At 38.2% G+C, this 144,179-nt stretch overlaps 1 protein-coding gene, 1 non-coding gene and 2 pseudogenes across 2 annotated transcripts; 3 read left to right on the top strand and 1 right to left on the bottom strand.

Moving 5' to 3' along the window:
• The first annotated feature begins 41,864 nt into the window (after positions 1-41,864).
• Positions 41,865-41,971, top strand: LOC129400436 (U6 spliceosomal RNA). Its single transcript, XR_008627679.1, has one exon. It is a non-coding gene; the product is annotated as a U6 spliceosomal RNA (small nuclear RNA).
• A 10,342-nt stretch (positions 41,972-52,313) lies between these two features.
• AGTR2 (angiotensin II receptor type 2) lies at positions 52,314-54,889 on the bottom strand. The gene is made up of 3 exons (XM_004614474.2): positions 54,847-54,889; positions 54,632-54,693; positions 52,314-53,434 (listed from the first exon to the last, which is right to left on the bottom strand). The coding sequence occupies exon 3, from the start codon at positions 53,397-53,399 to the stop codon at positions 52,314-52,316; it is 1,086 nt and encodes a 361-aa protein (XP_004614531.1). The 5' UTR covers positions 53,400-53,434; positions 54,632-54,693; positions 54,847-54,889.
• Positions 54,890-87,416: 32,527 nt separating this feature from the next.
• LOC101545246 (platelet-activating factor acetylhydrolase IB subunit beta-like) lies at positions 87,417-104,554 on the top strand (annotated as a pseudogene).
• A 497-nt stretch (positions 104,555-105,051) lies between these two features.
• Positions 105,052-126,760, top strand: LOC101545509 (thioredoxin-like protein 1; annotated as a pseudogene).
• The last annotated feature ends 17,419 nt before the right edge of the window (positions 126,761-144,179 follow it).

The raw sequence follows: 144,179 nt of genomic DNA, 5'->3' as shown, positions 1-144,179 counted from the left end.
TTTGATCATCGAGGGAGTTCAGAACTCCAGATTCCTTCTCTCATTTGAGTGAATCGTGATACTCAAAGCATAGCTCTTTCAATTCCTCTTTGGGTAATCCGATTAGTGTTCTCATCCTGTTTTCATAGGGCCCAGGCTTCTGAGGCGTATGTTAGTCCAGGAATAATGGTGGAGTCGAAAAGATGCCCCCAGAGCCAGAGGTTCTTCGTTCACTTAACCACTTCTACGACACTGTTGAAGGCATTCCTTGCCGCTCTCTTCCTCCTGTGCAGCTCAGGTGCCAGGTCATTTGTCATATTGAGTACACATAACTCCTGCATTCAGAGATGTTTGTTCCATTGAGAGCAAATGGAACGTAAGGGACTAGTCCATTTCTCATGAACATCATCTTCGTGAGATTCAGTTGCAGACCAACTTCCACACTCGAGATCAAAATCAGCTAGGATTCATGCCTCTTGGCTGATGTTTGGTGTTATTAGAATGATGTCATCAGTGAAGCGGAGGTGGTATAGTTGCCGACCATCTATCTTCACTCCCATTTCTTCCCATTCCAGTCATAGCATGATGTTCTCGAGGGTGGCACTGAAGAGTTTCAGTGAAATGGTATCACCCTGCAGAAACCCTCTCTTTACATCAATGATCACTTCTTTGTAGAATGGTGAGATCCTGGTGGTGAATCCGTAATACAGCTTGAGGAGGATCCTGAAGTATTGAGTTTGAACGCCCTGTTTGGCTAGGGCTTCGATGACCGTTGTGGTCTCAATAGAATCAAAGGCCTTCTTAAAATCAATAAACATTAGACAGAGTGGCATCTTTTTTTTAATGTAACAAATTTTAATTAATTTTTTAATTTTTTAATTAAATCACCATGAGAACAGGTTCATAGCTTTCAGGTTTAAATCTCAGTCATACAATGATCAAAGAACCATCCCTTCACCAGTGCACATGTTCCACCACCAAGAATCCCTGTATACTCCCCCCTCCAGCCCCCCACCCTGCCTGTGTGGCAAATGATTTTCGATTGTTGGGGGAAAATTCCAAATAATAGTAGTGAATTTTCTGTCGAAAATTGAATGTAATCAAAGTAAAGAGAGAGTAAAGTGAAAATCATCTGCCACAGAGCATCATCTAGAACTTTTGCAAAACCTCAATGAGCTTGGTCACCGTGTGGATATGGTCAATTGTGCTGAACCCTTTTCAGAACCTGGCTTGCTAGCATGGTTGTCCTTCATTTAGTGTTCTTCCTATTCTATTCAGGATGACTCGAGCGAACAATTTGTAAACAATAGACAACAGGCAGATCAGGTGATAGTTGCTGATGTAGTGGATGTCACCCTTCTTATATAACAGAATGGTTCTGCTGGTTTTCCATTGGGACAGAACCTTGCATTCAGACAGGTAGCATGTGAAGAGTCAAGCCAGTGTATTGACAAGCACTGGTAGCAGATTCTTCAGGAGTTTGGTCACCTCATCAGCCGACCTCCACCACCCAACCGCCGCCACGCTCGAGGCTTCTTTTCAGACTGCGCAGTCACAATGCGGCTGCTCAGTATATCATAAAACACCTCCTATCCATTTTCCATAACTACCACACCATAATTGATGGGGTTCAAATATGGTATGAGCCATATGGTTCACCGCTTCATTGTGGCGGGTGGTGGCAACGGTGCCAACTTGCGACAAGTGAAACAGCTGGTGCTACAGTTCATTATAACATGCCAGTCAACAAAAGGCTAGCATTTGGAAGACTGGGAACACCTGCAAGAATGAATAAAGTATGTCCTAAATGCCTCTGTCCCTCTCGGAGAGTGTGGCAATCTACCGAGAGTATCCCGCCTGCACGGCAGAGTCTGGCAATCTACCTGTGGCATATTAGATATTCCAAAACCAGTAAAAATAAAGGGCCTCATTCCCCTAAACCTGAAATACCCCCCAATATGGCAGCATTAAGAAGAATGAGCAAGGAGAGGCTGATAAAATCTCATGGACAAACTAGTCTGCCAAAACGAAGAAGGACTACAATAACTGTCTGAAATTTCAATGTATGTACGCTGGCTTCAGAAGCATCTGTCAAGGACCTGATGATGCAAGCTCAGAAGATCAAGTACTACATCATTGGTCTGACTTATACAAGAAGGCATTGATCACATCACACCACTTTCTTTTTTTTAATTAATTTATTTATTTTTAATTAGTGAATCACCGTGAGGTCACATTTACAGATTTATACACTTTTGTGCTTATGCTTCCCTCATACAAAGTTCGGGAACCCATCCCTTCACCAGTGCCCATTCTCCACCACCAGTAAACTCAGCATCCCTCCCACCCTCCCCAATCCCATCTCCCCCCCACCCCACCCTGCCACTGTGGCAGGGCATTCCCTTCTGTTCTCTCTCTCTAATTAGCTGTTGTGGTTTGCAATAAAGATGTTGAGTGGCCACTGTGCTCAGTCTCTAGCCCTCATTCAGCCCGCAACTCCCTTCCCCCACATGGCCTTCGACTACATTATAGTTGGTGATCCCTTCTCTGAGTTGCCCTTTCCCCAGAATGTGAGGCCAGACTCCAAGCCATGGAGTCAACCTCCTGGTACTTATTTCTACAATTCTTGGGTGTTAGTCTCCCACTCTGTTATTCTATATACCATAGATGAGTGCAATCTTTCTATGTCTGTCTCTCTCTTTCTGACTCATTTCACTCAGCATGAAATTTTTCATTCCAATCCACTTAAATACAAAATTCATGACCTCCTTTTTTCTGACAGCTGCATAGTATTCCATTGTATAGATGTACCAAAGTTTCCTCAACCAGTCATCCATTCTAGGGCATTCGGGTTTTTTTCAGATTCTGGCTATTGTAAACAGTGCTGCAATGAACATACATGTGCAGATGTTGTTTCGATTATACGTTTTTGCCTCTCTGGGATATATTCCCAGCAGTGGTATTGCTGGGTCAAATGAGAGCTCAATATCTAATTTTTTTAGAATCGTCCATATTGTTTTCCAGAAGGGCTGAACCAGTCGGCATTCCCACCAGCAGTGTAGAAGGGTCCCTTTCTCCCCACATCCTCTCCAACAGAGGTTACTTTTGTTCTTTTGGATGTGTGCTAGTCTCTGTGGTGTGAGGTGGTATCTCGTGGTTGTTTTGATCTGCATCTCTCTGATGATTAGTGATGTAGAGCACTTTTTCATGTGCCTTTTGGCCATTCGTATTTCTTCCTTGGTAAAGTTTCTGTTCATTTCTTCGCCCTATTTTTTGATGGGGTTGGAAGTTTTCTTCTTGTAGAGTTCAACCAGTGCTTTATATACCATTGATATCAACCCCTTATCTGATGGGTATTGTGTAAATATCCTTTCCCATTCTGTGGATAGTCTTTGTATTCTGGTCACTGTATCTTTTGCGGTGCAGAACTTTTTAGTTTAATGTAGTCCCATTTGTTGATCTCTGTTTCTACTAGATTGCTTAGTTCTACATCACACCACTTTCGACACTGGAGAAGAACTTTTCTTCAGAGCATGTGACAATAGAGGCGTCAGTGGTGTCGGTGTCCTCGTCAACATGAACTTGGCCATGAGTATTGATTAATTCATTCGAATGCCTAACAACCCGATTCGGAAGCTTACATTTGAATAGATGTGGTTCATTACCAGCATTTTCTATCTTCATGGTCTACGCACCGACATCCAACTTTGATGAAGAAGAAATTGAGGAGTTCTACATGGAGCTGAAGAAGTTCTATAAAGAAGACCACACCTTCTACAAGATCATTGTCAGTGATTTTAATTCCAAGATAGGACCTCAAAGATCGCCCAAAGAAATCCACATTGGGACCCATAGCCTAGAATGGAACAAACAGGATAAGAGACAGTCTGAGTTCATCATGTCGACCAAGACCATCTATGGTAACTCACAATTCCAGAAGGCCGAAACTAAACATTGTACATGGGAGTCTCCCGGTGGACAGTTCCACAATGAAATTGACAAAATCATATTCAATTGACAGTTTTGCCTGATCTATGTCGCTGTTGTCCCAAAATTCCAAATGGAATTGGACCATTGTCTCCTTTGTGCGAAATTCCACTTTACAGAATGGGGAGAAAGGGCTGCAAAGTTTAAGAAGAGAACTCCTAGAACGACCACCAACTGGGAGCTCTGTGGCACTATTGTGGCAACATGGGAAGATGGCTCCATTGAGAACATCGACAACGAATACAATCGACTGGTTCAGCACATCCATGACTGTCCGAAGAATGCCGAGAGTGATAAAGCCACAAAGAGACGCCACTTGTCTTCGGAAACTCTTGAGCTCATTCACCAACGTGGTTTGGCACGAGCCTCAGGCAATCATAAGGTAAGACTGAGCTCATAAAGCTGTGCAGAGAAGCGATAAAGGAAGACCTCAAAGAGAGAAGAGAAGCAGTGTTTGCTGATGAGGCAGAAGCTGGGAAAAGTAGTCGCAACGCTCGCCTGTCTTTCACCAACTACAAGACCAAGATGACTGCCCTCCAATGTCCTGATGGATCTATCACATCTTCCAGAAGGGCAATGGAAAAGGTTATCCATGACTGCTACTCAAATCTCTTTGATAACCTCATCCACCTGCCCACATACCAAATTCTGCAGGATGGATATGTTGTTCCCAATTTTCTCCCTTCTGAAATCCAACAAGCCATTTCGTTGCTAAAAAAGTATACAGCAGGGCTGGAGCGATAGCACAGCAGGTAGGGCGTTTGCCTTGCACGCGGCCGACCCGGGTTCGATTCCCAGCATCCCATATGGTCCCCTGAGCACCGCCAGGGGTAATTCCTGAGTGCAGAGCCATGAGTGACCCCTGTGCATCACTGGGTGTGACCCAAAAAAGTAAAAAAAAAAGAAGTATACAGCACCCAGTCCAGACAAGGTCAGACCCGAACACCTGAAGAATCTGCCACCAGTATACTATATAAATATATGTAGTTGTTCATGATGTGATTATATAAGTCTCTGGATTCTGGCCGTTGACAGGATTACACGGCGCTGGGGCCAGTCCCTGGGTATGACCGCCTAGCTACTGGGAGATGGGAAATCTGGGTGGAGGAGGCCCAATCTCGATCCAAGCAGCCTTGGAGGTCTCAGCCCTGGGTCCCACACACCGGGGTTCCTCTGCCGGTTCCTTCATGCGTGAGGCTCATCCAAACATGTGGAGAGGGGCCGCGAGCATGGCTGTGGCTAGGTTCCGGAAGTCTTAGGCCATCGGGAGCTCTGCTAGGTGTGGGGAGGGAAGCTGGAGCCCATCCTCTCCGAGGAGGCCCCAGGGAAGACAGCCAGGCAACGCGGGCAAGAGACTCTCTGCATATATATACAGAGATGTATATATATGTACTACATATGTGTACATATATATAGTAGACGAATGATATCCATGGCCAGGGTAAACAAGGGTTAGGAGGACTGGTCAATGGTTAGAACTAACCACAACTGTGTTTGGGGCTCTCTCTCTCTCTCTCTCTCTCTCTCTCTCTCTCTCTCTCTCTCTCTCTCTCTCTCTCTCTCTCTCCTCTTCCTCCTAATCTCTTTAGTCTTCCCTTCATGATTTTTTCCCTGGGATTCAAAGAAAAAGACCTGAAATGCCTCAGAAAAAGACCTGAAATGCTATTTAGAACTAGCTTTCCTTTTCTTCACTCTAGCCTGGGTTTCACAGCTCTTAGAGAAACTGGGTGGCATGAATTATTTCCCAAGCCGAGCAGAACAATTGGAATCCAGGTATGGTTTGATGATCATATTGGAGGCTGGTTGACACGTAAGATTTTTATGTGTCAGCTGCTTATAGCAGACTCTCATGAGTTCTAGATTTCTCTAGAGACTTCCCTGGGTGACCAAGGTAGTAGAGAGGGAAGTAGTAGACTGTCTTTTCAGGGCTGCCATCTTCTCCCCACTTAATCTAAGTCACTTTCAAAGAGACGGGGAAATTAATTTAAACATCAGACATCATAGACAATCTGTTAGAATGGAGTCCAGAACCTCTTATCAAGAGAAAAACACCACAGTGGAACAAACTTCATTCTGGAAAAGAATCATAAACCATGGACCTTGACCTGGGGGTTAAATAGCAGTCAAGAAGAAACTTATGATGAGGGGGATGGGAGGGATACTGGGATCTTTGGTGGTGGAGAATGGGCACTGGTGGAGGGATGGGTACTCAAGCATTGTATGACTAAAACACAAGCATGAAAATATGTAAATCTCTGGAATGGGGCGGCGCCAGTCCAATCTCCAGCCCCCTCTGCTGCCAGAAGTCACCCCTCAACCTGCCCTTGGCACCATTTTGCCGTAACAGTCAGCAGCAAGAACCCAGACTGGCAGCACTGCAATCCGGAGAATGCTTCGAATCCAAGACCGGGCCAACAACACCGGGGCACCAGACGAAGAAGGTGCAGAGTCCCCGCCTTCTCAAGATGGACACTGGTGACACTGAGCTTCTATTAACACAACTCTGGTTTGTGGGACTGGGATATCTCTCCAAACCGCGTGGCCACGTAATATCCTGATATTTCCTGATATCCAAAGAAACTCAGGAATGGCTCCGCCACCCCTAAGTGGCCATTATACCAGAGGCAACCCAGAGGCTGCTGACAGCTACACTCATGGACTTTGAACTAAACTACGGTCCCATGCAGTCCCGGGAGGGAAAGGGTTTTTGTCCTCATACTTTTACCCTCTCGACATCATGGCAACCACCACCATTTAGTGCCAATTGGACAGAGAGGTAGGAGCTTGCAATGATGGGACGCATGGGGAATCTTGCGATGGGGGTGGGCGGAACAGAAGCGGCCCTGCTTCCTGCCCAAATGAAACCCCAGCAGCCTCCCATGAACAACTCCCCCACTCCTGAACATCCATGATCCCAGAGGCACAAAAACCAATCTCGGAATGCAGCGGCTGCTGGCAGAAATACCTCTGGACTTAATACCAGAATCCCAAAACTGGGTAGCCAATTTCACGACCGTGCAACATCATATGCTTATTGTTATCAACAATAGAAAATAAACGGTCTAATGATGCCATTCTGACAGGTCTGACTGTTGGGAGGAAAACTCCAAATAATTATAGTGAGTTTTCAGTCAAAAATTGAATTTTATCATAGCACTGAGAGAGTTAATTGAAAATCATCTGCCACACAGGCAGAGGGGGAGAGGGAGGGAAGGTCGCTGGGGTTCTTGGTGGTGGGTCATGTGCACTGGTGAAGGGATGGGTGTTTGATCATTGTATGACTGAGACTTTATCCTGAAAGCCCTATAACTGTTCTCACAGTGTCTCAATTAAAAAGCATAAAATTTAAAAAAAATGTAAATTTGAAGTGGCAAACCCATTATGAAATGAAAATGGATAAAGGAGGTCTGAGAGCTAATGTTCAGAAAACCTAACAATAAGAAGTCTAATATTGAAACATTCAGGCAAAAGAGACAGAAAATAAAGGACCAATGATTTTTTTTAAAAAAAAGGAAATATGTAAACCTGTAACTGTACCCTCATGGTGATTCACTAATTAAAAAATAATAAATAAAAAAGAAGAAACTTATAAACTACTGAACACCACCTTGGTAAATAGGGACCAGTGACTATATGACAAATTCCCAGCACAGCAGCCCTATACCCATACCATTCCAACACCAAACAGAATGCAAAAGATCCTAAGATAGGTAATGTTAGGGTCAGAATCCGTGCCAGATATCATCCCAGTAGCTTCTCAAAACCTTGTTGGGAAACTCTGTTTCATATATCACTTCTTAGACATAGATCTTGAAGGGGTATTTCTGAAATAAAGCCTGCATCCTAAAAATAATAGCTGAAAATTCTGGGCCTGACCAAAACTTTGAGTCTAAATTAAAGCCTCTGATCCTCCCAGTCTACACCTGGTTGCTAGCAAACAGGCCACATACTTATGTTCCAAAAGCATCTTACAGGCCATGGAAAGCATCGCCAGTTACTGAGAGTTCTCCCTTCCTTTATTGTTCCTGTTTAATTTGCGTATGCTCTGTGACTGAAGCACCTGTTTCTGATTAAGCTCAGGCCCCGGAATACAAGTTTCCCAGCCACTCATATACAGTGTGACTAGAGCTGGGAAGACTGGAGCCTGCCAGACACTAGCAAACTTGAACCCCTTAGTTGCCACTCAGGTCCTATTAGTATTGGAACATAGGTGACGTGGAGCACTCATGACTTTGAAGCTCAGGTCACAAACCTAAGGCTTACAAATTTGTAGCACAGCTGACATTGGGCACTCGCAATTCTGAATCCCTTGTATCTGTTGCTCAGGACTTCAGAACAGTGCACAGTTCCCAAGCATTCACAATCTTGTTCACCAGGTTGCCTGACAAGCCTGTTTAAACTAGACAAAGACATGCCACTTTGCAATTAGGACTGCAAATTTCTATTCAACATCCGGACCTGATCAAATATAGTGTACAGATGCGCCTGTGTTCTTGAATATTTGGCAGAAGCCCAGGCCAATTCAAATGTAGTGCCACAATGGTTTGGAATCAACCACAAGTGTGGGGGTGCAGAAGGTAGGTAAGATAGAAAAGAGACCACTATGACAAAAATAGCTGGAAATGATCATGCTGGACAAGATTTGAGCGAGGTATACTGTGATTCTTGGTGGTGGAATATGTGCACTGGTGAAGGGATGGGTGTTCGAGCATTGTATAACTGAGACTTAAACCTGAAAGCTTTGTAACGTTCCACATGGTGATACAATAAAAGAATAAATTTTTTAAAAGTAAAAAAAAAATAAGTAAAGGGACATTCTTGATTACATTCAATGTCAATATGGCAAACCACAATGCCCAAAAGGAGAGAGATAGAGAGACAGAGAAACAGAGAGAGAGACAGAGACAGAGAGAAGTGAAAAGCTCTTGCCATAAAGGCAGGTTGGGTGTGGAGAGGTAGGTGGTGGTGGGTGATGGAAGAGAACCTGGGGACACTGATGCTGGGACATGTACACTGGTGGAGGGATGGGTTTTGGAAGACTGTGTGACTGAAATCTGATCATGAACAGCTTTGTAAGGGTCTATCTCACAGAGATCAATGTAATTTTTAAAATGTAGTGCCACAGACCTTTCCAAAAAGTGTCATCCCACAGGATGTGGCTACCCAGATCTGCTTCCCTGGGCAATAAAGCTCTATAATATTTTGTCACATGAAAATCCTTGTGTATCTAAAAATGTAAGCCTGGGCTACGTCTCCCACTGGAAATTTCCGCTACAGAAAGCACACTGGCCCTGTATGTTTTATTATAATGTTTTAATATGGTTTATTATAACATAAACCATGCAGAAATAATTTCTATTTATACTTTTATAATGTAGATACATAAAATTAGTCCTCAACATGAGACCATGGCATAGAAATAAGAAATAGAAATCAAAAGGAAATGTAAAAATATTAACTTATCATTGATTGGAAGAAATTACATTTTATAAATGACCGTCCTACGAAAACATTAAATATATTTCAATCTCTATCCAAATCTCAATAGTATTCTTCAAGAATATAGAAGGATTACTAATTGTTATATATAATTACACCTCCTCCCAAAATAGTCAAGAAAACACTAAGAGAAAAAGAGGATAGGTGGCACTAAATTCCATGATTTTATACTATTAAACTTTTGTAATCAAAAGTGTTGAACCAGAATAAAAATAAACATTCAGACAAATGGAATAGAAATGAAAACTCAGAAATAAACTATGTATAAAAGAACTGTACATTTACAACAAAGGAGTCAAGAGGATAAAATTAGGAGAGTAATGCCTCTTTAACAATCATTGAGAAAACTCATTAGCCACATACCATACAAAAGAGTAAAACTGAAATATTATCTCACACCATGCATTAAAACTAACTAAAAATGGAGTAAGGACTTAGATTTTAGATATTAATCTATAGAAAACATCGAATATTGCCACAACACTTCATGACCCTGGCTTTAGAGGTATTTTAGTTATATAACTTACCTGGCAAGGAAAATAAAACCAAAAATAAATGGAGATTACATCAAATCAATAAATTTATGCACTATGAAAGAAACTAGAGTAAATGATATCATACTGAGTGGGAGAAAAGATTCATAGCCCATCCATTTTATAAACTACTAATATGTAAGATTTAAGAGTCAACAACAAAAATTGTAATTTTGGAAAGGAGGTGAACAGTTACTTCAACAAAGCAGACATAACATGGTCAACAGGAAAGTTTAAAATGCACATCATCTCTTATTATCAGTAAAATTCAATCTAAAAGGACAGTGCAATGTACCCTCATAACCAGTATGATTTACCACAGAGACTGGCACACATCAAAAACAAGAGCAACCAGTGCTGGTTTAAATGCAGAAAAAGGGGCTCTCCTTCATTGTTGGTGGTAATGCCTACTGGTCCAGCATTTTAGGAAAACAAATATGGGATTCTTCAAAAAGCTAGAAATTGAGCTTCATATAACCCAGCAATACCACTTCTGGAAATATACCCCTAGGTGTTTGGCGAGGGGGGGGGTCAAAAACACACAGCAGAAATGCCATCTGCAATTATATGTTTATTGAAGCACTATTCACAATAGCCAGAATCTGTAAACAACAGCAACCCATGTGCTCGAGAACAGATGACTCCTTAAAAAAATTATGGCATCTCTACATAATGGAATACTATGCAGCTATTGGGGAAAATGAAGTCATAAAACTCGCTTAAAAATAAATGGACATGGGGACCGGAGCGATAGCACAGCGGGTAGGGCGTTTGCCTTGCACGCGGCCAACCTAGGTTCGATCCCCGGCATCCCATATGGTCCCCCAAGCACTGCCAGGAGCAATTCCTGAGTGCAAAGCCAGGAGTAATCCCTGAGCATCGCTGGGTGTGACCCAAAAAGCAAAAATAAATAAATAAATAAATGGACATGGAGAGTATCATGCTAATTAAAATGAGTCAGAAGGAGAGGGACAGACATAGAAAGATTGCACTCATTTGTGGGATGTAAATAAACATAATATGAGACTAATACCCAAGGACATTAGAAACAAGGGCCAGGAGAATTGGTCCATGGTCGGAAACCTGCGTAAAGTGCTGGGGAAGAAGGTAGTTGGGATAGATAAGGTACCATTATGATGAAGATAGTTGGAAATGATCACTCTGGACAAGAATTGTGTGTGAAAGTAGGTAAAAGAACAAATATATAAGCTCTTAGCTTCTGTATTGCAAATCATACTACCCAAAAGGAGATAGAGAAAGAAGAAAAGGCTGGGGTTTGGGTGGCAGGAGGGAAACTGGGAACATTGGTGGTAGGAAATGGTGGAGGGATGGATATTGGAGCATTGTAGGTCTGGAACCTAACCGTGATCTGCTTTGTTACTGAATTTCACGGTGGTTCAATTGACAAATTTTTTAATGTAAAAAAGTTTTAAAAGAAATACTAAAGTACAGAAATCCAAAACCGTGTGGCTGCTAGTACAGCCGCTTGACCTCATATCTCTTAATTCTCAGCAATGGAAAACAAATTATCAAATGCTTCCTTTTCAGCAGGTCCGACTTTAGGGGGGAGAAACTCCAAATAATAATAGTGAAATTTTTTGTTGAAATATTGAATGTAATCACAGTAAAGTGAAAGCAAAGTGAAATTTATCAGTTACACAGGCAGGGTGTGGGGCTGGGGAGGTCGGGTTGGAGGGGAGGTATATTGTGATTCTTGGTGGTGGAATATGTGCACTGGTGAAGGGATGGGTGTTCGAGCATTATGTAAATGGGAGTTAAACCTGAAAGCTTTGTAACTTTTCACATCGTGAATCAATAAAATTATAAATTAAAAAAAAATTTTAAAGATAAAAATACAGAAAGAAAAAGTGTGGGTGAGACAAAAGAAAAAGGAAACTTCACTTATGTTGGTAGGGATATAAATTGATTCAGTTTCAAATGGAAGAGTTTGGAGATCACTCAAAAAATTTTTAAATAGAATGACTATATGATCCATCAGTTTTTCACCTGGGTATCTATCCCAGGAACACAAAATTAATAATTGGAAAACATGTTTGCTCACCTGTGTTCATTACAGTGCAATTCATAATGTCCAAGACAAGGAAACAATGCTGATGTACAATAACAGATTAGTTCTCAGTGAAATTGTGGTGTCTATATACACAAGTGAATACCATGCAGCTAAAGAAAAGATGACATATAGAACTTCATCATGGATGGAGCTAAAAAATGCTATGCTAAGGAAAGAAAGTCAAAAAGAAGAATCAAACCTAGATGATCTCTTTCATGTATGATAAAGAGACCAGAAAATGTGCAATAAAATAATGCACAAAAATTATAGAAAATAAATCTTTAGCATAAGGCCACAAAATTGGTATTTTTAGGTGGCTAATTGGAAAGGAAAGGTCATAATGTCAGTGAAAAAATTATATTGTCACTTTGGTTTGTAGACATGTGTTGGTGCCATGAAAGCCCTAAAGCTCATAAACATTCACACTCTTTTAAATTAATATTACCCAATAATTGAAATTAAATATCCAAAAATTAAACAAATTTTTAATAGCATTCAACTTGAAATTAGGTTTCCTTAAATGCCTGCAGCCCTCAAAATTAATAATAAATAACTCAGTCTTTGTGGACTTTGTGTTAAGACACCCCTTCAGTGTTTAGCTAAGCTATTTGCTACTTTGACTTAGCATTGAGTTTTACCATTTATACATTGACTTAGCATTGAGTTCTGCTTAGTGAACTTAAAATTAAGCACAGGATAAAAGTTTAGGGTTTTCTCTGTTTTTTTTTTTCCTAGATCTTCATGGCTTTCTAGATTCCTCAGAATATGTGCAATGTAGTCAAAGTTGTTATTTTCCATGTGCCTCCTTCCTAATTAGGTGACATTCTTCCTTGACATTCATGAAGTCTGTTGACTCTCCTATTTATTATCCTCTGGTTTTGCCAGTTGCAATTATTATCTTAACTTACCTATAGGTGGGCTGGAGCGATAGCACAGCAGGTAGGGAGTTTGCCTTGCACGCAGCCCATCTGGGTTCGATTCCTCCGTCCATCTCAGAGCCCGGCAAGCTACCTAGAGTCCACCCGCACAGCAAAGCCTGGAAAGATACCCATGGCGTATTAGATATGCCAATAACAGTAACAACAAGTCTCACAATGGAGATGTTACTGGTGCCCGCTTGAGCAAATTGATGAACAACAGGACGACAGTGCTACAGTGCTACTTACCTATAGGTACTTAATAAATTGTTCATGGAAGGCTGCTTCATAGAACCAATGCAAACCTCTCAGTCAATTAGTCAGTGAGTCTCTTGTTGATCTAAACACATCTCCATAATTCTTTGAAAATAAAGTATATCTTGTTGCTGAGGTACTGGTAAGTAAAGTCAGCAATGTGGTGCCAGTCCTCCTGCTTTTACTGAGTTGGATATTGTAGAACAGTAGGTAGGTAACTTAAAGCATCATAATATGCTAATACCAAAACTTAGTAATTTTCCTTTCCACAGTCATTTTCTTTATTGTTAGTTTTTTATTTGATTACACAGTTCTGTGAAAAAGCTGATTCTGACAGTATTTGCTATATTTATTATGGCTATTGTAGAGAGATGTAGTTTTGGAGTTCCCTATTTTACCATTTTTTGTGTGCCAGAACTTCCTTTGTTCTTAAGACTGCTTTCCTTATTTCAATGTAAGCCCATTTAAATTATTTGCTTACTAAGTGCAATGTTTGGCTTTCTTTGTGGACAATTTCCATCAATTTATTTCTCTAATGGGTTATACTTCTGGTTTCTTTGTATTCTAAAGTTTCAAAAGTTCTAATTGTAGACTGGGCATTTCAAATAATACAATGTGGCAAGTGTAGAAATCAGACTTTTCTCCCTTCAGAGTTTTCATTGTTGTTTCTTCATGGTAGTGGTAATGGCGTGTTACTTATTTACTAACATTTTGGAAATGATTATTTAAAGTATGTCTTATTTTTCCTTTATGACCACTGAAGTCTCTGCTTGGTTAGCTTAGTGGTAACTAATGATTGACAAATATTTCATTAAGCATTTGGACCAATAATTCTTCCAATCCTTGCCAGAGGCTCTGAGTCCTTGTTGGGGAATAATTTCAACACTCAGACAGGCAGTTTCCAGTTTACTTGAGCTTTCATTTCCTGCTTATGCTTATCCCTCAAGATCAGCCAGAGTTGAAAGCTTAATGCCTTCCCTAGCTTCCCTGAGCATAAGTACAGCTGTGCACAGCCTTGGGCATGCACAAAACCTTCTAAAGTTCCAGGATTGTGTCAGTGCTTTTCAAAGCCCCTATGGACCTCATTCCCAGCTTTTCTTTTTAAACTTTATGGTTAGTCTATTGCTTGCCCGAGCTGTTATCCACAACCCCAGGCAGCTGCAAAGTTAATTACTCCCTTGTAATTGGTTTCAGCAATCACCCCGGAGGAAAAGGCTTTTCACACTGGGTTAACTCTGGGTCAGGTCAAGAAAAGATAAGTTTTAAAACTGGGGTTATTCACATAACTCTCAAGAATTCAAATAATAACAATTGGCTGAAAGGGGATTTTGAAAGTGCTCCAAACCCATTGTAACTATAAAATCAATTAGGGCTTGCTGGAAGGAAGGGACAAGGTGGTGGTAAATCAAATCGAAGAGTGCAAATCTATGGTAAAAGATAAAACTGGAATTTCAGTGGTGAACTTATTGTAGTTTAGACTGATTTTCAGTGATGCACATGTGAAATCTATGTATTGTTATAAAGCCACATTACGTTTTTATTTAGAAAGTAAATTCAAAGTTTCTGGATTGGAAGTACTGTAATTTTAACTTTTATATTTATATTCTCCATTTAATGTGCAATTATTTATTATTCAAAAAATAATCATTTGTAATCCTACTAATAGCATACTACTAAAGTACCAGATTCCCAAAATATTCATCAGCGTTGTATGTTGTACGGCATAATTATTATAATTTGGAGGCAGATTAATATAATAGCAGGCCAGGTAAGCACTTTGCATGCAGCTGACTCAGGTTCAATCCCTGGCACCCCATAAAGTCCCCCAATTAACCAGCAGTGACCCAGGTGTAGAGGCAGAAGACTTGAATACTGCCAGGTTTGACCCAAAAAGCATAAAATTATAATCTTTGTCATATAATTTTAAACTACTTATTTTATTTTATTATGTCTTTATTGTTGTCACAGACAGAGCGATAGCCCAGTGTGTAGGGCATTTGCCTTGCTCACGGCCAACCCAGTTTCGATTCCTCTGTCCCTCTCGGAGAGCCCAGCAAGCTACAGATAGTATCCCGCCCACACGGCAGAGCCTGGCAAGCTACCCATGGTGTATTCGATATGCCAAAAAACAGTAAAAAATCTCATAATGAAGACATTACTGGTGTCCACTACAGCAAATTGATGAACAATGGGATGACAGTGCTACAGTGCTACAGTCTTTATTGTTATGTTGGGAATTCAATCCCCGAACAAAAATGCCCAAGGATGGGATACACCCCTTTCTAAAATAGTTTAGGTCTTAGAATGCAAAGGATTTGCTTACTCTTCAAACTTGGGTTCTGCCTCATACATGGTCCTTGCTTGTCTCCGTGTTTCTTTGCCCGCCTATTTGCAACATAGAGAAGCCTGTGTCACATCTTCCTAAATAAGTTTCAATAAAAACATTTTTGTTTCAAAAAAAAGATAAAAATCTGCTGACTAAAAATGTGCTCCAGGCAACTATAGAATAAAATTGTTCAGAGTCTTTTAGATATAAGAACAGCACAGGCAAAAATAGAATAAAAAACTATCACAGACTTAATTTTTTAAGGGTGCCTTCTGAGAGACTATGTGAAATGCCCTAGTCTCTTCTCTCTACCTATAGAATTCTGATGTGCTTTCCATTTGTCCTTAATGTCTCTATAAACTTAAAAAAATGCCCCACCTATTAGGAGCAGGGTGGGGAGTGAATAAATGGCCAGCCAGTAAGACCACTGAAAGCTGTTCAGGCCATCTAAAACTTAGTGCAGGCGGTGTGTTTGTTTCATTCTTTGCTTCAGACCCCTGCTGTACACGTTACCACATCTGATTGGCGTTAGAGAGTTCTGTATTAATGATGTTAACCCTTTAAAATATTTTTATTCCATATTCTGAATCCCTTTGGAACAAATAATGATATGTATTGGGAGATTAATCTTTTTTACCTGTCTTATAGCTAGTACATTTATTTTTAATTTTTTATGTCATCACTGGATCACTGCCATCCCATTGCTCATCTATTTGCTTGAGCAGGCGCCAGTGACGTTTCCATTCATCCCTGTTTCGTTCAGGGGTAGGTAAATGAGACCCATTATTGTTACTGTTTTTGGCATATCAAATATGCCACAGATAGCTTGTCAATCTCTGCTGTGCGAGATTCTGCATTGCTCTCTTCCGGGAGCTTTGTTTTATAGTCTTTGGATCTTGGCCATTGATGAGATTACATGGCGCCGGGGGCAGTTCGTGGGTGTGATTGCCAAGCTACTGAAAAAATGGGCATCTGGGTGGAGGAGGCCCAGTCCCGATCCGAGCAGGCTTGGAGATCTGAGCCATGGGTCCCGCATACCTGGGTTCCTCTGTTGGTTCCCTCATGGGTGAGGCTTATCCAAGCGTGTGAGAGTGGCCTTAAATATGGCTGTGGCTGGGTTCTGGAGGTTTTCAGCTACTGGGGCTCTGCTTGTGGCGGGGAGAGAAACTCAACCCACTTCCCTTCAAGGGGGCCCCATTGAAGACAGCCTGTGCGGGGGCAAGAGATTCTGCGTCACTCTCTTTTTATGTCATACACGAGAAAAAAAACTTTATTGTTTTATTTTACTATTCTATTTAGTTTTTATTCTTTTCATTTCAGAGTCCAGGAAAATAGCTCAAGTGGTAGAACAGGTACCTAGTATTTGCAAGAGTTTAATGTACATGACCCCCAGACCACTAGGTGTATCCCTTGTGGCCTCCATCAATGCTCATTGTGGTCCCAGTGGCTTGTGAACATCACCGGACAAAGTATCACATGTTCTTCCATGTATGACCCTATAAAGTTTTTTTCATAGAATTTAACAATGCATTGAAATGACACAAAAGCAACTAATTTCTTTCCTGTGGGGTGTGTGTGTGTGTGTGTGTGTGTGTGTGTGTGTGTTTGGGGCACATACAGTAGTGCTCAAAGCTAACTCCTGGCTCTGCACTCAGGGATTATTCCTGGCAGGTACCATATGAGGTGCTGAGGATTGAATAGGGATGAGGTTCTGAGAACTGAACCAGGTCAACAGCTTGCAAAGCAAGACCCTACCCACTGTAGTATCTCCCAAGCCCTTTAAACCATTTATGGTCTCCAGTTACAAAAAGTTTTGTGTGAACTTGATGCTTCTGTTTATTTCCCATTTATATTGTATCTTTCATTATGTAAACATAATTATAAGCATTTAAAATATTCTATTTCAGAACAAACAGATTAATCTGTTTTTAGATGTTATCTAGGATTTAGAAGTTATTGTACTACCCTCTCAAACTACTGTTAGTTACTGTCATTTTTCTCCTCAAAAAATGACAAGTGGTCTAATTTTTTTGGAAGTTTATAATTTTTGGAGTATTTTATCATTAACTCCACATGAGATTGATAATTTTACATAGCTCTTTTTATTTTTAACAGACATACAGACTAATAGAATATAATTAAGAGTCTAGTATTATACACATATATGGACACTTTATTTTTGACAAAGGAGCCAAAGAACATACAATCAAGAAAGAAAAGTGTATCAACCAAATGGTATTAGAAAAACTAGAAAAAATTGAAACCAGATAAATAAGACTGCATAAAATTTAAAACTGGATCAAAAAAGTTGAATACAAGGCTTGAAGCCATAAGATACAGAGCAGAAAACAAAGGAAATACACCCTTAAGATCAGCCTCAGAGAATTATTTGGGGATTCAACTCCAATAGCAAAGGAAACAAAGGAAAAATAAACAAATTGAACTATGCAAAATTCAATCACTTTTGTACTGACTAAAGGGGCAGAGTGACAGCACAGCAGGTAAGGCATTTGCCTTGCACATGGCTGACCCAGGTTCGATTCCTCCATCCCTCTCAGAGAGCCCAGAAAGCTACCAAGAGTATCCTGCACACATGGCAGAGCCTGGCAAGCTCCCCGTGGCATGTACAATATGACAAAAACAGTAACAACAAGTCTTACAATGGAGACATTACTGGTGCCCGCTCAAGCAAATTGATGAACAATGGGATGACAGTGCTATAGTACTACAATGTACTGACTAAAAATAAAACTACTACATAAATTAAAAGGCAATTTACTAATTTTTATAATGTAAGAGCACTGCTATTTATTCAGCCATTAATTAACCTGATTGAATTGGCATGAACTCCACTTTACTTTTTAAAATTTTTTTAATTTTATAAGTTAGTTCACAATGTTTGATTACATTCAATATTCAAACACCAATCCACCACCATTACACCTCCAACCACCATATTTGGGATTTTTCCATCCCAAACCTCAATCCCTGTCCCAAAGCACAACAGAAATAATATATTTCGTATTGTCTGTTATGAAGAACTGCTGAACATGCTTATAAAAAGTATTCATATAGGAATCAGTGTGAAGATTGTTCTATTTTGGCAGGAGCCATTAAGACATTCTATAGGATATCACTAACATGTTGTTAAAGTTTGGGTAATGTGAGTTTTGATATATATCTGAAAATATGCATATATGCATATATATTTCCCTCTATGATTTGTTGCCTACTATCTGAACCCCATCAAATGTGGTGTGGTAATTATGGGGAATGGGTAAGGAGTGTTTTATGATGTGTTGTGCGGCCGAAAAAGCAGCCACATGGACCAGGACTATGTTTACTTATATATGAGGTTCAGCCCGAATGCGTGGGGAGAAGCCCCAGGAGAAGCAGCTGTGTGATCTGCATCAAGGCCAATGGTGAGATTATCTGGCACTGGTAGGAGGTGGCTTATGGGCATGACCCTTGGGTCACCGGAGACTGGGGAAAGTGGGCAGAGGATCCCTGCTCCTGGTCCAGTTGAGCCCAGAGACCACGGTCACAAAGTTCTGCATCACCTAGGTTCCATAGGACTTCAATCGTGCATGAGACTCGGCCAGAGCGTATGGGCAGTTGCCTTGAACGTGGCAGGAGTTGGATTGTGGAGGTTTTTGGCTGTCGGAGCTGGGTCTTTTAGGGTGGGGAGGGCTCTCACCTGCCCCCTCTTGGGCGCGCCATGTGAAACAGCCTGGTGCGGAGTCCTGTAACATGTTTATGGAGGCCTCATGTTAAAGAGCCCTCCCTCTCAGGAAAAGCAGCTGTTTGATCTGGGTGGTCGCCGATGGCGAAATTACCTGGTGTCGGCAGCAATCTACTAATTGAGAGAATATATTTGCCCATCTTACCTCTGGCAAAGACGTCTAAAGTAAATGCAGAACTTCTACAGGTGTCTAAAATAAATACAGAACAACAAAAATGTTTTTAAATGGGTAGATAACCCAAAACATGGTAGTAATGGACCTCGCTAGGGAAAATCAACTTTAATAAAATGTATAAATAAACATATTTATCTCATGCAACTCATATACACGTATTAAACTTACATGTTAGCCTATCACAGAGGATTTCTGATCCACCTGAACATATGCATTTTAGAATTGGATGACAATAATTCGTGCTTCTATTACTGTTATTGTTATTTAAGAGAGAACAGTTAGTGCTCTTGGAAGTCAGAGTATTTGCATTAGGAAACACAAACCAAAAAGGGGGATAGTTAAAGATATGGGAGTACCCAGCACTCCAGAAACCCAGTAGAACCCTAAAGAAAAAAATGAACCACTCGGCTGCCCCAATCTAGTTTGTGTCTTGGTTCTGAATGCTGTCATTCTTGGCAAGCAGTATTTAAGATGAAAATTATCCTCCCTCACCACCCCACCAACCATCAGTACCAAACTTCCAAGTCAGACCACTAGGCTACCAGTTCCCATCCCTGTTAGTGTAGATAACCTTGGTTGTGTTAGTTCGTATTCCAAGCATGAAAAGTGCCTTGCCTGTGTGTTGGGTATATACTCAGTTCCCTGGGATCTCATCAGAATCCTACAAAAGGATGGAAGGATCCACATATCTACTACGGTAGGGGTGGCACAATATGAGACCAGACACAAGTGTCAGTGATTTCAACAATCATATGTTAGCAGAAGAAACCTACTCCTTTGTGGCCATCACTGATTTCACTGATAAACATCAGCTTACATCAGATCCTTCAGTTCTGTAACCTATACTATAGCTCAGACCAGGCAGAAGATCAGGCAAAACTTGGAATGATAAGAATCCTCCCTGTTATCATGGAAATCCAGAATTGTCTGGAAGTGGAGTAGGCCTCCAAGTTCCAGACTGTACAAAAGCAGCACTGTTTTCTGAGTCAAGAGGAAAGGTCTATTGAGGGTGAAGATGGCAGAGAAGGGATCTTTGTGCAATTATATTTTGTTTGCTCCAAAACAAAAATCACAGAATCCTGGTTTTAGCCTCACAGAGGAAATTCATGGGCATAACCAGTCAACAACTGATGGAGATTCTATTTGGTGGAGGGGGCTCTTTGGAGGGGTGTGAACATAATCACAGGGAGTTGGGAGGGGTGAAACACAAGCAGTGAAGTCCGGTAGAAGCACTGAGTTAGCATTCTGAGGTGTGTGTGGTGGGGAGACGGTTTTGAGGAAGACACACTGGACAGAAAATCTGTGCCCCCACCCGCATTTTCAAATCTCAAATCTTAAAAACCTGATTGGGAGGTGAGATGAGACCTGGCAAAGTCTCTGGGCTGGCAATTATTTTAACTGTGTGCAGCCCCAGGGAAGAAAACAGCACTAGAAGAAAGCTTCAGGTGGAGTGTGGTAGGCAGATAACTGCTAGCCCCAGGTGGAAGCAAAAGCCAAGAGCAAGAGTACAGTATGTAAGGTGCTTGCCTTGCACCTGCTTGACCCAAGTTTGATCATCAGCATCCCATACAGTCCTCTGACATCCCCACCCAGAATATTCCTTGAGTGCGGAGCCAGGAGTAAGCTCTGAGCACAGTGGTGTGGCTTAAACACACACCAAAAAGGCCCTGGTGAAACAAAGAGGCACCTCCCCACTACATCCCCTGATTGAAGCAAATATGAGCCCAGAATAATAAGAGACTTTCCCAAAAAGGCTAAAAAATATGTCTATTATGTGTAACTGTCCAAATGTAAGGACTGTGATGACAAAGATATGGTGAGGCTTCAGGAACATTCTTTAATGCAAGGTCACAGCCAAGACCAGAAATTGATCCCCATATGCCCTGTGTGGAATTGATGAATGTGAACTATAAATTGCCTCTCAAATTTGCGCAAAAACAAGTGCTCACCTTTAGCTAGCACAGTACACCAGAAATAATGAAGAAATGGAGGAGTCCATAAAAAATTAATGGACAAAATAAGATCCCAGAAAAGTTCCCAAGCAAACAACTTTCTAATGTCTCAGATGAAGACTTCAGTGACAGTGTTAAGGATCCTCATAGACTTGAGGAAACTATTAAGTAGGAAAGAAAAGGATTATGGAGAACATAAGAAAACTTCAACCGGGGCAGGAGTGATAGCACAGCGGGTAGGACATTTGCCTTGCACGCGGCCGACCCAGGTTCGATTCCCAGCATCCCATATGGTCCCTGAGCACCGCCAGGGGTGATTCCTGAGTGCAGAGCCAGGAGTAACTCCCTGTGCATCGCCGGGTGTGACCCAAAAACCAAAAAAGAAAAAAGAAAGCTGCAACCAAAAGTCACTAAACTGAATAGCAGGGTAGGTAAACTGAAAAGCACAATTGATGAACTCACCAACATCGTGATAAAAAAAGCAATAAATGAATCAGCATTCTGGAGGATAAGTTGCAGGCAATGAAAACAAAAGTCAAAAAGAATTAAGAAAAGAATATCCAGATCTTTCCCAGTTTAAGAGTCATATGACCAAGTCCAAAAAACTCAAGGAGTTCAAACAAACTAAGCCCAAATAGAATACCAAGATATATTACAATTAAAATGTCAAAGGCCAAAGACATAGAATCCTAAGAGACTCAATATTGAAGAAACTTACACCGTAAGGGAACCCCCTGTAGACCCTCCCCACAAAAGAATTATGAAATCAAACTCTATAGGCCAAAAGAGAATGGTTCAACAAAATGAACAAAATGGAAGAAATACACATCCAAACAGTGGAGTACTACTAAGCTTTAAGATGGATCTTGCAGTTTACTTCAACTTGGATGAAATGAAGAATAATATGCTGAGTGAACTGAGTCAAGAGAAAAGGGCAAATTTCAAATAGTCTAGTGAGACCTCCAATAAGGAGTATAAACAAACATAAGCGAATAGACAAAAGTCAATGAAAACAGATCCTGAGTTCTATCTCGGCACCCCACAATGTCCCCCAAGCCCCAGTAGAAGTGATCCCTGAGATCAGAGCCAGTAGAAAACATTTAGCATCACAGGGTGTGGCCAAAAATAAGTGGAAGGAAGGAAAAAAGGAAGGAAGGAAGGAAGGAAGGAAGGAAGGAAGGAAGGAAGGAAGGAAGGAAGGAAGGAAGGAAGGAAGGAAGGAAGGAAGGAAGGAAGGAAGGAAGGAAGAAAAGAAAGAAGGAAAGAAAGAAGGAAGGAAGGAAGATTGGCCAAAGGATATTTCCCTTGTTTCCAGATCTTGACAACTGTAAATAATACTGAAATGAACATAGATGGCCATGTATTTTTTTCCAAAACAAAAATGTCTTTGGGTTCTTGTTGATACATATCAAGCAGAAGAATCACCACATAATATGGTAGTTCTATTTTAACTTTTTTAGAAGTCCATACATTATAGAATGTTTCTTTTTCTCCACAGCCCTGCCAACACTTTCTCTTCCTGCTCTTTTTTATGTAAATTACTCTGACTGGGCTAAGGTGAAAGTTAATGGTCCTTTTGATTTGCACTTTCCTGATAATCAGTAGTTATGAATCTCTTTCACACACCTGTTGACCATCTGTGTGATTCTTTGAAAAATTGTCTATTTAGTTCTTCTTCACATTTTCATGGGGTTGATTTTGTTATTGAGTTTTGTGAATGTTATATACAACTTGGATATTAGCCCTTTAATATATGGTGTGCAAACATTTTCACCCATTCAGTAAATTGTCTTTTTATTTTATTTGGGTTCTGGTGTTCAGGGCTTACTCCTGGGTCTGTGCTTAGGGTCGCTCCTGGTGGGACAAGGGACCAGATGGGGTAGCAGGGAGCAAACTCAGATTGTACGAGTGCAAGGCAAATGTCCTACACAATGTACTATCCCTCCCAGTCATCTTTTTATTTCAACAATGCTTTCTTTCATAATGCATAATTTTTTCAGTTTGATGTAGTCCCATTGTTTTTTTTTTCCTTTGATTTCTCTGCCAATGGAGTTGAATCATTGAAGACATCTCTGATGTCAATATAATAGAGAATTTGGCTTAAATTTTCCTTGCTGTGTTTTATACATTTGGGGAAATAATGATGGTTTTAAGTCCATTTTTAACTAACTTTTATATATGGTGTGGGATAAGGATATAAATTCTTTTCTTTACATGTGGTCAACCAATTTTACCAGCACCATTTGTTGAAGAAGCTTCCCATTCTGCACCTGATGTGTCTAATTTTTCTATTATAAATTAAATGCCCATATATTTGACATTATTTCTGAGCTTTAAATTCTGTTACATTGATCTGAGAGTCTATCTTAATTTCACTGCAACACACTTGATTACTATAGCTTTATATTGTGTTTGTTTGGGAGAAGAGTCAACCTGGTGTTGATCAGAGGCTACTCCTGGGGTGAGGCCCATTGTTGTTATTTTGGCATATAGAATATGCCTCAAGTAGCTTGCCAGGCTCTGCTCTGTGGGTGGCGTGTTTTAACAATCTGCACACTGACAAACACACCACATACCTTGTACATGGACGTGCTGCTCATGTACAGAAACTACTGGCCAGATTAACACAGTCGATGAAAGTAGTCCAGCCCTGCACCTGCCTGAATCTCTGGGCAGCACCTGTTGGTTTGCTCTTCGCCAGTTGGTACCATTGCCATCCCCTCGCCACAATGAGGCAGTGAACCGTCGAGGGGTTATTTGCATATATTCAACCATCCTTACATCTCTGGAATTAGTCACACTTTATAATGGTGTATGATTAATTTGACATATTTTTGTTTTGATAAGGTTTTGTTCAGAATCTTTGCATATATGTTCATCAGGAATATTAATGCATAGTTTCTTTTTAGTAATGTTTCTGTCTAATTTTTGGTATTATGTTAACGCTGGTCTCAAAGAAACTGTTAGTAATAATTTCTATTTCTTGAATTTTAGGGAAAACTCTAAAAAGGTAGACAATAGGCACTCTTTGACAGCTTGGTAGGATTCACGGGAAAACCTACCTGGACCTGGGTTTTTTACATTGGGTAGATTGTTTATTACTGCTCTCTTAATAGTAATTAGTCTGTTCAGGTTTCTGTTTCATCCTGATTCAATCTTGAGAGGTTGCATGATTCTAAAATTTCATCAATTTCTTTAAAGTTCTTTAGTGGCACAAAGTTGTTCATAATAGTATTTTATGGTCCTTTGTATTTCTGTGGTATCAGTTGTAACTTCCTTTCATTTCTGATCTGATTTATTAGTTTCTTCTCTAATTCTATAAAGTATCAATTAAAGCATCAATCTTGTTTATTTTTTTTAAACTCTATTTCATTGCCCTTTTTTACTTTTTTTCTTATTCCTTATATCATTTGTTTCTGCTCTAATTTATATAGCCTTACTTTTACTTTTTGACTTTAACTTTGTGGTTAGGTTATTTATTTGAGGCTTTTTCCTGTTCCCTAATATAAACCTATATTGCTTTGAACATCCCCTCTTGGAACTGGCTTTTCTGTATCTCATGGTTTCTGACAGCCTTTGTCTTCATTTTCATTTGGTTGTAGTATTCTTTATATTTCTTTTTTGATTTCTTCCTTGATTGTTTGGATATGGTCCAAGAAGAAGAGGAGGGGAGGAGGAGGATTAGGAAGAAGAAGAAGAGATGAAGAAGAATAGGAAGAAGAGGGGAGGAGGAAAGAGAAATAGGAAGAGAAAGAGGAGGAGGAGGAAGGAGGAAAAGGGGGAGGAGGATAAAGAGGAGGAGGAGGAGGAGGAGGAGGAGGAGGAGAAGAAGAAGAAGAAGAAGAAGAAGAAGAAGAAGAAGAAGAAGAAGAAGAAGAAGAAGAAGAAGAAGAAGAAGAAGAAGAAGACTGATGAGGAGGAGGAGAAGGAGAAGAAGAAGAAGGAGGAGGAGAAGAAGAAGGAGAAGAAGGAAAAGAAGAAGAAAAAAGAAAAAGGAAGGAGGAGGAGAAGGAAAAGAGGAAGGAGGAGAAGAAGGAGAAGAAGAAAAAAATAAAAAGAAAAAGGAAGGAGGAGGAGAAGAAAAAATAAAAAGGAAGGTGTAGGAGGAGGAGAAGAAGAGGAAGGAGGAGAAGAAGGAGAAGAAGAAAAGAAGAAGAAAAAAAGAAAAAGGAAGGAGGAGGAGGAGAGGGAGAAGAGGAAGGAGGAGAAGGAGAAGGAGAAGAAGGAAAAGAAGGAGAAGAAAAAGAAGAAGAAGAAAAGAGTAAAAAGGAAAAAAGGAGGAGAAGGAGAAGAGGAAAAAGGAGATGAATGTAGAAAGAGAAGGAGAAGAAGAAGGAAAAGAAGAAGAAAATAAAAAAGATGAAGGAGGAGGAGAAGAGGAAGGAGGAGAAGAAGGTAGTAGTAGTAGAAGGAGAAGAAGAAGAAGAAGAAGAAGAAGAAGAAGAAGAAGAAGAAGAAGAAGAAGAAGAAGAAGAAGAAGAAGAAGAAGAAGAAGAAGAAGAAGAAGAAGAAGAAGAAGAAGAAGAAGAAGAAGAAGAAGAAGAAGGAGAAGAAGAAGGAGAAGGAGAAGGAGAAGGAAAAGGAGAAGGAGAAGGAGAAGGAGAAGGAGAAGGAGAAGGAGAAGGAAAAGGAGGAGGAGGAGGAAGAGGAAGAGGAGGAAGAGGAAGAGGAAGAGGAGGCGAGAAGAAAAGAAAAATGTCTGTGCAGGTCACTTGGCTCTCTGGCTAGCTAGAAATATTTTGGAAAATATAACCTAGTAACATGTCACTGCTTACAGATGACAGTGGGCTGGAAGTGCTGAGTCTGCACATCAGCCAGGATTTTAGCACTATTACTTACCTGAAATGCAGGGTTTGTTTCAGGAACTGCAGTACCCATCCAAACCTTTAGCAGTAACAGAGATAATATTCTGGCACTGACTGTGAGACTGACTCATTTTAAGATCTCAGTCACTTGCATCCTAGTCCAGTGGATGTGAAAACAGACATGGATATCTTGAAATACTGGGTGCTTAGTGAGCCCTCCATGTTACCCATTACTTTAAAAGTTTGAAGATAAAATCTTTTCCTTTTTATGTTCTCATTTTTATCATTTTTCCTGATCCACTTAGCTTTCTCTTTGTTATAGCTTAATAAACTTCTTTCAGACAATTATTTTTCATTGGCCACGCCACCCGAACCCATCGCACTCTCCCGAACCCAGCCCCTCAAATTATTTTTTAATTATTTTTTTATTAATGAATCACCGTGAGGGTACGCTTTCAAATTCTTGAAGTTACCTATTGACTCATCCAACCACTATATTAAATTTACTATTTATTTAAACATTTGTTAAATCTTCAAATACTCAGATTTTTTTTTCTTTTCTTTTCAGAGAAGTCTAAACCTTGTCACTCAAATTGGAGCTGGAATTTCTCTAAAAGCTGTTATATTTTTTGTCAAATTATTTATTTATTTATTTATTATTTTATAAACTAGTTCACAATATTTGATTACATTTAATAATCAAACACAAATCCCACCACCATATTTCAGATGTTTACACCCCTTACCCCAATCCCTGTCCCAAAGCAGAAACGAAATAATAGATTTTGTATTGTTTGTTATGAAAACCGATGAAATTGCTACAAAAAAGTATCCTTAGAGGAAAGAATGTGAAAATTGTTGTATTTTACCCAGGGGTCATGAAGCCATTCTATAAGAGACCACTAACATTTTGTTAAAGGCTTGTGTGCTTTTATGTATATATATATGTATATATATGTGTGTGTGTGTATATGTCTATACATATGTATATATATGTCTGTAAAAAATATTTCCCTCTAAGATTGGTTGCCTATTACTTTGAACCCCATCAAATGTGGTGCGGTACTCTTGAAGTATGGGTAGGGTGTGTGGTATAAAGTGTCCAGGAATACTTTCACTTGTGGATGAGGGTTGGCCTGAGCGTGTGGGGAGCAGCTGTGAGCATGGCAGCAGTTAAGTTCTGGAGGTTTTAGGCTTGCCAGGGCTGGGTCCCTTGGGGTGGGGAGGGCTCTCATTCGCCTCTGTCTGGGACGCCCTGAGTGAAACAGCGTGGGGTCCAGTGGCATTGTTGGCATTGTTATGGCGAGTGTCATGTTATGCTCCCTTCAGGGAGAGAAGGACATGTGATCTGGATGGTGGCCGATGATGAGATTATCTGGTGCAGCCAGAGGTGACTTGTAGGCGTGACTGCTGAATTGCCAGAGATGGCAGGGGCAGGGGGAGGTGGATATGGGCCAAGTATCCCTGTTCCCGGTTCTGTTGTACCCAGAGTTCTCAGTCACAGAGTCCTGCATAGCTGGGTTTTCTGGGGATTTACTCGTGGGTGAGACTCGGCCCAAGCGTGTGGAGAGCCAAAGCTGTTACTTTTGTGAAAACACTTAAGATATTTTTCTTCAGGGAATGGAGAACTAGCACAGCGGGTAGGGCGTTTGCTTCGCACGCGGCCGACCCGGGTTCAGTTCCCAGCATCCCATATAGTCCCCTGAGCACTGCCAGGGGGTAATTCCTGAGTGCAGAGCCAGGAGTAACACTTGTGCATTGCCAGGTGTGACCCAAAAAGAAAAAAAAGATATATTTCTTCAACAAATTTCAAGTATTTGATATAGTATATCTAACTATAGTCACCATGTTGTACATTAGCTCGCTAAAATATCTTTAACCTTCGAAACTTTATTAACTTTATTTCCCCTACTCCCAGTCTCTGGAAACCACCATTGCATTTTGTTTCTGAGTTTTACTGTTTGGCTTCAGATTTTATTTATAAGTTTACCATACAGGGATTGTCTTTCTTTATCTGATTTATTTCACTTAACATAATGAATATATTAACTAATTTAGTTGTAACAATTTCGCAGTACATGCATATCCAAATCATCACACTATGTCCTCTAAATATTCACTATTTCATTTGTCAGTTATACTTCAATAAATCTTGAAGGAAAACAGTAAAGTTATTAAGTATTCCTGTTCATGTTTTGTATGTTCTGTATTGTTTACTTAGAAAATTTTTTCTTACTTTTTGGTTGAGTTTAGGTTTCTATTTGTATGTCCTTTATCCAATTGTTTAGTCTAGACTTAATTGTCAGTTCATATTTTTATGTCGTCTCAAAGTACTTGCTAACTTGCAATTTCTTAGGATAATTGAAATGCTTGTCCACCTGGTCTATAAATGCAAATTTTAATTGGCAGACTCAATAGTTGTGATAAGGAGAGGAAAGAGTTTGTATAGTTGGCAAATGTTCCTAAGGAATGTAAAAGCCATTTATTTTCTAAATGGAACTTCCCAACCACTTGGAACTTAAACATTACCTTGAGTAACCCTTCTTTGAAATCAACACTTGTTCTGATGGTTTTTCACATCTCAGTGCCCCTGAAAAAGAGATGTTTTGGGGGCCAGAGCAATAGTACAATGGGTAGAGTGTTTGCCTCTCATGTGGAAAATCAGGGTTCAATCACCTGCAACCCAGAGACAGAAGTAACCCCTGACCATTGCCAAGTGTGACCCAAACATACACAAATATACACACAAACACACACACTCACACACATCAATGTTGTGTTTCGTTATCGAGCCATTTTTTAATTAAGGTATTTGGGGGCTGGAGAGATAGTACAGCAGGTAGGGTGCTTTCCTTTCACTAAGCTGACCCAGGTTTCATCCCCGGCATCCCACATGGTCTCAGAAGCCCCACCAGTGTAATTCCTGCATGCAGGGTCAGGAGTAACCCCTAAGCATTGACAGCTATTGCCCAAAACCCCTAAAATTAAATAAACAAAACTAAAGCCTCTAGGCAAACAAAGCATAAAAATCATGGAAATAGGAATCAAAAGTTTTTGTTAGAGTTACTAATGGCAGTAATAAATGATGGAAATTCCACTTTGATCCCTTTCTTCCTAGACCTATGAATCTGGCTATGGGAGAAATAGCACCATATATTGGGTGTTGATTCAGTGCAAATACAGAATTCTGAAGAAACGTGCCACCTGTCCTACAAGGTAATTGAGCCATCTAGCATTATAGCTGAATCTTCAGGATAATCTGTCTCAATACAATAGGGAATAAAAATAGCAAAGTTCATTATCATGAACCTATTGCCTCACCGCTTTAGTTTTGATCAGAATCTTTTGATTGAAAGTAATGTAGGCATATTGCATGAAAAGGCAGATCCATACTCACAGTAAATGTGTATTCTAGCAAGGATACACTATAACTTTCCCAGAAGCAGTTCAATGCAATCTGCCACCAGATTGTTGGCTGATTACTCTAGGGAATGATGCCATATTGAGACTGATATTGATATGCTCCATTGCTCGAAGATTTGACATTCATTGGTAGTCATAACCAACTTAGTCTTTGTGAATGGAAGTACATGCCTGCTGAATACATGAATAACCTTCATCCCTACTTCTATGGGTACCTTGTTCATGAGTGCATTGGGGTAGCTTGGGAAAGAGGATAATTAGTATCACAGAAAAGGTCACCTTATTTATTTGATTATTAAAATTCCCCATGAAGAGGTTTATAATCTCACTCAGAAAAGATTTATAGGGGAAACAGATATTTTTACATTTTTCTCCTTTAAAGAATTTTAAACACATATGTTTTCCTTAAATTTCTTAGACACAAAATTTCCCATCATGTTCTTTCGAGACACTGATTATACCGTATTGGACACAAGTTACTAAATTGACAATTCATCACCAATTAACCACACATCTGACTATTTTTCTTCTAAACATGGTGACCTACCAAATACAGTGCTTGAGATTTTTCCCAATGGGAATATTTCCCTTCACCACTAACCTTAACAACTGTTCGAAAAATGAACTGCAGTGTTGAAGCTATCAATTCTTATGGAGCACTTGTATATCACATAAAGAAGCCTAATTAAGTAAATATTCTGTTATGTCATCAGGCCTTAATTCTATATAAGGTCATACCATTTTTTCCTTTATAGACTGCATGACTCTATAACAATTCCACCTGATGATGAATATGCACACCCAAATTTACAACTTAATAACTTCGTGGGTATGAGAATAACTAATTTATTTTGGGCAGCTCAGGCCACATAATGACTTTCTAGCCTTTGATTAAGTATTAAGTCTTTTCTAAGCCCCAATGGCAGGCTGAGAGCTATTTTGAAAAGAAGCTTATATATACATAAAGAATTGCAGGACCTTGCTCCCAAGTGTTAACCACCTGTATTGTGACATTGATTCCACTAGATCATATAGCTCAACTTGCATAGGAGTTATCCCTGAGAACTGAGAGTGGGCCAAAAGCAAGCAAAAAACATTACTGCTAAGTAATTTATGACATACAGTGGAAAGCTGGTATAACCCTACAGATATACTGCTGAACTTCCCAGCTGGAATCACATTGATATTGATGCTCTTTGCCAAAAGGTGCCAATAAAAAATTATTTGCAAATCAATAACTGGTTACCAAATACTACTGGGTTTGCTAATTTGCTACTGCAATTAGAATCTTGTCTTGAATAAACTTTCAATTACATGTTTTTATCTCTCAAATTCATCTGTCCCTACGTAGACAAAAGAAATGAGTTGAATAAATTGGATATTATCACTCTAGTTCAAGTTCCAGATCATAGCACTAATCCATGTAATCCCTCCAAAAAATCACTTTTTTTTGCAGGGTGGGGTAACTATTTTTCTATATAAAGGCTGTTCTAATGACTTCCACTTGGCCTTTTCTGCCACAGTACTATCATTCCATAGGTCAGAGAAACATTGTGGAGATTCTTCCAACTGAACATATTTATTACAAATGTAAATTCTAAAACTGGGGAAAAAAACGATAGGAAGAATTTGGGGACCTATTGTTAAACAGATTTGAACTACATTTATTCCCCTGGTATTCATATGGCCCTTCTCTGTCCACATAACACTAAGGTCTTGTGAATTATTATTGTTTAGAGTCAGTCTAGTAGTCCATGAATGGTCTGATTATTTACTTTTTCTAATGTAAAAGACCTTGGGTAGTTTTGCTAAGAGAAAGATTAACAATGGACTTAATTTCTTCTGTAAAGACCGTGGCATGCACTTCATTCTGGTTCTATAAACTGGATCAGACTAAGAATCAGTAGGAACCATTGTTTGTTTGTTTTTTTTTTTTTGCTGTTTGGATCACACCTGACTATGCACAGGAGATACTCCTTGCTCTGCACTCAGGAATCACCCCTGGTGGTGCTCAGGGGACCATATGGGATGCTGGGAATCGAACCTGGGTCGTCCTCATGCAAGGCAAACGCCCTACCCGCTGTGCTATTGCTCCAGCCCCAGAACCATTGTTTTTAACCATAAAACATTGTTTTTATGATTTAGGCTAGGCATTTTTTTTTCATTTGAACTTTGATGCTAACGTAGGTTAAGCAGGCATTTTATAAGAGATCAATTTCAATTTAGTCAGTATCATTGGTATGTGCCCATCTGACTATTCTTACTGCTGTTTTGAGTCTGCTGATTATGTAAATATACCCACCTCTCTTTGGTAGTTAAGTGCCAACAATTGCATCTTGGCATTTCAGAGTCTAATTAGTCCCTTTGTGTATAGGATCTGAGTTCATCAGTACACTTTCAACTAACAATTCTGGCCTAAAAGAAAAGAAAAGAATGATCACTGATTGAAGACCTATTACACCAGCAAGGAATATTAATCAGAATTTGGGGACTCACTGTTCTCAGCATCCTTGCTTTCTTACCATACCTCCCCATTTCAATTTATAGGATCTTTCTTTCTAAATCAATGTCTTCATATTAACCACGGATATACTATGAGACTGGAAATTTAATTTGCACTGTAATTCATCCAACTTGTAGTAAGAATTTCTGCTTTTGATTTTTAGCAATCTCAGTCCTGACAAAGGAGATAAGAATTTTCTTTTGAAAAAAATATAAGCTTTCATGTCATTTACAGAGCCTTCAATCTGGGAATTTACATCTCTTGAGTATGTCCTTTCTCTCCCCCAATTTATTCAGAGATGTTTGGAGCAACAAGACAATCTCATCATATTCATTAGTATGCACAAAATGTCCAAAAGTATCTTAGACAGTAACACAGGTCTCTTATTCTTATAATGAGTTAGTGAAGACTATCCTATGATGATATTTCTATAAATATCTTGCTATATATACCATGGGAGTATCAGTATCTTTACTGCTAGAAATAGTCACTAGTAACTTAAAACCTACCAGATCTGAGAAACAATTCCAAAAACTAAAAAATAATTCAGGGGAAGTCCTTTAAATTTTTGGATTGAAACTACATTTATTCCCCAAACCTTTATTAATCAAATAGAATTGCCATAATAAAAAAGTTTTAGACTCCGTGGCTTAAGCAACAAAAATTTGTTTTCTCACTATTTTAGAAACTGAAAATGTGTAATAATATGCATTGATACTTTTTATGATCTTAGTATATAAAGATATTATGTATGTGACACAAAAATAAACCCAGCCAATGAATAGGTGAGGGTCAGTGAAATAGAGCAGTACTTCATTCATGTAAAGAGATAAGAGCAATAGAAAAAATGACATGTGTCATCAATCAATACCAGTTGTGTGTTTATGAAGATGCAGAGGAGAATCAGACATGCAAAAACCAATAGATAAAAACCTGGAAAAATAGTACAGTAGGTATGGTGCTTGTCTTCGCACAGCCCTCCTGGGTTCAATTTCTTTCATCCCCTTGGGCAAGGCTAGGAGGAATTCCTGAGTGCACAGTCAAGAGTAACCCGAGCATTGCTGTATGTGGTCCAAAAACAAAACCAGAAAAAGAAACAGAAAAGTCTATGTGAGAAGATCTACCGAAATTAAAATTAATAGGTATCAATGGATTTCTGAAATACACTATAAATTTTGGCATCTAACTGAACCACTTCCTTCATATTTTGCCAAACCTCACAATTAATTTTGGTGTTTTTTGCATTTTTTTGTTTTATTTATTGATACACAACATATAAGTGAAAGACAACTTTTGTCTGATTTTCTTAAATATTTCACTTAGCATTATATTCTCAAATTTCATTCATTTTGTCCAAAAGACATTATTTCATATTTTTCTTAACAACAGACTGGTATTCCATTAAGTATATATGCCACAGCTTCTTTATCCAATAATCTTTTGATGGACATTAGGCTGATTCTGTTTGGCTACTGTGAATAGTATCAGTATAACATAAGATAACAATTATCCTTTCAAATTTGTACTTTTGTATCTTTTGGGAAAATGCCTAGGAGTAATATTGCTGGATTATATAGTATTCCCATTTAAAATTTCTGAAGAAATCTGTACAGCATTTCCCCAGAGTCTACACAAATTTTTATTTCCACCTACAGGATATCAGAGTTGCTTTTTCCCCATGTCCATTCTGGCCAACACTTGTTCCTAATCTACTTGCTGTAGCATTCTCAGAAGTGTAAGGTGGTAGCTAACTGTCATTTTGATTTGTGTTCCTTTAGTAATTAAACTTTAATATTAAACTTTTTTGGTTTTTTTTAGAGGGGTTGGGGTCAACCCGCCAATGCTCAGGGCTTACTCCAGGCTCTGTGCTCAGGGATCACTCCTGGTAGTGCTCCAGGGACCATATGGGTTGTCAGGGATTGAACCCAGTTCAGCTGCATGCAAAGCTGCATACACTACCTACTGTACTATCTCTTCAGCCACATTTTTCAAAAATCTTTGGGCAATCTTTAAATCTTCTTAAAAGAAGTATTTATCAATTCTTTTGTCTATTTCTTTTATTGGGTAGCTTGCTTTTGGTTGTTGTGTGCATTCATTATACATTTTACATATTAATTCTATGTTAGATGTATAATGTGCAAACATATCTCCCAATTCCTAGGTTGCCTTTGTGTTTTGTGATAGTATAATTTATTGTGTTTAAGATTTTTAATTTCATGCAGTTCCATATGTTTATTCTTGCTTTTCTTTCCTTTGCCAATAGAGTTGGCAAAAATAGGATTTCAAAATTCTGAAGTGCATAACCTATGTTTTATTATATGGTTCTTTTTTATGGCTTCAGCTCTAATGTCCAACTGTTTTCACTAAACTTTTGTGTATGGTGTTAAATAGTGATCTAGTGTCCTTTCTTTCTTTCTTTCTTTCTTTCTTTCTTTCTTTCTTTCTTTCTTTCTTTCTTTCTTTCTTTCTTTCTTTCTTTCTTTCTTTCTCTCCCTTTCTTTCTTCCTTTCTTCCTTCCTTCCTTCCTTTCTTTCTTTCTTTCTTTCTTTCTTTCTTTCTTTCTTTCTTTCTTTCTTCCTTTCTTTCACATGTTGTTTTCCAGTATTCTTAGTACAATTTGTTAAAGGAATAAATTAAATTTTTCATGATATATGAGCTTGACTTCTTTATTATAGATTAGATATGTATATGTATTTCTTGGATCTATATTCTTTCCCATTGGTTATTTTTTTTTTTTTGCTTTTTGGGTCACACCTGGCGATGCACAGGGGTTACTCCTGGCTCTGCACTCAGGAATTACCCCTGGCCGTGCTCAGGGGACCATATGGGATGCTGGGATTTGAACCCGGGTCAGCCGCGTGCAAGGCAAACGCCCTACCCGCTGTGCTATCTCTCCAGCCCCCCCATTGGTTATTTTTTGATTCAAAGCAATATTATTTTTATTTTAATTACTATTGCTATACAATACAGTTTGGAGTCAGGGAATATGATGTCTCCAATTTTTTTTCTCTCATAATCTCTTTGGGTATTCATATTCTTTTGCGGTTCCATACAAATTTCAGAGTTGTTTTATTTCATTGAAAGAGGAATTGCAAGGAATTTGTGAATTGCTTTATGTCAGATGGACATTTTAATGATGTTTATTCTTATAAACATAAACATGAGATGACTTCCCATTTCTTTATGTATCCTGCTAATCTTTTAGTAATGCATTATAATTTTCCAGTGTTTATATCTTTCACATCCTTTGTTAGGTTTGCCCCCAGGTATTTTGCCTTTTCTTTATAAAAATGGGTTTTTCTCTGTTCTTTTCCTTTTCCCTTAATTCACTATAAATAGAAATACAATAGATTTGTGTATATCATTTTGCATTATGCCAGTGTACTGAACTCATTTATTATTTTTCATTGTCCTTAGTAGCTTTCATCTCTGGAATCATTAAAGTTTTGTGTATATATTATCACTTACATGTCCTTCACCAGTTCTTGGGAGAAATGCTTTTAGTTTATAACCACTAAGTTTGATGTAAGTTGTTGGCTTTCATAAACAGTATCTATTATTTGGAAGTATGTTCCCTCTAGGTGCCTTAGTTCTAATTTATTTTTATTCCTATTTATTTCTCATTTCCATTCCCTTATTATTACAATGACTGGTGGGGGAATCTCACATATTTTGGTTACAATGCTCACCAGGATGTCTGAGCTTCTTCTTAGTCATTGTTCTTAAAATAAATGTTGCATCTTTTCCAACACTTTTAATAGCATATGTTAACATAATTAAGTGATTTTTACCTTTATTTTTCTTGGTATAGGATATGGCGTTAAAAATGTTTTGTACCTTGGGGTCTGGAGCGATAGCACAGTGGGTAGGACATTTGCCTTGCATGCAGTCAACCTGGGTTCGATTCCCAGCATCCCATGTGGTCCCCTGAGCATCCCCTGGAGTAATTCCTGAGTGCAAAGATAGCAGCAACCCCTGTGTATAGCCAGGTGTGACCTAAAAAAATTGTTTTTGTACCATGAACCATCATTATACTCTTGGGTTGGAATCCATGACAAATTATTCTTTTGATGTGTGGTTTTATTCTATTTGTCAGTATTTCATTGAGGATTTTTCCATCAATGTTTACCAGAGATGTGGGTAAGTAATTTGTGTCTCTGTGTGTGTTCTGTCACTTTTAGTTCTTTTGTTTGTTTAGCGGGAAAAAAAAACAAAGACGAGCACATGAGGGAGGGGGAAATGTGATGTGTGTTGTGTTATTCTCGGTTCTTGTTCTCGGTTCTTGGGGTGATGCTCTCTCTCTCTCTTTCTCTCTCTCTCTCTCTCTCTCTCTCTCTCTCTCTCTCTCTCTCTCTCTCTCTCGCTGCTTGCGTTTGGTGCTCTCAAGCCGCTGTGTATGGACCGGATCGGGATGAGTCTTCCTTGTGCTCTGCTTTTGTGTGTGCCGTTGTGCTCTCTTCTGCTGTCTCTCTATCTCTGTCTCTGTAGTCTCTCCTCTGGTCTCTTCTGACCTTTCTCTGTCTCTGCTTCTGTGTCTTCTCTCTGCTTCTGTGTCTTCCCTCTTGCTTCTATGTCTTCTACTGTGTCTTCTGTCTTGCCTCCACGCCTTTTCTCCACTTCTGTCTCTTCTCCTTTCTTCTGTCTTACCTCTGCCCCTTTGTCTTCTCCACTTCTGTGTCTTCTCTCCTCTGTGTCTTCTCTGCTGCTTCTGTCTTGCCTCTACTTCTCTCACAATCTTAGTTTATATAGCAATCATATAGCGTGGTGACAAAAAGGTGGGTTAAAAAATAACAAATCAATAAAGAAGGGTAAAACCATTTCTCCAGGAGATTAACAAAATCTCATCTAAGGTGATTACTCCAGATTATGCTCAAGAGTGTGTCGCTTTCTTAGCTAGTAAATCCATTTAGATAGTTGTAGTAAATCTACTTCAAATATTTCTAGTAATGTCATTCTGTATGAGCACAATAAGAGATATAAACTTAAAGTTTGGTTCTTTCTGAGGAAATCTCACTATATATTCCAGACCACAGTCCTCAGGTCAGGTTACTCTTCCTAACCCCAGCAGGGTCCTAGTCTCGTCGTTACTTCTGGATCATGACAACATTTGTCTACGACCACATTCTCAACTTATAGTTGAGTATTGTGGTGCTTTGGCCTGGCCCATTTCGATGCTAGGGTAGCTCACAACTTGCCCTGGGTCCATTCTGTCCCTCGTAGGGACCCTGCTTCTAAGATGCTAGGAACTATGGGCAACTGAGTGGAGAAAGCAGATACCCGGGACTAAATATTATTGGAGTCAATCAGCTCCCAAGTTGCAAAGCATAATATTCACTGTCTTCCTGAGTCCATACAGAAAGGACATTGCTTTAAGGTAAACTAACTTCCCTACGGCATGGCTGAAAGGACAAACTCAACATTATCCTACAGTTTAGTTGGGGTTTCTTTTTTTATTGTTTGTGTGGGGTTTTTTTTGGCTTTTGAGGTCACACCCAGTGATACTCAAGGTTACTCCTGGATCTGCACTCAGGAATTACTCCTGGTGGTGCTTAGGGGACCATAAAAGATGTCGGAGATGGAACCGGTAGGCCACATGCAAAGCAAATGCCCTACCCACTGTACTATCGCTCCAGCTCCCACTTTGAAATCAAAGTACTATTTTCTACATAGAATATGTTTCAGTGCCCCCTCACCATTGATTTCTTTAGGGCACAGGGAGGAGAACAGAGAAGGAAAGAAATAGGGGGGTAAGTAAGAATATGAGGAAGAATAATGGGGAAGGATGGATCAGGGGCCTTGGTTATATTGGTAATGTGGGGGAACGGTATCGCTATATATCCAAATCACAGAGTGAACGACACTGAAAGTGTAAGAACAACAACCAAACTTTAGAATGTGCCTGTCAAGATGGCAGGTTGTGGGCATAAGAAAGAACTTGGGAACACTGATGACGGGAAGTTGACACTGGTGGTGGGATTGGTGCTAGATGTCTAAAACTCAACTATAAATGAATTTGTTAATCATAGCTCATTGATAAACTTAAAAGTGGCTGGAACGATAGTACAGCAGAGAAGGTGTTAGCTTTGCACCCGGCCACCCAGGGTTCAAACCTCAGCATTCAATATGGTCCCCCAAACAATGCCAGGAGTAAATTTTGAGCATCGCTGGGTGTGACGATAAGGCAAAAAAATTTTAAATTAAAAATCTAAAAATAATTAAAGATAATAAAAGGAAACAAAAAATTTTAAGAAAAAAATGGTCAGTATCACTTCTTTGAATGCTTTGTAAATTTCACTGATGAGCTTTTTATTCCCAAGTTATGTTCTAAAGAAATTATTTTTTCTTCTGAATTTTATTTTATTAAAACATCCTGAGTTACAGAGTTATCCATAGTTGGGTATTTCACATACAATGTTCCATCACCGACCCTGCCACCATCAACTTCCCTCCATCAGTATTCCCAGGCTCCCTCTCCTACCCCACCTCTCATCCCCAGCCCAAGGTTGACATCTTGACACGCATTTTTTTTTATGTTTCATTATTCAAGTCAGGAATTGTGATTTCAGTGTTGTTGAGTCTGTGATTTGGATATTTAGCTCTATCGTAACTTAACACCACCAATGTACCTGAATCTCCTTGACCCCTGCCCCCCGTTACTTCATATCTGCATTTTCTCCCTTTTCCATTCACTAATATACTTTTGATTAATTGTTTGTGTATCTATACTAGAGGTCAATATTTCAAGATTTCTGTTTCTTATTGTTTCAATTTGGAAACTTGTATGACTCTAAAGCACTGTCCACTTATTCTACGCTATGCTTTTGGACTGCACGGTCCTTTAAATGGACTGTTATGATCCTTTAAATTTGTCTAGTGTTTTTTGAAATGTCCCTTTTTGTGATTCTTTTTATTATATTTTTTCTTTTACCCCTTTGTAATCCCAATAAGAGAATTAACAGTACAATTATCTTTTCAAAGAACTAACTTTTGGCTTCCTTAATCTTTTTTTTTTTTTGCTTTTTGGGTCACACCTGGCAATGCACAGGGGTTACTCCTGGCTCTGCACTCAGGAATTACCCCTGGCGGTGCTCAGGGGTCCATATGGGATGCTGGGATTCGAACTCGGGTCGGCCATGTGCAAGGCAAATGCCCTACCCGCTGTGCTATCGCTCCAACCCCCTTCCTTAATCTTTTGAATCAATGTTTTGGTTTCTATTTAGTTTCTGCTCTGGTGACCTTGACTTGTTTGTTCCTAATTTTCTCATTCATTTAATTGTAAGGTTAGATCGCGTACTTGGGGCTTTTATATAAGCTTGTAGTGATTTGAATATTCCTCTTTATATTACTTTTTCAAGAGACATGATAGATATTCTCTATATTTTTGCTTCTCCTGGTAATTTACATTTCTCCTTTGATTTCTTCATTGATGCAAGGGTTACTTAGAAGTACCTTGCTTCATTATAAAACACCACTTCAAGAGATAAAAGAGGGCACTAGGAAATGGAGACACATCCCCTGCTCATGGATAGGGAGAAATAACATGATCAAAATGGCAATACTGCCCAAAATACTATACAAATTTAATGTGGTTCCTATCAGGATACCTATGATGTTTTTCAAAGAAGTAGACAAAACACTCCTGAAATTCATATGGAACAATAAGCCCCCACAAATAGCTAAAGCAATCCTTGGTAAAAAGCAGATGGGTAGCGTCACCTTCCCCAATTTCAAACTCTACTACAAAGCAGTAGTAATTAAAACAGCATGTTATTGGGATAAAAACAGACTTGCAGATCCATGGAACAGAGTTGAATATCCTGTCACAGACCCCCAAATATATGGCCACTTAATAGCACAGCGGTTGGGTGGTCGCCTTTCACTCGGCCGACCCAAGTTCGATTCCTCCGCCCCTCTCGGAGAGCCCGGCAAGCTACCGAGAGTATTGATCCCACACAGCAGAGCCTGGAAAGCTACCCGTGCATATTGGATATGCCAAAAACAGTAACAATAAGTCTCTCAATAAGCGACGTTACTGGTGCCCGCTCGAACAAATCGATGAGCAACGGGATGACAGTGACAGTGAATCTTTGACAAAGGAGCAAGAAATGTGAACTGGCACAAGGAAAGCCTCTTCAACAAGTGATGCTGGGAAAACTGGATAGCTACCTGCAAAAAAAATGGACTCTGACCTCTATTTAATGCCAGACACAAAAGTCAGATCAAAGTGGATTAAAAACCTCAATATTAAACATGAATCTATAAGATACATAGAGTAAAATATGTAGGTAGAATTCTCCATGACATTGAAGCTAAAAGCATCTTTAAGGATGAAACAGAACTGACCATGCACGTGGATGCAAACATAAATAAATGGGACTATAACAAACTAAGAAGCTTCTGCACTTCAAAAGAAACAGTGACCAAAATACAGAAAGAGCCCACAGAATTGGAAAGAATATTTACCCAAGACCCATCTGATAAGGGATTAATATCCAGAATATACAAGACACTAGTAGAATTGTACAAGAAAAAACCTCCAGCTCCATAAAAAATGGGGAGAAGAAATGAACAGAAGTTTGCTCAAAAAAGAAATACAAATGGCCAAAAGGCACATGGAAAAAATGCTCCACATCGCTCGTCATCAGGGAGATGCAAATCAAAACAATGAGATATCATCTCACACCACAGAGACTGGCACACATTCAAAAGAACAAAAGCAACCAGTGCTGGCATGGATGTGGGGAAAAGGGATGCTCTTTCACTGTTGGTGGGAATGCCAACTGGTAGCCTTTCTGGAAAACAATATGGACAGTCCTTCAAAAACTAGAAATTGAGCTTCCATTCCCCACAATACCACTTCTGGGAATATATCCCAAAGATGAAAAAAAAGCACACTAGAAATGACATCTGTACCTATATGTTCATTGCAACACTGTTCACAATAGCCAAAATCTGGAAACAACCCAACTGCCCTAGAACAGATGATTGGTGAAACTTTGGTACATCTACACAATGGAATACTATGCAGCAGTTAGGGGAGATGAAGTCATGAAATTTGCTTATAAATGGATAGACATGGAAAGTATCATGGTAAGTGAAATGAGTCAGAAAGAGAGGTACAGATATAGAAGGATTTCACTCATTCGTGGAGTATAGAATAACATCACATGAACCTAACACCCAAGGACAATAGATACAAGGGCCAGGAGGATTACCCCATAGCTGGAAGCCTGCAACATGAGTGGAGGGGAGAAGACAGATGGACTAGAGAAGGGATCACTAAGAAAATGATGGCTGGAGGAATCAGTTGGGGTAGGAGATGCGTGCTGAAAGTAGATAATGGACCAAACATGATGACCTCTCAGTGTCTGCGTTGCAAGCCATAATGCCCAAAAGTAGAGAGAGAGAGTGTGGGGAATATTGTCTGCCACGGAGACAGGGGGAGGGTGGGAAAGTGGGGGTACACTGGGGATGTTGATGGTGGGGAATGTTCACTGGTGGAGGGATGGGTTTTGTTCATTGTGTGATTGTAACCCAAACATGAAAGCTTGTAACTATCTCACAGTGATTCAATAAAATTTATAAAGAAAAAAGGACATTGTTTCATCTCAAGTTTGAATTTTTTTCCTTTATCTTTTTGTCCTTGATGCCTAGTCTTATTTTACCATTATTGTAAGAGATAGTTAAGAAGAGAGCAGTGATCACTTCGGCGGCACATATACTAAAATTGGAACGATACAGAGAAGATTAGCATGGCCCCTGTGCAAGGATGACACGCAAATTCGTGAATCGTTCCATATTAAAAAAAAGAAAAGAAAAGGGCAGGGACTGTTTTTCTCATATCCTATAAAATATATTGTTAAATGTAAATATATTATAAGAACAGATATTAATATATAATAATCAAGGTCAACTGACCAAGAAGATATGCTGGTTGTCAATATTTATGCACCACACATGAGTGCAGCCAAATTTACATAACAATTATTGACAGATTTTCTGGACTGATAGTACAGTGGCTAAGATTCTATTTTCTATAATTTTTTTATTTTATAAGGTTGTTCACAATATTTAATTGCATTTGATATTCAAGCTCCATTCCCACCACCATTACACCTTCCCACTACCATATTTAGGGTGTTTCCATCCCAATCCCCAAGCCCTGTCCCAAAGCACAACCGAAATGATATATTTTGTATTGTTTGCTATGAAAAACTGCTGAAAATGCTACCGAAAGTATTCATAGAAGAAACAGTGTGAAAACTGTTCTATTTTGGCAGGGGCCATTAAGACCTTCTTTACATATCACTAACATGTTGTTAAAGGTTGAATGATGTGAACTTTTATATATATATTGAATATATATATGTAGATATTTCCCTCTATGATTGGTTGCCTACTATTTGAACCCTATCAAATGTGGTGTGGTTCTCATGGAGAATGGGTAGGGAGTGTCTTATGATGATGTGTTGCGTGGCCACATTCATTCAGGAATAGGTTCACTCATGTGTGAGGCTTGGCCTGAGCATGTGGGGAGTGGCCTTGAGCATGGTGGCGTTTGGGTTGTGGAGGTTTTTGGCTGTCGGGGCTGGGTCCCTTGGGGCGGGGAGGTCTCTCACCTGCCCTCCTCTGGGGTGCCCGGAGTGAAACCACTTGGTGTGAGGTTCGGTCGCATGGCTATGGTGGGTGTCATGTTGCTTCCTTCCAGGAGAGAAAGCTTTGCGATCTGATCAGTGGCAGATGATGAGATTAGCAAGAGGTGGCTTATGGGCGTGACCTCTGGTACGCCGGTGACGGGCGGGAGGTGGGGTATATGGGCAGAGGATCTCCGCTCAGTGGGTAAGACTCTTGCCTTGCATGTGGCTGACCTAAATTCTCTCCCCAGCACCCCATATGGTCTACTGAGCCTTACCAGGAATGATCCCTTAGGACAGAGCCAGGAGTTAGTCCTGAGCACTGCCAGGTGTGGCCCCCAAACAAAAAAAAAGCATGAAGTTCAAGGAATGTAGTTGCAACCACACAATAGTAAGATACTTTAGCACACCACTACAGCAGTGGACAGACTAGAAAAAAAATTATAACAAAGAAATAAATATTGGCAATAGGTGAAGTAACTGGTTAGGTGAACTTAATGGATAAATACAGAAATTTTAGTTCAATAAAAATGAGTGTGTGTTCTTCTCAAGTCCAAATTGAGCATTCTCTAGGGAAAATAATCATATGTTGCTCATATGTTAATACATAAAGAAGTCTTCATAACTACAAGAGGAAGACCTCAGAGGGAGAGCTCCATAGTGCCTCTCTGCCTCCATGACCACGTTTATCTCTCTTTTGTGCCAAAAATTTATGTTACAGCTTTCTACGTCTGGGATCAGGGCCAGATCTCTAAGCTATCCTCTGAATTGGTGGGGGCAAGACAAGGAGATTCAGGCAGTCCAGCTGCTGTTAAACTAAAACATCATGACTTGGACTTGGTATTTTTCCCAGAACTCATTTTATGCCAGCAGCACTGTCTTTTGTCCCATTTAGATATTCACAAGTTTTGTTGACTATAACATCCACAGTTTCTCTTTTCGCCCAGTATTGTCATGTCTGCCAATATCCATGGCATGTGGCTATACCATGCTATAATTCACTTTCACAACCAGCCTATCCTCTTCAGTTTCCCATGTACCACAGCAGATTTTCAGTATATGAATGCATGCATATGTTTGACTATAAACTGATGAGCTTTCTCTGTCATGCTTTTATTAAGGAACTTTGCTTGTCAATATTATTCTGCAATTTCTATGAATTTCTTTCTTCTCTAAAGCTTAGTTAGTGTGTACCTGTTCTGGAGAAGTGGCCCATCCTCACATGAGCCAGAGAACTGTGAAGGAACTCTGAACCCACACTGCTGTGTGTCAGCTAGTCTATTTCTCAAGACTTTCTTCTTCCTGTCCCCCCTTTTTTAAATTGAATCACTGTGAGATACAATTACAAAGCTTTCATGTTTGAGTTTCATACAATGATTAAACACCCATCCCTCCACAAGTGTACATGTTCCACCACCAATGTCCCTAATACCCCCTACCTCCCACTCCTCCCCCTGCCTCTATGGCAGAAGATTTCACCCATACTCTCTCTACTTTGGGGCATTATGGTTTACAATACAGATACTGAGAGGCTATCATGTTTGGTCCTTTATACTCTCAAGATCTTCTTAAGTGGTTCATCTCCCTTAATCTTCCAGAATTTAGTGTTAATTGGATTGTATATTTATAATGTTATAATGTTTACTTCCCCCATAAGATCGTATTATTATTGTATGCAATTTGTGTGAGTCATAAAGTAAAACCTTTCCACTTTACGAACTTTACATTTTTGGCAGATCCAGTAGTACTAAGAAGCTACTCCTAGGGGGTCACTTCTAGTGCTCAGGGGACCCTCAGATGTAGAAATTGAACTAAATCCTTCTATATGCAATGCATGTGCTCAGCCCATTGAGATCTCTCCAGCCTGAGAGTTTGCACTTCAGATCTCCATAGATATTACAGATTACCAGCATGTTTGGCTTCTAGTGAGAGCACTCTTGATGAATTATGAATTGCTGCTTTTCACTGTGTTTTCATGTGGAATTTGCTTGACCTTTCCTCTGTACACATATGTGAGGGAAGAGAGAGGGAAGGATCTACTTATAAGGCTATCAGTCAGATTAGAAAAGAACTTCTTTCGTATTGCATCATTTAACCTTAACTACTTCCTGAAGCCTTCACTGTATCATTGTCATCCCATTGATCATCAATTTGCTCGAGCAGGCACCACTAAGGTCTCCATTCATCCAAGCCCCGAAGTTTTAGCAGCCTCTTTTTATTAGTTCTTCCCAGCGGTGCCCCATTGGAGGCTCTTTCAGGGTAAGGGGAACGAGACCCATCATTGTTACTGTATTTGGCATATTGAATATGCCAGGGGGGGCTTGCCAGGGTCTGCCATGTGGGCAGGATACTCTAGGTACCTTGCCAGGTTCTCTGAGAGGGAGAACTAGGCTATAAGATATCGTCCGGCCACAAATGTGGACGCGTGCTTCCAGGAGCATTGTTTTATAGTCTCTGGATCTTGGCTGTTGATGGGATTACACTGCACCAGGGGCAAGGGAAAAGCGCCCTGTCAGCCAAAGACCTCCGAAACCCAGCCACAGCCATGTTCAAGTCCACTCTCCACACATTTGGATGAGCCTCACACATGAAGGAACCAGCAGAGGAACCCAGATGTGTGGGACCCGGGGCTGAGATCTCCAAGTCTGCTCGGATCAGGACTGGGCCCTTTCCACCCAGATCCCCCACCATTTTCTCTGAATCCTTAATTTACATATATAAGCACATTTCTGGTTGGACTTCAAAATATGTTCAGTCCATAACAGTAAATAAATAACTTACCCTGTGTGGCCATTTAAGATTATTCCCCACAAATATTTCAAACTATTAAGATATCAAGAAATGCTAAAGCAGGATTTTGCTGTTGTGGGATTATCACATCAGTGATAATGTGAGCAAGAATAAGTCATGATTCACTACTCAAAGAAGACTGAAACTGGAAATTTAGGGGCATGGCATTTGTCTGGAGCCAACTGTATCCCATATTTATTGTTATTTTTACTGTGGGATTTTTCGAGAAAAGGGCAAAGAGTGAATCAAGAATTCGATGCTTTTGTAGGAATTTCTAAATTATTACAGCATTTCTCATGCACTGAGATGTCACTAGTATTGTAGAATAAAAGGCAAAGCTTGTATCAGTACTGACCCACTCAAACCAGGCACATTCATTTTTATTGAGGAGTTTGAACTCCAGCGACACTGGTAAACTTCACTTAAGAAAATGACTAGTTCCTGGTATAATATGTTCCTTCTACTGAATTTTCTATTATGCCTCCTGAATCTATGGAGACGCCAAATAAACAAAGATATGTTTGAGACCTGGTCTACTATGGTATTCATTTTATAGCGTAAAGTGTGTCACTGGGGAAAAAGAATATTTTTTTTCGTCTTTCACCCTTATCAGGTGGTTTGTTGATAAATCACTTGGAAACTCAAAGTGGACAAGAATCTGTACGAGATTGGCCACCTGTCTCATGTGGAACAACTGATAAATAATGTAGCAATAAAAGCTGCAGAGGTGAGATCAGTGGTCTTTTCAGATTTTAAGGTCATTTCCTCCACTGAATAACAGTAACCAGGTGTAATGTTTTGGATTGCTGAAAGTCATAAGAACCAAATTTTAGTTTTGTTTTTGGATGTCACCCTGCTCTACTCAGGGCTTACTCCTAACTCTGTACTAAGAAACCACTCCTGGTTGTCCTCAAGTCCCTCAGTCCTCCTGGGAAATATCTGAGGTGCCAGGGATTGAAGCTGAGTCATCAGTGTGCCAGGCAAATGCTCTACTCATTGTACCAGATAGCCTAAGGAAAGAAAAAAATTTTCTTGAAAACCAAATGAGTTTGGGGAAAAATATTTCCAATATCAAAATAAATTAATTGCAGAGTGATAAAAGTTATGCACTATAATAATATATAAAAAGAGAAATATAAATACAATGGGATAAAAATAAGTTATTTGCTTATATGTATATATGTAACATGAACTCCATTTCCTGTAGTAAACACTCCATCTAGTTGCTTAGTTGCCAAATTGGTGTTTCCAGGTAAAAATTAAATAACCCACAGAATATAATAACAAGTCCCTACACTTCAGAGTTCTATCTGGAGGCTTTGTCCTACAAATCAAAGACAAATAAACTTGGGAATAAATCCAAAAGCATCACCACAACTGGTCTAATCTCAGATCATCCACCTACCTAATTCTTTAAAAGTCTTCTGTGCCCTGACCTCAGGGAAGAACATACATTAGAAATACTTAGTGGTCAACTTGAATCAAGTTTAAATTCTTTGAATCAATGTCTTTTCTGATTGTGCTGTAGCCTAATTATTTCTTGGTTGAACATAATCTGTGTCTGTATTTATATCTTTATGAAAGCCTTACCCTTGCTGCTAATAATGGTAATAGGCATGGCTATTTTTATCTATGTAACGTTTTCAGTAATGGGAAGTTATTCTTAATAAAAAAATCCATAATTTCTCATTTAAGAAGGACTTCTCTCATCTCACAAAAGTAATTTCAAAGTAAACAATTTTATTTCTGAAAATGTTAACTATTTTTGCTAGTGAACACTGCTGTCAGAAGGTATGCCAGCCCAATTATGATCCTGGAGGATAAAATCTGGAGGTTATTATTCTCAGTGTTAGCTTAGGGCTTTCTATTTTCTTCTGTGAATAATCATTGCTGATAGTTTGTTAACAATTAATGAAAAAATTAAGTGTTACATTTTCCATAATATCCCATCCCTCTCCAGGATTTATTTAGTCACACTTAGTCACCTTTAGTCTCTCTTTAGTCATCTCATCTCATTCATTCAATTTGCCAAGTATGGGGCTCTTTTTTTTTGACATGTGATGTGACCAAATGTTTTCCCATTTTAGACCTCTGTAGAAAAAAATTAAATCAGTCAAAATAGATGTCAGAGAAATAGTAAAGTGGTTAAGGTACTTTCCTTGCATGTGACTGACCCTGATTTAATCCCTGGCATCACTTATAGTTCCTGGAGGTTCATCAGGTGTAACCCGTGAGTACAGAACCAAAAGCAAGCCCTGAGCAACATTGTTGTATCCCAACTGCAACCCACACAAATAAGACAAAATTAAAATGCTTTCTTTTAAATTTTTCTCTCTTTGAGTTCAGAACACAGACTATTAGGGAAAAGAATTTCTAAAACAATCTATTGACTAGATCAATGAAGGGACATCGAATGTCATATTATACATGCTAAATCCTACAACTTTCAGGTTAATTGCTCTAGAAATCCTATCCAATCTCATTTCACAGAGTTAAAATTTATCTCAACCTTTTGTTCTTCAAAAAATAGTTGACAGTATCTCTCTTACTCTCTGCATGGTATAGAAGGGACAGTGGGACTAATGATCACTTCACATTGTCCTTTATAACATAGAACATGAGAAAAACAAGTGGAAGATATGGCAGGGGAGCCTTCCATCTGCTTCCTTTCCTTTATTGTAACGCTGTAAAAACAATATAAGTTCAGAAGATCTGGCACTGTAGTGCAGTTAGGGATGTATTAGTAGTGAAGTTGACATGGGGAAGGGGTATTGGAAAGAGGGAAGGAAGGGGTAAGATTAAAGGTCCATGTGTAGGATAACATTGGTTGTCCTTTCCGCCTTGCCACAGGGAGCTTAGGCTTCATGGGTTACTCCCATCACAGTGCTCCCATTCCTCTGTGTTTACTTGTAACCTCTTTTTTTGTGCTCTGTTGACTTGCAAATATTGTATTGCTCTTCTCCTTAAGTCCTTTGCACAATTAACTCAGAGCAATGTCCTTTTTGTATAGACACAGGAAGACAGTTAATGCTATGCTTTTGTAACTTGGGAGTTAATTGACTCTGAATGATATTTTCCTCCTGGACATCTGTTATCTCAACTTAAGCCTCAGTTGTTCCTATTTTCTAGCACCCTAAAATCAGGGTCCCAACAAGGGACTGGATGAACCCAGGGCAAGTGGTGAGCTATGTACTACCCTGGCATTAAAATAGGCCTGGCCAAAGCACCATAATACTTAACTATAAGTTAAGACCGTGTTCATGGACAGATTCTGTCATGATCCAAGAAGTAATAACTAGACTCGGACCCTACTAGGGTTAGGAATGATTAATTTGGCCTGAGCACTGAAGTCAGAGTCTGTGGCAAGATGTACCTAGGGAGTCACCCTACAAGCTCATTGTATCTCTTACTGCGTCCATACAAAATAACTACCATTAAGAAGTAGAACTAAGATGTTAATTAGGTTATTGGACTAAGGAAAGGAGCAAAACAACCTAAGTGGTATTTTGCCCTTGAGCAGAAGAAGGGCTTTTGATATGATGATTTTGCTGCCAGATGGGGTGTGGTGGCTACCCCCAATGCTGGGGAGTTGGGGAGAGACTAGAGAGAGACCAGGGCAGCAAGACGGAGCACGGAGAGATTACCAAGGGGGACAGAGGGAGAAGGATGTAGGGGAAGAATGCAGGAGCAGGAGCATGGAGAGTTGAGAGACCCAGCTGCGAGATTGAGCACGGAGAGATGAGCGGGAGAGACAGGAGGAGACGGAATGAGGGGCTCAGGGAGACTGAGACAGGCGAGTGGGGAGAATGGAATAAACGGCAACTGATCATCAACCAGCTTGGTCCTCGTTTCTTCCTCCATCCGTCCCATGGCATCCACCATCCCGAGTGGGGAAGTGTCCTGAGTCCACCGAACGCGGGCGACGAGAGGGAGAGCACCGGGGCTTTCTCTAGCCGCCAGGAGATTATATGTTTATGCAAACCACTTTTGAAATATATGCCTAGTACCCTAGAGAGTACTGTTTTAGCAACTGAATATCAGTACTGATATTATCCAGATCATATGTGTGAGTAAAATTTAGATGTTAGTAAGGACTCATTTTTTTTTGGCCTTGTTTTCCTTGCTTTCTTTATTTGTAAAATGAGAAAAATTGATTCATTGTGGGAATAAAATGGGATTCATAAAAATTTCATGCAGTAGCATAGAGTATATAATACTCAGTTAATTGTGCTGCTGCTCTTTCTGATGGCGACAATAATAATGATGTGGTTCTTGGCCATTGTATAGGTACAGTGAAATATGTGATAAAATGGAAGAGAAAGGGAATTACAAATTACCCCTAAAATATAACAAAATGAAAATACAGTTTCATTTGTTATTTGAGAAATTTACCTGAATATCTATTTTTTAAAGGAGGACACTTTGTACACTCTCTATGTTCCTGCAGTCAAATGTACCATGTTCATGTACCATCTTCTCACATGGTGTTTCTTCTTAGTACCAGAAAATTTCACTGTAATTGGAGCTTCAAAGAACTACTTAGAGATCCACACTGGCATCCTATGGAAGTGGAGGCTGGCTTGAAATTCCAAAGACTAAAGAAACAATTGTATTGTTTAAGGGAATATCTGAGCGTAGGAAGATTAGTAGCACAGTTTGTATAATTATTATTGTGATGAGGAATTCATAGGAACTAACTAAGAGTCATCAATAATTGAGATATGAGGAGGGGAGGATGAGTTTATTGGAAGGGTGTCAGTGAGGACAGAGTTATGTGTGAAAAATAAGAAAGGCATAAAATAAAATTAGGTTCTTAAAGAAATAGTTTTGTGATGATTAAATATTCTTCAAGAAAATAGCAGAGATAATAAAACTAGAGAGACTATAAATCTCTTACAGACTTAACAGACCATGGTAAGAAATCTGAGCTTTCATATTGAGGACTCAGAGAGAGAGAAACAGACAGACAGACAGAAAGACAGACAGACAGAGTATAAAATTATGACAAGGATCCAAATAATCAATGATGGGGCCTAAGATTAACTCTCTTTGTGATTGTCAGAAGGACACAAGTATAAGAATAAGGTAAGAATCTATGTTTGTATTTAGTTAAAATTAAAAAGCAGGCACACATGATTTTCCAATTTAAGATTTTATTTGTATGAGATGCTTTACAAAATTATTTAAAACATCAAGTCATAGTTGGATACAAATTTAACTATTTGTTCTTATCGATAGTTACAGATTACATGAAATTAAGCTTTCCCAGAAGGGAAGAGGGAACTTTTTTTTCTTTCAAATGTAGCCCTGGAACCTGATGCAGAAGCAAAGTCTCTCAAATTTTAGTTATACCTCAGAGTTAGCACAGGTCTAGATCCCTAGATAACCTGGTATGATATAGAGCTCATGAAGCATAAAATATCTACCTTCTAAAATTTTAATTAGTTCTTCAAGCAATCTTTTAAAATTTATCCAGTTTCAGATACTCCTCTAAATAAGGAATACTAACAGTGTTGAGATCTATGGACCAGCAATGGGTTTTAAAGAGTTCCAAAAACAAATTGATATATTCTGGAACAGACAGTATTAATTGTTTAGGTAAAACTACCCTATGATCTTTATTATCAAAGCCATACTGCAAAGCTCTGACAGATTAGATTTTTTTCAATGACACCAAATTTGTCATTTGCTGCATCTTCTTTGTCCTCCCTAGATATCAAAATTCCATTTGGGCATAACCTTTTCCTTTGCCAGTTGAGGATTTATTACATGATATAAAGCTAAAGAAATCACCCATATATTTCAAGAAGCAGCCCAGACCCAAAACACCAATAAAAGTCAAGTCAACTTTCTATATATCAAAGCACCACAACCAAAAGGTCAAGGATGTAAATGCTGACCTTTATATTTATAACAATACACAGCGTTGTTACTCTTTTAAAGAATTATCAAAGAATGTAAAAACCTTCAAACAATAGTTAAGAGAGAAAGGAAGATTTAAAATGTGATTATTCAGAATTTAGTGAACATGAAAATGTTTATTACAAATCTATGCTACTATATATTTTAATTTCTATTATAAAAATAAGATAAAATGTAGGAGTATATGTTGTCTAATCCATATTCCTATATCTACTTAATGTGAAACTATATCTCTAATCAACCTATGCTTAAGTGAAATTCAAAAGAATTGTATATAATATTTTAAATGAATAAGGCATATCCTTAGAACTTGAATGATCCATTACCAGTCTACTGTAGTATATTTAATTTGTAAGGCATATGTCTTTTTCATGATGTTTTGTAAACTTGCAATGAGTTAAAAAAAGCTGACCTTGAGTCAGGAAAATCTGATGGAAATTGATACTAAAACAGTATTTTTTAAATCCCAGCATGTGTCAAGAAGAAGTCAGAAATGCCAAATCAACATTCATAATTTGTTATTAATTATAGTTGAGATAAACTGCCAGTTACTTCTAGGTTATGTAAAAGTCTCCCCAGTGACAGTTTTGTACTGTCAGACCAAGTAATGGGGTGAGCAGTTCCTGAAAGTCATTAGAGGATAAAACTATTTATTATATTTGCTTTGCTATTTTAGAAGACTGGGAAAAGAGTGCATTATGGGAATTAAAACTGATTATTTTGCCAATGTCGTTAAAACATAATTCAAGGAGATCTCAGACCAAGTCATCATGTTGATAACCTGTGTGCCACTCTAAGATTTAAGACACAAAGGTCTCCATTTCTCTAAGGGAACTGCTTTTGCGGCATGACACACTCTCACTCTTGCCTTGGAGCCAAGTAATTGGAACCCTAAACACACGGCGAAGCTTCTGTTGGAACCGGTTTCCAACAAAACAATACAGAAAGGGATTAATGCAGCTGTTGGTGAATCCCAGGAGGATGGCAAAAGGAAGTGCCAGGTCAATGACAGCTATAGCTTCACAGCTATTAATGACACCCATCCAGGCTAGAGCATCCAGGAAAGTCAGAACATGGAAGGGGAGCCAACAAATGATGAACGCCAGAACAACAGCAGCTGCCATCTTCAAGACTTGGTCACGCGTTATTCTGTTCTTCCCATAGCTATTGGTCTTCAGTAAGTGTTTTCTAATTCCAAAATAGCATGTTGCTATGAATATTAAAGGGATAACAAAACCAAGGATATTTTTCATTAAGGCAATCCCAGCTGACCATTGGGCATATTTTTCAGGTGGAAAAGCCATAATACATGCATTTACTCCCAAATATTCAATGGTTCTGACATCTCGGAAATAAAATGTTGGCAAGGAGGACAGACATGCCATACACCAAACCAGGGGAACTATATAAGATGCTTGCCACGGATTTCTTCTCTGAGACAGAAAGGGGTAAATGACAGATTGGTACCTATCAACACTCATGCATGTGATAAAAAATATACTTGCAAACATGTTCAGGGTCAGGAAAGAACCAAAAACTTTGCACATAACAGGTCCAAAGAGCCAGTCATATCTGTAAGAATAATAAGTTGCCCAGAGCGGAAGAGTAGCTAAAAGCAGTAAGTCGGCCACAGCCAGGTTGAAGATGTAAATGCTTGAAACCTTTTTAGGACCCTTCTGGCAACAGAACAGTGTAACCACAATAGTATTGACAAGAAATCCAATCACAAAAATAATGTAGTAAAGAATAGGAATCGCATCTAAGTGCTTATCTGATGGCTTATGGGAGCAGTTAAGAGACTCGTTTCCAGGGTGGCTCACAAGTCCAAAGTGAAGACTGCTGGTAACATTCCTGCTCGGGGTAGCAAGGGTGAAGTTGCCCTTCATATTGAAATGTCAGCAGCTTCTACTTCTTACACCTCCTGTTGGGGGAAATATGCGACTCTCAGAATATGGCTTAGGACATCATTGACTCAATTCGCTTTTGAAAGTTTGTGGAAAACAAATATGTAGGTGATTATAGAAAGCACTGAAAAATCTCTGAAAAAGAACCTCGTCCCTGGTAAGAATACATTTTACTTTTTGAACAAAAGACAGCTCTCTTGATAGTGTCAGTAATTTAAGGTAGTTCAGTCTCAGGAACTGAAAATTCCAAACAAAACTGAATTTTATGCATCCCTTATATCATATTTTTAAGTATTTTAAAGTAATATTTTAAAAACATTGTCCATAAAGGAAATAGTGAAACAAATAAGAACTCACAAATAAGAAAAGTGAGTATTTAAAAAACTCTTGGGTACATATTTCACTCTGTGTATTTCCTAGAAACCACATTGCTGCTTGCTATTGCATAGAGAACTGCCTTATTCAAACAACTAATTATATACAAATATTACAGCTATTTCCTTATGTTACAGGAAAATATAACATAAGCTATGAAAAAAATAAGTGTCCAAAAATGACTGAAAGCATATGCAAAAAGCACATATTGGGATGGAGGGTTATGATTGGATTTTGGTAATTAAAATCATTATCTTCCTCCTGCTTTTTTATTGTTTTACACAAAAAATAATTGTGAGGAAGTTACGGAATATACATTGCAAAAAGTCCACTTTTCACACTTTAATAAAGACTATATTTTTAAATATAATTATTTAAGTTGAATGTATCTAAAATTTAATTTTCTTTTTTAATTAAGAAAGAAAACAGTCAAATCTGATTTAGGATCAGATAGAAATAAGTCAATTATTCAATGAAATAAGAATTGTACATCAATGGTATAATTCAAACATTTTCCTTTGCTATATTTTTAGCTTGCTATAGTTAAGTAGTAACATTTCTTTATAGCTCACAAACATAAAAAATCAATATTCAGATACCTTTGTTGCTAGTGTTTTAGCACAAGCATTATTTTAAATAAAAGAAAATTAACTGAAGATAGACACAGGAATAGAAAGACGATTTAGGTAGTTTTAAAATGCATATAATAAACTACTCAATGAAAAAGTAAACAGTCTAATAAAAATTATGATTATAACTTTTGTCTACATCTCAGTTCATAATTTTGACATAGGAAATTTGCATGGTAAAATCTTAAATAAACTCACTTAAAAACTTACTGGTTGTTGGAGTTTAAAAGTTAGTTATCATAAATCAGCTTGGCTAGTTCTTAAGTGCACTCCTGTAAGAGAAACAGCAGTTAAATCATTTAGGAGTTTTTGCAAAGTACAGTTTTAAAATACAGGAAAAAGGAAAAGTTCATCCATAAAAAACATTTTCATTTAATGTATGCTCAATTCTCCACAAAGAGTATATTTAAATTGTGCAGACCTACCTTAAAAATTCAGGCTGAAGAATGCTTTTAATTCTGTGCTTATTCCTTCCCTTGGACTCTGGGTCGTAATAGCACCAGATCTCTGGTTTCCTTCTTATATGTTCGGTCTGTCCACTGGGAGCCTTCAACCTACATAATTCTAGGGCTGACTTATGAACACTTGCCAGCTTTCCAGAGGGGTTTTTTTTTTTTTGGCTGCAAAACATTAATCTGAAATTCTCACTGTCTCCAATCATAACAGCTCATTCAAATAAATCTCAAACAAAAAAATGAAGTTTCCACAAATGTGTTAGAGAATTTTGAAGTCAATGGCTTACTTTAAAAGAATATAATTATTTACATAATTTTCTCTTTCTTTTTACTTGATAATGATATTCTAAAATAAGTAATGGAGACTAGGAAATTTATTCTAATGTAGAGTTTTTGTCCACTAACATATTTTGCAACCTATTTGCTTTTAGAAAGTTTTATTTCGGGAGTGGGGGGGTTATAAAAAAAGAAACTTTATTTCTGCTTATTAAATAATGATAGCAACATAAAGTCCAAGACGTTTACATTTTATTTATTATTTTAAGCCACTTTTGTTTTCTTGGTGGTGAGGCTGTGGTGATCCAAGAAATATAACTTTCTTATCTTAGAAAGAAGTATTAGAATTTAAAAAGAGAAGTTAGCAGTTAGTCTACTTTTGTAGGTTTCTCTTTCACTAGTTTAAATACAAAGCAGAAGAAGTGAAGAAGGATTAGACAGCTACCACAACATACATGACTGTTGTGTTTTCTTTTTTCATTGGGGGGTTTTTGTCTGGGGTCACCCACACAATGATACCAGGGATGATCAGGTGACCATATGGGATGCAGGAGACTGAACCCAGGTCATTGGTCAGCTGTGTGCAAGGCAAGTTACCTACCCACTGTTCTATGGCTCTGGTCCCATGTTGTATTTTCTTTAAACAGGCTGGGGGCATAGTAACCAGCTTTACACAATTAGTTTAATAGAAGCAAAATGATGTGGTGTGGAGGGGGGGGGGATGACTAAATATTAGCTTACAATAAATGCTATGTGCCAAACATTGTGCCAAATATTTTATACTCAAAAATTTAATAGAGAGTCAATATTACCTTATTGGTATGTACATGGTGTCTGGAATATACCCACCTAGCACCATTTATACCATTCTCTAATGTTATGGTCTAGGCCAAGTAACTTTCTTTTCATGTCATTTTTTTTCATCTGAGAAATGGGTATGAAGGTTATTACCTACATAATGAACTTTTGTTTTGTTCTTTTTTTTTTTTTTGCTGTTTGGGTCACACGTAGTGATGCACAGGGGGTTACTTCTGGCTCTGCACTCAGGAATCACTCCTGGCAATGCTTGGGAGATCATATGGGATGCTGGGAATCAAACCCAGGTTGGCCATGTGCAAGGCAAGCGCCCTACCCGCTGTGCTATTGCTCCAGCCCTGTTTTCTTTTCTTTTTAACTGAGATAAAAATGGCATAAGTTGCGGGCTGGAATGATAGCACAGCGGGTAGGGCATTTGCCTCTCATGCAGCCGACCCGGGTTCGATTCCCAGCATCCCATATGGTTCCCTGAGCACCACCAGGTGTAATTCCTGAGTGCATGAACCAGGAGTAAACCCTGTGTATCACTGGGTATGACCCCCCAAAAAAGCAAAAAAAAAATGGCATAAGTATTGCTGGTTTTACCATATGACATAATTAGTCAACATTTGCATGCATTAAAAATGATCACCACAATAAGTATAATTTACTTGGACATCATAACTGATATCAGAGTTATGAAAAATATTATGAAATTTAAACATGTTTAAAGTGAGACTGTCTAGGAAATAATAAGTGTTATGTAAAGTTATTCATATTACATCCATTTTACAATCAGGAAACTAAGGCTCACAGAGTTTAAATAAATAACTTTTTATTGACTAAGGACATTTCAATTTAAAGGGTGGCAATCTAATTTCAAAGCCCATGCCCTAATTTCTACACTGTGAGGAAGGAATACAAGCTGTAGGGTGTGATTTAATATCACCCTTTGTTCTGACCAAAAAGAGAATGTGCAGCATTTACAGAAAGTCTCTGCTTTCCATTCGAAAACTGTTGTAAAAATACGAAAGAAGGGGAAAGAGTTTAGAGGTGTGTTATGTGAAAGTATTTTTAAAATGTTATTTCCAAATTGGAGACAATACAGAAGTGAACTGTGTGGCGAGATAGTTCTCTATAGTGAGTATAGGAAACAAGAGAACTCAGGACGTGTAAATGGATATAAAGATTCCAGTAACTTCTAGGAATATTTTTTAATACTTGTAAGAATGCACCTATCCATCTATGCTGCAGGCAGATGAAGGTAAACTCTGAATTAACAGTTGCGAACATAGGAGTTTAGCAAAAGAGCCGCATGAAGGGAGGGTGGGTGACAGAAAACAGAATTGCAAATACCTGAGAAAAACTTGATGGCATTTGACATTTGCCTATTTCTTCAATAATCTTGAAGTCAATCTTGCAGCACCCGGGTAGATACGGGCAGTCAGAAGAGGCAGGTTACCATTACCTGAGAAATAACAATACTATTTTCGCATTTCATTTGGTAGACCATCTGCACGTTGGGGAAAATGCCTCCCATATGTAGATCTAACATTTTATTCGATCTCAGAATGGGTATTTCTTATGCTTTCCACACATTCAGGTTGAGTCTTTGTCCAAAGGATGGAAAACTGATGTTTGGGAAACAAATGAGCTGGCACACATGGTTATCAGCAGGAGAGTTGAGAAGGGAACCAGTTTCACTCTTTGTTTAAGCCTCATTTCTCCCTCCATTTCCATTGTTTGTTTTTGCCACATACACGGGAATTTTCCAGTCCAGAGCCTTCTGAGTGGTCATGATGGGTCATATTCCCACCTTGCTCTGTTTCTAGCCCCCTCCCCTGCCCCTTGCAAAGAAGCAGGCTGAGAGGGGAGCTAGAAACCCTCAAGAACAAACTTCCAGCTTGTCTCAGGGCGACCTCGCCTTGAACACCCCCAGAAACAGGAGACCTTGTCTAGAGCTTTTGTCCTTCATTCTGGTAAGTTGTGACGTAAATCAAGTTTAAAAAGGCTCACGCTTCCCAGAAAAATGGAAAGAACACTCGCTCTGTTTCTTCATAAAAATTTTCACAAGTCAAAAAGAAATTTTCTAATTGTAGGGCGTTAAGGGAGGAAAATTAAAAAAAATAAAAATAAAAGAATAGCAATAATATTGACACCACTTGAAGTAAGAATTACGGCTTATTTCTAATTCAGCAAAGAACTCCAAGTTAAGCAAACAATGTAAATACCTGAGAGTCAAATAAATGTTAGTCACGGGAAGCAGTACAACACACAAAAAAATTCACTCTCCTGGGGGCAAGAGGCAATGTTTCTGCTAGAAGATTCTTTCTAAAAGCCTCAGGTCATTTGAATAAATTATACAGTTCTTCAAGACAAGTGCAGCCTACCTAGCAGACATAAACAATGGTAAATTGCACAATGTTATTATTTTCTAGTAAATACCTATTATATATTGTGATATTATTTAGCAGTAAAATTTAAAGAACCAAGATTGTTTTTTTGCTTTTTGGATCACACCCAGCGATGCACAGGGGTTACTCCTGACTCTGCACTCAGGAATTACTCCTGGCGGTGCTCAGGGGACCATATGGGATGCTGGGAATCGAACCTGGGTCAGCCTCGTGCAAGGCAAATGCCCTACCTACTGTGCTATCGCTCCAGCGCCAGAACCAAGATTTTTTTTAAAGAAAATATGTAGTGCCAGGGAGATAGCACAGCTGGTAGGACACTTGCCATGCATGGGACCAACTTAGGACCAGTCCCCAGCATCAGGTACGGTACTCTAAGCACCACCAGGAGTGATTCCGGAGCACCACTAGACATGTCTCCCACCACCAATAAAAAAGCAAGCCAATTATTTTTTCCCGTTTTTAAATAAAGTACATTCTTGGGAGGACTCTTCCCTCAGCTAGGAAATATGTTGAAAAAAAATTTATTTGTCCCTCTTACCACACCCATAGAGATGATGCTTTGAAAAAGAAAATTAATTACATTTTCTGGATGTACGCACCCTACATATAAAGGTGAGAAATTGAATTACAAATTATGGAATGGTTAAATCTCTGAGTCTTCCTTTTCAATTGGAGTTTTTGCTCATTTTCAACTTTATTCCTCCCCAGAAAGCTCAATAAGTTCCTATTGAGCCAGACCAGTAGTGTTTCCACTTCACCCAACTTTACCACATGTGTGTATGTATTAACATGCACAATACTCTCACACCGTCACATACAAACTTAATACCAGTTTTTCTTCAATTTATTTACCCATAGAGAAGCCTAACTGTAATTGTGACTAGACTTTTCTAAAATGGGGGGTCCCCGAAAGAAAAGAATGAAAATGATTGTCCATTACTGATAGGTGTTTGTAGATTCTTTTTGTGCCTTGATTGAGTGTTCAGTATTGTTGCAGGCAGAGATATACAGGGGAATCCTTAGGAAAATATCTGGAACCTTAACTAGGCCAAAGGCTGGTAGGCCTTTGAGACATGGAAATCATCGCTGTGTTTGGGGCACCTGAAAATTCACATGCAGAATTTCAACCCTATGGCTGGACCACCTGGACAGAGAAACTCCAGTGCTGGAAGAGAAGCCACACCAAGAATATCAAAAGAAAAACATTGATACCTCCTGCTCTCTACCTTGGCAACCAAGCTAGCAAGGGATGTGTGGGACAGTTTGGCTCAATTGTAGATAAACTAACTTGGCAAAGGAAAATGTTCACTTCTGACACATCTTCCCCTGAGCTGTGTAGTTTCTTGCTTTAGGGCACATGGGAAATGTCTTGCACATTCTTTCTTTCTGCTTTTTTTTCCTACTCTGGAGAAGTTCCTGGTCTAATTTGTTTCCCACCCTTTATTTTCTGAATAAGCTTGTTTTACTTCACCGTTGGGCTCCTCCTGAATTTTCTTTTTCTGTGAGAGAGGTGACACACCTGGAAAACCTGAGAAACATTTAGGACTGACTTTCTTTTCCTACAAAAAGAATAACTTGTCCCAGCCTGAATTACAGGGCTACCCAAGAGACCAGGTGGGCAGGGATCATTTCTCTGCTAGGCCGAGTAAGTGGAATCCAGGTTAGGTTTGACAGCCACACCCATGGTGTGTAGGTTTGTACCTTGCAGGAGTTCATAGCATACTTATATCAGTTGTAGATTTTCCCAGGCACTTCTCCAGGGAACTAGGGTAGATAGAAATGAAAGTGCAGTAGACTCTCTTCTTGAGGCTGCCTCCTCTCTCTTCCCCATTTCGTGTAAGTCATCAGGACGATCTTCTTCCTCCACTGGTAGGACTGATGTCTCCCACCAAAAGCTAGTAAAATGAGAAAGGAAACGTCCTCCTGGCCTCCTTTCTACTGTCCTTAGGTATTTGTTTCATACTATGTTTTTTTTTCCATATCCCACAGGTGAGTTGCACTCAGCCTATGTCTGTCGTTCCCTTTCTTTTACAAGAAGAGCAGAATTTTTAAGACCAGGAGAGAACCTGGAGCTCTTCTTCCACTAATTCACCCTATGTATTTACCAGTCACAGTTTGCCACTCACAAAATGCCAAGCTTTTTTTCCCCTTTCTCTTGTCAATTTCCTTCAGCTTTACCATGATTTTGTTAAGACGTGATATAAATCTTGACTACTCCTTAGAGTACTAGTTACAGAGTTTCTCACCTATATGCACATTGCATGTGCTAAATCCTTGTTTTTCTCTATTTAATTAGTCTTTCGTTGGTTCGTTCCATAGTCCCAACCACTAAACCTAAGAGGGTAAAGGAATATTTTTCCTCTCTTAAAATTAGCTTGACTAAATATTTGGTTCTCAAACCTGAGGTCCAGAAACAACTTTCTTGGAATTCCTAGGCTTTCAGAGATAAACTCATAACAACAAATGTCTCATACTGATGTATCACCGTGACTACTAAATACGTTATTTTACAATAAAGTTATGCTACTTTCTAATGACCATAAAAATTATATTCCCTTTGTAAAGAGTGAGGGGTGAGGGTGGGGAGCTTCCTAGAAATGCTCAGGGGAGCCCCAGAGGCCTCTCTAAGCAGTATTTGGCCAGCAGTGCTAAGGACAGCAAGGCCAACCCTGATGGTGCTCAAGGGGTTCAGAAACTGTGCTGGGAATTAAATCCAGGCCTCTGTGCCAGGTATGTCCTCCAAGCTTTTGAGCTATATGCCCAGCCCAAGCGTGTGTACCCTGTTCAGCTCCTTCCCCACCCCAAGAAAAATTTTAAAAGAGGGGAAATCTGGATTGGGAACTATGCAGTCAAACCAGAAAAGCTCGTAACTCAAAGTATATTTCACGTCAACACTGAGAATTCCATAGCAAGGATGACCATTTCTAGAATTTTTATTGATGAGCCCCCAAATCATTCCTTCTACCAGTTTTGCTTCTCCTAAACCAAATTTCTGGGATGTAGCGCTTTGTCTTGACACATTATCATAGGTATTACTATTACCAATGAAGCTATAGACAAATCGTGTTCCAAACAGCTTAGAAGACATTCAAACTCTCCTTTGTTAAATCAGACAAAATCTCAAAGTTGGAACCAAGAATGGGGGAAGCAGCGCCTCAATGTTTTTACAAGAAAGAGCAGGAAACGGGTAAAATAACATCTCTCCAAAACAGGCCATCAATTCAGAGAAAACAAGAATAAATGGTTATTTGGTTTTGTTGGAGGAGATCACTTACCCTAACCTCACCCTTAGACCCCCAGAAGGATAGAAAAACAAAAAGTTGTATAGCTTTTGACATATATTGCTTTTGAGCTATAAAGAGAATTAGTATCAGAATGCAATGCCAGAAAATTTGGAGGTGGGTTTCTAGAAGGATTCTGGGATCTCTACTCAAGGAAACTTACAAAATAAATTAATTAAGAGGCTAATCAGTGAGAAGCTTAAGTTTAACTTAAGAAGTTTAAGATTGCTTGAGCTTTTAGATGTTTGGATTCATGATATTCAATATAAATTTGTGAAATCAATAACTGAAACCAAGATTTTTATTGTAAATAGTTTGCAAAGTAGCCTCAGAGAAAATAATTCTGGGTCTGATATCTAGAAGTTGATAGAATCCCTTACAATTTCTTTATTGTGAGTCAGTTAAGAGTCAAAAATCCTTTTTAAAAATATTGGTCCTATTATATTTTGGCCACCTGATTGAAATTATTCACCTCTTGTATATTAATTTATATATGATTCACATGCCATAAAAGTGTTCCCGTTTAGAATGTGCTATTTGGTGATTCACAGAGTTGTTCAAGTTTCACCCCCATATATTCAGAACATTTCATCACCTCTAAAAGAAATCTGACACCAACTAGCAGTTATTCTCACCCATACCACAGTCTTCATTTTCCTTTATTTTAAAGCTTTAAAAAGGAGCTGCAAATTAGAAATTTCAGAAGACATTGTCTGGAAATAAAAAGATAACAAATTCATACATAAATGAATGAACCTTAATAAACACATTACATTACATATTTTCATTGTGCTTTAGTTGATTCCAATGGCATGAATCTGAATGTCTACAGATTGTAGTAAATTAAGCACTCAGTGAACATTTAGTAATGCTAGTATAAATCTACTTCCTCCTAACTGTATACATTCATGTTGAATTATTTGTGCTCAATTCCCAATCAGAGGTTTTGGGGGGCATTAATGCAAAAAATAAATGACATTTATATAGCCTCTAGAATTAATTTGATGTGAAAGTGCCCACCCTTTTTGAGAAGAGAAGCCAAGTTTCATTTCAATTTCATTTTTATTTCAGACAAAAAGTCTCCAAGAGTTGCAAGGGAGACACTTACATCAAAAACTGTAAGTAGAGTTTAGGAGAGAGCATCAGAGCTATTCTGAGCACTGTTACGTATTTCATGGAGCTTTGCAACAATCCTGACAGATAGCTATCATCCTCATTTATTATCAAGGAGAAATTAAAAGACTGGAGCATAAAAAGGCTCAGTAGCTGCCCAAGGTCAAACAACTAGCCAATTATAAAGTCAAGTCTCAAATCCCAGCCATTATTTCCACCACACTATTTTGTTAAATATGAGACACACAATGAAAGAATCAGTTTCCTCTATTCAAGAGGGACTTTTAAACATTCTTTGTTAAACTTGGAATCTCTGGATAAAAACCAATCAGATAAAATGTTGCAAAAGATTAGTAAGATAACTCAGTAAAATAAGAATAACAGCAAGCATGATATATTTACTGAGAGAAAATAACATAAAAGCAAGATTTTTTTCTTATGGACACTTTGTGTGGCAGGCTGGGGGTACTGTCAGCAATATTCGGTCTAGTGGTAAGGTGCTCAGCTTTCGTGGAGCAGTGCTGCAAAAGAACTGAATTTTTCTTGCCTGTGCATTAAGCACCAAGCCTAATGCAGAGGCAAGAAAAATCTCCCTGGCCCCTCTTCACTGACTCTTAATTCAAAGGTAAATACCACTAACTAAGACAAAGTCAAAACAGTGAAAAGAGCTTGATTTGCAATATATATATATATATATATATATCACTGCTGTCCCGTTGTTCATCGATTTGCTCGAGCGGGCACCAATAAGGTATTGTGAAACTTGTTGTTACTGTTTTTGGCATATCGAATACACCACAGGTAGCTTGCCAGGCTCTGCCATGAGGGTGGAATACTCCCAGCGGTAGATTGCCGGGGTCTCCGATAGAGATGGAGGAATCGAACCTGAATCGGCCGTGTGCAAGACAAACACCCTACCAGCTATATATATATATATATATATATATATATATATATATATATGTGTGTGTGTGTGTGTAGTATGTATATATATTAAACATAATGGATTATAATATTCTATAATTCTATGTTTATATAATATAATTAACTGCTCTCTTTAAGTACTAGAAAAACTTTTTAAGCAAATCTAAAACTGTGAAAATACATGAAATAAGAAAATATCGCAAGCATAATTTGTCCTACACTTCAAGATTAATTTTTTCCATCAAATTGTGAATTTCTAAGTTTCTGTTTTATCCCTTGAACTTTTTCCAAATAACTAAAATGTTTCAGATCCTACAGGCATTCCTAGCTAAGACATAAGATGAATTAAGAGTCAAACAGAAACATGAATTCATTTCACATGAATCAAAAATGAGTTAAGAGAGTCAAACAGAAATGTGAGTACTCATAAATATTCAATCAGTTAATGCCTTGCCAACTGAGCAAGTCAGTTAACAGCAGATGACAAATCACTGAAGTAACAAATGAGAAAGATCCAAGTTCATTCCCCCAAAAAGCAATGCTAGTCCTCTTTGCGCCCTTGTAAGATATTGTTGACATGATCCACACAAGCTTTATAGCCTAAGCTTCATTCAGTCCTTGTTTGCTTTTCAAGGACTACCATGTGGGCCTGGAAAGATCGTACGGTGGATAAGTTACTTACCTTGCACATGGCTGCCCTTGGTTCAATTCTTGGCACCACATATGGTGCCCCAAACCTGCCAGGAGTGATTCCTTAGGGCAGAGCTATGATAAGCCTTGAGCACAACCTGGTGTGGCCTAGAAACAAAACCCAGAAAATCAAGGTCTACTATAGCTCAGGCCTTGGTTAAGATGCTAATGGTAGAAAGACAAAAGTTGCTCAGCAATTTCTAGGAACTTGCAGCCTAATTGTTTCTAAAGCTAACCTTTAATTTTTGTTTCTCTTTTTGACTTTGAGAATAGAAGACCACCTTAGGGAGAGTTCTTAGGCTAAGGAAATAAGTGAGAAAGAAAGAAAAGTGAGGTCTGGAAAATTTTCTACTCAGCCATGAAAATGAAAGCAGAATCTTTCAAAGTCCACAGTAGACGGGTGGTTACTGAGAAACTAGTCACTATCACTATCATCCCATTGCTCATCGATTTGCTCAAGCGGGCAGGCACCAGTAACGTCTTCATTGTGAGACTTATTGTTACTATTTTTGCATATCGAATACGCCACGGGTAGCTTGCCAGGTTCTGCCGTGTGGGCGAGTTACTCTTGGTAGCTTGCCGGGCTCTCTGTGAGGGACAGAGGAATCGAACCCAGGTCAGCAGCATGCAAGGCAAACGCCCTACACATTGTGCTATCACTCCAGCCCACACCATTTTATAGTAAAGGTAATTTTTTTACTTACTCCAGGCCCTGAAAGCTAGCGTGGAGGGAAGGGGCAGTATTAAGGCATTTGCTTCGCATGAGGCCAACCTTGCTTTGATCTCTGGCACCTATATGGTCTCCCAGCCCACTAGGAGTGATCCCTGGGCTCAAGAGCCAGGATTAAGCCCTGAGCATGGTAGAGTGTGCCCTCCCCCACAAAAAAAAAATGCACTCCAGAAGGACTGAGAGTTCAATGGGCTGAATGCATGCTCTGCATACAAGGACTATATTGGATCCCTGATACTGCAGGGTTTTGTGAGCACCAAAGAGCAGCACACAGTCCCCAAAACAGCCCACCCTCACAAAAGTTGGGAGAAGTCCCTGGACATGGGGAGGGGATTCAGCATACAAGGTAAAAAAAGATTAGTGATCACTTCCTAAAATTCTAGATTACTTCACAAACTTTGGTCTTCAAAGTTGAAATTAAACAATCACCATTTCATTCAACAAATAATTTGAGTGCCTAATGTTTGCCTATAACTAAGAAAATGGCATAATTTCTCAACTCTTTCTTGTCTTCCGAACCCTAGAGAAGCACTAATACAGCAGCCACTAGACACATGGAGCTAGCCCCTTTTATTTTATCATTTACTTATTTTATAATGTTGGAGTACTGCTATTTATCCAGCCATTGATTAAGCTGATTGAATTGGGCTAGTCCCTTTTCAATTAGTAAACTTTTAATTTCAGTTCCTTTATATCACTGGACGCAACAGATGTTTAAGTGTACAGTAGTCATACGTATGGAACCATATCGAATAGAATAGATATGCAATATTTCCATCACTGTTAAAAGTTTATTATATAACCCTGCTGTGTTTTAACATCAGGACTTCATATCCTGGTAATTGAATGATGTGTTTGTCTCCTTGTTTCCTGGGCCACTCCCAGCAATGTTCAGGGGGCTACATTGTGCCTAGGGCTCTCCTGGCAGTGCTGGGGGTGAAGGGAAGTGACATGGGCAGAACGAGAAGGCAGTGCCAGGACTCAACCCAGTTGCCAGCAAGCTAATCAAGCCACCTAACCTTTGTATTATCTCTCTGGCCCCAATTTTAAATATAAAAAAAGAATTCTGTAATTGGTTAAATCTCGGGTTGTAAAGACAGCTCCACAAACTGAGTGCATGCTTTGCTTGCAGGAGACCTGGGTTCCAGACCCACACCATGTGGCCCGAGCACTTGCCAGGAGCACACACACACACCTCTCCTCCCACCAGCTCCAGCCAACAGGCCCCAAGCACCACTGGGTGTGGCCCACAACACAACAATAAAGGAAGAAAATATTTTAAGTCATTTGTACTCTAAGAAACTACACTTCCGGGGCAGGTGGTGAGGTGGAGGGAGAAGAGAGAAACTACACTTCTAAATAGTATTTTAAAAGGGCTCTTCAAGCCCGTGTTAAACACAGACCTCGCTTGTTTCTTGCTTCTACTTCTACTCTGGAGAAGTCTGTGTTTTCTCTTTAACACATACTTTCCCAACCCTGACCTCAATTGAATGAAAAGTGCCGCCCCCCCAATTGTTTGGTTGAAGTTTTCTCCGGAGCCAGAGAGAGCGAGAACACTGAGGTAGGCATTTGCCTTGTGTGTGCTGCAATGGAGACAACTGTGGAATCCCTGCACCGCAGACATTTTCCTGAGCAACATCAAGTGCAGCTCCTGTGCACAGTAAGGTGTGCTCCACCTGCCCTCTCACCCCTGCAAAATAAAGCTCCGGTTTATTTGTTAAAAATACAGGGAAGGGGCTGGAGTGATAGCACAGCGGGTAGGGCATTTGCCTTGCACGCGGCCGACCCAGGTTCAATTCCCAGCATCCCATATGGTTCCCCAAGCACTGCCAGGAGGAATTCCTGAGTGCAGAGCCAGGAGTAACCCCTGTGCATCGCCAGGTGTGACCCAAAAAGAAAAATAATACAGGGAAAAGGGCTTAATGCCTTCAGGATGAAATACAACAATCTTCACATACTTTAAGAAAATTTTGGGGGATCATTTTAAGTAGATTATTTATAACAAGCAATGCAAAATATTCAGTGCTGCTTTGGGGACAGGGCTTGGGGTTCAGGGTGGAAACATTCAAATTATGGTGGTGGATAGGTGTGATGGTGGTGGGATTCGTGTTGGAATGTTAACTGAGAGACTAATATCGGTGATATATTAAATATCTGTTTTGACAGTGTTCTCTGTCTTTCTCTCCCTCTCTCCTCCATCAGTACCCTCTCTCATCTGCCCTTTCTTCTCTTCCATCAATTCAGCTTTCCCTTTCATCTTTATTACATTTTCTGTAACTTATGTTGGAATTACTGGAATAACAAAATTATTTTCCACATATCATATTCAAAATGATAGGCACACCATGGCCATCATTGTTCTCATCACTAGTCTCAAGGACCAAACAGTTTAGATGATTAGATAAACAGAAAATGTATCATGTGGACAGATCAAGGTAATAGTGAGGACCTTTATCCCAGAGCCTGGGTTTATTATAAAATTTAGGCTATTGTAGCATTCCAAATGGACTTAAGTATAAACTATTAATGACTCTGTTCACAGACTAAAACTAATGCAGGCATTTTAGAAATATGTGTCACCAAATATCCTCTAAATATTTTGAATGGATCAATATATTTCATTTAAATATAGCCAGATGGCATAATCTTTAAACTCAGATGAGCCTAGGTTTGTTTTCTGTTCTACTCTTTAATATCTCTGTTACCATTCATAAGTTAATTCCCAATTCTATGTTTCAACTTCTTTGTTTTAGCCTAAGGATTAAATAAAGTAATATATATAATCATAGGATAGTACCCGGAATATACATACTCTAATAAATTAATATATGTCATTTTGAATAAAATGATATTATAAACCATTCAAATGTAGGTTGACCATATAAATCAGTCATGTATTATTCTATGTTGTGGCTTCATGAGAAGATAAATGGAGTTTTACATAAGATATACACTTAGAACATTGGTGATGGAGAATGGGCACTGGTGGAAGGATGGGTACTCGATCATTGTATGACTGAAAATTAATCACAAAAGTTTTTAATATGGAAAAAGATTTAATTTTAAAAAGTTATAGAAAAAAAGATATATACTAGTATAGGGGCAAGAGCAATAGTACAGTGGGTACTGCACTTGCCTTGCATGCAACTGACCAGGGTTCAATCCCTGGCATCCCATATGGCCCCCTAAGCACTTCCAGGAATGACTCCTGGTTGCAGAGTCAGGAGTATGCCATGAGCATTGCCATGTGTGGCCCTCAAACCAAAAATAGCAGTGATAATAATAAAATATACATAACATCATAAATAAAAATGTTTTCTGGAGTTCAAATGGCATGTTCATATTTTTTCAAAACTGAATCTCCTTATTGATGTGAGAATTGTGTGAAATAGCACATTTGTAGATAGGGAGTACACACACAAGGCACAAGTAAATGGCAGCTCTTATATATAGTTACTGTAATTGCTGATGTTTTTCTTACTATAATGATACTTTTTTTTTCTTTTTGGGTCACACCCGGAGATGCTCAGGGGTTATTCCTGGCTCATGCACTCAGGAATTACTCCTAGTGGTGCCCAGAGTACCATATGGGATGCTGGGAATCGAACCCAGGTCGGCCGCATGCAAGGCAAACGCCCTCCCCGCTGTGCTATTGCTCCAGCCCCACTATAATGATACTTAAAATAACAGCTATTAGTATTACTAAATATAATTATCATTATTCATAGTTATGCAAAACTACATAAGCTATTATATAAAAACTTTAACTTAAAACTATTAGTTAAAATATAGCCTGGTAATGACTGAGAAAAAATTTAGAATAAAAAATTGACTTATGTAGATAATATACAAGTAAACGGCAGATAATTTACTCCCCTATCCACAAGCCCTGACAGCTTTTTCCCCTTTAACATGGTTTATAAATCTTAAATGATATATTCTGTATCTCCCAGACCTACATACACATCACCATTGCGACGGCTTCTGTGATCTCAACTCCTACCATTTCCTTAGGATTTACTTCACTATAATCACACTGATTTTCTTGGTATGCCTGCTAATCTCCCCAGGCAGTCTAAACTACAGGAATTCACAAATGCTATCCTCACTACATAGAAGAGTATTTTTTCAGAAAACCACGTGATCTGCTCTTTTACATCCAGTAAATATCTACTGAAATATCATTTTATTAAATAATATTTCCCATCCTCCACAATTAAAATAACCTAGCTATACCCTCTTCATCTTCCATCATAGCCCTCATCATCATCTGACACACACAAACATACACACATCATCAAACTTTGTTGACTTTTTTCTCATAAAAGCTAATCTTTATGAACTTATCTTTTGGAATCATTGATTACATCAAATCTGACAAAAATAGTAATTCAGTAAAAATTTGGAATAACTATACTTAAATAAAAATGCTCTGATTGAAGGTATTTTCACTCATTTGAAATAAAAACCAAAATGCAAAAAATCTCATACTGTTTGAAACTAGATCCTAACAATTCCCGTCAATAACACTGCTCAGATATGAATATTTGAAATTGGCATTGGTCTAAATATTTCATCCTTATATATTTTCATTGCTGTTGTTGCTGAGTTAAAAATAATACCATCTGCTAGAGGAAACATTTTTTATCAGTGGGTTTTCATAGATCAACATTTCAAAGTTGACATAGAGTTGTGTAATTGAAGTTCAATCTAAAACTCTCTTTTGCGAAATAACTTAATCAGCCATAATGCACAGTTTTATTTTTAGTATACAAAATTTTAAAAATTATTACTAGTACAATATTAAAACTGGATTTTACCTATTCCACTACTAACAACAGAAATGAAATCTTTACTTAAATAGTTCATTAAAATACTCAATTATTATTACAAAATAAGGAAAATTGCTGAATGTCTGTGCCCCAAGGCAGTATCTAGACAAATCATTGTAATCTGTAGTATTTATCTCTTTCATCTGATGTTAACTAAAAAAGCCAAGGACCTCCATCAATGTACTTAGTCATTCAATAAACATTTTGGAGCATCTATTTTTATGTATTTGACACAGTGCCAAGCTCTAGAAGACGAAACAAAAATGGCCAAGGACTTAACCTTTACAAGAAAGTCTCAGTTGATTAAAAGAACTGAATGCCAATATCAGCATTCAACAGACCCTTGAAATGTGGAAGGAGAACTAACTTTGGGAAGACCATTTTTTAATGTAATTTAAGTTTTATAAGGTTGTTCACAATAGTTCATTACGAATAATATTCACACACCAATCCCCACCATGGTGCTCCTTCCCACCACCATAAGAATAAAGTGTGTGAAAGTGTGTATATTTCATCCTGAAGCCATTTAAGCCCTTGTATAAGAGATTACAAGCATGTATGTTAAATCCAAACAAATGTGTGGTACTTTTGGTACATCAGTGGGCTAGCATGTAAGAGGTCGCATGGTCTCATTAGCAGCTGAGCACTCCAGGAATTTCTGTGTCTCTCTCTTCTGGGAACTTTCTTAGTCTCTGAATCATGACTGTTGATGAGATTACATGGTGCCAGAGGCAGTTTGTGGTGTAACTGCCAAGCTACTAGAAAACTGGTGAGTTGGGGGGGAGGAGTTCCAGTCCAGTTCAGAGAGAGCATGGAGATCTCAGTCATGCATCCTGCATACCTGGGTTTTTCTGCAGGTTCCCTCAAAGGTGAGGCTCCTCCAAGCCTGTGGATAGTGGCATTATCATGGTTATGCAGTTAGGTTCTGGAGATTTTCAGCTGCTGGGGTTCTGCTGGGGTAGGGAGGGAAACTCAACCTTTCCACCTCTGAGTGGGCAAACATTTATTAATAATAAAACCACTTGTTCGTTATGTGCAGTGTCCTGGGAAAGCTTTTCTAAGTAGAAGATGCCTCAAATCAAGTTATAAAGGGTTGGCAGAAAATCAGTCAGTGGCTGGAGAGATAGTACCACAGTTAGAATGCTTGTCGTGGGCACAACCCACCTGGGTTTGATGCCAGCATCACATATAGTCCCCGCAAAACTGCCAGAAATTATTCCTGAGCTCAGATCCAGGAGTAAGTAATGAGCATAACTGGGTGTGGCCATCAAACAAAACCAACAACAATAAAACAAAGAATAAAAATAAAGAAAATCAATAGGGCTAAAATAGGTAGAAATAATGGAATATAAATAGAAAGATAAAAATATGGGATGGTAGAAACTGATGTGAACTTCTGAAGAAGTAGGAAAATATTTTGTGGGATTAAGGCCTAAAGCACTGCTTCTGAAACTAAAACTTGACTATATACTTCTTTTTTTCTTCTTATAGTTCCAATTCCTGGGGACAAATACCTGGCTTCAGTAGATATGACCCAAGAATCTGCAATGAAAATTTGAGACCGTGATTACATACTAAAGATAAGACAAGGGGCATATAAGGGGTAGTGGCAGGCAAAAAGAGAAAATAGGAGAGAACAATAAAGCTGGAAAATATATGTCAATGCACTATAGTAATGGGTCATTCTATGAAGTTTAGATTTACTCCACAGATAACGAAGAGGTTTTGGGCAGAAAATTAGGAAAATTAGGCGGTTTTTTAAAGAAATGTCAAAACAATGGGGAAAATAAAGCAGTATGAAAGAAATTAAACTATATAGACCGGTTAACATGTTTGGTGTAAAAAGTCAGCAATCTATACTACACACAACCTCAAAATTGGTCATAAGATAAGAGTGTAAACAAAATTAAGATTGTTGTATGTACAGAACTTGTTTTTGTTTGAAGGAAAGTTTGGTTAGGTTAATAACTGACTTAGTGTGATATTTTTTAAAATGTCTAGCTTTGTTTTTTCTTTTATGTTGAAATCTATAAAAATGAGTAGTATTGATCACTGGAAATGAATGGATATTAGCTTGAACTGAATTTATTCTATTAGCACATGTGACCAGAAGTAACATCTGATTTGCATTTTCTATTAATGACCCTTTAAGGCTAATAACTATAAAAGACTCTTTTAAATTTCCTTACATTTTTATGAATTACTACTAGTTTAACACATTTCTAACTAAATATCCATTTGTAACTTCATTACTCTGGAATTTCTGAAAACGGTTTTCTACCTGTTTTATGTTACCTCTGTGAATTTTGAGAGAAACAAAGTGACCCATTTCCACCAGCTAAAGATTTTATGGCTAATGTGCCACAGGTTCCTAGTCTAAAGTTCATCTAATATTTTAGCATGTCTACACAATATAACTTTTACAAATATTATAGACAATTCACACATAAAAAATAGATAATATTTATTAATCATTTCCCAAGTTGTTTTTCTGTACCAGATACAAAATTACATAACAAGGTTTCCATTGAGATACCAAAGCTAGGAAATGGAAGAGCTAAAATCAGGTCTATTTGGGCCCCAAACCCATGATCTTCTCACTAAGTGAAAAAAGAAGTAAGTGAACACTGAAAAAACTTTTCATAGACCTCAGTAAATTCCAATTAAAGTGATACTGGATTTGGCATTTTTTTCATCTTTATAGTTAAAATACAACACTCCACAGTAATGACATTTTATTAATCAATTGTAGGATTAATCAGTGTACACTTCTAGAAAGCAATATGGAGATACATATTAAAACTTAGCTATTCCACTTTCAATAATGTATCCTGGAGAAATAATTCGCCAGAAGCAAGGAGATATCCAAGAAGAAGGCCACTGTAGCATAATATGCAGTTACAAATATTGGAAATACCAAGTTTTTCAGAATATCACTGTTACAATATTAATATCATAAAATGTGATTGCTGAAAAACTATTTAAAAAATTGGAAAAGGTAAAAGTATTTAGTTAAAATAGGATAATCCAAAATTGTGTCTACTAGGTAACCACCTGAAAAAATAATACTAAATCAAGTTAGATTGCAAATTCGCAGTTTACAGCAAAATTAATTCCAGATGATTCAACAATTTAAACACAAAAAGCAAAGTATAAAAACAGTACGAAATGATTTTCTAAGCATAATGGAAAATCCAGAAGTCATAAATTTTTTAGAACTAATAAATTAAACTACTTAAAAAATTATTAATTCTGTAGGGAAAGATCATACTATTAAAAATTCAAAAGAATTTTTGAATTAACACACTGGGAAAATGATTTTGTATTAGATAACAAAGATCTAATTTCCTGAATGTATAAAGAGCACCTATAAATCAACAATAAAAAGTTGATCAAATGAATGGAAATATTGGCAAAAGATATTAATTGAAAGATCACAGAAAAATAAAAATGAAAAACAAAAGAAAATGGTCAAATAAACTCATTCAGAGAACTACAAAGTACAGTGAACAAAGGTAGACCACTTGCAAGGTAAGAACCCTACATAATGTACTATCACTCTGGCCCACTAGATATTTTTAAAACACTAAAATCAAAACATAAACTCCCTTGAGGGACTCACTCAATAGTAGAACGCATATATCTGAAGAAATAATTCAAGCTCAAGGATATGTCAATAGAAATTTTCAGAACCAAAAAACAAAGAGGGAAAACAAATGGCGGAAAATGAGAATGTAATATTCAAGAATACTTGAGACAATTGTAGAGTAATGCATAACAGAAATATCAAAAAGAGGGGGCCGAAGAGATAGTACAACTAGTAGCTTGGTTAGTATGCAGCCGATGAGGTTCAATGCCCAGCACCTCAGATGGTCCACTGAGTCTACCAGAAATAATCATTGAGCTCAGAGCCTTGTGTGGCCCCCAAAACAGCAACAACAAAAGAAGAAATATCAGAGAAGAAAGATCGCAACAAAAAAAATATTTGAAGGAATAAGGGCTAGAAATTTACCAAATTTAATGTTGAGCATCAAAGCATAAATTTAGGAACCTCAGAAAACACCAAGCAAGATAAATACAAACAAACTATAATTAGGTACACCATAATTCAAACTTTAAAAGATGGGAAAATATCTTACATAAAATAAGAGGGAAGGATCCGGAGGCATAGTACAGTGGGTAGAGCATTTGCGTTGCACACAGCTAATCTGGATTTAATTCCCTGCATTCCATATGGTCTCCAGGATACTTCCAGGAGTAATTCCTGGTGTATTGCCAGGAGTAACCACTGAGCTTTGCCCGATGTATATATATATACACACACACACATGTATATACACAAAAACAAATATGTGTATATATGTGTCTATATATAGGCATACATACATATATGTATCTGTCACTGTCACTGTCATCCCGTTGCTCATCGATTTGCTCGAGCAGGCACCAGTAACATCTCTCATTGTGAGACTTATTGTTACTGTTTTGGGCATATTCAATACACCACGGGTAGCTTGCCAGGCTCTGCCTTGCGGGCACGACACTCTCGTAGCTCACCGGGCTCTCTGAGAGGGGCGGAAGAATCGAACACTGGTTGGCCACGTGAAAGGCGAACACCCTACCACTATGCTATCACTCCAGCCCCACGTATATCTATATTATGTATATTTTATATATACATATATATGGGAAATTTGTTTACCTAAAAAGAAACAAAGATAAAAATTAGTTACCTGGTGAAATGAGTCAGCAGTAAAGTACCATGCGTGTAACTGCAAGTTTGATCCCCAGCACTACTGCACAAGCAGCAGCACCCCACATCATAAAGCAATATGACCAACAGTGCTGTTGAGATCACCAAATGCCACAAACTCACCACAGTTAATGTGCAACTCTCACTGAACACCTCAACGAAGTGTACACCCATCAGATGTTGCAGTAGCAGCAACAACAGCAAGTGATGTCAGGGGAAAAATATATATGACGTCCATTGAACTTATCCTAAATTATACAAACAAGTACAAAGAGGTATAAAATGCCTTAAATACTAAGAGAGGAAAAACTTGACAACCTAGAATTTGTATCGTGAAAAATTATCAATAAAGAGAAAGAAGGAATTCTTCAGGCAAACAAAACTTGAGGAAATTTTTTGTTGCCAGTAAATCTGCCTTGCTACAAATGTTAAAAGTTCTTCAGTTAAGAAAATATATCAAACAAAATACAGAGAGAGCTCAGGGAATGGAAAAGAATATTTACCCACTAACCATCTGATAAGGGGTTAATATCCAGGATATACAAGACTCTAGTAGAATTGTACAAGAAAAACCCTCCAACCCCATCAAATAGTGGGGAGAAGAAATGAACAGTAGCTTCCTCAAAAAGAAATACACATGACCAAAAGCCACATGAAAAATTCTCTACATTGCTAATCATCAGAGAAATGTAAATCAAAAGAACAATGAGATGTCATTTCAAAACAGACTGGCACACACCAAAAAGAACAAAAGCAACCTGTTCTGGCTCAGATGTGGAGAGAAAGGACTCTCTTTCATTATTAGTGGGAATGCCAACTGGTTCAACCTTTTTAGAAACCAATATGGACATTCCATCTCAAACTGGAAATTAAGGTTTAATATGACACTTCACTACCACTTCTGGGAATATATCCCAATGGTGAAAAAAAGTACAGTAGAAATAACATCTGCACCTGTATGTTCATTGCAGCACTGTTCAAAATAGCCAAAATCTGGAAGCAACCCCAGTGCCCAAGAACAGATGATTGGTTAAAGAAACATTGGTACATCTACACAATGGAATACTATGCAGCTGTTAGGAAAGATGAAGTCATGAAATTTGTTTGTAAGTGGATAGTCATGGAGAGTATCATGCTAAGTGAAATGAGTCAGGAAGAAAGGTACAGACATAGAATGATTGCACTCATTTGTGGAATATAAAATAACATAATATGAGATGGACACCGAAGGACAGTAAAGACAAGGGCCAGAAATATTGCTCCATAGTTGGAAGCCTGCCTCTTGAACTGGAGGAGAAGGCAGCTGGAATAGAGAAGGGATCACCAAGTCAATGATTGTTGGAGGGATCATTCAGGATGGTAGATGTGTGCTGAAATTAGATGAACGACCAAATGTGATAGCCTCTCAGTATCTGTATTGCAAGCTACAATGCCCCAAAGTAGAGAGAGAGTATGTGGGAAATTGTCTGCCATAGAGGCAGGGAGAGGTGTGGAATGGGGGAGAAATACTGGGAATATTGGTGGTGGAAATTGTGCACTGATACTGGTGGAGTAATAAGTGTTCAATCATTGTACAACTGAAACTCAAACAGAAAGCTTTGTAACTGCATCTCACAGTGATTCAATTTAAAAAAATTTTTTAAAAAGAAAATATGCCAGAAACTTATATGTACGTAAAGAAGAGCAATGGAGAAGTAAGTACAAATGAAACTAAAGTAAAACTTTTATTCTTATATTTAATTGATGTACCATATATTGTTCACTACAAAAATTATAACATTATTGTTCAAAATAGTAATAGCAATATATTTGAGTATAGATGGCTATATGCAAGTGAAGTGAATGATAGAAATAATATAAAGGATGTGAGAAAATTAGAACTATTTTGTTAGTACAATGCATTTCACTATCCATGAAGTAGGACACCATTATTTGAAAGTGGATTTGGAATGTATGTGTTTTCTGAAAACTTTAAGAAAACCATTAGAAACAATGAAGAAAAAAGTAAAATTGACTTGCTTTTAAAAGGAAGGAAAATTGAATCACACATAACAATCAAATGCACAAAGGTAGGGAAAAAACAGAAAGAAAAAGCTAAGAATATAGAATAGAGACTGGGCTGGAGCGATAGTATAGAGAGTAGGGCATTTGCCTTGCACGAGGCTGACCTGGGTTCCATCCCCAGCATCCCATATGGTCCCCTGAGCACCGCCAGGAGTATTTCCTAAGTGCAGAGTCAGGAGTAACTCCTAACTGAGCATCGGCAGGTGTGACCCAAAAAGCAAAAAAAAAAAAAAAGAACAAAAACATTCTAGGAAACAATAACAAGTATGACAGGCATTGCAGATATTAATCCAAACATATTAGTTATTTGCATTCATTTAAAATGCACAATTTTGGGGCCAGAGCAATGGTACTGCAGGTAGGGCATTTACCTTGCACAGTGTTGGTCCAGGTTTGATCCACAGCATCCCATTTGGTCTCTCAAGCACCACAAGGAGTGATTCCAGGTGTAAGCCCTGAACAATGCAAGTATAGCCCAAAAACAAACAAAACAGAGAAAAAAAATCAGTTCACAATGCAATGTCTATCATGTAAAGTACTTACTGTTTTTGCCAAAATATATTTAACATAAAGTTTGTCAGAGTGCAATGGTAGATTCTGATACAGGACTCCTTTAACGGAATATAGGAATAAAAGTTTCTTTTTTTTTTTTTTTTTTTTTTTTTGCTTTTTGGGTCACACCTGGCAATGCACAGGGGTTACTCCTGGCTCTGCACTCAGGAATTACCCCTGGCGGTGCTCAGGGGACCATATGGGATGCTGGGATTTGAACCCGGGTCGGCCGCGTGCAAGGCAAACGCCCTACCCGCTGTGCTATCTCTCCAGCCCCAGGAATAAAAGTTTCTTAAAGAAATCACAATAGTTGCATTCAAACATGGTACTTGGAGAATAGAGAGAAAAATAGAAGAAAAATAATTTCTCATATATATATTTCTATAGTGCTTTTATGGCTTACCATGTCAGATTTTTTAATCTAACAATAAAACAAAAATTAGAAAAAATACTTTTTCCTATATTAAATGCATGATATGTTCCCGCAATTCTCCTTTTACACATAATGCCAAAATCACTAATTACTCAAGGTACTATTTCACACTAAGAACCTGTAAATCCAGATTCCTTCTCAACACAATGTTCCTGGCTTTCACAGCCACTGCACCAAAGCACTCTCCAGTAAAAATATAGATTAAAAAAGTACACAGTGAAATATATCACATAAGTTATCACTCCATAAACATGCACTTTTCTTCAGGTAACCTAGCTATTACACTAAACAATGTACCTAATAAATAGTACTTTTTGAGAAAATATTGAAATATAAATAAATATGCTAAATTTGAACCATATTGTTACAATTTCTGATTTATGTTTATACTTCCCTGCCAGATTAAGGACAAGAAAACAACATTTCAGGGTTTACATATTTACCCATATGTGGACTATTTCAAACTATGTACCATTTCAACATATTCTGGCTGGTTATCTAACAATGCTGCAACATTTTAAAAGCAGTTAGACTGCCAAGTCTCACAGTGTGGGATCCAGATGTGGAAGGTATTTTGGAATCATGTATTTTCTTCTAGTCAAATCCAAAATCACCCCAAGTGAAAGAATTTCAGTCTCCTCACCTCTGGAGTATAGGTTAGTAACCACAACTCTTCCACATTGTTAGTGATTCTGGAACAAAAATAATCCTATCTTGATGAGCTATTAGCCAAATATTTGTAATCTATCTTAGCAGAAAATTATTTTCAATCTAAGTCAAATGCTTAAGTCCATGGCATTTCTTTATCAGAGCCAGTAACAGTCATAGTTTTGCAATCTTCAACATGCATGCGTACATCCAAGCGACCACACGCACACACAAAACACACACACACAGTCCATTGTTCAGATCCTATCCTCTAGCAGAAACAGAGAAGGAATATATTTTTCAGATTTTATGGGCTAAAGTTGAAATTTGCTTGACATGATTTTTGTCTAAACTCTCAGTATTTTCCCCAGAATGAAAAACTCCACAAACATATTCAACAGTAGGTATTGTCTTCCAAAAATAATTTCCTTGCTGTAGGCTCTTTTCCTTGCCAATAAAATGAAATAAAGTTATTGGCAATCCTTTCAACTCTGACTAGTTTACACATTCCTAAATAACAGAAAATCATCTAGATAAAAACATCCTTATGTGAAAAATAGGAGGAATATCCTACCCCCATTGACATTAATATACCTTGAAGGAGAATTGCAAGGCCTGAACTGGGTCATCTTTCTTCTCATAAAGTCTCTTTCAACATCCAAATTCTAAATTGGCACTAAGCATGTCAGTTTTGTGACATAACATACCTACATTTTTTTATTTTGCATTTGATCTTTTTATGTCTGTCTCTCTCTTTCTGACTCATTTCACTTAGCATGATACTTTCTATGTTGATTCACTTATATGAAAAGTTCATGACTTCATTTTTTCTAACAGCTGCATAGTATTCCATTGTATAGATGTACCGGAGTTTCTTGAACCAGTCATCTGTTCTAGGGCACTCGGGTTTTTTCCAAATTCTGGCTATTGTAAACAGTGCTGCGATGAACATATAAGCGCAGATGTCATTTTGACTATACTTTTTTGCTTCTCTGGGGTATATTTCCAGTAGTGGTATTGCTGGGTCAAATGGGAGCTCAATTTCTAATTTTTTGAGAAGTGTTTATATTGTTTTCCAGAAGGGCTGAACCAGTCGGCATTCCCACCAGCAGTGTAGAAGGGTCCCTTTCTCCCCACATCATCTCCAACAGCGGTTGCTTTTGTTCTTTTGGATGTGTGCCAGTCTCTGTGGTGTGAGGTGGTATCTCATGGTTGTTTTGATCTGCATCTCCCTGATGATTAGTGATGTAGAGCACTTTTTCATGTGCCTTTTGGCCATTCGTATCTCTTCCTTGGGAAAGTTTCTGTTCATTTTTCACCCCATTTTCTGATGGGGTTGGATGTATTTCTAATGATTAAATAGAATGTTTCAACAGCAGGGTATCCAGTTCTCTCCACCAATGTCTCAGAGAACCCCTCCCACTCACCCCAACTTTTCCTCCTTTAGGAATGTTCAGTTCTGTAGATCAGTTCTCTGGTTCTCTTGCCCTGAGTGCTTTAATGGCAGAATTTCTTAATGAAATCGATGCATAAGTATTGAATAACTATAACATTGCTTTAGAAAGAGAATGGTGAAAAGTTGATGGGGTTTCTGATTCACAGCTACCTAAAACTCCATGTAAGCCATACATCTATAGTTAGAAGACATTTCTAATTACAGGGCTCTGAGTAATCAACCTCCATTATGACTAGAACTGAATAATTATATCTATATGTGGATCTAGAGGCTTAATAACGTTTCAAAATGTACCTATCCATTTTATAAACACTAAGAGAACTACTTCGGAGTAGAAAGAGGCATAGATGAAGCAATTCTATTCTTGGAATTAAATTATAGTCAAATATTTCCCTCAAACCCACCGTTAGGATTTTTTCTTTTTCTAGATATTTTTAAAAAGATTCTTCAGATTCACTAGGTTTGGCTCTCAGAGGTGTCTCAATAGAGCATCCTGGCTCTCTTAAGGGCCGGACATGTAGCTCTGGAGTAAAACATTTGCCTTAAAAGTGAAAGGCCCTGAATTCTATCCCCAAGTTTAATTAACAGGTTTGATCCTCGCTACTACAAAATAAAAGTTCTCAGATTCAAAGCTTATCTATTACAATAGCACCTCTTCTCTTGTCTGCTTATGCTGCTACTCTTTTTATCGTCTATGTATATTTTAAAACGTTTTTTGAGAATGGCATTCTTAAATTTGGTTTTTAACTCTTGTTTTCTTATATGTTCTTTGTTGCGTATTCCAATATATCCTTTTCAATTATGCCACAATCTCTTAGAGATAATTCATTTAAGAAACATTTAATATGTATTTAACTTTGTCTAACCATGTACTTATTTGTTTAATTTAATTCTTTGCTCAGTTACGTAAAGACACAAACAGTAGAATCTTTTTTCTATGACAAAGACAATTTTCCTAACACTTGAACTCATTTTTGGCATCTTTTCTTAATTTACTTTTTGAGGTATAACTTAACACAAAATAATGCTTTAACTAAAGTGCACTTTTTGATAATTCTTAAAAAATGTATACACTGTAACCACAACCCCAGTCAAGGATTAGAAAATTTCCTTCAAACCAAAGTTTCCTTCTACCATTTTGCAAACAATTCACCCTGCCGGCCCTAGCTCCAGACAGCTATATATCTGTTTCTTGTTACCAGAGATTAGCGTTGACTCTTATAATTTTGTGTAAACAGGTTCGAACAAAATTTTCTCAGATCTCCTATCGGCATAACGTTTTTGAGAATCATGTATATTGTTAACAATTTATTACATATTAATTTCTGAGCAGGGTCCCATTATCCAATAAACAAATACATAATTTTTGGGGGGTCACACCTGGCGATGCACAAGGGTTACTCCTGGCTCTGCACTCAGGAATTACTCCTGGCGTTGCTCAGGGAACCATATGGGATGCTGGGATTTGAACCCGGGTCGGCCGCGTGCAAGGCAAACGCCCTACCCGCTGTGCTATCTCTCCAGACTCACAAATACATAATTTTTATTTATTCCCTATTAATAGGTATACTTATTGTTTCTAGTTATTGGTTAGTCATGTCTAAACATTTTTTCTGTGTATATGTTTTAATTTCTTAAAACAAATTAACTAGAAGTGGGATTACCTGGTCATAATGTTAAGTATATGTTTACATTTATTTTGAAATGAACAAACTTTCTGTTGCACAATTTATTATGTTCAATTTTATGCCCCCACGGTAATGTTACTTAAGAGCAATGGTTGATCCACATTCAAACATCTGATTTTTACATTTTTTAAAAAATTTAATCATTTCAGTGGGCATTGGTAATGTCACATTATGATTTCACTTTATATTTCTCTACAGTTTCACTTCATGAAGGATCTTTTCATATCAAAATTTTTCATATCTTAGCTGTCTGTATACTCTTTATTTGAAGTGCCTAATCAAATTCTTTCCTGTTTGTCTTTTTTTTTGCTCTGCTTATAAATTCAAGGCAGGAGACCTTTACATTATATTTTTACTGGTTCATGTTTAATAGTTTTGTTGGCATATAATTCACATACCATACAAATCAGCAGCTAGTAGTATATTCAAAGATATGTGACCACTTATCTGTTTTCTGTCTCTGTTTTCTTGCTCTGGACATTTCAAATGAATGAGATAGTATAAAGTGTTATCTTTCTCTTCTTTCCACTTAGCATCATGTTATAAAATTTCACTCACATTTTTAAAAAATTATTTATTTTTTAATTAGTGAGTCACAGTGAGGGTACAGTTACAGAATCACACATTTTCGTGCTTGTTTTTCCCTCATGCAATGTTTAAGAGACCATCCCTCCACCAGTGTCCATTCTCTACCACCCATGAACCCAGTATCCCTCCCACTCCCCAGTCCCATCCCCCCACCCCACCGCGCCTCTGTAGCGGGGCATTCCAATTTGATATCTCTCTTTCCTTTTGGGTGTTGTGGTTTGAAATAGGAGTATTGAGTGGTCATCCTGTTCAGTCTCTAGTCTACTTTCAGCACACGTCTCCCTTCCCGCGCAGGATCTCCAATCACATATTACTTGGTGTTCTCCTCTCTATCTGGGTTGACTTTCCCCCAACGTGAGAGGCCAGCTTCCAAGCTATGGAGCCAACCTCCTGGTATTATATGCTACTATTCTTGGGTATTAGTCTCCTACTCTGTTGTTCTATATTCCACAGATGAATGCAATCTTTCTATGTCTGTCCCTCTCTTTCTGGCTCATTTCACTTAGCATACTTTCCATGTTGATCCACTTATATGCAAAGTTCATGACTTCATCCTTTCTAACTGCTGCATAGTATTCCATTGTATAGATGTACCAAAGTTTCTTTAACCAGTCATCTGTTCTCGGGCACTCGGGTTTTTTCCAGATTCTGGCTATTGGAAACAGTGCTGCGATGAACATATAAGTGCAGATCTCATTTAGTCTATACTTTTTTGTTTCTCCAGGATATATTTCCCGAAGTCACGCACATTCTACTATGTACCAGTTTCTCTTTCTCCACATCCTCACCAATATGTGTTGTTTCTAATTCTTTTGCAGCTCATCAGTCTACAACTGTACCTCATGGTGATTCACTAATAAAATAAAATAGTACTGCCAGTAGGGAACTTGCCTTGGATGCAGCTGACTCGATTCGATCCTTGACATACCACATAAGTTTCCCCAAGTCCCACCGGGAATGACCCCTGAGCGTAGAGTCAAAATTAAGTGCCAAATAACTCTGAGTTTGGCCCCCAAAACAATAAAATAAATTTAAATTAATTTTCCTGCCTTTCTGTCTGGAGGTACTTTCTGAACTTAGTGTGTAGAGGGAATCGCAAAGAGTGAACTTGTTGAGTGAAGAGCAAGAGTTCAAAGTTTGAGGATATTGTTGTGACTAATTAATTGTAAGGTAGAATACTGGAGAACTAAGAGATATACTGAAAAAGCATGCTCAAGAATTTTATTTCTTGTCTTCTTGAGATTCTAACTGGATTCTTGTATTCAGAATAATAAAGAGCCTTCTAAACAGTAATGAGAAAATGAGCAATCTAATGTTATAAAAGAGTCAAACATCTGACTAAATGTTCTAGTAAAAGAGATACACAGTGACAGGAGCATATAAAGATGCTCAACTTAAATATTCATTGGTATAATGTAAATTAAAACCAAAATGAGTTATCACTGTTTACTTATTAGCAGAGTTGACAGTAACAATTGGTGGAAATTTAGAAAAAATCGAATTCTCAAATATTGCTTCTGAAAAAGCAGAGGCACAATGCCTTTAGAAAGTCATCTGCCAGTCTCTCTCCCCTCCTGTCCTTTCCTCTCCCTTTCTTTTTCTTTTTCTTCTTTTTTTTGTTGAATTTATTTCTTGTTTTGTTTGTTCTATTTTGTTTTGGAGCGACACCCAACCATTCTCAGGGCTCACACCTGGCTCTGTTCCCAAAAGTCATTCTCAGGGGAACTTGGGATAGACTGGATAAAATGCACGCAAAGCAAAGGCAAAGCTCATTGTACTATCTCTCCAACTGCATTACATATTTTTAAATAGTTCATAATTTTTCAAAACACTGTTATTTGCATTGCTGTTAATCATATAATATTGGAGCCCCACATCAGTGTTGACCTTTATAACATTGTTTAAGGGTCCCCTCCCATGCAGCAAATTATAATCTCAATTCTGTAGAATAGTCTTTATGTCTTATGGTCTATTAAGAAGATAATTATGAGGCCAGAGAGATAGTACAGTGCTTGTCTTGCATATGTCTGACTCAGGTTTGATCCTTCCACCAAATATGGTCCCCAGGCCCATTAAGAGTGATTTTTGAGTATAGAACCAGAAGTAAATCCTGATCATAGCTGAGTATGACCAAAAAAGGAGCTAATTATAAAGATACTATATAATTTAGTCATATGAATGCAAGAAAATGGAGATATGTGCCACACAAAAATATGTAGACTACTACTCATAGCTGTGCTATTTTTAATAGCCATAAGTTGGCAAAATTCAGTTGTACATGTACATAGGACTGACATGTTGTTTACAGAACAATTAAGCAGACTATTCTGTGTGCACTATCACTATGTAATATGAAAGAATATCTAAATATGTATGGTGGACACAAGATGTATGTGTATGTGTGCATGCTTTGGGGGCCATATCCAGTAGTGCTCAGGTGTAGGATAATGTTGGTTTGCCCTTCTCCCCTGGCTGCTGGGAGCTTGTGTTTGTTGATTGCCTCCAACCTGTCAATTACCTCTGTCTCCTGATCAGACGCTGACTTGTAAATATTGCCTTTCTCTTCTCCTTAATGTCCTTAGCATGGTTAGTTATTTCAGAGCAGTTGCTTTTTGGATGGATGCAGGAAGACAGTTAAAAAGACAAGTCTGTGGCTTGGGAACTGATTGACTCCAGATAATATTACTTCCTGGACATCTGCTCTCTCGACTTAAGTCTCAGTTGCCCTTACTTCCTAGATCCCCAGAAGCAGCGTCCCGACAAGGGACTGGATGGACCCAGGGCAAGCAGTGAGCTATGAGCTATCCTGGCATCAAAAAGGGCCTGGCCAAAGTGCCATAGTGCTTAACGATAAATTAAGAGCTTTGCAATGGATAAATTCTGTCATGATCCAAAAGTAATAACTAGATTTGGACCCTGCTGGGGTTAGGAATGATTAATCCGACCTGAGCACTGTAGTCTGAGTCTGTAGGGAGATGTCCCCAAAGAGTCAACCTACAAGCCTAAAAGTGTCTGTTACTATTCCGATACAGAATGGTAAATATTAGGACACAGAATGGTAAATATTAGGAAGAATTAAAGATGTTAATCAAGTTCCTGGTCAAAGGAGAGGAGAAACACAGCTTAAGGGCGATTTTGCCCTTGTGAGCTGCAGGAGGACAAGAGGATTGGAAAAACATTTTGATTGCACTTCCCGTGGGGAGGCATGGTTGGGAGGGGGGGTGATGAGAGAAAAGAAAAAGAGCAGAGCGGCTGCGGAGAAGAAAGAAAGAAGAGTGATAGAGACTGTGACCAAGGGACAAGCAGATTGGAGGACTCAGATAGAAGGTTGAGACAGAGAGAGAAACAGAAGAGGAGAGAAGGTTGAGGGAGACACAGGGTTAGAGGAGAAGGTTGCAAAGAGCTGGGAGTGACGAGAGATTGAATAAACGGCGACTAATCAGCAACAAGCTTGGCCCTCTGTCTTCCTTCCTCGGTCCAAGGCAACAGCCGTCTCGGGTGGGGAAGCGGCATGAGAGCACCAAATGCTGGCAGCAAGAGAGAGCCACCCGGAGAGCCCATGAACATTCTTTCATGTGTAATCCCCAAGCGAAGTAGTTTAAACAGCTTTGAGGCGAGTGAGGTTCTCACAGCCCAAGAGAGTGGATATTTTTACACTCAGGGATTACTCCTGGCAGTGCTCAGGGGACGATATGTGATGTCAGAGCTAAAAGTGGAGTTGAACACAAGCAAAGCCTTACCTGCTATATTCTTTTCCTAACTTAAGACTTGCTTATCTTAAAAACCATTTTACTCTGAAGAAATTCTACATCACTTGGTGAAATCTTCCTGTGAGTCACCAATTTCAAACCTTTTTGCCAAGTAAAATTAAAATTAATTACTTATTATTTGTGAGCCCGTCTTTCATTGTTCAAATACTTCACTTTCTATCTGATTATATAAAACTCAATGGATTCCTTAATAAATGGTTACAAAGATAATGGTAACAATCTATGTTGGTGGGGGATGTTGTAAAGGGAACTCTCTCTACTGGTGTAATGTTACCTGGTTCAACTCCTGTGGAAAACAGTATAGAGAGTTCTCAGTAAACTTAATATTGAGCTGCCATATGACTCAGAAGTTCCACTTTGAGGTATCTACCCACAGGACTCATTCAAAAGGACATATGCACACCATTATTCATTGCAGCACTTAGCAAAATAGCCAGGCTATGGAATCAACCTAGGTGTCCAATGACAGATAGTGGATTACAAAGGTGTGATATTTATACACAATGGAATACTATGCCGTTTCAAGGAACAATGAAATAATACAATTTACAGAAATTTGGATGGAACTAGAGGATGTCATTCTAAGTGAAGTCAGCCAAAGGTGAAACAAGATGATTCCACTAATATGTGATTATTTAGAAAAATTCGATGAGGGAATGCAATGATATAAAGTAAGGAATGCTGGATCATGCTTGCCCCTTGAGTATAGAGAGCAGAAAGAAAAATAATAGAGGGGTTAGAGAAGAGACAGATGGGAAGCAACAGGGGATAAGAGTTTAGGAGTTTTAGGTATAACAGTGATCAAAGCAGCGATCAAGTGAAGTACTCAAACCACAGAGTCAGCAACACTGAAAACAAGAGGACCAAACTTTAGAAAACCAAACCATAAAAGGTTGCAGTCAAGTTGTAGCCTAGGGATTAGGAGTTGGAAAACAGAACCTAGGGACACTTCTGGAAGAAAGTTGACACCAGTGGTGGGTTTGGTGCTGGTTCCCACTATGTCTAAGACTCAACTATGAATAGCTTTGTAAATCACGGTGCTTTAATGAAATAAAAAAATTTAAGATTGCTACATTGATAACTATGTAGTCTGCTTGACAAAGCAAGAAATAACAGAAACTGAGGAAGCTCATTGGTGTTCAAAATCCTGCTTTTTACTCAGGATTGATATTTTGCTATTGATATTTTGATATTTCCACCCAGGTCAGGATTTCCTCCACCCAAGAAGTGGATAAGAAGAGAGAAGATGTGTAGACACCCCTGCTCCACTAACCTGGCTCCTTTATACCCTACAGCAGTGCATTATTTCACCTGTCCATCACTCGCTGTAAACATACAAGAAGTCCTAACTGTAGGCACCTAACCAGACACCAATAGAGAAGAACCAACTCCAAACTGCAAAGGTCACAACAGTAAAGCAATAAGGAAAACTACAAGACTTAGTGAGTGAAGATGCTAGTCTGCAAGAACTCAACCAATAATCATGAGCTATATGAACTCTCTGAAAGGGAATTTAGAGAGAAATTGTTGTGAATGTATAAGGAGCTCCGAGAAACAGTGGAATGCACTGCCAGTAAAACAAAAGAGGATACGACAACAGAAATGAGGAAACTACAAACAGAGAGGACAGATCTGAAAAGCTTGGTAGGTGATACATAAAAGTCACCTAAATGCCTCAGTAGCAAAGTAAAAGCTACTGAGGACAGAATCACTAAGTTCTAAAGAGGGGAGAATAACCTCTCCAGAAAGCGAATGAACACTTCCTGAAAAGAAGACAGGAACTCTAAAACATCTATGAACACAAAGGTACAGATTTACGCTGAGGCCTCCTGTAGACCTGTGCAGAGGAGCTTATAAGAAGAGACAGGAAAAAACAGCTTTCAAGTTGGGTGGCTGTGGAGTCAACGCAGAGATACTTAATTAGGGAGCAGAGAAGCAGATATTCTCAGCTATTGTCTATGCAGTGAGAAAGGGAAGGATGGAAGTGGAAGGGTGGAGTTGGTCTTAGGTCCTGCAATGTCTCAGGAACCTGTGCTCTATTGCCACATCCCTTCTCAGGGACTGGTCCCAATGCTCTGTCCTCCTTGTTCTTTCCCCACCATTCTTCCTCCTTTTTCTCTAACTAATCCAGTCTCCAATTACTCTACAAAAGCAAAGGTGAAAGAGGATCTGCTGAGACTGAGGGCATAGAACTCTCATAGAATGACCCTGACTTGTTGAGTATCTCTTGATTATAGATTGGATCCATTTGTGAGAGAGGTTATCCTCTTCTGAATTCAACCAGTGACCTATTGAATTGTAAATAGAGAATTGAACCGAAAATAACACTACATCAAATAAGCTTGATGCTACAGCCAAAATGGCACTAACTCCAAGAAACGAGGTGAAATCCACAGAACCATAGCTGATTACCTTCATTCAAATGGCTTTGAACAGGCATATTCCCTTTTTAAAACAGAAGCTGAATTGGATACAAGTCAAGAAATGGATTACAAATGTACCTGACTTTTGGGGAAAAAATGGACATCTGTTAGTGTGTCACAGAAGTTATGAATTTAGAATTAAAAATAAGCTGAACAAAAGAAGATCAGAAAGCAAATGCGCACCTTGGAGAGAAACCGGGTCTGATAAAATGGGTTCCCCCTTGTTACAGAAAAACATGCATTGAAGAGACACAGAAGCCTGGTTACTGGAGTGTTTTTCCACTCTGTATTCACATTTATGATTTCAGCTTCAGAAAATGCTACAATTTTAGCATTGGATTATAAGACTGGATCTTTGAAACAAACTCTTTTTTTTTTGCTTTTTGGGTCACACCTGGCGATGCACAGGGGTTACTCCTGGCTCTGCAGTCAGGAATCACCCCTGGCGGTGCTCAGGGGACCATATGGGATGCTGGGAATCGAACCCCGGTCAGCAAGGCAAAACGCCCTACCCGCTGTGCTATTGTTCCAGCCCCTGAAACAAACTCTTAAAGGCCACACAGACTCAGTTCAGGATACTTCACTTGACCAAAGCAGGACATTGATTGCCTCCTGCTCTACAGATTCTACCATCAAATTGTGGGATTTTCAGAGTTATCTCTGCATTAGAACCATCTATGACCATGATCACGATGTTTCTTCAGTGGCCATCATTCCCAGTGGAGGTTATTGTCTGTCTAACAGGATACAACCATAAAGATGTGGAATATACACACTGACTACTGTGTGAAGACATTCAAAACCACACAACATTGGTATGAACCAAATCAGAATGGCGTGCTGATAGCAACCTGTTCCCATGACTGTACTGTTCATGTTTGGATTATAGCAGCTATACAGTGCAAGAACGAGCTTCGGGAACATTAGCATGTAGTGGAATGTATTTCTTGAACTCCAGAAAGTTTGTATCCTTCTATTGTGGAAGTCACAGGAGTTTTTTTTTGCTTTTTTCACATCTCAAGATATATCAATTTATAAAAAACACATAAAGGAACATACTAAAAATATCACAGAGATACAACAAAGAAAAAATACAGCCAGTAAACACTACAGGATAAAAACCAACCTACCAAATAAACAAAAAATACTTTGTTTCTTTAACACAAAATGTAAGAAAAAAGAGGGATGAAAATTTTATATTTAGAAGATATTGAGATTTTTTTAAATACTATATTAGTGTGTAGACTTATTTCTAATTCTTTTTTCTTAAATAAAAATTTTATTTTATTAAATCACCATGTGGAAGATTACAATGCTTTCAGGCTTAGGTCTCGTTATACAATGCTGAAGCAACCATCCCTTCACCAGTGCCCAAATACCACCACCAAAAAAAAAAAAACCACAGTTCACCTCCCATCCCGCCCCCCCACCCCCCCCCCCGCCTTGTAACTGATATGTTTCATTTTACTTTCTGTTTACTTTGGTTACATTCAATATTTCAACACAAACCTCACTATTGTTGTTAGGAGTACCCCACTAGATTCAGACCTACTGTGAAGACAAATGAATTTTGAATTTCTGTACTTTAAAAACTAAGTCCAGGGAGATTTCTTCCAGATATTGGATCATTGCAGGCTTGAAAACCCAATCTGTGGTCGTCATAATATGGCGGACACCGCGCCCTTTCTCCCCGGAGAGAAAGAGGCGAGAGAGAGAGAGAGAGAGAGAGAGAGAGAGAGAAATATCTTTCCCCTCCTGGGCAGGCACAGGGCCGAGCCTTAGTTCTCAGGCTGGAGACATTCTGCGAGTAGTTGCCCATGCCGAAAGAGGTTTTGCTGGGTCTGGATTCACGCTCCTGCAGCTGCGGAGAGGCCGCACACGCGTGCGGCCCCCGGGATCACATCTCGGCGGTGGGAGGGGCCGGTGCCTCCCGCCTTCCCAAGAGCACCCTCGTGTCCTTTTGCTGCAGTTTTTGTCGTAAATCCCATGAAGTCACAGGTTTTAATACTGAAAAAAGTGACCAGCCTGGACCATTTTTACTCTCTGGATCCAGAGTTAAGATGATTAAGATGTAGAATGTCAGCACTGGCAAGAGCCTTATCACCTTTGAGGGTCATGATAACTGGTGATGTGGAGTCCAATTCCATTCTCTGGAGTCCTTCAGCTTTAGTTGTGCTGATGACAAGACCTCACATATATGGAATTATAAGAATGGGCAATTGATGAAGAACATTGAAGCGCATGATCATTTTGCTCCATCTTGGATTCCATAAGACGGCACCCTATGTGATGACTGGCAGTGTTGATCAAACCATCAAGGTATGGAAGTACTGGAGACCTCACCAAATCTCAGTTTTTTCCCTATTTCCTCTAAACATGTTCTTACTACATCACAGTTAACCCATGGAGTTCTGATGAAATAAAAATTGTCCTTACATATAAATTATTCTGGATGCAGATTGAGATTTTTTAAACATTGCACACAAAGTATTCATTTAGATACTTGGTCTAGAAGTGACATAGGCTTTAGCAACCTAGCCAGAAAAGAGCAGGAGAACTAGTTCTTTTTATGAAGATCACCACTGGTTGTGTGTGTGTCTATACTGTCTGTGTGTGTGTCGCTGTGGGGCAGGAGGTAATTATTCAGTAAATGTATCACTAGAAAATAATAAAGGAAAGAGGTCATTCCAGACTAGGGCTAAGTCTTGAAATGAAGTAATGTGACATGCATGATGATACCCTATCAGTAACAGTATTGGAAACACAAGTTAATAAAATTGGGGGAGAAAAAAACAGTCCTCTCATAGAGGCAAGGTTTAATGGAGCAACGCATAAAAATGAACTATGTTTTCTTTTTTATGTACATAAAATGGTCGTAAGTATGCAGGCTGTTCTGTAAATGAGTAAGTCCATGTGCATCACACACACACACACAACTGACTTGCTTTTAAGTCCTGGATATTTGGTAAAGTGCTAACGTGTATGAGTAGAATAAGTCTTGCTATAGACTACCATGCTTTAGAAAACATAATTTTGAAGGTAAAATGAACAATGTTGGATAAAGGTGCTAAATATAGTAATTAATTACACTCTTCTTACCAAAAATTGGCTCAAATGAAATCATAAAGCAAGGCCACAGAAATATTAAACCATTAATTATCATTAATTATCCTTAATCACATCCTGTTTATATGACCTATATAATCTGGTGTAAATATATTTAAATTACTATTTATGGCTCTGTAAGTTAAAAATATATATTAATGCATATTTTATAACTAGCATATACATCTAGGTTCATTATATTTTGTTGGTGAGTTGTACTTTTGTCATTAAGTACTGACTTTCTTCAGTCATAATAATCTTTGATTTAAAAACATCAAAGATTTTTGCCTAATATTTAAAAATGTAAAAAGAAAAGAAAAGGCATTATCCCCATCCTAAACAGTTTGAAAACTATTTCTGAAGTCAGGAAACGTTTTCAGCTGAAGAAAAACTACATTCGTTCTCATCCTTGACCCCATAATTTGGCTGTTCAACTGTTGACAAATCCCTTCTATACTGTGATCCACAGTTGCTAAAAGTAGGTTTATTTATCTATGACTTTTGGGTAAAATATTCTATTGAAGATTATTAATAAATTATTTCACTGTTTGCTTATCAACAGTGTTTCATTTTTGTGTTAATGCTCAGGGAGTGGCTCCTATAATGCTTGGGGAACCATGTGCAGTGCCAGGAATCCAACCCTGACTGGTGACAAGTGAGTCAAGTGCGTGCCCTAGTCACTGTACTGTGACTCTGGCCCTAACAATAGTATCTTTTTAAAAAAAATAGGAGATGATTTGAAAAGTTGATACAAATAAAATCACAAAGGCAGTTTAATGAAGACATATATTCCAAATTGCATTTCATTCATTTGTATAACAGTGATTTTTAAAATATCCCATTTAGTATTTCATGGATCTTTGGTTCCTGAAATAGGCAGCCTGTTTGAGTTGCGTCCTGTAGATATACATACAGAGATAAGGTCATATGTTCATTAGAAGAAATTTTATATACCGTTTGTGTCATTATGTTTGCTTGCCTGTTTGTTTTAATAATTCCTGAGAAATGTCTCTGATTAGGAAACTTTTTTGAGGTCCAGCGGTTTTTTACAAAATAAAATCACAATTTCAGCTGATTTTTAAAATACAGTAGAATAACTTTCAGGACAATATTGCCTCATAACCCTGCTTACACTGAAACACCTTTTCTTATTTCCCTTTAGTTGTTTGGACAGATCATTTTTTACAAAAGTTTTTGAAAAGTATGTTTGTTCTTACCTGCTGCTATGTCCTGTTTTGCTTTCAGACATAAGTACATCGAAACAGTGTATCTTGACATATGTTTGTACCTGTATAAATGCCTTATATTACAATTCATTTTTAGCATGTAACAACACAAATGGAGTTTGGGTAAGCCACACATCTAGAAATCACTGATAGTTATGAACAAACATGGCAGGGTGGAAGGGCTAGGTGAAAATGGGGAATGTTCCAAGTTTGGAAAAAACAAAACTGCAGTATAGCAGAGTTTTTTTTTCTCTACAGCGTACTGTGACTTTTGTTGACCTAAGAGTAAGAAACTACTACTCTAAACTCAGTAAAACATTATTCTTATATAAGAAATTTTCACAGCCTACTGCTTAGTTCCGGGCTGGAGCGATAGCATAACTGTAGGGCATTTGCCTTGCATGCAGCCGATCTGAGTTCGATTCCTCTGCCCCTCTCAGAGAGCCCGGAAAGCTACCGTGGTGTATTCAACATGCCAAAAACAGTAACAAACAAGTCTCACAATGGAGACGTTACTGGTGACCGCTTGAGCAAATCAATGAACAACGGGATGACAGTGACAGTGATTGCTTAGTTCCACTGTCAAATAGTGACTTGTCGTGCATTTAAAAGCAATGAATATTGAACTTCAGGGAAGGTCTGTAATGTGGATCCACATGTATTGAAGACAGTTTAAATAATAAAGATGCTGGTGATGAGTGATCCATCCACTCTCTGATATCAGATTTGAAGAAGTTTCTTGCACTGTTTCTTGGCACTGCCCTGTTGATGCCACATTTTTTCCTGTATCCTCCTTATGTTTTCTCTGTCTGCTGTGTGACCCTGTGCTTGCCTTTGATGCCAATGAAATCATTGAAGCCAATGATGAGGTTACTGGCTTCAATTGTGAGTACAGGAATCTACCATTTGGTTGAGAACTTCACTTCTGACTAGTCAGATTCTCAACCAATTTGGTCATTTATTTCAGAAATAAAAATTTTAACTTATCTAAAATGACTATTAATTTTTATATTAGAAACCACAACTTATATCTGTCAATGATAGGGTGAAATTTGCAAACAATGTTTCAAAACCACATCCTCCACCAGAATGTTCCCATTGAGGAAGGATATGGAGGAATTTCAGGGAGTGATACTCTGGTAAAGATGTGGTGTTGCAGCATCATATGCATGAAAACATGTCCTTAACAGTATTATGGAAAATGGTATCTACAATTTAAAAATTACCACAGCTTATGAGTTCATGAAAAGATTCATCACCATTTTCCCAAGCAGAAGTTTTCAAATTACTAAAATCCCCTTAATAATAGAAACTAAGCCAAAAGTGTGCAAAAATTCTCACTTTGCTGACAGATTTTGGGAAATAAGAAAGGGACATGGTGGGGAGCCAAGAATATAAATAGTAGGAACCCCACCATTGGATGCTGAGTGGTCTGGGAATCAATCTTGTTTTCTACTTCTTCTGTTTGGAGCATATAGCAATAAAGGTATTCTGGAAACCTTGCCATAAGCCTAAAAAGTCTCTACAAGAATTTTCCCCAACAAATGGAATGTGAAAAAGCAAACTGCACCAAAACTCTGCAGAGTTAAAACTTGACAAAGGACCCCTACAAGGTTGGCTTGCTAGCCTTGCAGTTTTATTAACATTTTATTATGTTTCTTCAAATATATGAAAGTAAATTCTGAAGTGCCATTTTTACATTTTTGTATAGTTTTTAAGTATCAAATCTTTCCCAAAGGCTTTCTAAGCAGACAGTGCCCTAACTCACAGCCTTCTTCTAACTCTGTACTATGATGTTCCTTCCCTCAAACTTATAGTTACTAAAGAACAGTTCTTAAAGCAAGAGTACCATAGGGCCCTGTTTAAACATTAACATGATCTAGCATTGCTTGATACGTATACGTCTGAGTGAGGATAGCTTGACTAGTAGGTGTGTTATGCAATTATGCAGTCTTCTTAACACTAATACTTTAATATTTGTAAATCAATAACTATAATTAGTAATTATTCTGACCTACTAGCCATCCATCCTTCATTCCAGTTTATTTGTTGCATAAATTCCATATGCCATATACTATGATAATCACTCAAGATACAATAATCCAACTTGAAACAGTTATTGGCTTGAATGGATAGAGAAGTCATATTGAGTGACTATGTTATGTGCTTTACATACAAAATTCAATAATTCCTCAAACCCTCGCAATCATCTGCGAAGTATGAAGGGTGCTCATGGCATAAATGAAGAAAAGCAGAAGTTTAGAAATACATCTAAAATGTACAATGGGAAAGCATCACTAACTATAATTTTAAACATACACGTGAGCAGGGAGAGAGTTCAAGAGGCCAATAAGAATTTATTAAAAAATTTAATGACCCACACTACCAAGTAAAAACCTCTCCTGGCTCTGTTCCTGAAACTCAATTAAATCTCAAAAGAGTTCAACTAGCAGGAAAAATTTCTCGAATACACAGATTCCAACTTGAGACCTCCAGGACTATCTCAAGAGGGCGATGGGCCAAGTTTCCATCCTCCCAAGCCCCAGCAGCCTCACTCACACCAAAATAGCTGCCGCCATGCCTCTCGCCAGATTCCACTGACCCATCACTGAGGTCCAGAGATGCCAACCTGCAAAATATGTCAGATACGGTGGGTTTGGGGGCTGAAAGTTCTGGGCCTTTTTGTAGTCAAGGTGGGTGATCTCCTCCTGCCCACCCTGTTCTTCTGGAAGTCCCAACAGCCACAAACATGTCCTACCACCACTGTTGTGTAGGCTCTCTGCCTAGTCAAATCTTCTGGAATTTTTGGAGTGCCAACTCCAAACTCAGAAATAGTAAATCAGATTGGATAGTAGCGTAATGTAGTAGCCAACTAAGCTCCACTAACAAAAAAAAAAACTTAGTAAACCCTCAGACAATGACTTAAAGTACCCATGGTGAAATACAATTTTCACAAAGTTTCTTTTACTGGAGTAATTTTTGAGTAGACCATTAGCCATTTAATGTTAACAAGCAACATAAAGTAAATTGTTGTGGATCTGCTACAGGGAAAGGCTTGAGGAGTGATTGGGAAAATGGAAATAACAGTGAAAGGAAGGTGACAATGGTGATGATATTGGTGTGAGAATATTTAGTGGCTATAACAAATCATCATGAACAACCTCATAAACCACGATGTTTAAATAAAGTGAGAAAATTTGTTTAATATTTTCAAACTTATCCCTTCACTTCTGTATATTTCCTGCCACCAATGTGCCTCGTTTCCTTTACGCTCACCCACACAGCCTGACTCTATAGTAGACACTTTTCTTTTCTCTCCTTTTCTCTTTTCCTTCCAGGCACTGTGGCTCACAATACTATTAACAAAGGGGTAGCATGCATTTAACTTTCATCACATTCATCGGGAAGGAAGAAAAAGCCTATATAAGTAACAATGCATAATTTAAGAAACTAGAAAATGACCAAAAGGAAAAAAAGGAACTCAAATCAGGCAGCAGGAAGGAAATGATACAGTGGAAACTAACGAATGGAAACCAAAAATAAAATCTAAAAGATCAATTAAATTAAGAACTGGGAAGATCCAGAGCTGCCGCACGCGAAACAGACCCTCTGCTCCTTAAAGACTATGATCTGAGAGGTCTTCTAAATCATTTTGGCACCCAGAGAGGCTTCTTACAGAAATGCATCTAGACTGTGAACTCTATGGGCCGCAGGAGCTCATAGAGTCTTCATTCATTCTCAGCAATGGAAAACAAATTATTAAATGATGCCTTTTCAGCAGGCTTGATTGTTGGGGAAAAATTCCAAATAATAATAGTGAATTCTCTAATGAAATATTGAATGTATTCAAAGTACAGAGAAAATAAAGTGAAGATCATTAGCCACTCAGGTGGGGGGATGTGGGAGGGGAGTATATTGGTGTTCTTGGTGGTGGAACATGTGCACTGGTGAAGGATGGGGTTTAATCATTATATGAATGAGACTTTAACCTGAAAGTTTTGTATTTTTTCACGGTGATTCAATAAAATAATAAAGAAAGAAAGAAAGAACTGGTTCTTTAAAAAATTAAATTGATAAACTTCTAGCAAGACTTACAAAGAGAGAAAGAGAAAAAGAGAGAGGCAGAACCCTAATAAACCAAGTTATAAATTAAAGAGGGGATAAAACAGCAAACACCACATAAATTCAAAGAATTATCAGAGATTATTTTAAGAATCTTTTGCGACTAAACAAGGGTACCTAGAAGAAATGGATAAATTCCTGGATTCCTATAACTTGCCAAGGTTGAACCAAGATGATTTGGAATACCTGAACATATATAACACTATAGAGAAAATTGAAATGGTACTCAAAAGTCTTTTCATAAACAAAAACCCAGGTCCAGATGGATTCACAAGAGAATTCTTTCAAATCTTTAAAGATCTACTGCCAATGCTTTTTCAGGCTTTTCCAGGAAATTGAAGAAACGTAAATACTCCCAAACAGTTTCTATGAGGCAACTATCAACCTGATACCAAAAGAAGAGAAAGACACCACAAAAAAGAGAATTGCCAGCCAATATCCTTTATGAACACAGATGCATAGATCCTCAACAAAATTCAAGCAAATAGAATCCAACTATTCATAAAAAAATCATACACCATGACCCAGTAGGACTCATCACAGTAATGCAAGGATGCTTTAATATACATGCAAGTCAATCAACATAATATACCATATCAATAAAAGACACTATAAAAACCATATGCTTGTATCACTGGATACAGAAAACACAATTAACAAGATCCAGAACCCATCCATGATTAAAAAAAAACCCTCAACAAAATGGGAGTTGAAGAAATTTTCCTCAATATACTCAAAATCATCTACCACAAGCCTACAGCAAGCATTATCCTCAATGGGGGAAAAACTTAAAGTCTTCCCTCTAAGATCAGGGACAAAACAAGTTTGCCCACTTTCACCACTTCTTTTTAAAATTTTTTAGTAGTGAATCACCGTGGGGTACAGTTACAGATTTACTGATTTTCGTGCTTGCGTTTCAATATAGTACTGGAAGTACTTGCCATAGCAATTAGCAAAAAATATATATATCAGGTGCATCCAGATAGAAAAGGAAGAAGCCATGCTCTCACTACTTGTAGATGACATCACACTATATTTTAAAAATTCTAGAGAGTATACCAAAAAGCTTCTAGAAATAATATATTTGTATAGTAAAGTGTCAGGCTCTAAAATTAATAAACAAAAGTCCATGGATTTTTATAAACAAATAATAAAATACAAGAAAGTAATTTTTTAGTACTCCTGTTCACAATTATGCTTCAGAAAATTAAGTACCTCAGAATGAGCTTAAATAAAGAGGTGGAAAACTTATACAAAGAAAACTACAAAATACTAATTGAAAATATAAAAAGAGGACACAAGGAAATGGAAACACGATTCCTGCTCATGGATTGGGAAGATTGATATAATCAAAATGGCCATATCCCCAGAGCATTGCACAGATTCAAAGCAGTCACTATAAAAATACTCATGCCATATTTCATAAAGTATACCAAGCAGTCCTGAAATTTATATGGCATGATAAAACTTCTCTGAATTACTAGAGCACTCCTTGGGAAAAAGGAGATGAAAGGCATCACTTTCCCCAACTTTAAACTGTACTAAAAAGGGATGGTAGTTAAAACAACATGATATTAGAATAAAGATAGATCCTCAGATCAATGGAATAGACTCGAATATCGTGGAACAGTTCGTCAAATATATGATCATTTAGTCTTAGATAAAGGAACAAAAATATGAAGTGAAACAAGGAAAGCCGTTCAACAAATAGTGTTAGGAAAACTGGTCAGTTACTCAACCAAAAGAACAAACTCAGACCTCTTTCTAATGCCATACACAAAAATCTAATCAAAATTAATTCAAGACATAGATATCACACCTGAATCTATAAGGTATGTAGAGGAAAACTTAGGCAGTACTCTCCATGACATTGAATCTAACAGTATCTTCAAGCTTGAAACACCACTGACCAAGCAAGTGGAAGCAAAGACAAACAAATGGGACTACTTTATACTAAAAAGCTTCTGCTCTTCCAATGAAATGATATCCAGACTACAAAGATCGGCCAGGTAATAAGAAAAAAATATTTACCCAATAATCACATGATGAAGGATTAATATGCAAGATATATAAGGTACTGATACTTACAAGACAAAAATACACAACCCCATCGAAAAAAGGGGAGAATTGATGAACATAAACTTCTTCAAGGAAGAAATACAAATGACCAAAAGACACATGAAGGAGTATTCTACATCACTAATTATCAAGGAGATGCAAATCAAAACAACAGTGAGATATCTGATTCCACAGTGATTGGCATACATCAAAAAGAACAACCTGTGCGAGCATGGATGTGTAGAGAATGGGACTCCCTTTCACTGCTGGTGGGAAGGTCAATTGATCCAGCCTTTCTGGAAAACAATATAGACATTCCTCAAAAGACTAGAAATTGAACTTAATTATGACCCAGCAATACCACTTCTAGGAATATACCCTAGTTGCCCAAAAACACATGCAGAAAAATCTATCTTCACTCCTATATTCATTGTAGCACTGTTCACAATAGCCAGAATCTGGAAACTATCCAAGTGTCCAAGACACATGAGTGGATAAAGAAACCATGGTACACCTACAGAATGGAACACTACACAATGTTAGAAAAAATGAAGTCAAGAAACATGCTTATACATGCATAGACATGGACATGGACATGGATATGGATATGACTATGGGTTCATGCATATCCTGCTGAGTGAAATCAGTCAGAGAGAGAAAAGAGAGAGAGAAACAGAATTATTGAACTCATTTGTAGAATATTATTTTTTAATATTATTTTTTAAATATAAATTTGTATTTATAATTACCCAACCAGCAGGTAGGGCATTTGCCTTGCATGCGGCCATCCCAGGTTCGATTCTCAGCATCCCATATGGTCCCCTGAGCACCACCAGGGGTAATTCCTGAGTGCATGAGCCAGGAGTAACCCCTGTGCATGTCTGGGTGTGACCCAAAAAGCAATCAATCAATCAATCAATCAATCAATAAATATCACTGTCACTCAAGCGGGCACCAGTAACGTCTCTCATTGAGAGACTTATTGTTACTGTTTTTGGCATATCCAATATGCACGGGTAGCTTGCCAGGCTCTGCCGCACGGCTCGATATTCTCAGTGGCTTACCAGGCTCTCCGAGAGGGGCGGAAGAATCGAACTCAGGTCGGCCGCGTGAAAGGCGAATGCCCAACCGCTGTGCTATCACTCCAGCCCGAAATAAATAAATAAATAAATAAATAAATAAATAAATAAATAAATAAATAAATAAATAAAAGTATTCGAACAACACCCAAAGATAGTAGAAACCAGGTCCAGAAAGACTGTTGGTGGAAGTAGGAAACAGGAAGTAGGAAGCTTACCATGATGTGGAAAGGGGAAGTGCATTTAGGACAGAGAAGGGATCACTATGGCAATGATAGTTGGAAATGACCACTCTGGACAAAAACTGAGTGCTGAAAGGAGGTGAATTGACATACATGACATCATTTCAGTAACAGTATCTTAAAACACAGTGCCAAAAAATAAAATAAGAGAGAGAGAGAGAGAGAGAGAGAGAGAGAGAGAACAGAACACAGAAATGTGTCTGCCATAGAAACAGTCTGTGAGGGCAGAGCCAGGTGTGGAGTGGGGACATTGGTGAGAAATGCACACTGATGAAAGGATGAGTGTTGGAACATAGTATGACTGAAACTCAATCACGAACAACTTCTTAACTCTATATCACAGTGACTGAACTAAAAATGAAAAATAACAAGCAGAAATAAATAACTCCCTTTGGTCTCACCCCTTAGAACAGGACTTAGCTCATACTCAATAAATGCTATATAATTGTGATATTATTAATAATATGCTAATCCATAATGTTTTTCCTATTATTTATTTTTATTTTTAATTCACTTTTATGCAATGTCTTAGGAAAGCTAAAGCAGGTTCTGTACTTGAAACTTTGTCCAAATAGGGGCTGTTCCATTCTCTGAGATGTACCACATACTAAAGGAATTCTCATTGTTTACTTATATCTCTGGGGAAATTGTTTTCATTCAAAGAAATTTAAAATCTAAAAGGTTAGACCTAATCCATTGACTTTGTTGTGCCACCCCTAGAGGATCATGTTTGACAATAATAAATCCAACTGAAAGCACCTTAAATATATTTAATATATTTCTTATTCTTATGTCTGATTATTCCAAAATTTTGACAGTTGACTTCACATCACTTCTGAGATATTCTAATATTATAATTACAACACTGCTATACATGCCATGTGAACACTAAGTAGTTTTTTCCTATTACTAATAAAAGAATTTCATTACCTAATCCCTCTTTTAAAACAGACTCAAAGGGAAATTCATACCTTTCTTTTCTGAAGGCATGTATACTTTCTTTTTTTATTGGGAAAATGTTTTGAAGTGGGAGTCATGCATATGAAATAAGTCCTTGACCACTGGTCACATCACGGTTTTGTTTTGTTCTGTTTTGGGGTCACATCTGGCTGTACTCATGGTTTACTCCTGCCTCTGTGATCAAGGATCACTCCTTTAAATGTTCAGGGCACCCTATGCGGTGCCAGAGATCAAAGCCAGGTCAGCTGCATGCAAGACAAGTGCCTTACCCGCTGTAATAATTCTCTGACCCTAAAGTCACATGAGTTTTGACAGCTGCTCAAGAGACTTATTATACATTACTTTGTTTTCCATTTAGTTATGTCCCACCTGTAAAGACAATTCCTGAATGCTCAGCTAAAAATGAGTAATACTATCCTCTCAGATCAACTGAGGTGAAATTCCACTTGCTTTATAGTAGAACACCATACTATTTCTGATGCTGCTGTGGCTACAACTACTAATAATCGTAGTACTATTAATTTTATTGCATAATGTAACACGGTAAATGTTTCTAGGCCTCAAAATACCTATTTGCTCTGAAGGGAAGAGCAGAGCAAGTCAGGACAGCAGCACCTTGGCTGGAGATCTAGGCTAGAAGTGCCAGTCTTTTTACTGCTCTTTACTATGGCACGGACTGGAGCGACAGCACAGCAGGTAGGGCTTTTGTCTTGCACGCGGTCTACCCGGGCTCTATTCTTCCGTACCTCTTGGATTGCCCAGCAAGCTACCGAGAGTATCCCGCATGCATGGCAGAGCCTGGCAAACTACCTGTGGCGTATTCTATATGCCAAAAATAGTAACAACAAGTCTCACAATGGAGATGTTACTGGTGCCCACGGGAGCAAATTGATGAACAATGGGACTACAGTGCTACAGTGTTACTATGACACAACTGTTCAAAAATTCCACACATTACATATATTTGTTTTATTCTACAAAATAAATACTGTGTATTTCAGGGCAATATGGGACCCTTTAGCCCCCACACTTAGTTTCAAAATATGCATGAATAAAATGTGACAAAATGAAAAGAGAAGAAGACGAATTATTTGTCTCTATATTAATAATTGCTTCCCTGAGCACAACAGGAAATTTTCATAGTCTGTGCTGTGTTCTATCTGCTTCCTACAGAAGAAATAGAAAGAAAACATTTATAAATGCAGTTTTTGATTGGCTGGACTCTATGCCAACATATTCCCAAGTTATCGAAGATTAACAGATATGCCATTTATTGTTATCTAGGGTAACCTCTATAATCTCAATATAGGAACATTAAACCTACAGGAAGAAATAAAGAAGCTGTCTTTATAAAACAAATTAGAATTTATTTGTAATTTTTCTAATTATCAAAGCCTGAAAGGACTAAAGCAAAGTTCAACTCATGAGATACATATCTTTTTAGGCGTGAATTCTATTCATCTTTTTCAACGAGTATCCTGTGTCAAGTGTAACACTGAGACTGAGTATTGAATTCAAATAAGATATTAATAGTCAGAGACTATTCCTAGTGAAATGAAATACATTGCAGGCTTATGGTCACTAATTCACACTTATATTTACATCATGATGACTACATATTTTACTCATCCCCCATATCTCCCAAAACTATATATTTATATACCCATAGGAAATACACTGTAACTTCATTCTAACATAATCTCACAGACACTTATCAGGCAGCTCTGTGATCAGTAATCCATGTAAATTCAGTAAAATTTGCTAAATATTGTCCCCAAACAGTTTCTTTTTTGGGGACTTGGACACTTAAACATCTTTATAAAAACAACCAGTGCAACATCTAATCCCATCAAAAAGATGGAGAGAAAAAATTAACAGAAACGTCTTCAATGAAGAAATCCAAATAACCAAAAGGCACATGAAACATCATTAATCATCAGGGAGATGCAAATCAAAACAACAATGAGATATCCTCTCATACCACAGAGACTGGCACACATAACAACGAACAAGAACAACTAATACACACACAGATGCGGAGAAAAGGTGACCGCCTCCCACCCCCCACCCCCCGTTCATTATTGGTGAGAATGCTGACCGGTCTACCATTTTGGGGAAACAATGTGGGTATTCTTCAAAAACCTAGAAATTGAGCTTCCATATGACCCAGCAATACCACATCTGGGAATATACTCTGAAGGAACAAAAACAGCAGAAACACAATCTATACTTCTATGCTCATTGTAGCACTATTCACAGTAGCCAGAATCTGGAACCAACCTGAGTGCCCGAGAAGAGATGACTGGATAAAGAAACTATGGTGCATCTACACAACGGAATACTACAAAGCTACAGAAAAAATGAAGTCGTAAAATTCTCTTATAAATGGATGGACATGCAGAGTATCATGCTAAGTGATATGAGTTAGAAGGAAAGAGACAAACGTAGAATGATACCTCTCATTTTGGGGATATGGTAAAATACAGTATGAGACTATTACCCAAAGACAATAGAAACAAGGGCCAGGAGAACTTATTCATGGTTGGAAGTTTGCCACAAGTGGGTGGGGGAAGAGGAAGAAGCAGTTAGTATAGAGAAGGGACCACTATGACAATGATAGAAATAATCACTGTGGACAAGAGTTGAATGCTGAAAGTAGGTAAAGGAATATACATAATAATCTTTCAGTACCTGCATTGAAAACCATAATATCCAAAATGAAAGAGAGAGCAAGAGACAGAGAGAGAAAATAAACTATCTGCCATAGAGTCAGACTTGAGGTAGAAGGGTAGAAGGAGCAAAACTGGGGACATTGGTGGTGGGAAATGTACACTGATGGGTGTTGGAGCATTGTATGACCAAAAATCAATCATGAAAAACTTTGTAACTGTGTAACTCATGATCATTTAATTGAAATTAACTATCAGTGCATCACAATAAATAGGTTAGGGAGGTATACTGGAGAGTTGATAAAGAGTTCTGGTGTCAGAATAAAGGATATTCAGATTCAAATTCTATTGTTCAACAGCTAAAAAATTTTTGATAAGTTAGAAACTCTACTTGAACCTTAGTCACCTCATATTTGAAAAGCAGTATCAGTGTCCTAAAAATAAAATGAAACAGTTTTATGGGTGAGAGACATGACTCCCCTACCAAAAGTGTAGGATTCCCAGTGTGGCTTATGTGAAGTGAGGAGTAGCGACTGGCAACCCAAGAAAGGAATCTATTGCATCTCTCTCTACCCACCTCTGTCACCTGGGGAAGTGCCAGAGAAAATCTAAGACTGAGTAGTCAGCTATGAGCACCCATGTGAGCAGAAATTACATCCCATCAACCCCATGAGGTGGTTATCAAACCATACTTGCTTTTCACTTGTTCTACCCAGAATGACAAATCATCCCTGACACTGAATTTTTCTCTTTTTCATTTTTTTAGAATCTGGCTGATACACAATAGGATTTTATTTTATTTTGTTTTATTTTAATTTTTTATTAGTGAATCACCTTGAGGTAGTTACAGACTTACAACTTTTCGTGCTTGTGTTTCAGTCATACAATGCTCGAGTACCCATCCCTCCACCAGTGCCCATTCTCCACCACCGAAGATCCAAGTATCTCTCCCACCCCCCATCCCATACCACCTACCCCACCCCACCTCTGTAGCAGGGAATTCATTCCCTTTTGTTCTCTTTCTCCTTTTGGGTGTTATGGTTTGCAATAGAGGTATTGAGTGGCCATCGTGTTTGATCTATAGTCTATATCTCCTGTTCCCTGAGGGTTCTCAAACCACACTTTACCTGGTGTTCCCTTCTCTATCTGAGCTGCCTTTCCCTCCAGCATGTGAGGCCAGCTTCCAAGCCACGTGACACTGAATTTCTTGGGGAGCCAATGAGCCCAAGCTGAAGAGCGGAATTGCTCTTCGCAAGAAAAGAAAGTTATGAAATCCTACTAGAAATGGTACTTCAAACCACAGTGCAAAGGATGTGAGTGAGAGAGAGAGAGAAAGAAACTCCTGTAGAAGCATATTGCATGGTAGGAAGGAGGCATACTGAAGTGGGGGCATTGGTGGACACCGATGAAGGGAGCAGTGTTGAAACATAGTATACCTGAAAGTTAATCATGAATAACTTTGTAATATCATGGTGATTGATTTTTTAAAATTTTTTAAAAATTGAAAAAAGACGGGGCTGGAGTGATAGCACAGCGGGTAGGGCGTTTGCCTTGCACGCGGCCGACCCGGGTTCGAATCCCAGCATCCCATATGGTCCCCTGAGCACCGTCAGGGGTGATTCCTGAGTGCAGAGACAGGAGTAACCCCTGTGCATGCCAGGTGTGACCCAAAAAGCAAAAAAAAATAATTGAAAAAAGAAAGAAAAGTCAGCCTTTAATTTTTTAAATTTATTTATTTTATTGAATCACCATGTGGAAAGTTACAAAGCTTTCAGGCTTAAGTCTCAGTTACACAATGCTCGAAAACCCATTCCTTCACCGGTGCCCATATTCCACCACCAAGAACCACAGTAAACCTCCCCCCACCGCCCACCCCACCTGTGTAGCTGATAAGTTTCACTTTACTTTCTCTTTACTTTGATTACATTCAGTATTTCAACAAAAAAAACCTCACAATTATTGTTTGGAGTTTCCCCCCTCAAAGTCGGACCTGCTGGAAAGGAAGCATTTGACAATTTGTTTTCCATTGCTGAGAATGAAGAGATATGAGGTCGTGTGGCCACAATAGCGGCCACAAGATTTTGGATTTCTGTACTTTAGTATTTTAGTAACTAAGTCCTGAGAGATTTCTGCCAGAGGTTGCATCATTGCTAGCTCGTACCTCTCTGCTACTTTATGTTCCACATATGAGTGCAATCTTTCTATGTCTGTCTCTTTCTTTCTGACTCATTTCACTCAACATGATACTTTCCATGTTGATCCACTTATATGCAAATTTCATGACTTCATGTTTTCTAACAGCTGCATAGTATTTCATTGTGTAGATGTACCAAAGTTTCTTTAACCAGTCATCTGTTTTTGGGCACTCCGGTTTTTTCCAGATTGTGTCAGCCTTTAATCTTACCTAGGCTTTACAGGTCCATTTCCTTTCCCTTACAGAAAAGAATTTCAGGAGGATCCTAAGAGTGAAGTTAACAGTTTTATTCAGGAGATAAAGAAAATAGAGAGGGACACAGTGAGAAGAAGTTCTGAAGATAGAACAAGGGTTTCTCAGCAGTGGAAAAGGTTTAGAGTGGCTTTTGAGGAAAGTTAAGTCTGGATATTTCCTATACACACCTCTGCCTCAATTTTTATATAAGCAGGACTTTATGGGGCTTTTTCTAGGAAAAATCATTGAACTAACTTCAAGGAGTCCATTCTTGAGCTACTATCAAAGCATTTGTGTACTTCTGGAACCTCTTCTTGGGGATCCAGATGCTTCCCTGTCAGGCAGGGATCTGTCCATGCTCTGAGCCTGGAATTCTGTCTGAAGACCATCATGCCTTAGGACCACTTTAGGTATCAGACAGAGCTTTTCCTAACATATCTTACCTGGACCCCCTATCTCTCTACTTTTAATAAAAGTATGTAGAGGACCTAGCACCTAGCCTTGCACAATGAAAATATTACCTCCCTTCCTTAGTCCTTTGTACAACCAGATTAAAATAACAACTTCTGGGCCCAGAGAGACAGTACAGGGAACAGCAAATAGCAAGTAACATGTTTGCTTTGCACACAGAAGACCTCGGATCCATCCCCAGCACCTTGTATGGTCCACCAAGTACTCCAGGAGTGATCCCTAAGGAGGAGTAAGCTAAGCAGAGCCTGATGTAGCCCCCTCAAAACAAAACAAAAATAACAACTCCTAGGATTATTTCTTTCTATTTCTTTGGAGGTCTTTCCTGGCAGTGCTTATGGCTCTGTGTTCAGGGATCACTACTGGCAGGCTTAGGGGACCATCTGATATATCAGGAATAAAACCTGAGGTTGGCCCGGTGCAAGGCAAACAAATGCCCTCACCCACTGTACTGTCATGGCCCCCATATGTATTTTTAGTATGTTTACAGTGCCTTGTCTACTTGCATCATAGAATGTAATTTTTAGCACTCAAAAAATTTAAAGGGAACAATTTAAAAAAGATTTTACTTGTGAATCAGGAGACACAAAGATACTCAAAATAAGGAATGGTGTAAAATAATGTAATATATAAAATTATTATGCAAGTGTGTTTGGAAATGAAGCATGTTGGAGTAGTATAAATATCAGCTAATTCAAATGATATATAAATGTGAGAGTCTGTTTTAAAAATTGCTTGTAGTTCTGGCATTCAAATTATTAAACACTTTTTGAGTGCAGCAATTTTGCATTGCAAATGTTCTTTAGGATTGATTTTTTTATACTTTTAACTCCAATAACATTCATCAATTTAACAGCTAAAAAAAAAGGGACCCGAGGAAAAATGATCAAAACTCTTTGTAAGTGAGCAGAGTAAATTGTAAAGGAGAAGCAAAAATTCCAAACCTGTCTACTCCAAATTATTACTTTAATATTTTAGCATTAGAATCCTAAAAGTCTCAAAATGAGGTCTTTCACATTCTAGAGGCATTTGTCCATATATTACTAACAATAATCACACTAATACTCATTAAGTGTTTGCAATAAACCAAGAATAAAGCTAAGTACTCTATAAGAACCACTTATTTCTTTACAACAATATTGTGAGGTATTATGACCAGAACTCTATACATTTCCTCAGGTTATCCAAGGATACAATTTAGAATAGCACTGTTGCACTGTCGTCCCGTTGTTCATCAACTTGCTCGAGCAGATATCAGTAACGTGTCCATTGTGAGACTTGTTACTGTTTTTGGCATATCAAATACACCACGGGTAGCTTGCCAGCCTCTGCCATGCAGGCAGGATACTCTCAGTAGCTTGCTGGGCTCTCCAAGGGATGGAGGAATCAAACCAGGGTCAGCCACATGCAAAGCAAATGCCCTACCCACTGTGCTATCGCTCCAGTTGAGAGTATCCCGCTCATATGGCAGAGCCTGTTAAGTTACCCGTGGTGTATTTGATATGCCAAAAACAGTAACAAGTCTCACAATGGAGATGTTACTGGTGCCCACTTGAGCAAATCAATGAACAGTGGGATGACAGTGCTACAGTGTTACAGTGATACAATTTAGAATAATGCCAAAAATTCCAACCATATTTCTTTTACACATCTCTACTTAGTATTGCAGAACCTCTAGTCCTAAAAATCTTATCCTAATATTTACAATTATTACTAATAGTAACAACAAGTCTCACAATGGAGACATTACTGGTGCCTGCTCGAGCAAATCAATGAGGAACGGAATGACAATGATACAGTGATTACTAATAGTAAAAGTCTATTATGTACCAGGTACTGTATTACATTATGTCTTGTGGTCATATTTTCTTAGGAACTGAATTTGCATGTTCCAATGTCACAGATAAAGAAATTCCAATAACTGTCAAGATCAAGATTTTAACTCATAAGACAATTGCCTTGTAAGTGGCTGACCTGGTTTGATCTCCAGGACTGCAGATGGTCCCTCCAAATACCACTAGCAGCAGAGAGCCAGCTGTAAGCCCTGAGCAGTAAAACTTGGTGTGGCCCAAATCCCCACTTGGAAAAGGATTTAAAACCAATGTGCTTGAGATCAGACTACAGGCTCCAGGGCTGGAGCGGTAACTCAAAGGTCTGGATCACATGTCTTGCATGCATGCGGCCCTGAGAAATATAAATAATAATCATGCCATTATATTAATAGTTTTTAATTATTCTATAGTCTATACTACTAGTATTATATATTGATACATTATGTGGTAATCTATATACTAATAGATTTGTAAATAATGTACCAAACATGATGACCTCTTGGTGTCTGTGTTGCAACCCAAAGGGATACAGAGAGTATGGGGAATACTGTCTGCCATGGAGGCAGGGGGAGGGTGGGAAAGGAGGGGTATACCGGGGATATTGGTGGTGGGGAATGTGCACTGGTGGAGGGATGGGTGTTTGTTCATTGTGTGATTGTAACCCAAACATGAAAGCTTATAACTACCTCACAGTGACTCAATAAAATTTTAAAAATGAAAATGAATAAATATATGTAATTTATACAAAATTTATATATTAACCTATAGCAGTGCTCAGGGGACCATAATGTGGTGTTCGGGATCAAACCTGTGTAGTTCACACCTTAGGCAAGTACCTTACCTGCTAAACTATCTTTCCTAAATTGTCTTTGAGAAAAACCATCACAAAGTAAAGGAGGAAACAAAATGCATGGAATAAACACGTACAAATAAAATAAACCAAACTAAATCTCTGAAATGAAATTGGGAAACATACTAAGGAACTAAAAGGTTTAATACTTTAATGCTTTCAGCTAAATTTATGGTAGAAAGAATAAAAGTCAGTAAGGTGTTTATTTGAATCAACTGACACAATATTGCCAGATGACAAAAGAGTAGCCAGAATGACACAAATACCATTTTCTTCAAAGAGAATGGCCTTCAATTTGAAAGGGTAACATAAATGTGATATCAAATGGCATTCTAAGATCAAACTACTACTTAATAAGAAAACTCTGTGCCACTTGAAATTAGATTTTTTTAAGTGTTGGCTTAAATGGCACTTCACAATGTGACAAAAATTTATGGATGTAAACATACGGTTATTCTGAATATCTCTCAGTTACATTCAGCAAGCATATATAATAGCAGACACAGCACTAAAGTCTGTTTGCGATATAAAACTTAAATAAAACAGACCCCTTCCTTCTTTGGCTTGTGACTGGAATAAGGTATTTTTAAAACCAAAGTATAAAGCATTTTTATATATATGGATAAAATGTGGCTAGTTTGGTGTTATGAGAGAATCAGTTTTGTCTGTAAGATCTCAAGAAGTTTTTAGTGAATTTATCTAATCTTCACTCTAAAAATATATAACTGTATATCTCATGGTGACTCAATAAAAAAAGAAAATAAATATATATGACTTTAGGTCAGAAAAAATAGTAGAGAGGTTAAAGCGCTTGCCTTTCTGACCCTGGTTAGATCTCAAGCACTGCATTGGGTCCCCTGAGCACCACCAGGAGTGACACCTGAGCACAGAGCCCGGAATAAGCACTGATAAACCATGTGGTGGCGTGCAAGCCCCTTCCTTCAAAATATATATGACTTCAAGAGGTAGAGCTGAGGTAAAAGACCCAAAGTCAAGGAGAAAAATTCAGATTCATTGGAGCATTGGAGTGAAAGAGTGAGAAGTGTAAACGGCATACTTTTTGAAAACTAAAGAAAAAGTGATAGTGATTAAACAGGTCACTAGATAGTAATAGATTGTAATTTTGTCTTTTATTTATCACTATATATCCAGCATAGTACCTAGTAAAGACAAGCACTCAAAATATAAAATAAAAGAGAGGAGATATATTTGTGAATATAAAGAAACATAGACTTAGTTTCCAAAACAAGAGAAAAGCTGCACAATAAAACAGTTAGTTTTAATAGGGTAGTTTTCAAACACGTTCAAGGAAAAGTAGTTATGAGAAACCATCATGGATTTATCAGTAACTATTTCTACTTTTCCCAACGGTTTTACTAGGTGCTGAGTATAGAAAATTGAAAAGAGAATTCAGTTGATGTGTGTTTATACTTTACTAGATTCTCATATATAAGCTTTATAAATGTTTTTCTTTTTCAGTGTATGTTGGATAGGGGCTGGAGCGATAGCACTGTGGGTAGGGCATTTGCTTTGCTAACTGCCAACCCGGATTCAATTACCAGCGTCCCATATGGTCACCCAAGCACTGCCAGGAGTAATTCTTGAGTGCAAAGTAACCCCTGAATGTCGCTGGGTGTGACCCAAAAAAGAAAAAAAAGAATCCAGGTTAGCCATATGCAAGGGTAATGCCCTCCCCACTGTACTATCTCTCTGGGCCACTATTAAAAAAATTGGGGGATTGGGTGAGGGTAGTGGAAACATTGGTGGTGGAGAATGGGCATTGGTGGAGGGATGGGTACTCGATCGTTTGTAAGCACGAAAGTTTGTAAGTCTGTAATTGTATCTCATGATGATTCATTAAAAAATCACTGTATCACTGTCATCCCATTGCTCATTGATTTGCTTGAGCAGGCACCAGTAATGTCTCCATTGTGAGACTTGTTGTTACTGTTTTTGGCATATCCAATACCCCACGGGTAGCTTGCCAGTCCCTCCCATGCCGGTGGGATACTCTCGGTAGCTTGCCAAGCTCTCCGAGAGGGGTGGAAGAATTAAACCTGGGCCGGCCATGTGCAAGGCAAAAGCCCTACCCGCTCCATTAAAAAATAAATATATATATATATATATATATATATATATGTTGGATAACATTGGGCATTGGGTTGTCCTTGCTCCTCCCACAGGGAGCTTAGGTTTATTTAGTTATTCCCACAACAGTTCCCCTGAGGCACACCCAATTCCATCAGGAACTAAAAATTCTATATAACTTTTCTCTTTCCTTTATGTCTTTTGCATGGTTTATTTAGCAATGTCCTTTTTGTTTAGACACAGGAAGATAGCTGATGCTATGCTTTCGTAACATGGGACTTAATTAGCTGCAATAATATTTACTCCTAGACATCTGTCATATTTACCTGAATTATGCCTTAGTTGCCCTTACTTCCTAACACCCCCAAAAGGAGGGTCCCAGTGAGGTACAAGATGGACCCAGGGCAAGCTGTAAGCTACCCTGGCATCGTAAAGGGACAAGATAAGTATCATAAGAAGTATAATAAGTTAATAGCATGGTCATGGACAAACTTCATCATGGCCCAAAAAGAAGTAACTGAATAAAGACCTTGCTGGGGTTAGGAAAGACTAATCTGGCCTGAGGACTGTAGTCTGAGATATACAGTGAGATGTCTCCAGGAAGGGCCAAGCTTTAAGTTTAATATATCTCTTACTGTGTTCATACAAAATGACTAGAAATACTAGTAAGAAGTAAATTTACTATGTTTAAATGGATTACTATCTGAGGGAAGGATAAAGCAATACACCCTGGATGGAATTCCACCCTTGAGTCATTCTCCTAGTAATCTGGAGTGCTGAACCCTCAAATGAGATTTTGTCCTTGAGTTAATACCCTAGATCTTCCCCTGAAGGAGGGGCTTTACCTCTGTTTGTTGTCATGACAATGTTTAACCCCACTTATGTGTACCCCCACCCTTCGTGATTTCTATATAACTATGCTGTAATGAGGGAGAAAAGGGGGGAATGGAAATTATTATGCTGCAAGGGAAGAGGCCGAGCTATGAGCTATGCCGCGGAAAAAGGAGGAGAAATTACTATGCTATAAGGGGAGAAATTGAACTATGTTGGGGAGGAGAGAAAAATAAACTGACTCCTAACCAGTCTCGGTTCCCTGTTCCTTCATTCCTCTCTCTCTTTTTTTTAATTAGTGAATCACCGTGGGGTCTTTTTTTTAATCATTTGAAGGTAAGTTTCGGATATTATCACTTTTTCTTAAAAGTATTATCAAATATGACTTATCTTGGCTTTCCCGATGTTTTTAGCTATTTTTTTCTTGATCTCTTGTAAATGAAAGAGGGAAATAAGTTGAATGAGATGACTGGGTCTACTGATAAATAAAGTAAAAACTGCAAAGTGTTAATTTTGGTAAACTGTGATTTTCCCACCACTACATGTCAGCAATTCAGCTTTTGCTTTAGTAAAGTTAATTTCAGACTGCATTTTGGCCTCTCTTCCTTGCCCATTTCTATAGTCTGAAAGTTTATGATGTCCCCAACTCCTCTCCAAATCTCTATGATGAAGCAGAATCTCGTGTGCGTGCTATTTGGAAGTAGAACCATATATGTTCAAATCCTTTAGTCATTTTAGTTCCTAGGTTTAAAATGAAAATCTGTTAGCAGTTGGCCTGGTCAACAAAGGGAGTAACAACATGAACTCATAGAGCAAGAATTTTTCCCTCTGTCTGACTTATTTCCTTAATAAGATAAATATAACAAAATTTAGGGGGGTTTATTGTCTTCTAAAGACCACGCTGTTTTTTAAAGACCTGTCTAGAGTTTGAAAATCCTTTAATCTCCATGAACTCTTAGTAAGTTACAAGATAATAATCAGATTACTTCAATGATGTAGTGGGTGGGAGGTTATCAGGACCTTACACATGGGTTCTCTATGGACTGGGAGGTTGACTTCCCTATAAATATGTCACTTAGGTTTATAACCCAAAATGGGACAGGGAAACAAAACCTTCTGCATTTAATACTTAAAAGATAATGTTTTTGGAATAAACCTAGAATAAATTGCATATTTATCTGTATACATCAGGTCAGAATTGTTGGATTTTAGCTTGCCTTTACCTACCAGTGTAAAGAAAATCATCAAAGCAATATAAGAAATAAATTTTGTAAATAAAATCTTAAATATATTATGCTATTGAGAAAAGAATATTATGCTTTAATATGTGAAGGGAAGATTTCATTCACAAATACATTGTTAATGTTGTTTATAAATATCATAAAAATATAACACCACCATTTGAGGACTATAATAATGACATCTGTAAAATGCTTAAGATTTGCCAGGTGTCCTTAAAATTACTTTTGATCTTTGGTTTTTAATCTTGGCCACAGTTACAATCATCTTGTGAGCTATAAAATTACCAATGACCAGGTCTCAATGAAAATAAATTAAATATGAAATCTAGGAGTTGTTTCAAGAATTTATAGATGTTAAGCCTCACCAAATGATTGCAAAATGCAGCTGAGACTGGAAACAATTGCTTCTGTTACATAAACTTATTTTCATTTTTGCAGTCCTTGATGTGGGCACTTTTATCATTACCATCATCACCATGTATACATTATTTTAGAGAATCATGATAGAGTTGTGAAGTTAATTTACCAAGGCCAGCAATTTAAGTCTAAGCAGCCTCATATAATTATGTAATTATCTTATTGCCACCCTAATTTTCAAAACACAAATTAGTAAAATTTGTGTGAACTTTCAACATTCCCATCATAAATATTACACAGGTAACTGCGAAATAATTTTCTTTAAAATTAAATATGTTAAAAATATGTGCTGAAGAAATGAATTTCTTTTTATAAGCATTATAAATATGACCAAATTATCTATTTTTGTAAAGTAATGAAAAAAAATAGCCCTTCAGGGATTCATTCTCTTTGTGTGTAGTTTGGTGTATGTGTGTGTGTGTGTGTGTGTGTGTGTGTGTGTATCTATGTGAATTTATGTTTGTTGGTTTGGGGCCATGTCTGGCAGTGATTCTGCCTCTACATTCAGGAATTATTCCTGTTCGTGCTTGAGGTTTGGGGTGGGGGGATGAGGGAGGGAGATCATACAGACATATAGGTCATATAGGCCATACAGGATGCTTGCGACAGAACCCCATGCAATGCAACACACCTACCCATTCCAGCCCTGTGGGACTTATGCTTTAATAGTCTTAAACTGACATACTCTTATTTTTAAAATACCCAAGAAAAGTTGGATACAAGATTGTAGCAAGTTGCCATTTTCCTAGATATTCTATGCTAAACTTTCAATTGAGTAGTCAGGTGAAAGGTCATCTGAAGGTCATAACAGGTCATTAAAAACTATTTGATCTATGTTATTTTAATTCTTGCAGAATTACCTTCACTTTTGTTTTTAAAGATTCCATATGTGTCAATATATTATCTTGTGGTTTTTTTCTCATTGCAAGAGGCTTCAAAGTTTTGAGACAGTGGCTTACTCTTCAAGGTCTTCTTCTCCCTTAAACATGTATCTTACTTACTTGCCTCTATGTTTCTTTGCTGGCATATATCCACTGTAGAAATCCTATATTCTCTCTTAAAGATATATTTTCCCTCTTTCTCCCCTCTCACATCTTTCCAAGCAAGTTTTGTTCAACAAAAACTATCTTGGTTCGTCAAAAAAAAATGGGACAGTTCTTAATAATTAATTTGCCATTTAATTATCTTGATTAAAGGCATATAAGTACAATTCTAAATAATGTGAATGAATTTAGAATATATGCTTAAATTATATGAAACTCTCTGAAGAGAAAACAACATTCAAAGATTTGAATAATTTGAAGCAGATAAGAAGAAAACTGAACAAGTGCATAATTAGCATCTCATACTCAATAAAGAATACATGAAACAACTGCAAAACATAGTCAATTCACCCATATTTGTCAGCAGAATTGGTTTCAGAAGTTTTCTTCCTTCTGTATTGAAATTACACCACATCCATCTAACATTTAAACACTGCTCTTAGGTTTTTGTTCTCAAACACACAGAAAAACCAAGTGAATTTTCAAAATACGAAATTACACAGCATGCCATCAAACATCTGAATATATTGGTCCTCTTAAGAATGCAGTATAAATCAGTAATGAAGATCTTGAATTTTCCAAATGCCCAACAACATGTGAGAGTGGATAAAGAAATTGTGGTACATATACATAATGGAATACTACTCAGATATAAGAAAAGATGGAGTGTTATCTTTTGCTACCACATGGATGGAATTATAGGAGGCTATGTTATATGAAACAAACAAGAGAAAAAGACAAGTACCAGACGATCTCTCTCATGTGTTATATAAAGAAACAAATAAAAGAATGGACAGTACCAATGACAAAAATCTTGTACTTTGAATAAAGAATGATGTGCTTCTAAGTGGTGGAGGGAGGAAGCTGGGTGGATAAAGAAAAAACTGGTAGACTAAAGGTGACATCAGGATAGTAGTGGAGGGTCTTTGCATTTTGATGGTGAATGCATGGTAACTTAGCACACTAAAAGCATAAATATGAATGCTGTTGTAATGTTATTGTAACTCTACTTTTGATACTAAACCTTGGAAAGTCCCAAACAAATTAAAATGAATCAATGACCCTAATCAGCTGTATGACTTTGGGAACCCTGTTATACTTTTCATTTTCTTTATTGGTAAAACAGGGACAATACTTTGATTTACAGGGTAATTGGCGTGAGGCTAAAAGGAATTAATGCCTATGTAGCACAGTACTCAATATACATTAGTAATAGTTTACAGAGAGTTACGGTGCAGTAAGGTAGATGGGGGGCTGGGGGGGGGGGAGGATGGGACTGGCAATGAGTTCTCAGGAAGTAATAGAACCAAAATGGCATTTAAAGAAGTGATTCTGTCACTAATCCTAGAGTAGCAAAACGTGTTATGGCTGGGTCCATTTTATAGCCATAACTGAGGTGTGATAAGACTAAATGGTGCCAGCACAGGCCCAGAGAAGATGGAATCCCACTCGGGAGAGAAGTTCCAGGAGAAACAAAGGCTTGTGAAAGTGATAGGAATGTGAGCCACCAAAAGTTTCAAGCTCTTCCCTTTGACAACACCATAGCAATAGACTTATCTACTTAGAACGCGCCATTGTGGGTGCAGTTTGGGAGAAAACCTACAAAAACCAACTCAGCAAAGGCAAGCAGCGTGCTTCCATATTCCCCACATTCTCCATACAAGGGGAGATGGGTTGCTTACATCTCCGAGATGTGTGTTCTCAGCTCTCCCCTCTGGAGATCATGATATGTTTCTGCCCAACCCCCACCCCCCATAAGCACTACGTAAAACTGACAAAACTGTTTAACTTCATTATTTATCTTTTCCTGAAATTCTTTTTTGTGAAGTAAGGTGACATTTTCCTGGAAAGCTGAGGCTAAATTTAAGAATGATTTTTTTTTTTCCTGCAAAGAGCAATTCCTCTCTAGCCAAGAACTTGAACAATAGGGATCATTCCTCAAGCTGAGCCAAACAAGCGGAAAACAGGTGTGGTGTGATGACCATGTCATAGACCTTGTGAGCCGGAAGGTTTATAAGTTGCTGGAGCTCATAACGCACCCATCAACCCTCGATTTTCTAAGTACTTCTCTGGGGAGACCAAGCTGGGTAGAGGGAAAAGGTAGATGCCCTTCTCGAGGCAGCTACTTCTCGGCTCTCACTTCACCATACAACGATAGGTACAGAGAGCTAGAAGATAGCGTGGGGAAATGTTCACATGAAAGAGTTGTGCATACGTTAGTTATCCACAAAATTAATATGAAAGAACTCTTTTATATGGCTTTTGAAATATAGCCAATGCAGCATTTGGTTATATTAATTGAGCTTCAATATTCAAATGATAGAACGAATGATTTCTGTTCTACTGTTTGATCATACAGCATCAAAAATAATAATCTGTATGTCCAGTGGAAGTAATTGCAATGGCCATGGTTTTGAAAATATATCATTTGAGGTAAAAATATATTGGTCTATTTAGTAGGGAAAGAAAAGATTCGGAGGAGAATAAGTGAATCTTCAGTGTGGAACCTGAGAGATAGTAGAAGAGCTAAATCATTTGCATATATAAAGCTGCAGCCCCTAAAAAGAGAAGTGCTGTTACCTTGGTTTGAATTCACATGTGGTCCCCTGAGCATAGCTAGGGTTTACTGCTGAAGCACACAACCAGGAATTGTCCCTGAGCACTGAATGCTGTACTGCCTATTCCCACAACCATCACCACCAAAATATCTTCAATTTGGTGAAAGAATTTCTGTGATAATTGGAATACCTGACAGAATGAGAAAGGTATTTTTAAATGATCTGAAAGAAGGCAGAAGATGTTAAATTGTTTAGAAATAGAAATTGTAAGAACCAGAAAATAGAAGAACCAGAGACTTGACGTATTTTATGCTCTCACTTTTACCAAGGAAGAACTGTCAATTTTGGGTGCAAGTCGGAGACTAAAAATCTATTGCAAATCCTGGTGAGAAGCCAGATGAGAGAGCTACTGCAGGAGACAGAAATCAACTTCCCTTAGGGCAGAGGTTTGGTGAAGGTAATTCAAGAACATTGCCAAATTTCTTTTCAAAATATGTGCTACATACTAAGGATACATAATATAAAAGAATAAAAGCTAAAGTGAATGCCTCTGAAAATCAGAGCAGTTTCTCTAGCTAACTCATAAGACAAAGATTCATGTCTCATAGATTTTTAAATATATGCTATATTGTCAGACAAAGAAATTTCATAAGACAAAGAAAATGATCAGTCACAGGTAAAATAAACACAATTATAAATCTGCAAGAACCATATATAATGAAAAATTAAATTTTACCCAAAGAGAATGACGATTTTTCTAGGCTTCAAAAAATTATCTATAGGTCCCTGTAAGATTCTGCTATAAAGGTATAACTTTGTTCCCCTTAAGGGTTTTGATTAGCAGATAGTCCAAGTCTAACAATATGATTTATGATTACAACAAGGACTGTTAAACCACACACCATCAGTTCTGACCTTTCTAGAAACTGGAGACTAAAGGTCAGCCCATGGGTAATAACCAAGTCCCACTTAAAATCTGAGACACCAAATAGTAGGGTCAACTTCCCTTGTTGGCAATATACTTTCTATGTAATCAAAGGAGTTAGGGAGAAAATAGGCCCCTCAAGAAGATTGAGGCTTTACATTTGGAAATGTCATACATAGAATGAAGTACAAACCAAACTTCAGTCTGTACATTACTCTATGCATTGCTTTCTTTGGCTGGTTCTAATTTGTGTCTCTTTGCCATAATAAATCTGAAATCATAAATGTAATGCTTTGTTTTGTGACTTATGATTCTAGAAATTTTTTGCTTTTTGGGTCACACCTGGCAATGCTCAGGGGTTACTCCTGGCTCTGCACTCAGGAATTACTCCTAGCAGTGCTTGGAGAACCATATGGGATGCTGGGAATCAAACCGGGGTCGGCCACGTGCAAGGCAAAGCCCTATCTGCTGTGCTATCGCTCCAGCCCCTCTAGAAATTATAGAGTCTGAGAATGACCTTGTGAAGTCCGAAATCTGTCGTCCTCAGGATACCCAAATTAGTGAGTGTCTTATGGGAATTGCTCCCTTAGACAATGAAGATTAGTTTAATTATTTGCGCACCTTATAAGAAAGTTTTGAGAAACAAAATGTCAATACTGAGAAAATCAAAAAGGAAATTTGACTAATTCGCAATATCTTGGAATATATCAAGTGCTATAATACATCTCTAAAAATGAGCAGAGGGAGGGAGAGGCAGAGGCAGAGGGAGGCAGAGAAATGGGATGCACACAAATAAAGAAATTAAGTTACACCTCTATATCACGCGGTATACAAAAATCAAATCAAAAGGAATATAACACTCTTAAATGTAAAACTAAAAAAAAGCAACAAAAGTAGAAGAGCACTTGAGGGAGTAATTTATGACATTGTATTGAGCAGTAACTTTTTAGATATGACACCAAAAATGTGAGAAGAAAAAAATAAATAAATTTATGGATTTATAAAAGTTGGAAACTTTTTTATATCAGAGGATCATATAAAGTGATGATGATGATGAGTGTTGCATTTATATAAACAATTGGAAGAAAGTTAAAAGATAAAAATGGCAAGTTAAGAAAACAATTCTGGGGCTGGAGCAATAGCACAGCGGGTAGGGCCTTTGCCTTGCACACGGCCGACCCAGGTTCAATTCCCAGCATCCCATATGGTCCCCTGAGCGCTGCCAGGAATAACTTCTGAGTGCATGAGCCAGGAATAACGCCTGTGCATTTACATTTGGAAATGTCATACAAATGTCGCCCGGTGTGACCCAAAAAGAAAAGCCTCCAAATAAAATCTGGAAAAAAAAGAAAACAATTCTATTTATAATTACAGCAAAATAAAGTTGAAATACAAGGGAGTAGACCTAACAAAAAAGGTGAAAGACCTATATGCTAAAAACTTGGGATTGCACAGATATCACAGTGCTCAGGATCCTCACCTTGCATTCAGTTAACCTGGGTTCAATACCTAGCACCTCATATGGCCTCCTGAACTCCACAACGAGCGATCCCTGAGCAGTCAGGTTTGAGTTATGACACTTCCAGGTGTGATCAAAAATAAAAATCTGAGGGACATTAATAAAATAAATAGACATAGAGATTAAACTACATCCTGCATTTATAGCTTAAAATATAAAACATTAATTATCTTACCAAAAGCAACATATAGACTCAACACAATGCTTATCAAAATATTAATTTCATTTTTCAAGGAAGTAGAAAAAATCTAAAATTTATGTTAAGCCACAAAAGACAAATAGGCAGTTTACACAAATGCTAGTGCAGTTGGATTGCTTTCATGTATGATGATGTCAAATATTGTAGGATAACATTGGGTTTGTCCTTACAGCCTTGGCACAGGGAACTTAGTTTACCTTAAAGCAATGTCCTTTCTGTATGGACACAGGAACACAGTTAATATTATGCTTTGTAACTTGGGAGCTGATTGACTCCAATAATATTTACTCTTGGGTATCTGCTTTCTCAACTCAGTTGCCCTTAGTCCCTATACCCCAAAAGCAGGGTCCTGATGAGGGACAGAATAGACCCAGGGCAAGCTGTGAGCTACCCTGGCATTGAAATGGGCCAGGTCAAAGCACCACAATACTCAACTATAAGTTGAGAGCGTGGTCATAGACAAATGCTGCCATGATCCAAAAGTAACGACAAGACTAGGACCCTGTGGGGTTAGGAAGACTAACCTGACCTGAGGACTGTTGTCTAGAAAATATAGTGAGATGTCCTCAGGAAGAACCAAACTTTAAGTTTATACTCTTACTGTGCTCATACAGAATGACATAGCTAGAAATATTTGAAGTAGATTTACTACAAATATGTTAGTGGATTACTCCCTGAGAAAAGAAGAAATCGACACACCCTTGTTTGGATCCCACCCTTAAGCAGATCTCCTAGTAATCTGGAATAATCTACTTAGATGAGATTTAATAGAGGCGTAACCACTCCTTAGATCTCCTGGAGGAGTTGTCTTACCCCTCTTTGTTCATTTGTTAATGTTCAACCCACCAGTTGTGTCACCATCCTATGTTATTGCTATATAAACTAAGACTGTAAGAGAAGTAGGGGAGAAGACACAGGGGGCAGAAGACACAGAAGGAAGACACAGAAGCATGAGAGAAGACAGAGAACAAGATGAGAAGACACAGAAGCAGAAGGAAGACACAGAAGCAGAGCACAGAGTGAAAGAGAATCAGGGAGTCATAGGAACCAGAAGCAGGGGAAAGAAAGAGCACAAAGCGAGTGAGAGTCAGTGTCAGAAGTAAGGGTCAGAGTCAGAAGTAAGAGGCAGAGTCAGAAGTGAGAGTGAAAAGGGCTCCAGAGAGAGAGATCAGAAGAAAAGAGATCAGAAGAGACCAGAGGAGAGACAACAGAGACAGAGAGAGGTCGGAAGAGACCAGAGGAGAGACTACAGAGACAGAGATAGAGAGACAGACAGAAGAGAGCACAGCTGCACACACAGAAGCAGAGCACAAGAAGGAGCCATCCCGATCCAGTCCATACACAGCAGCTCGAGAGCACCAACCGCTAGTGGAGAAAGAGAGAGAAAGAGAGAGAGAGAGAGAGAGAGAGAGAGAGAGAGAGAGAGAGAGCCAGAGCCGCCCCAAGAGCCCGCGAACAACACGCACATCGTCGCACCCTTCTGAGCACATGCGTTTGTATTTTTTACAATGTATGATGATGTCTTGTTCCTGGACATTACAAACGCCATTGGGCTACACTAGCATGTGACAGGGACGAATGGAGACATGGAGACGTAACTGGCACCCGCTCAAGCAAATCGTTGAGCAACGGAACAACAAGTGATACAAGGGATGATGATGTCTGCTACAGATGTGTACAGGGATCAAGCTCTTGGCCACATACTTGCAAGATAAATGCTCTAGCCACCCCTCAGTAAGAACAAGATTTGACTGATTTTACTTCTATGAAATATATGGAATAGAACAGCTCTTAGCAGCTAGTAAATGATAAATTTTCTAGGGAGTATAGTAAGGACGGATGTGGAATTGTTGCTTAATGATGTCAGGATATAGGGGTAAATTTCCCTTGCCCTTTTAAGATTTTATTCCATCTGGTTCAGCAAAGAAAGTAACATCAGGCACATATGTAGGGTGGGAATGAACAAATTTAATTAAACATATATGGGACATCTAGAGTAATTCTAGAGTAAGTCGGGGAAGACTGGGTGCTGTTATTCTTGAGATAAGGTACAGGATGGGGTCCTGAAACTTTACGAAAGAGATCTATCAGGTGACTCATATGACTCATCTGATTAGATGCTCTAGATGTTTGTCCTATCAGAAGACAGTTTTCCCTGCTAAAAAGTTTATTTCTGGAAATTCCCTAAATTTGACTAATCTTAATCCTTAAATAAAGGCAATAGCTTTTCTTGAAGTCTGCATGGTCTATGTTGATCTTAGATAAAATGTAATATATATTAGGAAAAACATCTGCTTTTAATATTTTTATCTGCTCTTCCAAAGTTTCTTTCATTGAGGGGAAAGGAAACGCTTTTTTAGAAACAGTCTGTTTTAAAAAAATATTATCTGAATAAGTCTTACACAGCCTCTTCCCACCCTTTTTCTGACTAGCAAAGCTCCCATTTTGTATAACATATTGCAAAACCTTTATACTTGCTAGATAAGATGCAGTCTGATTCAACAAACTTTATTTATTTATTTGCTGATTTGTTTATTTTTGGTTTGGGTTGCTCAAGGCTTACCTCCGGCTCTGTCCTCAGGGATTACTCCTGGCATTGCTAAGGGAGCTATTTGCAGCGCCAAGGTCAAGAGCATGCAAGGCAAGCACCTTACCCCCTATAATAACTATTTCTCTGGCTAATGATTCATAAATTATTTAATAAATCCAATTATATCTTCAACATTAAGTACAGGGTCAGTGTTTGTCTTATATGCATGAGACTGAAGTTTAATCCCTGACACCACAATGAACAAACAAATAAAATTAACTGTTGAATTGTTATTTAACAACACATAAAATTGGCAGTGTGAAATTTCAATTATAAAAGCAATTTTATTTACATCATAAAGAATAAAACTTATGAATAAATTTAACAAAAAATGCAAAACTTTTACCCAAAGCTACAAAACATTTTTGAAGAAACTTTAAACCTACATAAATAAAGAGGAATTCTATATCAGTGGTTTAGAATACTTAGTATTTTTTTTAGATTTTTTTATTAGTGAACCACCGTGAGGTACAGTTACAGACTTACAAACTTTCGTGCTTGCGTTTCAGTCATACAATGGTCAAGTGCCCATCCCTCCACCAGTGCCCATTTTATATCACCAATGGTCCCAGCATCCCTCCCACCACTCCCACCCCATCCTCCCCCCACCCCACCCCACCTCTGTGTCAGGGCATTCCCTTTTGCTCTCTCTCTCTCCTTTTGGGTGTTGTGGTTTGCAGCAGAGGTTAGAATACCTAGTATTTTTTTTAATAATTTACTATCATTTAGCTAATATGCTTGCAATAGTGTTGTAATAGTGTATGTTTATGGGATTAATGCATAAGTTTACGCCATACCACTACCAGCAAAGTGCCAACCTCTGGTATTATTTTCAATCCTTCCCACCTCTCCCCACATTATTTATTGTTAAAATTTTTAAATACAAGGCCAAGAGTTGGTCATCATTCAATACTGCCTATTTGGTACTTTGGTCTCTCTATATTCCAAAATTGAGTGAAATCATCTGGTATGTTAATGCTTAATATTGCTAAGATGGCAATACTACCCAAAACTATAGTCAGTCAATAAAATCCTTGCCAAAACTTCACTACTCTTCCTTGCAGAAATGAAGAAACCAGTCCTAAAATTCATATGAAAATATTAGGGCCCAAAATAGAAAAAAAAATCTTAGGAGAGAAGAACAAAGTTGGAGGATATACATTTTGTAATTTCAAAATTTACCCAAGGACTTAGCAAACAAGACTGTGCAGTACTGGCATTCAGACCGATGTTATATTAGTAAAACAGAATTGACAGCCAAGAAATTGCCATTACATTATAAGCTGCTTTATGACAAAATTGAAAGAATAATCTTTTCAAATAGTCATGCTAAAATAGTTGAACATTTCTTTTGCAAAAGAATAAACCATATAAAAAATAAATTCAAAACGGATCAAGCCATAAATGAAGGTAGCTGAAATGGATTTCTCAGCAGAAAAAATAAATGTAAACTTTATGGCTGTGTATTACACAAGATTCTTAATATACTACACCAAAAACCCAAGCTAATGAAAAATAAAGGAACACAACATTCAATAAATTGAACTCAGTAAAAGTTGCCAAATAGAGTCCAAAGAGCACAGAAGGTAAGACGTTTGCCTTGCCTGTAGCCAACCCTGATTCCGTTCCTGGTACTGCATATGCCACCCCTTCCAACACCACCGGAAATAATCCCTGAGCACAGAGTCATTAGGAAGTTCTGAGCATAGCCAAGTGTGGACCAAAATCAAAACAAAACAAAACAAAAAGTCCGTCAGCTCCCTAGCATGACTCAACATTGAGGGCCCAGGAAGCAGAGTTGTGACCATTGTCCAGGCCTTGGCCCTCCTGAGTGAGGCCCCTTGCCCTCTCGGGTTGTTAGTTGTCAGGGGACAGCAGCCACCAGCCATATATCAGCCAAACCTACATTTTTGTTTTGTCAGAACAAAATAAAAATTGATCAGTATCAAGGAGCAGATGCTGTGGCATTAGAAGGAAAAATCAAACAGCCTTTAGAAAATTATCCTGGAAGCAGTGAGGATGCAGATATTCCAAAATGCTCTAATCTTTAATGGCTTTTATTAACAAAAGTGACTATGATGTTTTCTGTTCTTCTGGGCCCAGTGGCTCAAGGCAATCCTCAAGGTACCATGAGATGCCCGGAATTGAAATCAGGTAAACTGCGTGAAACGGAAGTGCCCTAAGCCCTGTACCCCAGTCTCTGGTTGTGAACGTCTTGATGAAATTGTTAAGTATGGGTTTAACAACTGTTTACCTAAAACAACCAAGTTTCTTGGACTCTGTGATGAACAGTTACTTATTACTGTGGCATTCAGTCAACCTGTTAAGCTGTATTAAATAAAATTTCAGGGAACAGATAATGGTCACGGTTCAAAATATTTTTTAAGAATTACCAGTCTATGGTTAAAGAAACTTTGGTACATCTATACAATGGAATACTATGCAGCTGTTAGAAAAGATGAAGTCATGAACTTTGCATATAAGTGATTCAACATGGAAAGTATCATGCTAAGTGAAATGAGTCAGAAAGAGAGAAACAGACATAGAAATATTGCACTCATCTGTGGAATATAAAATAACAGAGTAGGAAGTGAACACCCCAGAATAGTGTAAATAAGTACCAGGAGGTTGGCTCCATGGCTTGGAAGCTGGTCTCATATACTGGAGAAAAAGGCAGCTCAGATAGAGAAGGGAACACCAAGTAAAATGTGGTTGGAGATCTCGCCTGGGAAGGGAGATGCGTGCTGAAAGTAGACAAGAGACTGAACACGATGGCCATTCAATACCCCTATTGCAAACCACAACACTCAAAAAAAGACAGAGAACAAAAGGGAATACCCTACCACAGAGGCGGGGTGGGGGGATGGGATTGGGGAGTGGGAGAGATACTGGGTTCATTGGTGTGGAGAATGGACACTGGTGGAGGGATGGGTTCTCGAACATTGTATGAGGGAAACACAAACACAAAAATGTGTAAATCTGTAACTGTACCCTCACGATGATTCACTAATTAAAAAATAAATTAAAAAGAAAAAACTTCTACACCATCATATCTATAAGCCTTAAATAATAACCCCTTTTGTCCGTTTCTTTCTGCTCCCCTGTCACTTCATTCTCCTCCTTCTTCATTGCTGCTGCGTTTTGGGCATATATATATACATATATATATGTATATACACATACATATATATGTGTATATACATATATACATATACATATATATGTATGTGTGTGTGTCTGTATGTATATGCATTTATATGTGTATGTATATATGCATATGTATATATGTATAAATACTTATGTATATATACATAAGTATATATATTATGCATGTGTCAAGCATACCTTCTATAAATTGATTCTTATACAATGTATTTAGGTTTGGTTAGTAAAACATTCTCAGCTATTGCAGTGTTCACTGTCCTTAAATGCTTAATGACAAAATAAATCATTTTAAAAGATCTGTAAAAGTGCTTATATATTTGCCTTCTGTTAAAAAGATTAAAGTTCAATCTCATTAAGTGTAGCAGACACAGTCTTCCTTTATAAAAATAGTAAATGATTAGTTTATATATTCTTAAAGCCATTGCACAGTATATGACAATTAAGTGAGTCTTATATGATTCAAAAATACTGTTGCATTTTAATAAATAAAAGTATGTTTAGGCTAAATACATTTAAATATGTAATAAAACTCATATAAAGTAAAAAAAAAGAAAAGAATTGCCAGTCTACTAAATCTATGAATTTTAAAGAAGCAGAAAGAATTGAACCAATTAAATCTCTGGAACTAACAGAGGATGATATAAAAGAAGATGGCTTTGTCCCATTTCTATATGTGAAGTTTCAGAATGTTCACAGTGTAACTATATTTGTTCAGTTCAATCCAGGTGAACAAGAAACAACAGGAATTTCATCATTTTACTTTAATTGGTAGTCCGGTTCAAGTAGCAAATGTGGATGATTTCGAACGAGTAGTTGGCAAAAATGGAGAAAGCCACTAAGGTAAAGAAGACACAGGAAGACTTTACTGCAAGCAGATCTGCAGCTCCTGTGGATAATTGCTTGATTCTCACCATAAGCTGTCAATTCATTACCTACCATTACCAATAAGTAAATCATTGCTTTCTGTTCAGATGGCATCACTAGAGTTTCTATTGTAATCTTAATGCATGCAATTGTCAATAAAAGTCTCTACTTTTGCCAGACTTTCTTACTTTAAATAAATATTTTATATGAAGGGCAAGTAAGGAGAGGCTGCTAAAATCTCAGGGCTGGGATGAATGGAACAACGGGATGACAGTGATACAGTGATACAGTGATTTATTAATTGGCAAACTTCTGAATTTAAGAGAGATTAAAATATCTAGTAGCATTACTAATTGCGTGCCAGTGTCTCTCTCGAGAGGAACAGAGCTTTAGGGAATTTAGGAATACGTGTGCAGTCATGTGCATACACTCAGAGCAAATAATTTTGATAAAAGGATTGGAATAGCTATTTTCAAATGCATATAAACTCATATACTTACAAAAATAATATTTGGGTATTTGGATATAAAAATTACTTAAATCATAGCCGCAGAGATAAATGCGATACACAGAATGAACTTTTATTAAAAAAATTTTTTTATTGAATCACCATGATATAGTTACAAGCTTTCATGTTTGGGTTACAATCACACAATGATCAAGCACCCATCCCTCCGACAGTGCACATTCCCCACCACCAATATCCGAGGTTATACCCCCCCTTCTCCCACCCTCCCCCTGCCTCCGTGGCAGACAATATTCCCCATACTTTCTCTATTTTTGGTCATTATGGCTTGCAACACAATGAGAGGTCATCATGTTTGGTCCATTATCTACTTTTGGCACACATCTCCCATCCCGACTGATTTCTCCAGCCTCTTATTATGCTATTCTATACTCCACAAATAAGTGCAGTCCTTCTATGTCTGTCCCTCTCTTTCTGACTCATTTCCCTTACATGAAACTCTCCATGTCTATCCATGAGAAGCACAGAATGAACTTTAAAATAATGAGTTAGCTATTTTCTTTAACACTTAGAGGTATGTTGAAATATGAACAAAGGGAAAAATACAGTACTATAATTTCACTAAAAAAACCTTCAATTACATTATTATTATTATAACTGTCAAAGATGTTGTGTAAATATACAGAGAACATGAGTTAAGACTGAAAAGGAATTAGCCAAAAAAAAATGTTTAAAAGATTTTTCACAAAAGGCTGATGAAACAGCTGCTTATTATCATATTTTATTTAACCTTATGATTGTAATCTAGAAAATACTGGGAAACTTAAGGTTTTTTATTTCTGTAGTTTTAAATTGAAATTAATTTTTATAATTTCTGAGTGTTTTTAAAATTTAGTGTTTGAAAAGAGTAGTGTACAATTTTAATTCAATTACTTAAATGGTAGATTTGAGGGCGTCATTGTCTCTGAGTATGGTTATAGTACCATTTTGCCTATGGGAGACTGATGGAAAAATTATGCAAAAGTTTGAGTGTTAACTAGTCACTCTCTGAATTCTTTGTGTCATTTGATGATATCTAGTTCCTTTGTAAACACATTAATTGGTCTGGTAGAGGTCATCTGTAACTTATGCATTTAGTTTGTTGCCTTGGGTCACATGGAAGCAGATGGACAAGAAATAAAAGTTCACAAAACCTCTTTTTTTAAAAACCCAGATGAGGCTGGAGCAATAGTACAGCGGATAGGGCTTTTGCCTTGCACGCAACCTACCCGGGTTCAATTCCCAGTATCCCATATGGTCCCCCGAGAACCGCCAGGAGGAATTCCTAAGTACATGAGCCAGGAGTAGCCCCTGAGCATCGCCGGGTGTGACCCAAAAAAGCAATAAATAAATAAATAAATCAAAACCCAGATGATATGGATAGATATTCCTCCAAAGAATGTATATAAAAGACTGATCATATTTCATTTTATACATTTTATGATGGCTACAAGAAAAAAGCCATAATAAGATTTGACAAAACTTGAAGAAATCCAAACTCATACAAATTACTATGTATACATTGCTAGTATTATACATTTATACAACCCCTTAATTTCATTTGCAATTTACAGAAGTAAGGTAAATAAATGCCACAGTATTTCTAATTGAAGAGATTAAGGTTAATAATACAGCGTGTTCACTTTTCTGGTCAAAATACAATTTTTTTTGTAAAATAGCTTATCAATGTCTTTAATATGGCTATTTATTTATCTCCACTGCTATTATTTTGTAAACTGACTTTTCTCGATACATTTTAGTCAATTGGTACAGCAAATTTAGTTTCCTTTCTACCACTCTCCAGTTTTTCATCCTTAGACAAATCGTACATTTCACCTGAATCTGTTTGTTCATTACAAAACTGAATAAAATATTCCCTTATTTATCTTCAAGTATTATATAAAAAATCAAAAGTAGGTATATATGACAGCAATTTATTAATCCTAAACCAAAAAAAGTTATCAAATGTGATTAATTTGCTAATAATGATGTAGAACTGAAAGATGTTTTTATCACTTGTTATATTGATTATATTAAAAGCAAGTTCTGTTTTTGTTGAGCTAATAAATAATTCTTTCCTTAATTTTTTAAGTTTAAGAGGCACATCAAACCACATTTTCATATATGCAGCCCTGAATTGGTTTTTTTTCTTCTTGTGGATCAGTGAGCCTTAATAGAAACAATTTTTTATCAATAAAATATATCAGAAAGTAACCTCTCGGGGTGGAGTGATAGCACAGCAGGTAGGGCATTTGCCTTGCATGCAGCCGACCCAGGTTCAAATCCCAGCATCCCATATGGTCCCCTGTGCACCGCCAGGGGTGATTCCTGAGTGCATGAGCCAGGAATAACCCCTGTGCATTGCTGGGTGTGACCCAAAAAGCAAAAAAATATATAAATAAAAGAAAGTAACCTCTCTCCAAAACATATTTTTCTGCAAGGAGATTATTTATAACATCCTCATTATTCAAGATGAGTCTACTGAGTCTTCCTGCCTATTCTCTTGGTTAATAAATGTACTATTCCTGTGTTTCCAGAAACAAGTAAACTAAAAGCTTTCAAAAACATTCAACAGAAATTTCAGTTGATAGCATCAGAACAAGGGAAGGAAAATAAACTGTCCCTGAGAAAAGCTATCTCCCAATTTATTCTCAGCCAATGTCACAATGACTTGACAGTTTTCAAGGTCATAATTAAATTAATGAATTGCCCTATAATTATAATGATCCAAAAAAAAAGCTGAACAGAAGTTCTTGAAATTCAGAGGAGCTCCCAGGTATTTCAGTGCAGTTTACCTTGATGTCACTCACCTTTCTCATAAAACTGACCACCTTAGAAGAAAATGGAAAGAGGAAAATACCCTAAATACCTACTGTTTTCTACATAGCAGTCTTGTCATATTTTACAACGTTCTATATAGTGTCCAAAACAAGGCAGTCTAAGAGAGTTAAATGTGGGTTTTCCAGTTTCTCTTTAATGATCTGATTTCGCAGAGATAAGGAGAACTATGTGACAACTCACAGTGTCTGTTTATAGAAAAACACTGTCACAAAGGAAATTTTAAGCAGGGGAAAGAACAGTTCTTATAACTGTGCAAATCTTGAAAAAATTTAAAGATATAGGGAAAATATCAACAAGATGTACAGATAGGGAAGTTTCTTAAAGAAAACCAAAACATAGAATAAAATATTAATAAAATGTTAGGTATAAAAACATACTTTAAATTTTTATTCTAAGTATAGAAAAACAGGCAAAAGGATGGAAATGGATCTTGGAGTATGCATGTCAAAGAAAAGATCATACAGATAGAGTAAAAACAGAGAACTCAGAAAAAGCTAAACAACCAAAAAGAAAAGCAGCCCAGAATTTTCAGTGGAACATTAAAGAGAAAATATACATATAAAAGATACAAAACTGAGGCCTGTGTGATAGTGCAGTGGGTAGGGCATTTGCCTTGCACATGGATGACCACAGTTGCTGGTACTACATATCGTCCCCTAGTTCACCAGGAGTGATTCCTGAACACAGAGCCAGGCGGAAGCCCTGAGCGTCACTGAATGTGACCCCAAAACAGGACAACAACAAAAATACACAAAATCTTTTAGAGAAATACAGATGGTTGATTAAAAGTGCCTGTTACACATTACTGACAATAGCAAAAGCATGAATCCAACTAAAATACACACCAAAGGATGACTATATATAGAAAATATGATATATGTACTCAATGAAATACTACTCTGCCATGAATATCTGCCCTTGGGGACAAAATGCATGGGCCCTGAGATGATTGTGCTAAATAATCAACAATGGTAAAGAAAATTAGTGGATAATTTTACTAATATCTGGAATGTGAATAACTAAAGCAGACAAACCAAACAAAAGTAACAGAACTGATTGCCACACTGCATGAACTTTATGGGGTACCTAAGTAAAAAGGGACCCAGCAGGAGAAAAATGAAAGAAGGGTCCTTTTGGAAGGATTACACTGAAAATTTGGGGGAGAGAATGGTATTATACACATAAACAATAATGGGATGTCAAGATAAAGTCTTAAAATTACAGAATATTGCAAATCAATAACAAACTAATGAAATTTATGAAAATATTTTAACATGCAAAATTATTCTGCACTGTCTGCACTGTCTCCCATTGTTCATTTATTTGCTCGAGCTGGCACCAGTAACATCTTCATTTTGAGACGTGTTGTTACTGTTTTTGGCATATCGAATACGCCATGGGTAGCTTGCCAAGCTCTGCTGTGCTGGTGGGATACTCTCGGTAGCTTGCCGGGCTCTCCGAGAGGGGTGGAGGAATCAAACCCGGGTTGACAAAATTATTATTTAAAAAATTAAAAGTGCCTGTCATAGATGCTGGACAACAGGCACATTGGGCGGTAGTTGCCGATGTTCTGGATGTCCCCCTTCTAGTACAACAGAATGGTCCTGCTGGTTTTCCATTGGGATAGAACCTTGCATATGGACAGGTAGTGTGTGAAGAGCCAAGCCAGTGTATTGATGAGTACTGGAGGCAGATTCTTCTTTTATTATTATTATTATTATTATTATTATTATTATTATTATTATTTATGAGTCATCGTGAGGGTGCAGTTACAGAGTTTCTTGCCTGTGTTACAGTTATACAATACTCGAATACCCATCCCTCCACCAGTGCCCGTTCTCCTCCACCGATAGCCCCAGGGTCCCTTCCCCCGCTTGATGTCTCCCCTCCCCCACCCCGTGACAGGGAATTCCTTATTGTTCTCTTTCTCCTTTTGGGTGTTAAGGTTTGCAATGGAGATACTGGGTGGCTATCATGTTCAATCTATAGTCTGCTTTTAACCCGCCTCTCCCATTCTGAGTGGATCCTCCACTACACTTTACTTGGTGTTCCCTTCTCTATCTGAGCTGCCCTCTCGTCCAGCATGTGAGGTCAGCTTCCAAGCCTTGGAGCAGGTTTCCTGGTACTTATTGCTACTATTCTTGGGTGTTAGTCTCCTACTCTGTTGTTTTATATTCGGCAAATGAGTGCAATTTTTCTGTGTCTGTCTCTTTCTTTCTGACTCATTTCACTTAACATGGTACTTTCCATGTTGGTCCACTTATATGCAAAGTTCATGACTTCATCCTTTCTGACAGCTGCATAATATTCCATTGCATAGATGTACCAAGGTTTCTTTAACCAGTCATCTGTTCTCGGGCATTCGGGTCTTTTCCATATTCTAGCTATTCTAAACGCTGCAATGAACATTCGAATGCAGATGTCATTTCGACTATATTTTTTTTGCTTCTCTAGGATATATTCCCAGAAGTTGTATTGCTGGGTCAAATAGGAGTTCAATTTCTAATTTTTTAAGAAGTGACTATACTGTTTTCCAAAAGGGCTAAACCAGTCAGCATTCCCACCAGCAGTGTAGGAGGGTTCCTTTCTCCCCATATCCACCTCAACAGCAGTTTCTTTTGTTCTTTTGGATGTGAGCCAGTCTCTGTAGTGTGAGGTGGTATCTCATGGTTGTTTTGATCTGCATCTCTCTGATGATTAGTGATGAAGAGCATTTTTTCATGTGCCTTTTAGCCATTCATATTTCTTCCTTGAGAAAGTTTCTGTCATTTCTTTGCCCCATTTTTTGATGGGTTGGATGTTTTCTTCTTGTAGAGGTCAACCAGTGCCTTGTATGCCCTTGATATCAACCCCTTATCCGATGGGTGTTGGGTGAATATCCTTTCCCATTCAGTAGATTGCCTTTGTATTCTGTCCCCTGTATCTTTTGCGGTGCAGAAGCTACTCAGTTTATTTTTATTTTTTTATTAAATCACCATGTGGAAGATTACAATGCTCTCAGGCTTAGGTCTCAGTTATACAATGCTGAAACAACCATCCCTTCACCAGTGCCCATATACCACCACCAAAAAAAAAAAAACCACACAGTACACCTCCCATCCCGCACCCCCACCCCCCGCCTTGTAACTGATAAGTTTCATTTTACTTTCTGTTTACTTTGGTTACATTCAATATTTCAACACAAACCTCACTACTGTTGTTAGGAGTACCCCACTAGAGTCAGACCTACTGTGAAGACAAATGAGGTCGCGCGGCCGCAGTTTTGAAGCATTGCAGGCTTCAAAACCCAATCTGTGGTCGTCATAATATGGCGGACACCACGCCTTTCATCCCTGGAGAGAAAGAGGCGAGAGAGAGAAATACCTTTCCCCTCCCGGGCGGGCACGGGGCCGAAGCTTAGTTCTCAGGCTGGAGACATTCTGCGAGGAGTTGCCCATGCCGAAAGAGGTTTTGCTGGGTCTGGATTCACGCTCGTGCAGCTGCGTAGAGGCTGCACATGCATGCGGCCCCCAGGATCACATCTCGGCGGTGGGAGGGGCCGGTGCCTCCCACCTTCCCAGAGCACCCTCGTGTCCTTTTGCTGCAGATTTTGTCGTAAATCCAATCTGTGGTCGTCTTAATATGGCGGCCACCGCACCCTTCATCCCCGGAGAGAAAGAGGCGAGAGAGAGAGAGAGAAATACCTTTCCTCTCCTGGGCGGGTACGGGGCCGAGGCTTAGTTCTCAGACTGGAGACATTCCGCGAGGAGTTGCCCATGCCAAAAGAGCTTTTGCTGGGTCTGGATTCACCCTTTGCAGCTGCGGAGAGCGAAGCTTCTCAGTTTAATATAGTCCCATTTGTTTATCTCTGTTTCCACTTGGTTGCTCAGTTGAGTGTCATCTTTGAAGATACCGTTAGCTTCAATATCTTGGAGGTTTTTGCTGACCTTGTCTTCCACATATCTTATGGATTGTGTTCTGATGCTGAGGTCTTTAATCCATTTTGATCTGACTTTTGTGCCTGGTGTTTGGTCGAGTTCTAAGCCCATTTTTTTAAATGTGGTTGTCCAGTTACTGGCAGCAGATTCTTCAGTTGTTTGGGTCTGACCTTCTCTGGACCGATTGCTGTACGTGTCTTTACCAACAAAATGGCGTGTTGGATTTTGGAAGGGAGAACATTGAGAATGACATATCCATCCTGTGAAATTTGGCATGTGGGCAGGTGGACATGGCTGTCGAAGAGATCCAAGTAGAAGTCATGAATAATCCTCTCCATTGCCCTTCTAGAAGATGTGATAGATCCATCAGGACATCAGAGGGTAGTCATCTTGGTCTTGTAGTTGGCAAAGGACAGGTGAGCATTACGAATACTTTTCCCGGCTTCTGCCGCATAGGCCAACACTGCTGCTCTTCGTCTTTGAGGTCTTGCTTTATCACTTCTCTGCACAGCTTTGTGAGCTCGGATGTTGCCTTGTGATTGCCTGAGGCTTGTGCCAAACCATGTTGGCAAATGAACTCAAGAGTTTCTGAAGACAGGCGTCTGTGGCTTTCCCACTCTCGGCATTCCTCGCAAAGTCATGGAGGTGCTGAATCAGTCGATCGTATTCCTCGTTGATGTTATCAATGACAGCATCTTCCCACATTGCCACAATAGTGCCAAAGAGCTCCGAGTTGGTAGTCATTCTGGGAGTTCTCTTCTGAAGCATAAACTTTGCATACCTTTCTCCCTGATCTGTGAAGTAGAATTTTTCACAAAGGAGACGGTGGTCCGATCCCGTTTGGAATTTTGGGACAACAGCGACATCAGTAAGGCAAAAACTTCAGTTGAATGTGATGTGGTCAATTTCATTGTGGAACTGTATATCGGGACACTCCCATATCCAACATTCAGATTCAGCCTTCTGGAACTGTGAGTTACCATGGATGGTTTTGGTCAACATGACGGACTCAGTTTCTCACCCTGTTCATTCCATTCTAGGCCATGGGTCCCAATGTGGAGTTCTTTGGGCGACCTTCTCAGTCCTATCTTGGCATTAAAATCACCAACAGTGATCTTGGAGAAGGTGTGGTCTTCTTTATAGAACTTCTCCAGCTCCATATAGAACTTCTCAATTTCTTCTTCATTGTAGCTGGATGTTGGTGCGTAGACGATGAAGATAGAAACTGCCAGCTGTGAGCCACATCTATTCAAGAGTAGTCGTCCAATTCGGGTTGTTAGGCACTCGAATGAATCAATGCTCATGTCCAAGTTCGCGTTGACAAGGACACCTACGCCACCGATGCCTCTGTTGTTGCATGTTCCGAGGAACAGTTCTTCTCCAGTGTCGAAAATGGCATAATGTGATTGAAGATTTCTTGTTTTGGTCAGACCAATGATGCCGTACTTGATCTTCTGCGCTTGCACTATTAGGTCCTTGATGGAAACTTCCGATGCCAGCATACATGCATTGAAAGTACAGACAGTCATTTTAGTCCTTCTTCACTTTGGCAGTCTAGTTCATCCCTGAGATTTTAGCAGCCTATCCTTGCTCATTCTTCTTAATGCTGCCTTATTGGGGGCTCTTTCAGTGTCAGGAGAATGAGGCCCATTGTTGGTACTGGTTTTGGTGTATCGCATATGCCACGGGTAGCTTGACAGGCTCTGCCATGCGGGCAGGGTACTCTCGGTAGCTTACCGGGCTCTACAAGAGGGATGGAGGCTTTTTGGGCGGCCTCCAATCGCCCTTACAGGTGTTCCCATGGTTCACACAATATTTGAACCCCATCAAATATGGTGTGGAAAATATGGAAAATGGGTATTCAGTGTCTTATAGCTGGGTAGTGGAGGTAGTGGAGGTCAGTGGTGAAGTATTTATCTAGTGCCCGTAGGGTGGGGCCTCTCGGTTTGATCCCTGGGGCACCGGAGATTGGAGGAGGCAGACATAGGATCTTGTTTCCAGGTCTCATTGAGCCTGGTGTCCAAGGTTGCAAAGTTCTGCTTTACCCTGTTCTTGGGGCCTCACTCATGTGTGAGGTTCGGCCCAAGTGTCCTGGAGCATGGCAGTGGCTGGGTAGTGGAGACTATAATTCTTTTTTATTTTATTTAGCATGTGTTCAACATCATTACATCTTTCTTTTGCAGATCCAAAACTTCTGGTTAGTTCCTCCAGTGAATTTGTTGTTTCAGTTTATTGTTCTTTTGACCTTCCAATTTTCTATTTGTTTCCTTTATAATTTTTATCTTTTCCTTAATGTTTTACATTTGGTGAGATATTTTAAATCACTGATTTAAACTATTTTTTCTAGTAATCCTTGTTTCTGGATTTCTTCACAATTTCTATTGACTTAGTTTTCCTGTTTCTGACTCCTGCTTCTTTTCATATCACAAAATTATGTACATAGCAGATGTCTTAAACAGTGTATGGCAACTATAGAAATCTTCCACTACTACTGAGTTTGTTGATTTTGCTGTTTGCTGCTGCCTATTGAAACTTATTCTTGATTGTTTATTTACTGAATTTTCTAAATTCATTCTGTAAACTCTGAATTTTCTGAAGCAATGTTTCTGCTTGGTTTACCATGAGTTGGTAAATGATCTGAAATATATTTCCTAAAATATCCTGATCAATAAATTTCCCAATTTTGCTGATACCCTCCTCTGTGTATCAGGCAGGCATGCTTTCAGTACAGTTATTCTCCCCATCTGACTTAAGCTTTATTTCCTGCTTGTATTAAGTCTCAGGTTTAGCCAAAAAAAGGAGGATGTTAGGACCTTTGGGGAACTTCCCCAAGAATTCACACAGTCCTACACATATGCATGGTCTTTTAAATCCCCAGGAATATGCTAGAGACTTTCGAAGCCCCATAGGAGCATTTCATTATCCAGTATTTCCTTTTACTCCATTTTATCAGTCTGTTAGTCCCAATTCCTATGCACCACCCCCCAGGTTAAGAATTTGCCTCTGAGTGTTTTCAACAAAGGTCAATGGAGTAAAACACTGCTCTTAGTTACCAAGTTTTGAGTCAGGTCAAATAAACATAAGTCTTGCCACTTGGGGGTTCCCAGTAAAGTTCCAGACAGATCAAGTAATGACAATCCCCTGTAAAATTTGCATTTAGAAAAAGGAGAGTAGAAACAGGACAAATTCATATACCACTGACTAGGATACGGCAGTGTTTTTTAATAAATGCCCATGGATTACTGTAAATTTTGACTAATGTTTAGATCTGAAAATTTGTTGGTTACTGTTTTTGCACGTTTTTACTGCTATTACAGAGGAATCAATTTATTGCAGTCTTTATTCTGCTACTTCAGAGTATTCCTCCTTTGTTTACTGCTACACAAAATATAGTAGGCAAGAATATATAGAAATACAATTATAAGTATCTCAGAGAAAATGGTATCAAGTTCAGACTAATTGCAATAACTGAATTGTGTTTAGGTCTTTAATATTATCTACAAAATACTATTATATTAATAGAGAAAGTGGAAAAACTAACAGTGAGTTCTTAAGAAAAACTGTGTTAGTATCTATATTAGCAATTGTTAAACCAAGGTGGTGAAAAATTTATGCTGTTATCTTCTATAATCTGTAAAAAATTTAGAACACTTTATAATTAAAATGAAAAATTGTATTTGTTCTTCAAAGGTGAAATATAATAATATACTGGCATTCTGAAATTTTAATTTTATTTTCTCATATACCTGTGGTATTCAAAATGCATTCTGCTGGGGCTGGAGGGATAGCACGGCAGGTAGGGCATTTGCCTTGCACGGAGCCAACCTGAGTTTGAATCCCAGCATCCCATATGGTCCTCTGAGCATCACCAAGGGTAATTCTTGAGTGCAGAGCCAGGAGTAACCCCTGTGCATCGCTGGGTGTGACCCAAAAAAGCAAAAAAAAAAAAAGGCAAAATGCTTTCTGTAAACCAGCATCATCCACATCATATAGAATAGGTGCAAGCATAGGGGAATAGTTAGTGGTACAGGACTAGCCTTTGGTAGGCTGCAAATTTGATCTCTGACACCATTTCACATGTCGAGTGTGATAGCAGTTACACTGCTGTTTGTGATATTCTTTTTTTTTTTTTGCTTTTTGGGTCACACCTGGTGATGCTCAGGGGTCACTCCTGGCTCTGCACTCAGGAATTACCCCTGGCTGTGCTCAGGGGACCATATGGGATGTTGGGAATTGAACCCGGGTTGGCTGCGTGCAAGGCAAACGCCCTACCCGCTGTGCTATCACTCCAGCCCCTTGTGATATATTCTGACCAAACGAAAGTATATGATATCCAATGCACTGCAGCCAAGTGTGAATGTTATGGTGAAATGAACCTTCTAGAAGGTACCAGAGGGCACTAGGAGGAGATGGAAGAACAGTTTTATTATTCCCAGGGCCTCAGTTGGGTTCACATCAAAAGGCTAAATGCCAGTTCCAGACTTTGGATACACTTATGTAGAAATGTGAACTTGCAGCTGGAAAGGGGAATGACAAGGGGTATCTTCACATGACAAGGTGACTGATATAGCACACACAGGTGTCAGAATGAGAAAATACATAGATTTGGTAAAAATAGTACTGGGAGTCAGGCGTCTCTTGGTTGTAGTAATAATCAAAAAGGAGGACAAGAACCAGACTTCCCAAAAAGGGGAATGGGAGTCAGACTTCCCTTCACCAAGAATCAGGCTTCCCTTCACATTGGAACCAGAAGGGCTGGGGCAATATCGCAGCTGGTAAGGTGCTTGCCGTTTTTGCATGCAGTTTGATCCCTGGCATCCCATATGGCATCCAAGCATTGCCAGGAGTAACTCCTGAGTGCGGAGCCTGGAGTAACCCTAGGCTTAGCCGAGCGTGTCCCCAAAACCAAACAAACAGAAAACCTAAACACGTTAGAACTGAACTTCACTTCGAATAAGCATCGTACGTGTGCAATCTTCAATGAGCACCATAGCTAAGTGTGTGAGCACCACAACTAAAGATGCATGTGAGGACCACAATTAAAAGTGTGTGAGCCCTGGTGAACAACACAACTAAAAGAAGGTATAAAACTACCACAACAAATAAATGTGCAACATCCAGTCATTACAATGACAAAGGGCAGGAAGATTTTTAATTGCTTTTAAATTTTTTCATTGCGGAGTGGACTTTTTTACTGATCTACTTAATAAAAAATCTTTATTTTCGCAAAATATCTGGGAAATATAATGCATATTAGAACCAGTACTGTGGCATTATATTAAGTAGTTCCTATGAAAATATTATGCATATTGTGATGTCCTATGCCAGTATAAACCAATATCGTCTGCTTAGTGAAAATTAAGATCCAAACCCTAGAAATAAGGATAAATCCCATCTTGGCCTATTAGTACTTTAAGACAAATTGCCTAAATTATTGCAACTCTTTCCTCAGCTGTAGCATGAGGTCAGTATCAGAAACTCTGCCAAAGTTGTTGCTCTGATTCATGGGAATAATGCTTGTCAAGAACTTTGAACAATGTCTAGTTCCAATGTTTAACTCATTGTATTATTGTCAATACTAATAGTTACCAACCCCCGATCAGCATTTTGGAATAGTCTTTACCTTGACATAAATATTTTATTTAAAAGTCATTGAGAATTCAGGAATGGTGACAAAAGACAATTTATTTTAGTGCTGGATAAAGATTTAAAATTCCAGTTTTTCTAGTTAAACTGACTCTAATAAAAAAAATAGAGTCCTCATACTCTATTTAAACTGTTTCATACTGAAATCTCTTACACATTTTCTGCTCTGGGTGTTTACAAAGGCTGTGTCATCTTTATTGTTCTATGTTTCTTGTGTTTGCTAAGTTCACTGATGAGATCCTTTACTCCCATGCCTTCAAATATAATGTTACAGTGATAACTCAAAGTATCACATTTCTAAAACAGCCTCTTGCATTTTAATTTTATAGCACCAACACCGAAGAACTTGTTTACAAAGATATCTTCCATCACTCCATACATTTCAGGTTCAAAGAACAATCAAAATTGCACTTAAAATTGCTTATGATAAGCACGAATTACAAAAAAAATAATTTGTGTTTGCATGATTCTACAAATAATGCATTCAAAAAACAAAGGCAATAATAAAATAAACAAAAATATAGTCCTTCCTTAAAAAGAATTTAGTACCAAAAGCTTATATCATTCAACAGATGTACAGAATATTTGTTTTACTAGTTCCAGATTGAGAAATTAATCCGAAAAATAGTCATAAATGCATATAAATATAGTAATCCGTGTTTATCATAAAATTATCTCTAATAGCAAAACTTAAAGACAATTTTATTTCTAATAATAACTTTGATAACTGGGTAAATTCATTACATTATGAATTTATGTATAATATTAGGTTTCTATAATGAAATAACAACTATGCAACCATGAGTATAATATCACTAAGTCTACTTTTTTATTTTAATTTTTATTAATTTTAGTCATGAGTTTCAAACACACAATGTGCCAACACCAGTCCCACCTTCAGTGTCAACTTCTCTCCACCAGTGTCCCGAGCTTCCTTCACACCCGACAGACAGTCTGTCTCCTTAAAAGGCACATTTTTTACCTTGCTTATTGCACTTTGGGTTTCATCCTTACAGTATTGTTGGCTCTGTGGTTTAAATACATACACGTACTACACCTCCACACCTGTCACCCTTGCCCCTTATTTCCGTCCATCTTCCTTTTACTTTCCCGCTTCAATTTCTTTCATTCCCTGGTATTCTAAGATTACCAATTTAAATAAATAAAACATGGATCAAAAATTTTAAATTCCAAATAAATCACTAATTATTTATTTTTAATTTTTTATTTAAAAACCATGATTTACAAAGTTACTGGTAGCTGCATTTTAGGTGTACAATAATTCAACACCAATCCTTCCACCAGTGTTAACTTCCCCCACTTGATGTTCCCACCTTCCCTCCCCATCCCAACCCCCACTCCACCCCTGGCTGTCAACTTGACAGGTACATTAAAAAGTTTCAGTGGTTGCCATTTAGATCTCATGTTTTCAGTTCTGTTAAATCTGTGTTTTGGACTTATGGCTATAGCCCTCACTCACATCACTGGTATAACTGAAGCCCTGGTGCCTGTTAACCCATTAACTTCTTGTTCATTCTCCCCCCTGAGGCAGGCAGATAGATAGGAGAGGGCCCAGGGCAATGGAATTTCTGAGATGTAATAAATCCAGTTGCCCTGAAGCTGCAAGAGTTAAGGTCTAGACCTGATAAGATCTTCCTGGCGCCAGGGACAGACCCTCAGGGGGCTGGACCCCACAGAGACACAAACTTCAGCAGACAGAGGCTGCAATTAAGGACTTGAAGGAGATTTATGACACCTGAAAGACTCCCAACCCCCACAGAGAAGCTCCAGCAAGAGCAAAGGCCAAGGAAAAGAATTTCAAAGATCATCAACCACTCCCAACTCTAACTCCCTTGGCAACCGCCCTAGCAACGAACTCTTCCCTACTAGAAAGCCCCATGTGGGGGCAATTGAAGAAACCTTATAAAAGCCACCATAAAGGAAGGGCTCCACATATGCCCTTGTGCTGCTTGTGCCAACGTGGCCAAGCACATGTGGTGCCCGAGCACATGTGTCGCCCGCATCTCCCCTCTTGAGATGTGTACTGGAGCTCTCTCTGCCTTAGTAAGAGCCCGTGTTTTCCCTTGGATGCGTTACTCTCTCCCCCTTTTCCCTTCCTTCTTTCCTTTCCAATCATGAACGGCTTTGTAAGGGTCTATGTCACAGTGATTCAAATTTTAAATGCTTTTTAAAAAAAATCTGTTCTTACTTCACTGATTGGTCACTCCTGAAGTTTCTTTCAGGGAGACAGCACAAGAACCTGAAAACCCTGGGTCAGCTCTAGGACTGATTTTCCTTTCCTAGAAAGAGCACTTCCTCGCTCCAGCCTAGGTCCTTGGCTCCCCAAGAAGTCTCTGGTGGTGGAAATTAACTCCTATGCCTAGAAGACCAAATGAATTTCTAGGTGTGGTTTGATGGTCACCTGGTGGAGCTGGCAGGGCTCTGGTCAGTGCTTTGCAGGGGCTCATTCATAGATTTTACCAGGTGGTCTCCAGGTAGCAGAGGTTGATTGAAAGAAAGTGGCCTCTTTCCTTCCCCTCTCACATAAGCCATCTTAGGGGTCCACAGACTTCACCCCTTGTTTTTTTTTCTTCTCTGTCTTATCTCATCTCTGGGGCCAAGGATGATCCCTTTTACTACAGTACATTTCCTCCTCCAGTAGTCTATATTCTACAGATAAGTGAGATCATCCTGTGCTTGTCTTTCTTCTTCTGGCTTACTTCAATCAATATGTCTTGCAGTTCAAACTATGTTGTAGAAAATGGAATGATTTTATTATTCCTTGCAGCTGCAGATTATTCCATTGTATATATATACCACATCTTCATAATCCATTCATCTGTCCCTGGACACTCAGGTTGATCCCATATCTTAGCTACTGTACTGAATGAAGCAATAAATAATGGTGTGCACAGGTTTGTTTTGAGAGAGTGGTATTATGCCCTGGGGATAGATGCCCAAAATTGGAATTGCTGGGTAATATGACAGTTCAATTCTAAGTTTATTGATAGAGCTTTATACTGTTTTCCACAGGGGTTATACCAAACAGCATTCCTTCCAGGAGTGGATAAGAGTTCTTTTATCACCATATCCCCACCAACACTGATTGTTTCCACTATATTTGATATGTGCCATTCTCATTGGTGTGAGGTGGTATCTTAGTGTCCTGATTTGGATTTCTCTGATGATAAGTGATGCTGAGCATTTTTTCATTTGCCTTCTGGCCATCCACCTGTCTTCCCCTGAGAAGTGTCTATTTATGTCCTCTCCCTATTTGTTTATAAGATTTTGGATTTCATTTTGTTTAATTTTGTGAGTATTTTATATATCCTTGATATCAAACATTTATCTGATGACTTGAATGCAAATATTTTTCCCATTAACTGACTTTAATTTTAACTGATGTGGTTGTTTTTTTAATGCACAAGATCTTTAACTTTATGTAGTTGATTTGTTTACTTTTTAATTCTGTTGCCTTTGCCGGCGGTATCAAATCATTAAAGACACCTTTGAGGTTCAAATTATGAAGTGTTCTGCCTATACTTTCCTAAACATAATTTATAGCTTCTGGACAGATCTCAAGGTCTATAATCCCCTTTCAATTGACTTTTGTGTGTGGTGTAAAATATGAATCTACTTTAATTTCTTACACATAGTTTTCCAGTTCCATAGGCCACTTGTTGAAGGGGCTATCTTTTATCTTTACTCTATTTCATGTTTTCAGCTCCTTTATTAAAAATTAACTGCCCATGTATATGTTGTTCTGTCATAGGGTATTCAATTCTGACCCACTGAACAGAGGGTCTACATTTCAGTACCATGCAGTTTTGATCAATTTAGCTTTATAATACAGTTCCAAATTAGGTAATAAAATACCTCTCAATTTCTCACTTTTTGTATGGTCCAGGGTCTTTGCCGTCATTTCTAATCCATACAAAATTTATTATTGAATTTTCTAGATCCAGGAAAAATGTCCTCTGAATTTGGGTAGGGATTGCATTGAATCTATATAGTAGTGTAAAGGGTAGAATAATCATTTTACTAATATTACTAATATTGATTCTTCCAATCCATGAGCGTGGGATATTTTTCAACTTCCTAAGATCTTCTCTTTCTTAAATTATTTAAAGTTTCATGATATAGCTCTCCCATATCTTTTGTTAAGCTGATGCCTAGATACTTCATGTTTTGGGGTATTATTTTAAACAGGTTAGACTCTTTGATTGCTTTCTCCTTTATTTTATTCTTTATAGATAAGAATGAGACTAATTTTTGTGTGTTGACTTTCTACCTGAACATTTTGCTGTATTGATATTTTTCCTAGGAGCTTTTGTGGACTCTCTAGGGTCCTCTATTTATACTACCTACCATGTTATTTACAAGTAATGATAGTTGAGTTCTTCTTTTCCAAATTGGATCCTTTTGATTTGTTTTTCTTGCCTGATTGCTGTAGCCAGAACTTCTAATACTGTGTTGAATAGAAGT

The sequence above is a fragment of the Sorex araneus genome, chromosome X (genome assembly GCF_027595985.1).
Source record: "Sorex araneus isolate mSorAra2 chromosome X, mSorAra2.pri, whole genome shotgun sequence".
Classification (NCBI taxonomy): Eukaryota; Metazoa; Chordata; class Mammalia; order Eulipotyphla; family Soricidae; genus Sorex; species Sorex araneus.
The sequence above is the reverse complement of the archived record's forward strand: the minus strand, read 5'-3'. Positions and strand labels throughout refer to the sequence as shown.

What these genes read in the sequence shown, in the direction of transcription:
- AGTR2 (XM_004614474.2), bottom strand. Translation starts at nt 53,399, where the DNA reads ATGAAGGGCAACTTCACCCTTGCTACCCCGAGCAGGAATGTTACCAGC.